This window comes from Rattus norvegicus, chromosome 7 (genome assembly GCF_036323735.1).
Source record: "Rattus norvegicus strain BN/NHsdMcwi chromosome 7, GRCr8, whole genome shotgun sequence".
Lineage (NCBI taxonomy): Eukaryota > Metazoa > Chordata > Mammalia > Rodentia > Muridae > Rattus > Rattus norvegicus.
The window spans coordinates 96,479,185-96,623,363 of record NC_086025.1 but is presented as its reverse complement, the minus strand read 5'-3'; the positions used below and the strand labels follow the sequence as shown (position 1 = coordinate 96,623,363).

The 144,179-nt window shown below is 38.5% G+C and overlaps 1 protein-coding gene across 15 annotated transcripts; it reads right to left on the bottom strand.

Moving 5' to 3' along the window:
* Positions 1 to 22,791: 22,791 nt before the first annotated feature.
* On the bottom strand, positions 22,792 to 113,650 carry Rgs22l (regulator of G-protein signalling 22 like). Of its 15 annotated transcripts, none has more exons than XR_005487216.2 (13): positions 113,531 to 113,650; positions 106,116 to 106,627; positions 105,261 to 105,428; positions 104,252 to 105,062; positions 102,655 to 102,784; positions 92,252 to 92,292; positions 89,090 to 90,628; positions 87,824 to 88,057; positions 86,907 to 87,085; positions 57,888 to 57,947; positions 57,440 to 57,477; positions 34,343 to 34,642; positions 22,792 to 32,582 (listed from the first exon to the last, which is right to left on the bottom strand). XR_005487216.2 is itself a non-coding variant. In XM_039080210.2 (8 exons), coding segments are annotated over exons 3-8 (882 nt in total). In that variant the 5' UTR covers positions 105,326 to 105,428; positions 106,116 to 106,627; positions 113,531 to 113,649; the 3' UTR covers positions 34,250 to 34,641. The 15 variants fall into 15 exon arrangements, 2 of the variants coding, with proteins under 2 accessions (XP_038936138.1, XP_063120509.1); XR_010053417.1 differs by having other exon boundaries at positions 104,904 to 105,062; XR_010053414.1 differs by lacking the exon at positions 102,655 to 102,784 and having other exon boundaries at positions 89,090 to 89,839; positions 90,400 to 90,628; positions 104,904 to 105,062.
* Between the last annotated feature and the right edge of the window lie 30,529 nt (positions 113,651 to 144,179).

Here is a 144,179-nt window from a genome sequence, read left to right as displayed (position 1 = left end):
TTTTTTTAATTTCCTCAGTTTCTGTTATGCCTTCCTTTTCATTCCTGATTTTGTTAATTTAAATAGGAAGGAAAAAAGGGGGTGGCAGTATCAGAAACTGGAGGGGATGGAAAAGAGGTGCAGAGGGTCAGGAAATTGGAGAAAAATATGTAGCGGGGAGATGAGGGCCTGGGGAAAGCCAGTGTAGGGTCCCAGACACCACGGAAATGTGAGGCTCCCAGGACCCAATGGGGTTGACTTTAGATTAAATATGCAGAGAAGGGGGAGATAGTACCTATAGAGACCACCTCCAGTAGATAGGCGTGGTCTCCATTTAAGGAATGGGGTCACCTACCTACCTTCAAGTTTTGAACCCAGAAATGTTCCTGTCTAAAGGAAGAACAGGAGAAAAAATGAAACAGAGTCTAAAGGAAGGGTCATCCAGGGCCTTGCCTTACCTGAGGATCCATCATGGCTGCAGACACCAAACTTGACACTATTTCCATGGTCAAGAGATGCTTGCTGACAGTTACCTCAGATGTAGGTTCCATCAGAGGTCCAGCCAGCAACTGACCAATGCAGATGTGGATGCTTGGAGCCTACCATCAGATAAAGCTCAGAGAACCAGGTTGGGGAGCTGGCAGAAGGATTGGAGATGTGGAGGGGGATTGCAACCCAATTGGAAGGTCAACATATGCTTCCTTGACCACCCAGTTCTCCCTGAGATTAAACTACCAACCCAAGAGTGTACCTGGAGGGATCCATGTTTCCAGATACACAAGTAACAGAGGATGGCCTTGTCTGACAGCAATGGGAGGGGAGGCCCTTGGTTCCAGGGAGGTTTGATGTTCCAGTGTAGGGGGATGCTGGAGTGGTGGGATGGGAGAAGATAGGTGGGTGGGTGAGCACCCTCATACAGGCAAAGAGGAGGGCATATGTAGAATAGGTTGGTGGAGGTGTAACCAGGAAATGGGATATTATTTGAGATGCAAATGAATGGAATGATTAATAAAAAAAAAAAACCTGGCAGGGTGGTGGATTTCCTAGGTTTCTATGTTGGAAGAAGTCTTCCTTTTCTTAATTTCAATTTAAAAGCAGGTAAATAAGAGAGAGGGGGAGGTAGGACAATAATGCAGAGTGCTCTCTGTTGGTGACAGACTAGAGACCAGGAACTCAGGAAGTAAACCTTTGGCTAAATTGAGAGAAGCCTCTATGGGTAACCCTTCTCACTCTTTTAGCTCTTGGCACCAGTTATCTCCAGAGATATGGGAACCAGACTTGAAAGTTGTTGTTAGTATATGAAATTGGGGCTCATATTTTATTACATTGTTAGTTTCCAAGAAAAAACCTCTTGTTCAGAAACTAAAGAATAGTGCTTTAACCAATATGTGGCTTTAGGAGTATTTTGAAGGCGCTCTACCGTATTTGCTGGTTTATAAGTTTGTGTATGTATTTTCTTATTGCCACCTGCCTATTCGTCCCCTTCTGTGTTCTCTATTGCATAAATACATAAGACTTAGTTGCACCCAAGACAAATAATTGCTTTATTCCTTTATCCTTTATGGTGGGTAGAATTTAGGATCTTTTGTGCATGCAAAGCAAGCACTCAGCCACTGGACTACATGCCTATCCTTTCTCCACACACATACAAACCCACAAAATTGCATAGGTAGATTTCACATCCTTTTATAACTACCCTTGATAAGATAATTAACCAATTGACTATATCTCCCCCAAACATTTGGAATTTGAAACATGTCATACGGAGGATACCCGTAACAACCAAACAAAGGCATAATCCAATCAGTATGCATTCCATGAATAGCATGTCAACATAGAGAGTACAGAGCCCAGAGTATGGGGCTTAGAATCACCCTTGGCTCTGGGCCAACTCTCATCCCCATGCTGACTTAACAAAATAGGACCTAGGATAAAATACATGACTGGCCACAGGGATCTTTCACCTTCTTCACTTTTCTTGGAACCTGTCATTTTCCTCAGGCTGTACAAACAGAAAGAATCCTTTCCCTCCTGACTCAAATTGAGCAGAACGGCAGAGCAGATGGTGCTGGTCAGTTAAGTAACAGCAGAACACAGAGAACAACTTGTTTTCAAAAACAAATGGTTCTTCTTGGAAGGTGCAGTCTAATAGGGCTGACAGAAATCAAATTCAGAGAAATTATCTCTAAGCAACCAGCTAGCTAGCTATTTCCCCAAACTACCCTGCAAGGGACTCAGAGATCTTTTTCCTCCTCTTTAATCTGAGGATAGTATGCCTCACAGGCAGAAAATAATGAATAACTATGATTGATCCAAGATCATCAATGTTATTGTATGTCTCTGTATTCATATTTCCTATGTCTCAACTCACAGAATTTCCTCAGTCAAGCACAAAGACACCAGAGAATTTATATTCATTTTCTGTTGAAAAAAATGATAAAAGGTTTCTGGCCATTTTTGCTGAGGTCAAAAGTAATAACAACCATCTTCAAGCTCTCCCATTTATTGTTCATTTTTTCATATAAGTGTGCATGCATAGATCCTTCATGTTTATGTGCCACCTGGAGACCTTTTAGTGAACTAGTGCATCATATCCTTTGGTTACAAGGATACTGTAATTTAGCAGATGGAGACAGGCAAAGAGTCAGTAACAATAAATGCAGCAGCAGTGGGTAAGAACATAGGACCATTTAATGTAGCCTGTAAGTGGAAGAGGGCAAGAGCTATAGAATAGGTCCCTGGTTGAGAGAGATAGCTCAGGGGTAAATGCTCCGAAAGCCTGGGTTTAATCCACGGGGCTTTTCCAAAAGAGAGAACCAAATCTATCAATTTATCTTCTATTTCCACACATGTGCTGTGGCATATATTGCCACCCCATATACAATACATACCCACAATACATAAAAGTAATTTTTAAAAGCTTTGGTTATTGTAAATTCATTCCAAAGTCACAATTTGCTTGAGAGAAATATCAGGGAGACATTATTGTAGTAGAAAAGTCGGGGCTAGGAAAGGAGGAAAGAAAAGAAAGAAAAAACATCCCAGATCATGAAGGCAGTCATCTTTTTAGCATGTATTCCTAGGATGGTATGCCAGTACAGACATAATCCAGGAGCTAGGTGAATGATGACTGACTTGGGGTACCTGGGACAATACAGGGTACTGATACCCATTAGGGATCTGGTTACAGGGGTAGGCAGTAGAATCCTGAGAGTATAGCAGAATATGATCACCTTTAGTAGAAGAGTTTAAGTGATACATTAAAGGTAATGACAAAATGTGAAGGGTTTTCCCAAGTGTGATAGATTGACTGGTTTAGGAGTATCAACTGGCACCAGAGGCAACAGCTCTAGTTAGAACCCACTTGTCCTAGTCCAAGTGTTAAGTGGTTTAGATTTGGATTTAGGTAGTAAATAGATGGCAGGACTGATTGGATTTCAATGACATTTAGAAATGTCCTCCATGAGGAGATAAATAGCATGGACTTGCATCAATCAGGACTAGATTCATATTTGTGGGATGAAGTTATAGGTGATTCTTCCCTTTCTTCCCACAGTTTTATTGTAGACTACCTTAACTTACACTTTGGCTATTACCCCACCTTAGAGGCCTGGTAGCAAGAGACTATCTCTGTAGAGTACTATGTGGTATATGTGGAGGCAAGTGGTGTGTACTGGAGAGATTTTAATTCCTTGTAAAAGCATTAAGGTATGAATCCTTGTTGGTATATAAATATTCCAGTCATCGTTCAAACACAGGAAAGAAGGTATGTTCCGAAACCTAGACCTATGTTTAGGTATAACGCATTATGTATGTATGTATGTATGTATGTATGTATGTATGTATGTAAATGTAGGTGTATTTCAGAGCTAGGGAAGATTTTCAACATAGCTGTTCCTATCCAGTCATGTAAACAAAAATAACAATGAAAGTGATAACTTGGATTTCTATGTTCACTCAGGGTCAGTAAACAGGTTGTCACTGCTTCCCAATTGTTTAACTTCCAGATCATTATTGGTGCTCTGTTTAAATGTCATACTCTATTGTCTTCACGATGTACTAGATGCTGTGCGCATTTTAGTTTTTCTAGTTGCCTTACAGAGACAAATGTCTTGGGACATTTAAACGACTTGGCTAAACTGGCAATGAGAAATGAACACAGCCTTCATCCAAATCCATAGAACTCCAAGTCTCATGCCGTTTTTAATGCATTGGGCTACTGTTCATAGGCTTTTTAATCTGAGAAAGGCTTCTAAGGAATAATTGAGAATAGAGCTCATTCACGGATCAGGCTTCATTTGATGGCAAAGAGAAATGACAACCCTTCCTCTGAACATTCTACATACACAGCTTCACTTGTGGCCAGTGCACTGAGCATTTAAGGTAAATATAAAATACCAAAAATGTTTCACTAAGAAGTTCTTGGTCTATATAATCTTGAAATAATGAAGTAAGGCTGGAAACATATTTTCAATGACCCTTTCTTTTCATAAAAGTATATGAGCACATTGTAATTTATTGTAATCTCTTCATTTTCTACTCTTATCTTACAGAGCTGTTTTAGAAAAGTTATTTGTCCTTAATAGGAAAGATTGTTATAGCAGATCTCTCCTTTTTGGCCTACATGATACACACTACCATTTACCAATTTCAGAGTGACCTGGGTAATCCTTGAACATTTAAGCAGTGTTCTTTGGCAGTCTAACCCCTTGTGAGGCCCAGAGAGAAGGCAAGCCATTTGGCATGGCTAAATTCTGTGACGTGTTTGTGTTTTCTCTCAATGGTCATTATATTAGAAAAGAAAAGAGATACAGCCTATGATCAGCAGCTGTTCCTCCAAAGAAAACAATGTAGTGTATTCTTTTCTGTTTAGCATGCTGGAGTCCCAGGCTGTGTGAGCCTACGATGTGCACTTGGCATCCTATGGAAAGTAGTTAATCCTAGAAAACACATGCAAAATGCGGTCGTTTGTCCACATGAGCATTGTGTCCATCTGTTCTCCTGGCTCACTTATCCTTCCATTCATCCATTCATTCAAGTGCTTATAGATTTTGTTGTGATTATATTTATTATGAAAAATCATTCTGTCTTTTTTTAAGTCTATGCTTCTATGGCATTCATTATATTCTCTTTACTCACTAGTGTATAAATATTAACATTTTCTTTTCTTATGACTTCAGACAAAAAGGCTCTGCTATCATTGTCTGTGCTCATTATTTTTCTTTTGTTTAACAAATAGGTACCCATGATGACCAAAGTTCTACAAGACAGGCTGTAGAAAAATACAAGCTTTTATTCTTCATGGTCTAGCTGAAAGTCTGATGGGATTCATGTGCCCTCGAGATAAACTGCTGTCTTCATGTCCATTTCATTCTTGGACTTAATTATTCTTACACACAGATATGGGATTTAGCCAATATACTAGAAGTTACAGGACAAATCACAAATTCACAGGTCTGATTTGGTCTTAATGGTTTTGTCTTGCCTACAATTGTAGCCCTAAGTCTTGGACTGCAACTTTTGCTTTACATTCAGTTAATTAGATAAAATGTAATTATTAATAAATAGTGGAGAATAGCATCATTATCATAAACAATGAATGAAAAAAATAAAGCCACCAACTCTGTCAGGCTAGCATTTTTTATTTTTGTGTTTTTATCATTATTATTTATTTTGCACTCCAGATTTTATTCTCCTCCCAGTCCACCCGCCAACTCTTGCATATCACTGACCTCCTTCCCAACCCCTGTCTTCACAAGGATGTCCCCTCCCAGCCACCCCACCAGATCTCAGACTCCCTGGGGCATCCTGACTCTTGAGGGTTATGTGCATCTTCTCTGACTGAACTCAAACCTACAGTCCTCTGCTGTATATGTATTGGGGACCTCATATTAACTGGTATATGCTGCCTGGTTGGTGATTCAGTGTCTGAGAGATCTCGGGGGTCCAGGTTAATTGAGACTTCTGCTCCTCCTATAGGGTCACCCCCCCTTCTCAGCTTCTTCCACTTTTTCCTAATTCAACCACAGGGGTCAGCAGCTTCTGTTCATTGGTCGGGTGCAAATATCTGCATCTGACTCTTGCAGCTGCTTGTTCTATCTTTTGGAGGGCAGTCATGATAGGTTCCTTTTTGTGAGTGCTCCAAAGCCTTAGTAATAATGTCAGGCCTTGGGGGCTTCCACTTGACCTGGATTCCATTTGGGGCCTGTCGCTGGACCTCCTTTTCCTCAGGCACCTCTCCACTTCCACCCCTGCAGTTCTTTCAGACAGGAACAATTATGGGTCAGAGTTTTGACTGTGGGATGGCAACCCCATCACTCACTTGATGCCCTGTCTTTCTGCTGGAGGTAGGTCTACGAGTTCCCTCTCCACACTGTAGGGTATTTCATCTAGGGTCCCTCCCTTTGAGTCCCGAGACTCTCTCACATCCCAGGTCTCTAGTACATTCTTGATGGTCCTCCCAACCTCCTACTTCCCAAGGTTGCCTGTTTCCATTCTTTCTGCTGGCCCTCAGGACTGCAGTCCTTTTCCCCCACCCAATACCAGATCATGTTCTCCTCTTCCCCCACATCCGTCTTCTTTCCCTCCCAGGTTCCTCCCTCCCTCCCTCCTTGTGGTTTCTTTCTTCTCCCTCCCAAGTAGGACTGTGGTGTCCTCACTTGGGCCCTTTAGCTTGTTGACCTTTTTGAGTTCTGTGGATGATATCTTGGGTATTGTGTACCCCCCCCGTTTTTGACTAATATCCACTTATTAGTGAGTACATACCATGCATTTCTTTTGGGTATGAGTTACCTCACTCAGGATGATATTTTCTAGTTCTATTCATTTGCCTTCAAAACTCAGGATGTCCTCATTCTTAGCTGAGTAGTATTCCATTGTGTAAACGGACCATATTTTCTGAATCCATTTTTTCTTTCATGGGACATCTGGGTTGTTTCCAACTTCTGGTTACCACAAATAAGGCCACTGTGAATATAGGAGAACATGTGGCCCTGTGGTTTGGTGGGGGCATCTTTTGGGCATATTCCCAAGAGTGGTATTGCTGGGTCTTCAGGTAGATCTATGTTCAATGTTCTGAAAAACCTCCAAATTGATTTCCAGAGTGATTGTACCCGTTTGCAATTCCACCAGCAGTGGAGGAGTGTTCCTCTTTCTCCATACCCTTGCCAACATGTGTTGTTACCTGAGGTTTTGATCTTAGACATTCTGATTGGTGTAAGGTAGAATCTCAAGATCGTTTTGATTTGCATTTCTCTGACATTTTTAATCTTACCGATTCCCAGCTTGTGGCTTCTTTCAGCAATTTTGATTCCCCGAGAAATTTCTTTTGCCCATGAGTTGCAAGTAAAATGAAAATACCTCTCAGAAGCTTAACTCTTAAGCATATTATTAGATGTCTCTAATAGAAGTGTTCCAAGAAGAGAAAATGGAATATGGCCAGAATATGGGTAGAAAAGGTTTACTTAGATGGACGTAGAACAGATTCTTCCTAGCCACAGAAGCTCACTAACCTCAGCAAGCAGCGTGTAACTTATCAGAACGTAAAGTCCTGGATTTTGAGACAAATGCCATTTTCAATGTATCTGATGGGATATATGGAAGTCTGATTGTGAGATAAGGGGATGAAAGGATGAACAAGAAGACATAGGTACAGAAAAGCTGAGATTGGGTGGACTATGTTTATAGTACATACTAAACAGGCAACCAGAACTCTCAGAACTCTCAGAATTCACTGTGTATAGCACTGTGGGGAGGAGGAGCTGGTAGTATCAGTAGGAAGTCTCTGTATAGGAGCACTCTCTCTCAGGCTGCAAACATCAGGGAGGAGGAAGTTTTAGCTGGTGCTTTGGCACACAGAGCAGTGTAAAGAGTTGACAGTTCCCAAGCCTGGATTAAGAACAAATTTGCCAGTTCCCATGTGTCTAAGCCATTGGTTCCTTTAATAATATTCATTCATTCAGGGTTCTGTGAAGCTTCCACCACTCCCGGGGTCAAAGAAAGGACCAACTCTATACTATTTCTGCTACTAACTCTGCTATTAACAAATTGTCATAGTGACTAACTATTGTAAAGACTACTGTTAACTACTGTAAACTATTCTAAAAGGCTATAATTATTGTAAAGACAGTAACTTTTGTAAGGACTATAATTATTATAAAGACTTAACTCTTTTAAGGACTGTAACTATTGTAAAGGCTACTATTACCTACTGTAATGACCAGACAAAGATATATAAAGTAGAAATAACCTCAACTGAATTTTCCCAAGCACTTTTTATTTTCTGGTGTTATTCTACGGTTTTTTTTTAGTTGTGTTTCTTTAGTTGTTGCAGCAACATCACGAGATGAATGTTTGATTATCCCCATTGCACAGATGAAAAAACAGAGGTAGAAGGAGTTGAAGTGATCCACAGGGACTAGTTGGGTGTCTCATAGCAGAGTTTCCTGTGAACTCAACCACACTGGCTGTAGAAAATATAGCCTGGTTCCAAAATCTGTATTCTGAGTCATGCATATTTACACAAGTAAAGATACTTAGCAAGTGCTAGGCAGGTTATAGGTATTAGAATATGTTAAGTTCATTAAGTAGCTCTAGTTTAATAGTGATAATAGAATTTGTAAAGTTCATTAAATAGTTAATCCTTAGAGTTTTGCTAGCACAGCCTCTTTGTAGCCTTATCCTGATTCTTCTTCAAGCTAATGTGTCACTTTCCTAATTCTTCAGCTCTACTGTTCTTTTTGCCATCCGTGTGTCCAAAGTAAACCCAATGAACAGGAGCTTTCAGCTGACTCCATTACCCAAAGTTCTCCAGTTATACAAGGGACAAGGTCTAGTTGCAGTACTGTTACTATGTCATTTGACGATGCCACAGTTTGTCACTATTTTCTCACTATACATTCACATCACTCCTCTGTGGCCAGCTCTGCCTCCAGATATACTGAGATGCACATGGTCTCTCAGTCTTCATGATTGTACAGACACTTGCCTCTCATTCCAAAATTTCTTCTGTCTCAGCAGCCCATTTTGCACATGGGAAAGCATGCCTCTTTTTACCCATGTAGTATTTTGTGACAATTCCTAAATCAAAGAATATATTTAAAATCAAAATAAGACCCCATATCTCAACCCTATACTTCTCAAACTATACCCCCTCATTCATGTCACGTGTGTTCTGCTCTGTGCTCCTCATCTGAACACCTCTTCTTTTATGACATATGAATTTTGCAGATTAATCTCCCCAGGTATCAAATGAATTCTAGTAACATCTAGGCTCATATCCAGCATTCACAAGGAAAAATATTTTTTACCAGCAATGCTAATCATATTATTCCATCAACAAATGAATCTGGAGAGAAGAGATACACTAAATGTCAAAATCCAATCACAGTAAAATATGTAGCTTTTCTAGAGGCCAATAGGATGGGGATAGGTTAAAGTTATTTAAAAACATACCCCAGAAAAATATTAGTCATGCTGCTTACTGAAGGGGTACACTTGTATATCAATATGCTAGCGTACACACACAGAGGGACGTAGACACACACATGTGCACACACACACACACACACACACACAAACACACACACACACAGAGGGGGGGGTCCACAAATACACAAACACGTAGAGTAATTATTCTGAATCCCAATATCAGTCATGCTCAGTAAATGTCAATGAGTATGTGAATGTGGGTGTGCACGTACTTTGATTCATTTATATGTTCAGAGAGCAAGAAGAGAGGAATCCTTTTATTTTCTCTCAGACAGAAACTGCTTCATGAGTCAGCGTTTTATCCTTGACATTAAGTGTAGTCCTAGACCTTGTAATGAAATGTATTATTTACCCTCAAGCTGACATATTTAAAGCTTTTCTTTTTTCATTTTACTAATATAGTACATTATACATTCTGATTCTCTCCACGAGTTATTGGGACTTAAGGTTATGGCCAAGTAAGAAGGAAATAATTCAATGTTGAATTTGGAGGAAGTCTTTGTTCTGAAGATTGTTTTTATTCCATATGCATTCCACAACTGACACGCTTCTGTTTCAAAACTTCTTTCCTGATTGATAGATGCCTTTAACCTTACAGTATTTATATGATACAAGTGAAAAAGTAGGCAAGATCATTATAATAGTCTGTGTTTTAGCTGCTCTGAAATCACATAGACAACCAAATACTAAAGGTTAGCTAAGTGGGTTATGAGAAACTCATTGGAGAAAACGATACCTAAGTTGGTTCCTTTTATTTAACAGAGGCAGAAGCAGAAAGTACATCCTCTGTTCAAGGCTATGGAATGATAGATTCAAGAGACCTATCAAGAGTTCTGCGCTATTCAAACAATTCTTTGTAAACTAAACATTTACCTTCAAATCACAAGCTGTTTTCCTAAGGAAAGTGAAACTCACAAAAGCAATGATAGTCAAGGACAGGTGAATAACAAAGGGGATCTGGTAGTCTCCCACTCACAAGGGGAGCCTTTAAAGGTGAATGGAATTCCACAGTGTAGATTGGGAAGATGTTGAGCTAACTTTTCCTTCTAGTGTTTTATAGATATGTGGATATAAAGCTTTGACTGATTAAAAAGGAAAAACTTAGTGTGAAGATGGTGCTGGGTTATTCAGTGCTGACAATACTGAGGCATCACTAAGGTAAGGAGTGTTCACTGTTAAAGACAATGAGGCTCAGAAGGCAATGGATTAAGATATACATCACCAGAAGGACATTGAGGAAACAGAGCTGAGATAACAAATAACTGAAATATAAAGAAATGTGGAAATCTTAGAAGTTTTTAAGCATCATCTTAATTATCATCTAGGCATAGAGTCTGGACCATGACCCTTTGATTGTGTCATCTATCCCTTTGTATCCAAAAGTAGCATCATGCAAATACCCAGTAATTAGCATAATCATTCTATAAATCATATATATCCCAATCTAATTGTTAGTATTCTGTATATTTTTAAACCAGTCATAAAAATATGACTAGATCACCTAACCAGCAAATGAGCAAGGTAGCTGTTGCTAAGAAAATTATTTTCAAAAGACATCACAAAGTTGGTTCTTTAGAGACCTGTGACTTGAGGAAAGTAAATAAGATATCTCAATTTTTGAACCTGAGGAAAAACTAATCTAGTCCAGTCTACCTAAACTTTGGTGATGTGTCCCGCCACATCATACAGGATATAAATTCAGAAATGAAAAGAGAAGGGACTTACATTACCCAAGTAGATCTGGATATACATGGTATGTTTCAAGTTTTGATTGAGTTGTTTGGGAATGAGAAAGCCAGAACACAAAACCAAATTTTCCCAAGCTTGCTATCACACGGAATCCCAAGAGATTGTAGGTATATACATGTTTTTCTTTTTCTTTTTTTTACTGGATGTTTTTCATTTACATTTCAATGTTGTCCCCTTTCCCAGTTTCCCATTCATAAACCCCCATCCCATTCCCCCTCCCCATTCTTCTATGAGGGTGTTCCCCCACCCATCTACCTACCCCTTCCTGCCTCCCCGCCCTGATATTTTCTTACATTGGTGGGTCCAGCCTTGGCAGGACCAAGGGCTTCTCCTCCCATTGGTGCCCATCAAGGCCATCCTCTGTTATATATGCAGCTGGAGCCATGGGTCTGTCCATGTGTACTCTTTGGATGGTGGTTTAGTCCCTGGAAACTCGGGTTGGTTGTTATTGTAGTCCTTATGGTTTTGTAACCCCTTTAGCTCCTTCAATCCTTTCTCTAATTCCTCCAATTGGGACCCTGCTCTCAGTTCAATGGTTGGCTGTGAGCATTTGCCTCTGTATTTGACATGATCTGGTAGAGCCTCTCAGCAGACAGCTATATCAGGCTCCTGTCAGCATGTACTTCTTGGCATCAGCAATGTTGTCTGGGTTAGGTGACTGTATGTGTATGGGCTGGATCCCCAGGTGGGCCAGGCTCTGAATGGCCTTTCCCTCAGTCTCTGCTCCAAACTTTGTCTCTGTATAGAAGACGATCTTAAGTAAATGTAGCTCTTTCTGTTTGGCAAAAACAAAAAAAACAAAACAACAACAACAACAAAAAACCTAACCAACAAACCAAACAAACAAATAAACCACAATGTGTTCATTATAGCATAATCAATAAGATTTAATTGTAACAGAATTAATTAATTTATACCTAGATACTCCACACTTTGAAGCTTAGGGTTAAAAATACATTCCTAACAGTGCTTAATTGTCTTGTTTCTATTGTAGATTCTACTTACTTCACAGCTTATTTTATATTGTTTCCTATTAAAATTACTCCAACTTAAATTCCTTAACTAAAATTTAAACTCAATCCTGTCTTGATGCATTCTATGGCTTGCGATAGATCCCAATGGCTTTCAACTTAATATGTTTAATACTATCTAAACCTTGTAAATCCTGAATTGTTCACAGATTACATAATGAGCAGGTGCAGTCATTCATTCGACAAATATTTACTCTGTCTCTGTCATATTCCACATTAGCCTGTGTCTAGCTTGTTAGCAATTCTTGAAAAGTGAACTCTCATCAGGAAAGAATGAACATGAAGGGCTACAAAGATACATCCACTCCAAGACAGAAAACTAAAAACATTGCTACTATAGGGATATAGTTTTTCTTTTTACTCATCTCTGATAATTTCTAAAACAAACATTTATTTCATTTATACTGATAAAAATCTAGATTTATTCAAAATGTACTCTAGTTTTATTTTACATATAATAGCACTAACTTTATCAAATCAACATTCTCCTTCTTCTACTTCTCTCTGATATCTTTCCTCATGGCAAAAAAACCAAATACAAACAAAAACAAAGCAAAACAAAACAAAAAAAACCCCAGCTAAGAGTCATAATTTCATAATTTCAATATCTGATTCTCATTTATCTCTGAAAAGAGATAATTTCTTATTTTTGAAAAGAAAAAACAAATCCTCAATTTCAAGGAAAAATACTGCAGGTATATAAAGTATAAAGTGGAAAAATAGTTGACTTAATACTTCATGTCTTCACCATATTAATTTGAAGACAATGTCCTTGTTAGTAAATATGGAAACAATAGTACATTTATGATGACTTGTGTGTGTGTGTGTGTGTGTGTGTGTGTGTGTGTGTGTGTGTATGGCATTAACCTACAACTAAATGGACCTTTGAGCCTATGAAGTTATTGCTGCTTCCCTCTCTGATCTTCCAAGAAGTAGTGACTATTCTTAAGAAATGATTTAGCCAATAACTCGTAGCAATGAAATCTCATTTTGTTTGCTTTAAGTTTAATCCACCTTGATGAACTGAAGAGTTGATGATAACATAGCTCAGCTGCCCTAAGTTTTGGTCCACTGTTAAGACTTCCCAGAAAAGTCCCTTTCAGCATTACCTCTTATTGAGTAAGAGTTAGAAACTCAGTAAGAGTACCACATGAGATGGGTATGAAATAATGAGCTAGTATACTTCTTTAGAAAAATTTAAGTAGTGGTTGATTACAGATATAATCATCACAGTGTACTACAAACTTAAAGTAACATTCCTTGAGATGATCATCAGTTTTTTTAAAATGCGAGCTTGAACAAAGTAAGTCAAATATTCTGTTTGTTGCATACAGTGAAGTACCGAATGAATATTTAAAGCTTAGAGGCATTCTTAGACCTTTTAAAATTACTTTGCTACTTTAATTTGTGTGTGTGTGTGTGTGTGTGTGTGTGTGTGTGTGTGTTATTTACGTATATGTGAGTGAATGTTCATGATGGTCATAGTTGGTTCTTGCTTCTACCATTAGGAACCCATAGATCAACTCAGGCTTGTTAGCAAGCAGCTTCTTCCACTGAGCCATCTTTCTCTCCTAGAATATTAAAATATTGTCTGTTGCATGAATATGAAATGCTCCTCCAGAGGCTCATGTCTTTGATACATGTTGGTCCTGTTTCCAAATGTTATGGGACCTTTGCTGAGAGGAAGCTCAATGATGTGGATGAGTTGTACAGGATAAGCCTTGACATTTTTTATACCTTTGCCCTGTTTTCCTGTCTCCTTTTGGCTTCCTGGTTGCTGATGCAAACTGACCAGTTGCTTTCTGCTCCTGCCTCCTAACCTTTCCCATTGGGATGTACTTTCTCTCCTGTAACTGTTAGCCCAAAATCCTCTTCATCTTTAAGGTTGATTTTGGCCAGGCTTTTTGTCACAGCAAAAAGAAAAGTGGCTAATAATATAGTATTTTTATATTTGTGGGAGAGGTGTTGAAAAGATATATTTAAGAACAATAAGAAAAACAAATAAAAACAAACAAACAAACAAACAAATAACAAAACACAGGACAGTGGGTTGAGCCCTGACACAAGTTCAAACCTCTGTAATCCAATCTATATTTCACATTATATAGCAAAGATTTCTCTGGTATATGTAAGGAATCAAAACATCTCAAATGGTATTCTACTTATTGTATCTTATAGACTTTGGCATCGGCAGATCATCAAGCAATTAATACACTTATTTTGGGGCATTATCTCTTCACCAAATATGTAACATGCATTCATCAAATAGATATGGGGTTAACTGATAAGAGGGGAGTTCCCAGGATCTCTCCGTGTATGTGCTAGGTCATCTATTTGTTCTTGCAAGTTGCTGAATAAAAGGCTATTTTCAGCCATGAGAAACAAGGACACAAAATATCACTTTCTCCATTTGCAAGAGACTTTGTAAGTACTTTACAGGAAGTTAGTCATGGCACTTGAATGGTGTGCAAGAGTACCTTAAACAAAATACTTGCACTATGAAATTGTATGCTTCCTTCTTGAAATACTTTTAGATTCTGGAATCTTCCCAAACAGTTTGCTTACCTTTGGCTGAGTTTCCTGACTAGATGGAAGGGGATTTCCAATGATTTGCTACACAGGGCTTATCTTGAATTTTGTAACAAGCAGTACAGGGACTAGCCTACTGTCTGAGAGCGAGAAATGACTATGTACACTATGAATAATTGTTTATATGGATAAAGGGAAGGGTTGTTAACTTCCTTTTGGAAAACAAGTCTTTTGCTAATTTCTATGCTATTTGGCTTATAGCAGATGAATAGAGAAAAAACACACAAGATGTTATAATGTTTTTAATTCTGGCCATTTGATATAACACTACCTCTCCTGATGAGAATTCATTTCTCCATACTCTGTCCCAGGAAAGCATTTTACTCAAAGAGAAGCATTTTACTTGAGAAGAAGGTGTAGTATTTTGAAACAAGAAGATTACATCAATCCTGGACTCATTCAAATTGACCAATATGCTTTTGTTTTTCTGAACATGTGCTTATCCAGATTTCAAATGGAGGAACCATGATCCCATAAAAGAGAGGGATGTTATAAAGGTCAAGTAGGACGATATCTGTAAAAGGGGCCGCTGATCAACAACTGAGTCAGATAGCAACCTCTATTGTTATGGGGTTAGTTACTCTATTAACTAATTTTATCTGCTTCATAGTGGAATTTGTGAACTACATCTAAGACTTTGCAAAAGAAGATAAGTACCTTGAGGTTAGGACTTAGTCATCTAAACCTTCAAAAATCTAGTGAAGCTTGTGTAGATCTCTTACTTTCCTCCCAGAAACACATCCTGTTGAAGGCACTTCCCTCTTGACATCTCCTTAGTAAAGAACACTCAACACAACGAGGATGAATGCGCTTTAGAAAGGCTTCAGCTCATTCTGCACTAGGACTCAGAGATTTAATTTTAGCCACAGTGTTGATGGAAAAGATCACAGAGCTTGGGCCACTCGTCAGTGGAAATGAAATTGGAGAACGGCATGGAGCCAAAAATAAGGGCCTTCCTGTCTAGTGTTTGGGGACATGGACTTCAGCATTTCAAGTGGCCACCAGTCCCTCCCTCACTGCCAACTCTGCACAACTCTTGGCTCAAGCCTCACTAGGACACGAGGGTCTTGCTATAGGAAAGTAGAGTTCCCTTTTACTGACACCAAGCTCAGCAGAAAGGAATGCACCTCAAATAGCCCTGTTTGCTCAGTAACCACATTTGGACTTCATGGGCCTTAGAGCCCTGCTCTCTTTGTAATTGACACATATCAGTAGCCAGCTACTGATAGCAAAGACAGTGAGTTTGGTTTAGAGTAGGGATCCATGTAAAATGCAATTAGCTGACCCTGCCCAGGGTGTATTAGGAAGAAGAAATGGTTGTCTATGACAAAGGTTGTACATTCCTATGTTTTCTGTATGTGCTGTATACTTTAGTTCCTCAAACATTGTTGGAAATCTATTTATCATGAACACCAGAGATTATCATATGGGTCCTATTTGTGACAGTATACTTACTGCTAGTAAAATTGGTAGCTTCTTATAACTTATCATTTAAATTCTCACACTTGAAAGCCCCATAAGACTAATCCACTAACAAACTCCTGCCATTCTCCATTAGCAAGAATTTCCCAAATAACCTTATGATATTCATATACTTCAACTGCTTAGTTTAGAATCCATGGATTTAAAATACTGTCTGAACTTGCTTATTGTAATTATTTTACCATTAACCTCAGCAAATGATCTGACGATAGCCCATACACTGTCCCAGTGGGTATTCAATGGGACATGGCTGGTGACTGACTGAGAACCTAAGCTTTGCAGTACAGGGAGAAGGACACGTGTATTCTCATTGCACAGAGAGACTTACTTTAGTTTCTCTCCTTTCATGATATTAATGCTCCATCAGTGTTAGAATTTTACTCATGTTTTCTCCATACAGAGTATGCTGTAACTTACTGACGCTCCTTCTGCCATTAAAGGGATGATCATGTGATGGCCTAGCACTTTTGATGATGTCCTTTCTTCATTTCTTTACTGAACTTCAGCTCAGTTTCAGAATTTAGCCAACTTTCAACATAACCCACCTAAGAGTCCCCTGCACTAAAAAACAATTCTACTTATATCATCCTACACAGCCATGAACAAATCCCTAGTAGTATATTTCACATTATATTAGAATTCTTTCTTTTCATGTCTCTGTGGCTCATAAAAAATTCTTTGTTGAGAAGCATATTGCAATGGTTTTAGCCATTGTGTCATCCAACAAATATACCTTGAAGTCCTAATTTTTGTTACCTCTAAATATGACACTTATATGGAAATAGAATTTTTGCAGATATAAATTAAGATAATAGCATAATAGAGTAGGGTAGAGCCTTAGTTACAAGTAATTGATGTCTATATAAGAAGATAAGAGAGGATGGAATTGAGGAGACTGGAAGATAATGCATGACGAGAATTGTCAGTATGTACAAGAATCTCACAGATTCCTCCTTGACTGTTCAGAGGGCACCAATTTTTGGAGACATCTTGAATTCAGACTTCCACCCTCTAGAATTATAATAAAGTTCTATTGTTCACCTCTCTCTCTCTCTCTCTCTCTCTCTCTCTCTCTCTCTCTCTCTCTCTCTCTCTCTCCTCCCACCCCCCCTTGTGGCATTTTGTAAAGGAATCTTGGAAACAGAGCTTAGCTTACTTATTACCATGTGTACATGCCAAGTTAAGCATTGGCCTATAGCAAACTAGTGATCATTGCCACTTTTAGTATTCTGACAGCATCTATAGTGTTCCCCAGCTTTCCATACCCCCTATTCACTAGCCATCCAAATAATACTGAGCATCAGAGGCCCACATTTAGTGGCTTGCTGTTTATCTTTGGAAAACCCTTAGTCAAGTAAGTTCTTCCTCCTTCGGATTCCTGAAGCTCTTTGCTGTTGCTATTTGTAATCCTAGTAGTGTTTACCTTGACTCTAACAAAGGTCTCCAACCATCAGTTTTTGTGGACATTTATCTCAGTAATCTAGTATAAATTATGTAAGATGTATATAAAAATTAAAGGATATAAGAAGTCTTATCTGGTTTGTAGTATAATGGTAACTATATATGTATTGTCCGTGTTTTCAAATGATGACAGGATAATGAATCTTCAGGTTGATTATACAACTTGCTTAAGACACTGAGTCTAGGAAATGGCAGGGCAGGTTTTATCTGATTCTTAATTGTACTTCTGCTTCTATTGTTTAGGAAGGCTTCAGAGTGGTAACCAAGGTCCTCAACTGCTCTTGATGTTGCTGACAACAACAAGATGTTTGACCAGCAGTGAGCTGAGCACTCAGTTATGTGGGACATATGTGGACCCAGCTAAGCTAGAGACCTGGAAGCCAGTGACTGCAGCGAACACACACACACACACAAGCCTCTTATAATCTCCTGAGATCAGGTCTGGAGTATCCCAGCTTCCCATGGGATGCCTCCCTCTGATCTAATTGCCCAAAATAGCAAGTCAGCTTTCGTAAGTTCAGGTTAGGTTACATTAATTAGTAGCAGAAAAGAGCAATACTAGGAATGTTTCCAATATGCTGTCTTTGTAATGTTTCTTGGTTTTTTCTTCAGTATTCTCCTTTCCAACATTTCCCTGACAATGGTAGAAACTTTCTTTATAAGAGTCCAGAGTTCTTAGACTGTACGCAAAATGGACAAATGCTATGTCTGTCTAGTAAGACTGGGTGCCAGAGCATTCTGTAAATTTCAAAGTTTCTGCATTAAGAGCTATTGTCATTGCTTTAAAAGAATGGAAAGGGTATTTCCTGATGATTTTTTCATTCAGAAACTAGAGTTGATTCACTACCATAGTTCAATTTAATTATTTTAATCTGTTTTTATTTTGTTAGTGTGTTAGATGTTCCCCATTCCTGAGAGATGTATATGAATGCCTGAAATTATAAATATCATAACCTTTCACTATTTATAAAATTTCCTTTTCTGCATATATGCCTGCATACATAGTCATATAATAAAGTTTATTTATCAGAGAATCATGAGAAGATACCAACAAAAGAAACTGGTAATAAAACACAACAATTAAATAATAATATGTTGTAATAAAAGCTATGTGAATTTTGATTTCTCTCCCTAAAAATATCTTTTAGGAGAAGAATGAAATATTTGTGGGTGGGATGGAGCATGATGGCACATCGTTTCATCATATCACTCAAAATAGAATGCAATTATGTGGATTGTTTGCTTCTGAAATTTTCCATTTAATCTCTTTAGACCATAGGTGACCATGCATAGTTGTAGCTGTGGAAAGTAAAAGAGTGGGTAATGGAAAACTATGGTATTAGTTTTGTTAAAATAGTATCTGAGTCAGCTTGGCTGTTTTAATAAAGTACCCAGGGTTGGGTGGTTCAAACAACAGACACTCATTTCTCATAGTTCTGGAAGTTAGATAGCCACGACTGAGGTGTCAGCAGATTCAGCTCTTGGCAGTCCTTGTACATGACTGTATTACCACCGTTTCCTTACATTGGAGATCAGGGGGAGGAAAGAGAGGAAAATAAGAGGGGGTGTGGATAGATAATGACTGTTTCTTAATCTTTTTTATAATTACTGCACTCTCATTGTTGGCTAGCATGGTGGCTCATGTATATAATCCCAGTACTCAGAAGGTTCACACACACAAGCACATATTCACACACACAGGTATATATGTATGTTTATATATGTATGTATATACTTATATATAGATATCTATGTGTGTATGTATGTGTGTGAAATGTGTGTATGTGTGTGCATGTGTGTGATATGCAGTGCATGTGCATGTATGCTAGTCAGTGTGTGTCTGTGTGTGTATGTGATATGTGTGTATGTGTGTGAATGTGCCTGTGATATGTATGTATATATATTTGTAAGTTCATGTTCATGTATACATGTCTGTGTTTGTCTGTGTGTGTGTAATCTCAGTACTCAGAAGGCGCGCGTGCGCGCACACACACACACACACACACACACACACACACACACACGGAGCCCAGCCTCCATAGCTAGAACTTGCCTTAGAAGAAACAAATTCTATCAGAGGGCCCACATCCTATCATCATTTCATCTTCAAAAGTTTCCTCCAGAGGCCTTACATCCAAATGCTATAGCATCATTGTTAAGGTTCTCACACATGAATTTGTGGGGCACACAAATATGCTATCTGCTACAAAAAGTATATGATTTGAGGCAAGAATTTGTTCTCATATAACAAGATCATATCTACTCTGTAAATTACAGAGTAGAAAGTGCAGAATGGTTGATTTTAAAAACTCACATAGACATAAGATTGTTTATTTAATTTTTTAAAAGTTGAAATATATATTTTAAAGATCAGTGTGGTAAAAAAAAACTAGTTTTTATTCCAAGCATTGCACTCACCAAGCACATGACTCTCTAACCTCTTCAAAGGGGTTTATAAGGAACAGATCTTGGATAATCTCCACATCGGTACAAATGCTGAAACCAACAATCTTAGTGCTATCAATGACTTTATGCACAGACAAGAGGAATCTCTGTTATGATGCTAAAAGTATAAAATTCTGGGAGTAAAAGTCACAATGAGTGATCACAGAAAGAGATAACCATGAATACTGAACCTAAGACATGGAACTGACGTGAAATGGGATCTGCACAGTACTGAAGAATCTAACAGCTGTCAACCACAGAAGCAAAACAAATACATTTAGTGTAGAAGAAAAGATCACCAATACTGACTAGAACTAGTGTCACCACGAATACTTAAATTTGGCCTCATACCATACTAGTTACAAGTTTTAAGGTGAGAAAACAGTAATGAATGTGACATTGTGGCTCAAAACTTCCAAACTAATGGTTATGCCAGTGAAAGAAAGGCTGAGTAAATGATCAAGATAAAAGGTTACAATGAAGACAAGACAGGACTTGGGACAACATTTGATACTGGATGGGATCCTTTTGGCATAAAGACTTGCCTCAGGACAACTCATTAACATCTGGATCAAGTTTCCCTTTTTAAAAAAAGATTTATGCTTATGAGTGCACTGTAGCTGTCCTCATTCACACCAGAAGAGGGCATCAGATCCCATTACAGATGGTTCTTAGCCACCATGTGGTTGCTGGGAATTGAACTCAGGACCTCTGGAAGAGCAGTCAGGGCTCTTAACCTCTGAGCCATCTCACCAGCCCTGGAGAGATGTTTCTGAGTAGATAAAAGTATAATCATTCTTGTAAGTAATATGCCTTTAAATTATTTAAATACACTAGAGACAGAAAAAATTAAAAGAACTTGAAAGCTAGAAATTGAATAAAAATTTTGCAATGAAAAATTGAGGTTTCAGTTAGTACTCATCTTTTTAAAGGATAACAGCATTGTTATATATTAGAATTATGGAAACTATTTCAATTTTTGTTATACTGGTGCTCCTGTTTGGGAAAGAAAAAAAAAAAGAAATTCAAACATCAAAATGACCTGTTTCTTTGATCTTCTTAATCTGGTGTTATTTGCAGGAAGCTGAAAAGTGAATGGACTTTTATTTAGTCATGTATGTGGTACATTAAATTATAGGCATTATGTAGCGGACACATGAAAGCATTCCCGTGGTATCTTTTATGCCTTTTTGATACTAAGAACAAGAGAATTGTTATTTATGTGGAAGAACGGATATATTTTTCCAGGAGTTAATGCAATTTGAAGTCTGTGTGTTTTAAGTGTTTCTAGGGGCTGATTAAAGCCTTCACTTGGATTGGAAAGATACTGTTCCTGGTTAGCTGTCTCACGGATGTCTTTTGATTGCTTGCATTTAAGTGGAAGTGAGAGTCATGGCTGGATTACACAGAGACAGGTGGCACCGAGAGGGGGACTGGGCAAAATTAGTGCACAGTGCCTCAGTGTTCTGAGTTTGGGGATTATTTTCAGAGTCATTCCATACTACATGTTCATATGCTTTAGTCTAAACAATTAAATACATCTCTAATGTGTCTGTTTTATATATCACTTTTTCTTAATTACCTAGCAGAGAGACTGCTACATAAGAAAAAAATAATTGATGAGATCAGGCACATTCAGAGTGGTATTTCCATAGATGGGTTAGAAAGATTGTAAGGACCGTAGGTGGCAGGTGACTACAAGAAAACAATATGTTATCCAAACACAACAGGGATTTTTGCACATATGAACTCAGAAAGATTGCGAGAGCACACATATGACATACTCAAGTTCAAACCGGACAAATTCCAAGCATGGAGAAAGGACAGGTAGACACAGAACCTGCCCTTAAGCAAGAAGCTCTTTACAATTGGCTTCCTACTGGGAAAGTGAAAATTAGTATTCTTCAATGGAGGGTCACTAAAATACACTTTAGCACAAGTCCTATGGCCAAGACTAGTTGGTCAATGCAAAAATGACTCCATATTGAATTTTATGTGTGTATGTGTGCATGCTTTTTGTTTAGCTTTTGTTTTAGTATTTTTGTCTTATTGATTTTAATTTGTTGTGTTTCAGTTTATTTTGATTTTTCTGTTTTTGTTGTTCTCCTTGCTTTTACTTTTCTTGAGAAATGATATGAAGTTAGGTGGATAGGGGAGTGGGAAAGATCTAGGAAGAAGTTGGTGGAGAAAAAGGAATACAGGATAAATATATGTTATATGAAGAAATTATATAAACATTAAAAGGAGTTGATTAGAAGCTGGAAAAGTGAATAAAAATAATCCAAAGCTAATAACTCTCTCTTCTTATCATCTATTAGGAAATTTCCTTACAGTCTCAAATTCTACACTATAACTCATAGACAAAATCTTGCTTGCCATTTAGTTTTATAAAGTTTTCTTTGAATGCAGCTATGATCCCTTGTATATAACGGCTTTTATTTCATAGCTTGAATACTTGTAACATACACTTCACTACCTAGCAAGTCTATGTGTTTAGTAAGTGGCTGTTTTCTAAAATGTTTGTTGACTCTTATTCTGGAATATGATCAAGAGTTTAGAATTGAGAGAGAGAGAGAGAGAGAGAGAGAGAGAGAGAGAGAGAGAGAGAGAGAGAGAGACAGAGAGAGACAGAGAGAGACAGAGAGAGACAGAGACAGAGACACAGAGAGACAGAGACACAGAGACAGAGAGACAGAGACAAAGACAGACAGACACCTTCCAGAGATTTACTTCCAGGATATGACTGAAAATGATTCCATCTTCTTAGAATTCTATGAAGGCAGTTCTGTCTTAGGAAAACAATTGCTTTCTAGGTACTTTAAGAGAAACAGTTTGTCACAGGGAACTGCTGACAAAGGTGTTAGAGGGAATGGAAGGACAAATGTGTAGATGGTTACAGGTCAGTAAGTTCAGGAAGCTGATATGCTGCAGAAGAGAAAATCAGTCCTGTTTCCCAAAGCAAATACTCGTTGTCTCCCTTTTTTAGATGCTACAGGAACCTGGCTCCCTGACGATGAGTGGACATTCACCTGGACGTACCTTCAATAGATGGGGATGTGTTTTATTCCAGTTCTCATCAGCCATTCCTCATATCATGGGTAATTTGGGGCCTGCTGGGGACAGGGTTTTGACTCTAGGAAAACAGATATGTAGAATTTGGTGAACCTGGGTGGGAAAAGAAACTGTTAACTGTAATAATTATGTTACTATCTTTCAACTATTATTGTTATATTTAACTTATTTGATATTTTGCCTATTTGATTATTTGCTTTTTAGATAGAATCTTTTTGTGCGATAACCCATGGTTGCCTTGAACTTGCAATTTTAATTGCATTTTATCCTTTAAGAGATAAGATTGTAGATCCCCAACTGGCTAACTAACCTGATTTTTAAAACATAGACTTTTTAAAAGATGCGGTGATGAGGAGTGATGCCTTAAAATAGAGACAATGAGAAAAAGAAAGTATATGTAGAACCAAAAATGATGTGAAAAAGTACAAGAAATTAAGAAAAAATGTGGCTCTCTGCCTGAAAATGTATGGTGGACAGGGAGGCTCACTATCTCAAATGCTAGAGATACAATATTGGAACAGGAGAAATCCTTACACGTTATGGAAACAGTGACTGTGTAAACAATAATAATCCTCCTTAAGGAATTCCATCAAGCCAGGTGATGTTGGTGCACGCCTTTAATCCCAGCACTGGAAGGCAGAAGCAGGTGGATCTCTTGAGTTCTAGACTAGCCTGGTCTATAGAGTGAGTTTCAGGATAGCCTGGGCTGCATAGAGAAACCTTGTCTCAAACAAACAAAATAAATCAGTTTCTGAAGATGGAAATGGTTTTTTGCTTCTACACAAATGAATCAGAATGTTTTCTAGTAAAATGAGTGTAGAGGATCAGAATCCAGTCTTTTGTAGAATGTAAATTAGATCAGCAAGGTCTGGACTCAGTAAAACAAAATGAAAGACGACTAAGCAAATCAAATCCTGTCTTGGAGATAGGCAGCACTTCCCTGGATATAGGCATGAATTGAATTCTGTTTGTATATTAGCTGCTGAGAGCTTTTTGAATCAAGGAAGATTCACTTTTACAGATCATCATTGACACTAGCGTGTACACTATCAACATAATAATGCCTAAAGCTGACATTCATAAAAACTTCCTCTCCATAGAAAGGCCATAGACATTGGGTGGATTACACTGTTGAAATCCAACAGGTAAAAATCTACAAGGTAGGCCTTATCAGTATTCCCATTTTAAAATTAAAAAAAAAATCAAACAAAACAAACAAAATGGAGACTTGCAAGATTTATTCAAGTTAGTAATGTCGTAAAAGGTTTGTCAAACTCTGGAGTTAGAAATCTAAACCAACATTCAACTCTTTTGGTAGTGTACCAAATGAAAGCTTTCGTTATGACACTTTCATAAATTTAGCTAACCTATTGACCATCGATGCATTGTTGTTGTTGTTGAATTTTCTTTAAGACAAGCCATACTCATCAGTCAGCATAGTGTCTTCTAGGTCCAGGGCTAGCCTGTGCTCTAATTCACTATCTGCCTAGACTGAGAAATTCACAAATTTGGTCCAGGAGAGTTCATCTGTGAGGTATTAGGACTGAGTTTTATGTCAGCCAATCAGTGGAAGACAGACTGACATTCTCAGGAGGCCATAGAACAAAGAACTTCAAGGGGCTCCATTTAGTAGTTACTCTCTGACCCTTGGGAAGTTATTTCCTGGGTAGTTGAAATTTATCTTCCTGTGTTTTGCAGCCATTGGCCATGATAAGTCGTTCTCAATAGATTTCTGTGCAATCATTATCCCTAAATCTTAGTTCACTTTGAAGTTCCTATTGATGGAAGAAGGGTCTTTTTATCCTTTCTATGCTAATGATGTTGGATTAATGTTTCAATTGTTCAAAGAACTTTCACCCGAATTCCTTTATTTGAATCTTGAAGCAACAGTTTTAGAGGCCAGGGGTCTGACCACTATTGTCACAATACCTGGGTCCACAATGGCTAGTAAGAGGAAACGCAGCTAGTGGGGCCAGGGGTAAGGTTATCATTCATTCCAGGATTATCTGACCTTCCAAAGCGATTATGTCAAGGCTCTCTGATTCTTACTTCTTTTCCCTTAGTATCTGCTTGAATATGCCATGAACCTGGTGATAGTTATCAGTGTTAAAGAGGGTGAGCCTCCTCTCAGACACATAACACTTGCTGTATGTGAACATGACCAGGTCAGGCTGATAGAGCCAGGTCATAATTTCTCAAGAAAAAAGCAGAGTCATGGGAAAAAAAGGTCACGAACATCATCAAATACGGAGTTTGACATTTACCAAGGACAATTGTTTCATCATAAAAGTCTCAGGGTTTTTGGAGCCTTTCAATTAAGCCTATACAAGTAATTCTGCCTCTTCACTAAGGGTGGTGTGTGGAGGCAAGAATAACAAAGTGTGTATGTGTGTGAGGATGGGGGGCAGGGGGTGGAGGTGGCAGATGAGAAGGGGAAGACCAAAGGACACATTCTTGTGGTTTCAGGAGTAAATTGAGCTCCTAATTCTTTGTGAGCAGTAGAAGGATTAAGAGTTCAAAGGGGCAGGTCACACAGGGGCAGGGGGCCAGGCTAGGTCTTGCAAGGATGTGACCCAGGAAATTCTGGCAGGCTGGGCCCCCATACCTTCCCAGCAGGCCTCCAATTAGGATTTAATGGTCAAATGTGGAATGCATTAGGACATCTCAGCAGAAAGTCAATGTTCAAAGGAGCCGGATCTTTTTGGCTAAGTAGAAAAACATTCCTCCATGGTCAGTTTCCTCCTGAACCTTCTAATTCTGGGACCTCACTGGCAGTGGTGGCTTTCAAAGCATCACATGTCAGTGGCCTCTGTGTACATTCACTATTCTCCTTGAACAAAGAAGAATAGACTCACTGACTTGCTTCAGTATTTGAAGTAATGTAAAGAATGGGAAAGATCTTTGACACAGAGTTTTGTGGATTGTGTGAATATGCATGATGCTAGGGGAACAGAGATAAAAAACCCAAATATACTAACATATATGGATATAATAAAAAATGCTTCAAAATATATGCATACTTCTACATGTGTTCCTGCCGATTTTACTTATTTTTTCTCTTAAATTTTGTCTGTATATTCAGCCTTGTCACACAGAGATTTTTGAAGCAACTTTCGAAGACAAGACAGTATTCTGTGTGTATATATATATATATATATATATATATATATATATCATGTTGTATTTATGTATGTGTGTACAGATATTCAAAAGAAAGATTTATGGAATATATACATGTGAACATGCAAATGTGATATGGTGTAAACTTTGTATCTCTCTGAATGTAACTTAATATATGAATTTTGGAAGACATGTTCGAACCTATGGAATAATTCTGGAAGTAGGAATAAAAGAAGGCAATATAGTTCATACTATATAAAAATCAACAAATGTCTCTTGGTGATACATTTTGCATTGTGTTGAACCTGAATACTGAGTATCATGTAGGAATGCATGTTATATCTATTTAAAGTACATGTGTAGATTGATGTGGAACTGTAAAAGGACATTTGTGAATAAATATTAAGTAGTGTGCGACTAATCAGTGAATCTAAATAAATTTGGATATGTATATGAATGATTCTGGCTAATGGTCATGTGAATATATGAGTATCTATGGCTCAGGCAGGTCCTGAAAACTGGTGAGATTGTGGAGAATGGGAATAGTTTGGGGAGTATGACGCTGTGTGGATTTGTGAAGTGGGTTAGGGAATGTTCTCACATTGGTACTCATGGCTTTCCTATCATAACAAGGATTAAGACTATAAGATGCATCTTAAAAAAGATTTAGTCCCAATTTTGTTGTGTCCCAGCATCTGTTTTAAATTTCAAAGAGCTATGTAAGAAAATACATTCCATTTCCTCCTAAACTTGCTAGTCTACACACACACACACACACACACACACACACACAAACAAACACCAACCATACACACATCCATGCATGTTGACTTGCTATTTGGTATCAGAACATGACCAAATGACTTAATTTTAACATTTGGGTACTATTATATTATTGCTGAATTTAGGCTGACTAGTTCATCCTGCTTTGCCTGGGACATTCCCCAATCCTATCCAGACCTAGTCAGTGTGACCTCTCCCCTGTCCACCAGGATCATTGATTCACTGTAGAATAGGAAACCCAGTCTACAATATACTCAGGAGAGTGGCACAGAGCCACCATTTCTATGGTTTATAATTATTTATTTTATTTGGGTTTGCTTGATTGTATATGTGAATCACATATGTTCTAGGGTCTGCAGGTACCACCCAAGGGCATTAGGTCCTGTGGAACTCAAGTTCCTGAAAGTTATGAGCCCCAAGATGGATGCTGAAAACTGAATCCAGGTCCCCTGTAAGGGGAGAAAGTAATCGTAACCACTGGGCCATTTCCCTATCCTCTCTGTTTTGTTTTGTTCAGGGAGATGAAATGTGCTGAATCTTTTCAGAAAAATGATTGTTCATGTGTAAGTCTACTTGTCCTTTAGAACAACACAGAGTACAAGGGGCCTTCTGCTGGAATCTCTTTGGTATTTCACTGATCCTTGACAGATGTGGGGCCGTGTAAAACCAAACTTCTGTCACTTATGCTTAACATTTACAGAGTGAATATAATTATTTTACACACTCAATAAGAAGGAACAAAAGTGAAGTATGTACTTTATTATTTCACATGAAAGATACATTCAATAAATGCATGTACACCATTACTATACACACACACACACACACACACACACACACACACACACACATAATCAGACTACAGAAAAGACATATGCTATAGTATGTTTTTAAAGAATTACACAAATTGTGATTCCTGCTCTACAAAATATTCATTGTACTGAGAAAGATATTAGGGCAATGATATTAGTAACTGGTATTTTCTAACAGAGAGTAGTAATTGTATTTTAGAACAACTTTCTTTCTTTTCTTCTATTGGATATTTTCTTTATTTACACTTCAAACGTTGTTTCCTGGTTTCCCCTCCATAAACCCTCTATCCCTTTCCTCTCTCCCCTGCTTCTATGAGAGTACTCCCCCATCCACCCACCCACTTCCTCTTGACCCCTGGCCCTGGCATTCTCCTACACTGGGTTATGGAGCCTTCCCAGGACCAAGGGGCCTCTCCTCCCATTGATGCCAGACAAGGCTGTCCTCTGCTACATATGTAGCTGGAACCATGGGTTACTCCGTGTGTACCCTTTGGTTGGTGGTTTAGTCCCTGGGAGCTCTGGGGAGGGGGGGGTCTGGTTGATTGATATTGTTGTCAGAACAACTTTTAAAATCAAGTCCTTGTCATCATCCCTCAGCTGTTCTTTGAGTAATAAATACGAGCCTGGCAGTAGGCTAGAAGCCAGAGAACACTTCACGGAGTGAATCAATCCTTCCATGGAAAGATTGCCTCAAAAAACTGAGAAAGGACACATGACAACAGATTGTACAAGAACCCAACTCTGAGTGTCATATCCACAGGAGAAGGCAGAAGAGAAAATCTGAAAGAGGAGCAATTCAGAGTCAGTATAGCAAGAAAAATATCTGGTTTACCATGTAAGAACCAAGGCTTACTGTTAATATGGAGCTAAATTATTTACAACTAGTGCCTTGCTATGAAGAGAGAGAGTTTAAATCCTCATATCAAGGTGGTCTTCATGACATTTTTAACATAAGCTGATGGAGACTGTAAGGAGGAAAAAAAAGCAGAATACAGCAACATCTTAGGAATTGTAAAAGGCTTCTCAGAGTTGAGCAATTAACCACTTGAATTCGCCTCAAAAGAAGATTCACTAGGCAAAAAAATCATGATTTTCTGGCTGGCACTTCCCATGTGGCTGTAGAGAGATACAGTAGCGCTCTGGAGAATGGGAATAATGAGAATAAGCACTAGAAGGGAGGGATATTGGAGAGAAGGGTAGAGACGCTTAATGGCCAGAATCTGATCTTCACAGTGTCCTAAACCCCCATTAATACTCAAGGCTCAGAGGATAGGACCTAGTTTCTCCATCATCAGAAAACAATGGCCTGGGTGTCCCTGTTCAGTAAATGCAAGGATAATACAGGGAACGGGAGAAATAGGGACATAAAATTATTCTGCTAAGGAATTTGTGCTTGATCCTATAGATAATGAGAAATTAGCAGTGCTTTCAGAAGATAAATGGTGACTTCCAAATTTGTATTTTAGAACTGTCACTCTGAATTTGGCAGGGTAGAGATGGGTTTGCAGAGATCGCGGAAGGGTGAAAATGCTAGAAAGATGGATGAGTAAGTGATCACTGTCATCCTAATGGTATATATGTTGGAGGACTGAAGGAAGTTTCCCTTAAGTCTCATGGGGGAAAGCTGCTCACCACCCTTCTATAGATATGAATCTTGATAGCTATTCAACCCTGTATCCTTATTCATGTGTAAGAATCAACCTCAATCCCTTCAGGCTAAGAAAATAATTGGTGAGAGGAAAAATAACTATTAGGCTTTTGAATACATTTGATATTCTCAATGTTCATGATAGTGGAAAAGTTGTGTATGGGCATACAGCATAAAAAATAGATGATGGATGGATGGATGGATAGATAGATAGATAGATAGATAGATAGATAGATAGATAGATAGATAGATAGATACATAGATACATAGATACATAGATACATAGATAGATATATAGGTAGATACATTGATAGATACATAGAGATGACTGAATTTTGTTCACAGACATTTAACATGAAAGCAGCTTGATTTTTACTAAGTCCTTTATCCTACCCCTCTGTATCAATGACATTAAATTGGAGATAGAACAGCAATATCATATCAGAGTTTGCTCAAGAAATTATATATGAGAATCTCTTTTAAGTCCTTGAACAATAGTGCAAACATCAGGTATTGATTTTGCAGATGTAGTAGGCAGAGATTGACATTAACTATTTAAAAGATAAGGCACCTGTCCGAAGTTTTGGATCACTTGCTAGACAGACATGGGTTGTCTTCTAACCTGTATCCTCCTTGCTTTCCATAGCAGTTTCATTTCTAAAGGAAGGTCTTCCTGGTGAGGTGCATTAAAAATAATTCATCCAGGAGACTACCCAGCTGATTGTTCCATGTCAGTACTGACACAAGGTTGTTTTTCCTAGAAGGAATACATTCTGGAGGGAGTTTGTGATTGCCCTGATGATTACAGCTTGTAAGCTTAACTATAAAAAACACCCAGAACAAAACCTCTCTATTTACTGCTCTTCCCATGTGTGTGACCCTGTGTCCTCCAGCACATGCTTTATTTCAATTAACTTTTCACAGTCCCCTTGTTCCCATTTTTCTTTCACTATCCAAGCACTGATCTTTTCTCATCTCAGTAGTTCATGAAGCACTCAAGACCCCATTAAAGTCAATAGACATATGTCCTTGATTAACAAGAAAGATGAATGGCAGTAAGGGTTGTAGACAATTTAGATCCATGAAACACCTTAAACTGTACTGAAAATAGAAAGGCTTTGTCCAGAGTCTGGGGCTCCAGCTTCATGGTGAACAGATGGCTCAGAGTCAGCTGACACAGCCAACTTCCTGTCCTACAGAGAGACAGAAATTGAGACCCTCAGTGTTGCAGAAGTGCAGAACTTTGGTGAAAACCCTTGAAGATCATCATGGCGTGTAATCTAATTGTCAACTTGACCAGATTGAGAGAGATGTAATACACTCCTCTGCATGTGTCTTTGTGGACTTTTTTCAGAGAGTATCAATATATAGAATGGCAAATAATGGGGAAATACCCAATCTAACTGCTAGCTGGGCTCCCCCGATATGTCAGGGGGCTGCTATGGAGTAAAAGGGAGAATGGAACAAGAGTTTTATTTCAGTGCCTCCTGAACTTCACTATGCCTTGCCTGGTATGAAGGACTGAATCCCATAAAACCTTGAGCTTAAATAAATCCTTCTTCCATTGAGTCATTCTGTCAGGAGTTTCATGATGAAAGAACCTGGCATACTGAATGCAAGTGCCCATGAAGTGACTATCTTCTACTGATAGTTTTGAAAAACATCTTGCTTCATTTCAATACTTTGCTAAAGGATTAGCCTATAGTAATTACGTCCTGCTCTCCATACTCTGAGGGTGGAGCAATAGTTGAATCCATTCTTTTTTTCTCTTAAGTCACTTATACATTCATTGTTTAGTTAACACTTACATGTTACAGGCAAAATAGAATAAAACAAAGACAGATCACAACAAATCCACATCCAAAACAACACGCAAATGTGACCCCTCATACTTTCTTACATACCAAAAAAAGCCTCTTGTAAGAAGTAACCTTTGCATTATGATATGGAGAATGAGTGAGAACTCAAATCATCTAGAGACTGGAAATTTGTACCCGTGTCCCAGTCAGGGAGAAACAGGTTGACACAGGCTCTGGAGTCAGTAGGAAATAAGAGGAGGTTGGTGAGCCTGTGAGTTAGAGGATAAGAAGAAAAGAATGAGCTGAACCAGGAAAAAGCCCTTGTGTTTGGGTCAGTGTGAAGCTATTCAACAGAGCTTCCAGGGACTAAGCCACTACCCAAAGACTATACATGGACTGACTCTGGACTCTGACCTCATAGGTAGCAATGAATATCCTAGTAAGAGCACCAGTGGAAGGGGAAGCCCTGGGTCCTGCTAAGACTGAACCCCCAGTGAACTAGACTGGTGGGGGGAGGGCGGCAATGGGGGGAGGGTTGGGAGGGGAACACCCATAAGGAAGGGGAGGGGGGAGGGGGATGTTTGCCCAGAAACCGGGAAAGGGAATAACACTCAAAATGTATATAAGAAATACTCAAGTTAATAAAAAAATAAAAAATAAAAAAAAATTAAAAAAAAAGAAATGGAGAATTTGTGTTGGTTTGCATTACAAAGAATTGGTCAAGAAGACCACTAAGAATGGAAGCAGAGAGACTAATGAGTATTTCCGTTATAGATAAATCCAGAAAGGACTCCAGCCTGAATTGGGATAGAAAATATGAATACAGATGAAATGATAAATCTAGTATAAACAGGAGGCACAACAATAAAAGTGAGCATTGATTCTTGGGTAAAGCACCAAGGTGGCTAACTGGGATCCTGACACATGAGGAAATTAAACTCAAGCAACAATGATACTTATGATGAGAGAACATATTTACCATGGTATATAGTGCATAAGAAGGCATCTCTTTCTGATAGCAACACGTTTTTCAAGTTCTAACTCAGAACTCCCAATTTGCAACAAGTTTTCTTTTAACATTGAACTTCATTTGCTCTGGCTTCTGTGACACATATGGTTGCTACTGCGATAGAAAGAATTCAATAATTAGTACCTTTCTCTATAACTCAAATCAACAGACAGAAGGTAAAGGAGAAAGCCAGACAGAAATAAAGTTGAAGTATCACTTTTGTTGTTGATAGAACTGATATAAAAATGTGGGGATGCTGCTTGCGATCAAGTGAGCATTCATACTCTGAACTTGAAAATTGGACTTCTATTCATACTTCTGTTACGTGCAGAGACAGTGGTGGCTAAGAACCATAGAATCGGGGTGCAGCATAAAACACACAGGCTCTTCCTGATCACGATATCTTCCAATGGGAAAAGGACTCCTGGGATGATCTGCACATGCCCAGTTCTTTTTTCCAGGCTTAGCAGTCTGGTACAATAAACTATAGGGGCCAGGAATAAGATGACAACGGTCCTCTACAAATTGAAGAAACTAAAAGAAGTATTGCTCCCCAAAGGACTCAAATACACATTTTAAGAACACATTTGAAGTAGTTCTGTCTTCAGTCTTATATTAGTCATGTCTGTACACATTGAGATACAACACAGAACATGAGCCATGAGAAACAGAGGCCATTCATTGTACAGGGTCCACAGTTTCATACAACTGATAGGCAGCCTTCTGAGGCAGATTGTATTAGGGTTTGGAGTTAGGCTCAAGGGTTTAAATCTCATCATTGCTATTGATTTCATTTGTGGTGTTGGTTGATTTAATCTCTTTATCCTCCTGTTTCTCACCCGTGGAACATGAAGATCTATTTTCTAAGTGACTCTAGACATCAAGACACTATCTCTGTAAAAAGCCTATGCTGTAGTCTGTGCTAGTTAAATGCCATTCCCCATTGTTCTTTGTAAGGCATTTCAATAAACACTTCTTAGATTGCAGGACTCATCTGCTTTTAAATGCTGGAGACCTGTAAGTTTACCTCTGCAGAAATTAATTGCCTCTCAGAAATTCTTAGTTCTGAGTTATCAGTTTAAAGGGAAAGAACGGGTGGCTAGAGAGATGGGTCAGCAGTTGAGCATGACTGCTCTCACACTTAAATAGGTGACCTGGTTCCTTGTACCTACATGGGTGGCTTCCAACCACTTATAACTCCAGTTTCAGTAAATTCCATGTCCTTTCTGCTTTCCGTGAACACCAGGCATGCATGTGGTACACAAAATATATGTAAGCAAAAATACCCATGCTCACAGAATAGATAACCAAATCTAAATAAATGAATGGGTAAAATACTCAGTGCAATGCCTGGTACATCAACAGAAGGGAAAGTAAGTTCTTAGTGGCAATAAGTCTTAGGTGCTTAACTTTACTTTTTGCCCTTTGTTCTAGTGATGGTTTAAGGTACCTATGGGAAAATTGTCTCCCTAGAACACCTTGATAATTGCTGTTCTTATGTTTTGGCTATGTTTGGAAATGAGAGGAATTTGACCAATAATGTATAGAGTACAAGTCTCTAATCTGATCTGTTTTATAATGACCTAGTAGGAAAACTATCTGGTTAATGGCTACCACCATCTCCTGGAGATAGAGATCAAATGTTGCTAAACTATAAACAAATCCATCCAACAACCATAACAATATCCATCTTTAAAATGTTCAGTCACCATCCCCTCAAGAAATTTAAGTCAGAATGTTTTCCCTCTTTGAGTGAGAGGGCAGAAATTTGGGCTGCTGTCTTTTCAGTGAAAATGAGGGTTGCACATTTTATTTCACAAATACAGATGAAACATGATGACATTCCTATCCCATCACATGGTACAAAATGTCACCTCAATAACTGAAGCAGTTGAAACACCAATGTATACTTTCTCATTTTGTCATGGAGGATGGAGGGATCCCGTAACAGTCAAGTGCCATTCTTTGAAGATAAAGTATCTGACAGGCAAGAGGAATTCTCATGAGAATTTAGGCTGATGTGGCTTCCCCAAATGCCTTCTAGCAAAGAATGACCACACATTCCACAGAAGCAGCTCTTGGAGAGATGAAAGCGATTTTTGCTAAGAGGAGCTGATGCTGATTTTGAATCCCACGAAGCATATTTAGATCATTTCTGGATGTGAAAAGTCAGCCTGGGAGATAGAGATAAATGATCTGAAACATATATATGATTTAAGGCAGGATAGATTTTAGTCTGAATCAGAATTCTTCACAAGATATTGGTTATATAGCAATACCACTGAATATATTTACCTGATAGCAATATTGATTATATACAGCCAAATCTCTAATCATAAATTAACCCATAAAGGGAAAATGTTTTTGTAGTTTGTTGTAGATTTATTTGGTAACTACATGGACTGAAGTTCCTGAGGCTTCTGTAGTCTCAGTCTTAGGGAACATGTGTTTCCCTGATGAAGAGTTAATGTCTTCGCTTACAGAGAGCTGCCATAATTCCTAGTCGAGTTTTTGACACACATGTTTCCCTTTCTACCATGCTCAAATTATATTACCTTTCAAAAGTGTGAGACCTTAGATTCAAAATAATAATATCTCATGATTACATATGGTAACCAACTACACGTTCCAGGATTGTTTGAGTTCAGTATTGGTTTATTACTTACACTGTTAGCCAGTCAACTGTAGTTATTCAGGCTGATTATGCATCCTACATACCTAAAACCTATCCTAAGGACATATCCTTAGAAGAGATTCATGGTCCTTTCTTATGTTTTCTACACTGACAGATACCATAATATACACCTGTGTATAATACTAAATCCTATTATAAACATAATTTTCTTTCTTTTCTGTTTCACTGAACTGTCAGTCAGTATCCGTATCAGAGTTTTTAGTTGCAGGTACAAAGGAACTGAACCTAGCAGGTCGTTTACAAACTTCCTCTGGTGTTTGGGTCCTCAGAAGTTGGCAGTGGTGATATGGGTAACCTGTGAGGCAAATGGGTGCTCTTATTTGGAGTGTTTGACAACTTCTGTGTTATTGATGCCTTCTTGTTGCCCAATTTAAACTTGCCATGCCTGGACAATTGGACCTTGCTCTCTCACCCTCTTCCTCCTCCTCCCCCTCCTCCTCATCCTCCTTATCCTCTTCCTCCTCTTCCTCCTCTTCTCCCTCTTCCCCCTCCTCCTCTTTCTCATCCTCCTCCTCCTCTTCCTCTTCCTCCTCCTCTCACTCCCCCTCCCCTTTTTCTTCTTTTGTATTTAACAACTGGCTCTTGCAAATCAATATTAATTCTCCCTTGGTTTCGCTCTGAAAATGTCTTTCTTTAGAAGTCTGAGATGATTGTTCTCAAAAGTATCCAGAGTAAGAAAGGAAGCTTTTTCTCTAACCTGTAGAATCTTCCTGTGAATAAATGGAGCCTGTCCAGAAACTCAATACCTTTACCATTAAATAAGGACCTGCTTTCCATCAGACACTGAGAAAGACCCTTAGTCAATATAGGAATTAATTACAAAGAGCTGCCCCTCAAGTTCCTTACATTCTTGGAGGAAAGATAGCCAGGTTTAACATCACTACCACAGCATAACATGAACACGGTTATGTTTTTCACACATAAGAACATCTGTTCCATTGTTTTCTGTTTACATCCTTTCTCTCAATGACACCAAATTCCTAGACTTTTCAGATACTACTCAATCTCTGTCTCTCTGTCTGTCTTCGTCTTTATCTGTCTGTCTCTGTGTCTCCCTTACCCATACTCACACTTGAATGCTCCAAACTTTCTAGACTGTATTTGTTGAGCAGGATGGAGGCTATCTAGCATTTGCACTCCTACATTACATTCCCTAGTCCAAGCTTTTAGATTGTGGGATTCTTCTGCATGACCTCTCTGGTCTGTATGGTCTAACTTCTCAGAAGAATAACCTCGTAGCCCCTACTATCAGCAAGTTCCTATGGCATTGACCATCTCATTCTTGGATAAATTATACTCTCTACTAGTCCTCTAGTAAAGGACTCTTAGAGCACGATGTAGTCAATATCCATGTAGTATCCCATGTCGTTCTTTAAGCACCACTGCCCCATTTATTCAGTACATGCAATCATGAGTCCTATCATATATTAGAAATCATAGAAGACTCATGGGATGCAAGGATGAAGGTGATTGTGTCTGATCCCCAAGAAAGACAGGCAACTGGTTAGAAAAGGGATGGGTATACTGATATTAGAACACAGAAATGGAATCTTACTAGGGCATTTGTATTCTCAGAATTTGGCATGATATCTAGCCTAGAGTAATCAAACATTATTAACTATAATAAATAGCTACAAAAAGCAGAAATATGTTCTGCCTTGGCAAACAAGGGAGACGTAAAAGCATAAACAATACATAAATTTAGTCCAACCTAAATGAAAAAAAAAGTGCACCTTTTTTGGAGAGAAATTGGTGCTTAATTTATAAGATCTACTCTGGGCTGGAGATTTTAAATTATATTTTTAGATTCCCATCTTCCTTATTTGGATAGAATTTCCCTACATCTTAGAGGAAGTTTAATAAGAATTTTCATCTTTTCTTTGGAAAGAAAACAAATGTAAGCACAGAAAAGAAATCTCACCGATCTGTGCTAATTTTGGAAAGGTTTCTGAAATTTGGATAAAAATACATGCCAATTTTGTGGGATTATTCTAGTTTATAATGGATATTTTTCCTGGTAGATGCATTGATATCTTCACTCTTCCCTATCAGAAATGGTACATTTGGGGTATTAATTTCTTGGATGAAGTATTAATTAATTGAGCATTCAGAAAGATTGAGTATGCACAGTAAAACATAGAATACACTCTGATGTATAGTCTGAGTATTTGAAAATGAGAAATGATATGAAGACTCAGCAATGAAGAACCAGATATGTTAATAAGGGAGACCCCCTCCATGAACATCATGTGACTACTGAAGCCATGCTCTAGACTAGTTTCCAGTGGAAAATATCCACAAGGGCACAGTGAAAACCGGCAAAAACAGACTTGTGACAGTAAGTTTACCATTTCATTCTTCCAAAAGTGAAGAGAGAGAGGAAATCAGAGGCGGAGAGGATGAAGGAAGTTGGCAGAGAGGAGGAAAGAGAAGAAGAGAGATATTTAAAGGCAGTAATGGCTATATTAAAATAACTGTTCTTCCATTTAATTTCTGAAGGAACCACCTTTAGCTATTTGTTATTTAGCCCTTTTGAGTATGAAATTCCCCATCCCTTGCCTGTAAATTGTGATTTTAAGACAGGAGTAACCACTTGGTGTTATTTTAAGGAAAAGGTGTAGTTGATATATTTATACCTAGTAGTTCTTAAGCAAGATGATTTAGGATCCTTTGGAATGTTTGTAAATATGTAGACACTTTTCTATTGTTGAGCTAAACAAGAATGATGCTGGCATTTAGTTTTAAATGGGGGCTTTATTAAATAGTCTCCTATATACAAGGTTCTACTGCATACATGGCAGTCTCATTACTACAAATATCAGTAGTGGTGAGACTGATATACTTGTGTGTGTGTTTGTGCATTTATTATAAGTGTCTTCATTTTATATTACCATTGTGATGAATATACAATATTTTAGTAATAAAGAACATATCACTTAATAGTTTCTGAGAGAGGAGCTCTCCTTGTGTTTCTGAGAATTAAATTAAGTGTTCTTACTACCTCCCATCCTGAGTAGCTGCAACTATAGGAATAAGCCTCTAAAGTCAGAATAAGACTTTAGCATTGTTATTTTAAACTTTAGCTATAGTTGATAACATTATAGAAGCTTCTTAAAGTCAGGGATTAAATCTCAGCTATGTAGGGTAAGTCCTAACATTTAACAGTGGGTTAATAGAATAGGACTTGCTGAATTAAAGTGAATACACAGAACACTGTTAGGAAAAGGCTAACAGTTAGGAAATGGCTATCTAGGGTTTCTTAGTGCTCTAACAAAATGCATAGATTAATGTATAATTGGTACATTACATAGCTGTGAGCTATGTTACAAATATCCAATTTTAAAACATTTCATCTGCTAAATGTTCTGTAGTATGTTCTCACTTATGGCCATACTCATGCACCAAACTATCCTACATGTAACTTTTAAATATTTTAAAATGGTAAACCATTTGAGTATATTTAATATCTCAAGTATATTTAACATCTTGTTTCCTTTATATGTATATCATTCAGTCCTTTATGTTTTGTAGCGGTTATGAATGTCTCTGGCTTAAAAATGAAATTTCTTTGTTCAGTTACCTTTCCTAATTCATCCAAAACAAAGACTCTATTCTAGGTCTGGCAAGACCTTTAGAAACAATATTAACTTCTACAACATAGGAGAGACTGGGCAATGCTTCTGAAATTCCATGTTTGTATGAAGTTATGACCTGTGTTATATAATAACCAAAAATGTTACATGAAGTGCAATATACAAATCAAGATCCAGTTATTGTGAGGGAATTTCTTATTCTTTCTACTTTCAAAACAATAGCTTTGTAATGTGTTCTAGTTTCACTGGGAATCATACTGTCTTTTAACCACCTCTTAAGCAAGCATGAACACAGATGTGAACTGACTTATGGAGAGGTGTCCCAATGTCAAAAGCAAGAGCATTTACTCTCAGTCACAAAATAATAAATCTAGATTTTGTCTGTGTTTTCAATATCTCTCATATTTTTATATTTATGACTACCATCAAGGGCAGAAATGCTGTCAAAGCCACACTTCTCCAGTTTTAAAATATGAAAATCACTTAGATGCCCTAGTCATGTTGATGTTGAGTTGAAGGTCTTCTTGCAGACTTATGAAAATGCTCAGATTTCTTTGCATCCCTAAGCTGCAGATGCTTATGTTCTCCTCGTGCAGTTAAGTGTGCTTTGCATGAGGCTAAAATGCTCAGGTGATCTCAGAGAATCCCCTTTAACCTGATTCTATAGGGTCGATAAGACAGACCCTTCATGGTTTCATCATTGGATAATCAATCAAATGAAGAGCAAATGATGGCTTCAGGCTTGTCAGCAGCATATTGATTTGTCCATTGAGCTCTGTTCAAACTCAATGACGGTGGTAAAAGCTATCACCGCACTGAGAAATGACCAGCAGAGGACATGTATAGGCACTGTACTGTTCTTTTTCTCAAGTATTGTGCTTATTTTGTAAATCAATGTTCAGGTTGTTAATGAACGAATCTATACATTCTATCATGTAATGGTAAGCAATTGGGGAAAGCCTCCTTTTGGCCACTCATTTGTGTGAGGCAAGCATGTCTCTTCATCTCTTGTAAGATCTGTAAAACAGATTTCACATTGAGTCTCAACAAGGAAAGACTAAAATGGACACTAAAATATCTAATGAAAACATAGTTAATCACTGGAGAATTAGGGGTCTGCTGATTTTGATATGAGTCACAACTCTGTATTGCTTCTATGGGAGAAATTGGGCAATGAACTCAACTTTCTTATATCTTAGCTTTTTAATTTATATAATTTTGTGAAAATAATAACTTCTTACTGGGCTTTTGAATGTTAGGACATCAATGGGAGAAGAGGCCCTTGATCCTGGGAAGGCTCGATGGCCCAGTGTAGGGGAATGCCAGGATGGGGAAGCAGAAGCGAGTGGGTGTTGGGGAGCACCCTTATAGATGCAGGGGTGGGGAGGATGGGATAGGAGGTCTGTGGAGGAAAACTGGGAAAGGGGATAGCATTTGAAATGTAAATAAATAAAATATCCAATAAAAAAAATATATATATGGTTCATTTCATAGTATCATCCCTTAAAAGTACTCAGGCAAAATAAACTTTTTTTCTGGCTCTTAAAATTCTTAATATGATCTATTTCTTATTTGTGTTTTGTAGAGTTTTATTTTCTATTTTATTTCGCAGATACCGCACAGACATTGATTGATGCTACCACTACTTGTTATCTACTGAAATTCAGTGTTTGAAATTCTACCCATTATAAAAGTCCCCAACATTATCTGTGCAGATAAGCAAATTCTAAGTGTGTTCTATGGATAAATGTGACTGCGTGAATATGTGCTATGGAAGACGGGCTGTGTATAACTTCCAGGACAACACACACACACACACACACACACACACACACACACACACACACGATAACGAAGTACTTTTCTGCATCACTTTTTCTTCTTGACTGCACTGTTAAGGACAAACACTTTAAACTTTAAGGTGGGAAGATAAAGTCAAAAAAGGCAAGGCAAGAGACACCAGATTCGGCACTGAAGCTCCCGGAAGGGGCGGCACAGGTCTTCCTGGTTGCTGCCGCTGCAGAGAGCCCCTGGGCAGCACCCCACGAGCGAACCTGAGCCTCGGGACCACAGGTAAGACCAAATTTTCTGCTGCAAGAAAGCTGCCTGGTGAACTCAAGACACAGGCCCACAGGAACAGCTGAAGACCTGTAGAGAGGAAAAACTACACGCCGGAAAGCAGAACACACTGTCCCCATAACTGACTGAAAGAGAGGAAAACAGGTCTACAGCACTCCTGACACACAGGCTTATAGGTCAGTCTAGCCACTGTCAGAAATAGCAGAACAAAGTAACACTAGAGATAATCTGATGGCGAGAGGAAAGCGCAGGAACCCAAGCAACAGAAACCAAGACTGCATGCCAACATTGGAGCCCAATTCTCCCGCCAAAACAAACATGGAATATCCAAACACACCAGAAAAGCAAGATCTAGTTTCAAAATCATATTTGATCATGATGCTGGAGGACTTCAAGAAAGACATGAACACACTTAGGGAAACACAGGAAATCATTAATAAACAAGTAGAGGCCTACAGAGAGGAATGGCAAAAATCCCTGAAAGAATTCCAGGAAAACACAATCAAACAGATGAAGGAATTAAAAATGGAAATAGAAGCAATCAAGAAAGAACACATGGAAACAACCCTGGATATAGAAAACCAAAAGAAGAGACAAGGAGCTGTAGATACAAGCTTCACCAACAGAATACAAGAGATGGAAGAGAGAATCTCAGGAGCAGAAGATTCCATAGAAATCATTGACTCAACTGTCAAAGATAATGTAAAGCGGAAAAAGCTACTGGCCCAAAACATACAGGAAATCCAGGACTCAATGAGAAGATCAAACCTAAGGATAATAGGTATAGAAGAGAGTGAAGACTCCCAGCTCAAAGGACCAGTAAATATCTTCAACAAAATCATAGAAGAAAACTTCCCTAACCTAAAAAAAGAGATACCCATAGGCATACAAGAAGCCTACAGAACTCCAAATAGATTGGACCAGAAAAGAAACACCTCCCGTCACATAATTGTCAAAACACCAAACGCACAAAATAAAGAAAGAATATTAAAAGCAGTAAGGGAAAAAGGTCAAGTAACATATAAAGGGAGACCTATCAGAATCACACCAGACTTCTCGCCAGAAACTATGAAGGCCAGAAGATCCTGGACTGATGTCATACAGACCCTAAGAGAACACAAATGCCAGCCCAGGTTACTGTATCCAGCAAAACTCTCAATTAACATTGATGGAGAAACCAAGATATTCCATGACAAAACCAAATTTACACAATATCTTTCTACAAATCCAGCACTACAAAGGATAATAAATGGTAAAGCCCAACATAAGGAGGCAAGCTATACCCTAGAAGAAGCAAGAAACTAATCGTCTTGGCAACAAAACAAAGAGAATGAAAGCACACAAACATAACCTCACATCCAAATATGAATATAAAGGGAAACAATAATCACTATTCCTTAATATCTCTCAATATCAATGGCCTCAACTCCCCAATAAAAAGACATAGATTAACAAACTGGATACGCAACGAGGACCCTGCATTCTGCTGCCTACAGGAAACACACCTCAGAGACAAAGACAGACACTACCTCAGAGTGAAAGGCTGGAAAACAACTTTCCAAGCAAATGGTCAGAAGAAGCAAGCTGGAGTAGCCATTCTAATATCAAATAAAATCAATTTCCAACTAAAAGTCATCAAAAAAGATAAGGAAGGACACTTCATATTCATCAAAGGAAAAATCCACCAAGATGAACCCTCAATCCTAAATATCTATGCCCCAAATACAAGGGCACCTACATACGTAAAAGAAACCTTACTAAAGCTCAAAACACACATTGCACCTCACACAATAATAGTGGGAGATTTCAACACCCCACTCTCATCAATGGACAGATCATGGAAACAGAAATTAAACAGTGAGGTCGACAGACTAAGAGAAGTCATGAGCCAAATGGACTTAACCGATATTTATAGAACATTCTATCCTAAAGCAAAAGGATATACCTTCTTCTCAGCTCCTCATGGTACTTTCTCCAAAATTGACCATATAATTGGTCAAAAAACGGGCCTCAACAGGTACAGAAAGATAGAAATAATCCCATGCGTGCTATCGGACCACCACGGCCTAAAACTGGTCTTCAATAACAATAAGGGAAGAATGCCCACATATACGTGGAAATTGAACAATGCTCTACTCAATGATAACCTGGTCAAGGAAGAAATAAAGAAAGAAATTAAAAACTTTTTAGAATTTAATGAAAATGAAGATACAACATACTCAAACTTATGGGACACAATGAAAGCTGTGCTAAGAGGAAAACTCATAGCGCTGAGTGCCTGCAGAAAGAAACAGGAAAGAGCATATGTCAGCAGCTTTACAGCACACCTAAAAGCTCTAGAACAAAAAGAAGCAAATACACCCAGGAGGAGTAGAAGGCAGGAAATAATCAAACTCAGAGCTGAAATCAACCAAGTAGAAACAAAAAGGACCATAGAAAGAATCAACAGGACCAAAAGTTGGTTCTTTGAGAAAATCAACAAGATAGATAAACCCTTAGCCAGACTAACGAGAGGACACAGAGAGTGCGTCCAAATTAACAAAATCAGAAATGAAAAGGGAGACATAACTACAGATTCAGAGGAAATTCAAAAAATCATCAGATCTTACTATAAAAACCTATATTCAACAAAATTTGAAAATCTTCAGGAAATGGACAATTTCCTAGACAGATACCAGGTATCAAAGTTAAATCAGGAACAGATAAACCAGTTAAACAACCCCATAACTCCTAAGGAAATAGAAGCAGTCATTAAAGGTCTCCCAACCAAAAAGAGCCCAGGTCCAGATGGGTTTAGTGCAGAATTCTATCAAACCTTCATAGAAGACCTCATACCAATTTTATCCAAACTATTCCACAAAATTGAAACAGATGGAGCCCTACCGAATTCCTTCTACGAATCTACAATTACTCTTATACCTAAACCACACAAAGACACAACAAAGAAAGAGAACTTCAGACCAATTTCCCTTATGAATATCGACGCAAAAATACTCAATAAAATTCTGGCAAACCGAATTCAAGAGCACATCAAAACAATCATCCACCATGATCAAGTAGGCTTCATCCCAGGCATGCAGGGATGGTTTAATATACGGAAAACCATCAACGTGATCCATTATATAAACAAACTGAAAGAACAGAACCACATGATCATTTCATTAGATGCTGAGAAAGCATTTGACAAAATTCAACACCCCTTCATGATAAAAGTCCTGGAAAGAATAGGAATTCAAGGCCCATACCTAAACATAGTAAAAGCCATATACAGCAAACCAGTTGCTAACATTAAACTAAATGGAGAGAAACTTGAAGCAATCCCACTAAAATCAGGGACTAGACAAGGCTGCCCACTCTCTCCCTACTTATTCAATATAGTTCTTGAAGTTCTAGCCAGAGCAATCAGACAACAAAAGGAGTTCAAAGGGATACAGATCGGAAAAGAAGAGGTCAAAATATCACTATTTGCAGATGACATGATAGTATATTTAAGTGATCCCAAAAGTTCCACCAGAGAACTACTAAAGCTGATAAACAACTTCAGCAAAGTGGCTGGGTATAAAATTAACTCAAATAAATCAGTTGCCTTCCTCTATACAAAAGAGAAACAAGCCGAGAAAGAAATTAGGGAAACGACACCCTTCATAATAGACCCAAATAATATAAAGTACCTCGGTGTGACTTTAACCAAGCAAGTAAAAGATCTGTACAATAAGAACTTCAAGACACTGAAGAAAGAAATTGAAGAAGACCTCAGAAGATGGAAAGATCTCCCATGCTCATGGATTGGCAGGATTAATATAGTAAAAATGGCCATTTTACCAAAAGCAATCTACAGATTCAATGCAATCCCCATCAAAATACCAATCCAATTCTTCAAAGAGTTAGACAGAACAATTTGCAAATTCATCTGGAATAACAAAAAACCCAGGATAGCTAAAGCTATCCTCAACAATAAAAGGACTTCAGGGGGAATCACTATCCCTGAACTCAAGCAGTATTACAGAGCAATAGTGATAAAAACTGCATGGTATTGGTACAGAGACAGACAGATAGACCAATGGAATAGAATTGAAGACCCAGAAATGAACCCACACACCTATGGTCACTTGATGTTTGACAAAGGAGCCAAAACCATCCAATGGAAAAAAGATAGCATTTTCAGCAAATGGTGCTGGTTCAACTGGAGGGCAACATGTAGAAGAATGCAGATCGATCCATGCTTATCACCCTGTACAAAGCTTAAGTCGAAGTGGATCAAGGACCTCCACATCAAACCAGACACACTCAAACTAATAGAAGAAAAACTAGGGAAGCATCTGGAACACATGGGCACTGGAAAAAATTTCCTGAACAAAACACCAATGGCTTATGCTCTAAGATCAAGAATTGACAAATGGGATCTCATAAAACTGCAAAGCTTCTGTAAGGCAAAGGACACTGTGGTTAGGACAAAACGGCAACCAACAGATTGGGAAAAGATCTTTACCAACCCTACAACAGATAGAGGCCTTATATCCAAAATATACAAAGAACTCAAGAAGTTAGACCGCAGGGAAACAAATAACCCTATTAAAAAATGGGGTTCAGAGCTAAACAAAGAATTCACAGCTGAGGAATGCCGAATGGCTGAGAAACACCTAAAGAAATGTTCAACATCTTTAGTCATAAGGGAAATGCAAATCAAAACAACCCTGAGATTTCACCTCACACCAGTGAGAATGGCTAAGATCAAAAACTCAGGTGACAGCAGATGCTGGCGAGGTTGTGGAGAAAGAGGAACACTCCTCCATTGTTGGTGGGATTGCAGACTGGTAAAACCATTCTGGAAATCAGTCTGGAGGTTCCTCAGAAAATTGGACATTGAACTGCCTGAGGATCCAGCTATACCTCTCTTGGGCATATACCCAAAAGATGCCTCAACATATAAAAGAGACACGTGCTCCACTATGTTCATCGCAGCCTTATTTATAATAGCCAGAAAATGGAAAGAACCCAGATGTCCTTCAACAGAGGAATGGATACAGAAAATGTGGTACATCTACACAATGGAATACTACTCAGCTATCAAAAACAACGAGTTTATGAAATTCGTAGGCAAATGGTTGGAACTGGAAAATATCATCCTGAGTGAACTAACCCAATCACAGAAAGACATACATGGTATGCACTCATTGATAAGTGGCTATTAGCCCAAATGCTTGAATTACCCTAGATCCCTAGAACAAAGGAAACTCAAGACGGATGATCAAAATGTGAATGCTTCACTCCTTCTTTAAATGAGGAAAAAGAATACCCTTGGCAGGGAAGGGAGAGGCAAAGATTAAAACAGAGACTGAAGGAACACCCATTCAGAGCCTGTCCCACATTTGGCCCATACATATACAGCCACCCAATTGGACTAGATGGATGAAGCAAAGAAGTGCAGACCGACAGGAGCCGGATGTAGATCGCTCCTGAGAGACACAGCCAGAATACAGCAAATACAGAGGCGAATGCCAGCAGCAAACCACTGAACTGAGAATAGGTCCCCTATTGAAGGAATCAGAGAAAGAACTGGAAGAGCTTGAAGGGGCTCGAGACCCCAAAAGTACAACAATGCCAAGCAACCAGAGCTTCCAGGGACTAAGCCACTACCTAAAGACTATACATGGACTGACCCTGGACTCTGACCCCATAGGTAGCAATGAATATCCTAGTAAGAGCACCAGTGGAAGGGGAAGCCCTGGGTCCTGCTAAGACTGAACCCCCAGTGAACTAGTCTATGGGGGGAGGGCGGCAATGGTGGGAGGGTTGGGAGGGGAACACCCATAAGGAAGGGGAGGGGGGAGGGGGATGTTTGCCCGGAAACCGGGAAAGGGAATAACACTCGAAATGTATATAAGAAATACTCAAGTTAATAAAAAAAAAAAAAAAAAAAAAAAAAAGAGACACCAGATTCAAAGACTCTTCTAATTCTATTTCAGGACCAGGTAATTCAGCATTTCAGTCAAGAGTCTATAAAAAGGAGTATGGCATTCATATTCGTCCATATTTTAGCAGTAAAGAATACCACTAAAAGCATACTGAAGGGAAGTTATGGACCTGGATTCTGCACTGATTCTTCTTTAACAAATGATGTGGCTTTGAGAATCCATGCCCTAAGCTTTGCCTTATCTATATGGTGTATTCAACCCCAACACTTACGTGTCATAAAATTTTGCCCATAACGTAACAAATACAGTCTTCTCTATTTGAAAACTTCTTGAAAAGTTAAACCTGGAATATTCATAATGTGTTTTTGTAACTAGTTTCACCGACAGGACCTAATGACTCAGATATCTTATCAAAGAGAACTACCAAATGGATAGCAAAAGGCTACTGATATGTCAGTTGCCAGGACATCCTCCTAGGCTTGACAGGGTGTATTTATGCATTTGTGTCTAGTCTCTGCACCTGCCTCCAGCCCAACCTCTTCCCTATTCAAGGAGGCACAAGCCTGCTATTTATCAATCTTTGTGTGCCACTGAGAATGTGCTTGCTGCTGCAGTCTATTGCAACAGGCGGTTGGTTGGCAAGACCAATGGACACCTGTTAAGGCTGAGTCATTCCTATTCACAGGATGTGCCTTGCAGCCTGCATGTAGAGTGTTAAGTTAAGGATAAGAGGCTTGACTCACCCAATATGGTGCAGCTGATGCTCTCATTCATTGGCAGCTCTTAGGGGAAACCAGAGAGGCATAGTCTAATTTCACTTGCTCCTCATCTTCTTTTTTGCCAGATGGATGATTGCAGTGGTATGCTCACGCACATTTGTTCAGGCCCATGGACCTTACAAGGAATTATGTTGGGCTCAAAGGAAATCAGCCTTTTCATGGAAATTAAAATGAGTGATGGTAGCCTTCATAGGACACCTCATCCAATCTTTGATGCTTTCTTTTTATGTTCCCAGCTTTGTTAACACAGAAATGTAGGTCAAAATTCAGGCCATTGTAGATTAAAACGTGGTTCCATGAGTAAAGAACAAATAACCACCATCACTACCACCAATAACAAAGAAACCCTTTTGATCTCAGCTGACACTCCATAATAACTAATCTGTATCTATTGCATTTTTACAGGAACCAAGTGGTTATCAATATTCTTATTTCTTGGTCAATCTAAATAACTAATACTTAGTTGACTCAGCACAACTGCAAGGTAGAGGTGATTGTTGATTTGAAACGTAATTAGAAGGGGAGACAATGGGTTTTAAAAATCAGTTCCTTACTGGCTTAGAAACATATTCAAAGATACAAACACACACACACACACACACACACACACACACACACACACACACCATATATATATGGTGTGTGTCAATATATGATATGTTAGATTAGTCAAAGTGACTGCCCCGGACACCTTTCAAACAATAAGGCAGATGACTGCACTCACTGAAGTAGTATTTTATGACAAGAGTTATGACCCAGTGGATAGCAGAACAAGAAAAAATTATGTATATACATAATGGATTATGTATCTGTGTCAACACCGAAGAATCTCACAAATAAGTATTGAAATATTAGCTGTGAATGATAATTTGTCCAATATATTATATATGCAAATATTAAAAGCCAATATTACAATTATGTAGAAAATTTTACATGTGCTCTTTAGAAAAATGAAGCCAAGCAAGCATAACAATGAAAAACCACAGAACTATCCTGTATTTTATGACTAATGTCCACTTACATGTAAGTACATACCATGCATGTCCTTTGGTCTGAGTTACTACACTCAGGATGATATTTATGTGGATCCCACAACAACTAGAATGGGAGATGTCCCTGAATCTGTGCCTACCTATAAATCCTGCTCCCCTAACTGCTCTGCCTCATCTGGCCTCAGGGCAAGAAGGTGTACCTCATCCTGCAGTGATTTGATATGCCAGGGTTGGTTGGTAACTAGGAGGGGCCTCCCCCTTTACAGACAGACAGACAGACACCACACACACATACACACACACACAAATACACACACAACACACACACATACACACACACTCTCACACACACAAACACACACAACACACACACACACACACACACACACACACACACACACACACACACACACACCATCCATGGAGTCTTTTTTGTCTTTGATCAAATAATCCTTAGCAAGGCCCATGCCCTATAGTGTTGTTGTTATAACCAGTGATACTCAAACAGAGAAAACTGATTTTCTTTCTTTCTCAGCAGATACAATTACAAATTGATTTTTGGTTAGATGTGGGATTCTATATTCACATCCCCTTTTCAGTGCTGGGATTTTATTTGGTTTGTTCTTATTGCATGTCTTGTACATGATGTTAGATAAACTCAACCTCTGAGTTCATATGTATGTCAGTCCTGTTGTGTCTAAAACATAGTTTCCTTGGAGTCATCCATTTTATCTGGTTCTTACAATCTTTCCCCTTTCTCTTCTGTATAGATTCCTGAGCCTTGATATGAGGGTTTTGATAAAGACTTCTCATTTACAGCTAAGTGCTCTGAAGATTTTCACTGTCTGCACATTGTCCAGTTGTAGATCTGTTTATTAATTACCATATACTACAAGAAAAACTTTCTCTCATAAGAGCTGAGTGATGTTCTGATCTATGTGTATAGCAATATGTCATAAGGAGTCATTTCATTTCTATGTTCCTATAGCAGAATAATGATAATAGGTTTTCTTCTAGGCCTATGAACTATCTAGTCTCAGGTTTTGGCTATCTTATCATTTGTGGGCTCTATGTCATGAGTTTGACCTTAATCCAATTTTAAAAAATGGTTTGTTGCTCTCATAACATCTGTGCCACTATTGCATCACTATACTTTGTAGGCAGGTCACTGTTACAGGTTGAAGAGTTTTGTGCTCATAAATAATGACTACTTTTCTCCTAATAGCACTCAAAGTGCCTTCCAGTACTACAAATGCTAGCCCACAGGGGTGACATTTTTTAGCTGGCTACCAGCTTGATTTGTTTATATGTAATGTCATGAGTAAGTTGTGTCTTTGCAGTAGGACCTTATCTCAGGTTATATAGGGTAACCATGTGTTACTATGTAGAGTGGCTATGCGCTATTCTTAAAAAAATAGTCTCTGATGTTTGGAGGGGACCCATTTTGTCACTGTCTCAGTGAGATCTAACCCATTGTTGACACAGAAAATTTCACTTGGTGTCATAAGTTGCCTAGTTACTGGTCCATTGTCTGTGTCATTTTAAGGTAATTCTATTTAAATGCATTTATACATATAATGTAGGAAGCTGTAGTGAGCTTCTAGAGTAATGGGTTTCCCTGGGTCTTTTCAAAAGGGCTTCAGTGCTAGTCATCAAGTCCTTGAATCTTTTAAAATTATTTTTAAGGTAGCATGCAATGTGATAGATTTCATCACAACATTTTCATATCCACTTTCATGATATATGTCATTACACGTCACTATAATCAAGCTCTGAATCTTTACTGACCTTTTTCTCTACTTTCAAGGAAGTGATATTTCACAACATACCATTGAAAAAATGGAGAATATTTTCCTGGCTCTGCTCTATTCCCACATATCTGCAACTTTTTCCGTTTTTATTTTACTTATAAAATAAACACAGAAAATATATTATGTGTAAAGCTTCCAGTACATTGATTTCAATTAAAAGTAATTTACAACTCCTTATTTTATTCAAAGTCTAATGAGCAAGTAAGAAGAGGAAAGAGGAAGCGAGGAAGAGGGGAGGACAGAGGGAGACAAAGACAAGAGACAGCAAGTCAGAAAGACAGAAAGACAGAGAAAGAATGAGGAATGGAGAAGAGGAAGAATGTGAGAGAACTAAGCAGTAAAAGAAAAGAAATTTTAATGAAGGCAAATTAGTGGGATATAAAAATCACAAGGTTAGGAATTTATATGAGCTCATCAATTCAGAAAAGAATCAACTAATGTTAATTTTGAATAAAGTAAGTCAGGGTTCTGTGGTGACTGAAAACTCCAGATGAGCTGGGGCTCAAGGGTATGGCTAAGTATGGTCCACACCAACAGAAGGAGTTAGTATAAATTCCAAATGAGAAGGTGACTCATTTGACTCCTGAAGCAGGTTGGGGAATTCATATGCTATTTCCTTTTTCCAAGGGAAGATGGTGTCTCTTGTCACTTATCCCAGAGAGTTGATATGTGCCCCATGGTGTGTTCTGGAGAAGGAAACCAATTTGCCCACAAGGAGGTTCCTTTTAGTGTAATCCACTAACTGAGAAGTCAATTGGCATTCTTCATCAGAATAGCCTGGCTTCATCTCCTTCCCAGGAACAACTACAAGATCTAATATGGAAGCCAGAAAGTTCTGCTATGAGTTAGGCTGGCTTGTGGCCCTGTTTTCTTGTCGTTGGGCTTTGCTTTGGTAACTTGGCATTGCTTGTTCATTCAGATATGACACTTTCTCTTAATTTCTAAGCATCTTCTCTCTACTGAGACTTTCATGAAGTCTCAAAGCAAGTCAAAGGCTGTAGCTTCTTTGTAGTTTCTGTGTTACTTTCTGATACAATTCTAATCATATTATGTGTTTTAGACTAAGATGGCCATTGCACTTCACTTACTTTAGACATGATGTTTCCCATAACCCATCATCAGTATTTTCTTATTTATACTCATTCTAGAAGGCGTGCTTGGATTTTTAAGGTTCATCTTCAGGTCATTTTCAGATTTTACTGTTATCATACAAGCCCAATACCTGATCTCAGGTCCGAACATGACTTGGGTGAGTTCATGGTTGTATCTGGTTATTATTTAATTTAGCAACCATTTAATGAGCATCTAATACGTGTCAGCAAAATGCTTAGTATATAAAATTGTAATTATTTACTGTCTTTACTTAGCAATAAGAACCTTTGATTCTTGAGAGAAAAGAATTAAATGATATTATAAAGTTATGTTTGGTTGGGTTTCCTAGAAACAGAGTCAGAGATAGGAAAAGATGAACATATGATTAATTTAATGTGTATTTGCATGAGAAGCAGGAGAGGGAATGAGAGAACCATGTAAGAGGGAAAAAATTGCTGTACAAGACTATAGATCTAGATGAATTTCTATGTCAGCCCAGTTCTCTATAGGTAAGAAGGTGACTGGGAACATTATAAGAGGCTAGGCAATCCATACTTATTGAGATGGGGTAGGACAGGGTGTGTTACAACCACAAGCTTCTAGAGATAGCGCCATTATGCTAGAGGCATCCTCTGGACAATATTTTAAGTGGAAGTTCTCAGTTAAAATGCTCACAGCACAGGGGAATGGGCATGGCCATATATCAAAAAAGAGGGATCCCAGGAGATCTGGTTAGGGTGTAATCATCCTTTGTGATTATTACAGGAAAGAGATAAGAAGCCAGCAGGTGAGTATGTAAATGGAGCTCTTCGAAGTAAGAGTAGTGGCTCACACCAGTGGAAGGGGAAGCCCTGGGTCCTGCTAAGACTGAACCCCCAGTGAACTAGACTGTGGGGGGGAGGGCGGCAATGGGGGGAGGGTTGGGAGGGGAACACCCATAAGGAAGGGGAGGGGGGAGGGGGATGTTTGCCCGGAAACCAGGAAAGGGAATAACACTCGAAATGTATATAAGAAATACTCAAGTTAATAAAAAAAAACTTGTAAATATGACTCACAACTCCAAAATTTATGATTAGTTTGACTTAACACACACACACACACACACACACACACACACACACACACTGAAATGACAAGAAACGTTAATATACGTGGGCACTGGTCACTCTATTTGGATCTGTCCCCCTCGCAGCGTAACACAGAACCTCTGTATTCAGTCAAAGAAGCATACACTTGTGTTTCCTCAAAAGCTTGTTGTTTGGTTGTACATTAATAGGGGACATTCGGTTATATAGTATCTGAGTAACCCACTCCTCTCTCACTATCCTGGCTCCAGAAAGCTGGCTTGTGACAAATCACATATGACATAAATAATATCTACACGGCCACCCAGAGCTGGCCCTTATCCATTAGAAAGGAATTGTGGATGACCCTGTTCATTGTATCCCTCTCTTTCTTTTCAACAAATAGCAACTGGGAGACATTGCTTGTCCTTTGTTTTACTTATTTGCTCGTTTGTAGTAAGACTAGGGTCTCCCTGTATAGCCAAGATTATCCTGGAACTATGAAGACAAAACTAGCCTTGAACTTTGATCCTTCTGTTTCTTAACTCACTGATCACTGGGGTTAACACCATGGACAGAATTATTTTTAATAATTATTATTTCACCAAACAATGACTTTTCTATTCTATTAATGTTATGGTTTTATAGCATATAATATTTTGCTAATTACTTTAAGACTCCAGAAAGTCAGGCTGGAGAGATGGCTCAGTGGTTAAAAGCACTGACTGCTCTTCCAGAGGTCCTGAGTTCAAATCCCAGCAATCACATGGTGGCTCACAACCATCTGTAATGAGATCTGATGTCCTCTTCTGATGTGTCTGAAGACAGCTACAGTGTACTTATATATAATGAATAAATAAATCTTTTTAAAAAAAAGACTACAGAACGTCAATATCAAATTTATGGTTCACAAATAAATCTAATATGATTTCATATTAATTTTTGTGTCAATCTCATCACAAACAAAAATATTTACAGGTGGCACTACCTTTTTCCAATTTCTACTTAGTGTATTCTATCTCTTTGTATCATGTAGTTTAAATGTTGCCAGAAAATAATAAACAGTTATTATACAAAAAAAAAAAGAGTAGTGGCTCACAAGGCTGTATGCTAACCCACAGTGAAGAGGCACTGCTTACAGGATGATGTCAACAAATATAGCTCAGGAGGATAGGCTGGAGGAAGCAAAGCAAAAATCACATTCCAAATATCCTTGACAGGAAAGATTTGTCCAAGACCACCATCCAAAATAAACTCCCTTGTTTCACAGTCCTACCTGACAGGAAGGTAGTTGGTGGTTTCTATTGGGAAAAATTAAGAACTTGACTTCTGAGTGTCATTAGGGGATAGCATGACTAACCAGGGTTTGATGTGGTGAATTGAGGATGAAGTTCCCTCTTCCCAGGCAGTCATCCAAACACTCTGTTCTTGTTAATAATCCTCTAGCAGGGCCAAAGAAGCGCACACTACAAATGTGCAGATTGATATCAGCATGTGCTGGGAACAGCTCCAAACCGAGCTTTCAGCAGTTTGTAAGGATATATATGAGGCACAAAGCAAAGGATATAGATTGGGCTGACCCTGGAAAAGGGAGGAAACATACTGTTCTTCAAGGGTGTTACCATTTGATTCTGTTTAGGGGACCCTTAAGGCCAACAGGAAGACTCAGAGAATGGTATGATTCAAAATGCAGAAATCAGACAGCATCTTGCAAAAACCTCAGCTATTCGATGGATAAAAGTTATGACACTTTAAAAAATGAGAGCATGAGGGAGAAGAGATTAACTTCAATCTTCAATGCTTCCAGCTGGGAAAAAGGCATTGATTCATCCCTTAGATTGCTAATAGCAGGTGCCTTCTGTGCTGTATGCCAACACAAGAAGTTGTCAAGGTCTTTAATCCTCTCCCATCTGTTCTGTAACAGAGAATAGGGGGTTGTGAATTCTTCCAGAACCTCAATATCCTTTAAATTTTGGTACATGGAACTCTGACTGCAACTGTCGCTTACTTGGTCACCTCTCAAAGACAATGAGACTTCACTAGTATGCAGGTTTCCACTCAGGTAACACAGGGGTGTAATGAAACTCCATTTCTCCTTTTTGTTCTGCTGACATGGTGATTTCATGGGGACTCAGAGCAGAAATAATTCTGCAGTACTAGCCTACTCATGTATTTTTGGGAAGAGAAGGTGCCAGAAGTTAGAACGGAATGAAAAAAGTTTAATACACCCACCTAAACATATTTGCTAAATGTATAGCCTTTCTCAGGCCTGGCAGTCATGAATCTGAGAGTCTCAATCTGTTTTGGAAGGTTTGGGAAGAAGCTCGTAGCTTAAAAATCTATATGATTAAAATGTACTCTGGCAGCAGATACTCCCCATAACTAATAAGGATCACCGTCTTCTTGCTAAGAAAGGCTGACAAAAGTGATTAGAAGAGTGTCAAGAGCAGATGCACATGGAGCTGAGGTGCCTCCCTGCCTGTGATTTGGCTGTAGAGATAAACTGATAACGGGTCAGGAGGCATCTTGCTCGTCTTCCCTCGGTATCAGTTTCTTGTAGAATAACACTGGCATTTCCAGCCGCAGAATGTTCCTATAAATATACTATCAGTAAATTCTGTAAGTGCTGTATGGATGCTAGGTTCTTTTAAATTGCTAGCCCCACACCCATAAAATATAAGACTTATGAACCAACACACACACACACACACACACACACACACACACACACACACACACACACCTACACACCTACCTCACACCTCACACAACAGTGTTTGCTACACTGGAAAGTTCCTGAGCACTGACTGTCTGGCATGGAATTCCAGATGTATCTTAGGAAAACAAGGAAGAAATGTATGAGATACATGCAGCTCACATGAGATAAATCATTGTTTTAGTCTCCTGAGATCAACATAAAACTCATATCATAATTGAATGACATAAAATAAAAAATGTTTACTCAGTGCTCAGGAGGATAGAAGTCTGAAATCAAGAAACTGTCAGAGTCAAGTGGTCTCTGAGGGTTCTAGAAGATTCTTTTCTTAATGTCCCTGGGAGAGGCCAGTTGCAGGTAATCCTTGCTTTGCAGAGTCATACCTCCAATCCTTGTATTCATTGTTGTCAAATGCTCCTGTCTCTGTGAGTCTCCGTTACTTTTTCTCATTGTATAAGTACTCTGGTTATTACACTACGGCCCATCTTCAATGTGTATGCCACCACTTTAACTTGATTAAACCTCCAATGACAGTTTCTAACTAAGGGTATACTCTCAGGTATTGGGTATAGGATTTGAATGGGTTTGTATGGTGAGTAGATAATTCAACCCACAGTGTCCTGAGAACAGAATTCAGAGGATGGAGTCACAAGATATCTTAGAGGAGAAGAATCTTATCAGGAAGACAGAACTGTGGACCAATCAGCACAGAACAATGCCGTAACAGAGCTATTGTCAAGAAACAAGTACCAGGCAAGAGGCTGGTAGTATTACTTTAATGTTCTGTTGAGATAATAATAAAATCACATCATTTTCCCCTTCCCTTCCCTCCCTCCAAGTCCTTCTTTTCTTTCAAATTTATAGCCTCTCTATATTCCTAAATGCATAAATGTAACCATCTTAATAATATGTGTCATGCTACCTGTATGTTGTATATATGTTGTATACACCTGTACACTTGTATGTGTAATGTTATTTCTGAGCCGCCATTTGGTATTGAATGATCACTTAGCCTGTGTTTCCCTAGGGAAAAGTACTCTTCCCACTGTCAGCATTCCTGAGTTCCCTTAGTTCTTTACCTAGGTTTTGCTTTGGCTTGTCTATTGGAATCATCATGTTTGGCAGTTATTTTGATAAAACTTTATGGGTGTATGTTCTGACATTATCTGGCAGCATGATGATGATGAAAAACACATCCCTGAACTAGAAACACCTTGTATAGTATTGGAAACTATGTTCTATAGAGGTATCAATATATTAAGTAGCCTTAATGTGAAATGTCACATATCGTATATCCAGTATTAGTTCTCTCTAGTCGTGTCTTATTTGTCTGTACTATCTTTTCTATTTACCGTTCAAAGCCTTGTTGTAGTTTCTGGTAGGAACTACATTAATTAGCAGTATTTACTCAGACACTATTGAAGAATAGGTAAATATATGCCTTTATGGATGGAAGAATCAACTGAGAGAGGGATTTGTTGAAAGAGGCCCATGAATAGTAATATTGCTGGTGTGAACCCTGGGCCACACTGGCACCAAGGTCTCTGTTCTTTGGATAGCACCGTTTGCCTTTTAGAACTTCCTTAATATTTTATACTTGACTATTTCAGCGTTTGTTGTCTGTTTCCCATTCCCTTCTCTTTTTGTTTAAAGGTCAGATTGCACTCAGACGTTCTCCTCTTGCCTTCCTGAGACCATGAGGCGAGGTCGTTCATCAGGCATGGCATTTGACAGAGCAGGGGCTTGATCTGGCTCCACTCCCTCAAATGACATGCTCACTTTCTCCCACAGATGTTAGGCACAGCCTAGAGGACACGGTGACATTTGGCATCTGCAAAAGGCCATTGTAATTCCTCAGTCACAAACGCTGCCATTCATCCTGTAATATCCATTTAAAATAGTGCCATATCATGACCTCTGTTCAGGGAGATAAACAGTATTTAGGAGGGTAGGTTTGGCCTCAGGCTTTCCTTACTGAGTGCTGAAATAAAATGGAATTTAAGTTTCATTAGACTTGCAGAGTGTTAAGGAAACTTAATGTATCTGATTTTATCCTTTTAAAATATTGCTTAAAGTAGCATTGCCCTTTATCACTGCGCACAAGCACCGTGCGCACACACACACACACACACACACACACACACACACACACACACACACAGAGAGAGAGAGAGAGAGAGAGAGAGAGAGAGAGAGAGAGAATGAACAATGTTTAAGTCTTCTTCAAAGACTTACCTGTATGTGTAACTGCACATGAAACATTGACTCAGCTCCTTGGAAGAAAAGGAAAATCTTCTATTTAATCAGAGTAGCTCCCACAAGAAGATAAAATTAACATCTTGCGTATTGGTGGGCAATTATTAGCAGAGATAAAATAGATTATTTATTATAAATACTTGCATTTATGTCCTGTTTGACCAAGTACTGTGATCTTAATTGTGCCTTCTTTTCAGGCATTAGCAGTCATGTGGACTGTAAATGAGAAAAGCTGATACTGAGCTATTCTTACTGATGATTTATAATGTTGTCATCTCTTACTTGTTACTAAGCATGGATAGAAAAATTATTCCAGAAGTTTGGACTGATTAATAACTATAGTGAACAGTAGTAACCTGGTTTTATAGTAGATGATCGAATAAATAAACCATAATTTTTAGAAAAATCCTTATGACATCACCCTTACCTTCCTGAAACGTACTGGAATTTGCCATCTCTTGTAGCTCCATTCATGTGGTGATGCCTTCTGAGAGAAAAAACAGATGCCACCAAGGGAATTTGATTGTCAACAAAGCAAGGTTGAGACCACATCTTTCATTGCCACAAGAACATGTGTGTTGTGACATTATGTTAATACAATTTAAATATACAACCCCAACATTTGTTCAGGTGTGAGGTAGGAAATCATCACTTGAGTTTTAGCCAACTGACAAAAAGGCAAATTCCTAGGAAGAAAAAATATTTCAAATACAAGTGATGGATGTCAGTCCCTTTAACACCAAATGAGAGTGGGACAGAAATTCTTGTAATAATCAATGACAGATCACACAGAAGCTGGAGTTCAGACTTCATCCAGGGAGCTGCAAAGTCACCCAATAATCTTGAGAATGAAAATGACATGCTCAGTTCTGTTTCTTAAAAGTGTCATTCTAACAACACTGGAGGGGATATGGGAGGGGACACTGGAGATGGGATTGCAGATCAACAGAAAACAAAAATCCAAATGAGGTCTCAAATATATCAAAGAATTGAAATGAGCATGGTTTTTACACTGCTCAAAGGAGGGAGTTGGTAATTGAAAAAAAAAACCAAAAAATATAAATCAGAGCCTTAGGGTGATTTAAGGCATGTAACAGGGCAATAGAGTGGACATTTAGCCTTTTATACAAAGGTATAGAATTTGGACTAGGAAGGTATTTCTCTCTGGTAACTGAGTCCAATCCCAAGAACCTACATCAATGAGCAAGGCATAGTGGCTCGTGGCTATAATCCTGGTTCCAGGCAGATACAAACAAGGTGGATCCCTGAGACTTGTTAACCAGCAAGCCTGTCCTATTGACTTCATGCCAGTGAGAGACCTTGTCTCAAACATACAAAAGTAACAGGTAGACTCTCCAACAACACAGTTGGTTGTCATCTGGTTCCTCGCTCTTACAGTCACCTGTACCTAAACATAGCGCGTTCACGCACACACGCGCACACACACACAATGTTAAATGAAAAAAAGAGCATATTTATATGAGTTGAATCAGAAAAGGGGTCTGTCATGTGTGTCATGGATTTCTGGGAGTAGATGTCTGAGCTACAATGGATTGAAGGCAAAAATATGTAGCTGTCAAAAGAATTCTGATAGCCATGCTTTAGATAAAGATAAGACTCAAGACTGCTAGAAACTAGGAAAATCTAAATCAGGAGCAAACATGTCTAGAAAAATCACATATAATAACACAATATGGTAGGTACAAGTTGTAAAAGAGATTACTTAAAGAAGTGGTTGGCAGTTGTAAATGCTGAAGAGACAACAAATAAGATATGGAAAGAAGTAATATGCTTCTTTTTTGGTGTTCTCAATCTTAGTTCAGGGCAATTCCGTTTACAGGAGCTCATGAACTAATGCCATCTTCAAGTTCTCTATTCCTATCATATTCTTGATGTAATCAATTAAAACCTCTTGTTTCTCCTATCTGCAATTGAAACCCAGAACTCACCTATCTTTTACCAGCTTTCACAACACGATCGCATTCACACTCCACCATGTCTCCTGGACCACTGTGATCACCTAGTTGGCTTGCAGCACCCATTCTGACTCTGCTGTAATCTGCACGTGTATTGGACAGTCATAGCAATCCATGAAAAGGTGATGTTTAGCATATTACACTAAGAGCCTTGTAGCACTCTTAGAATCAATTTTATATTCTTCCTGCAAATGTTGGCTTTGTAAACTGCTCAAGCCCTAGTGATTCTCCAAGCTCCTTTCCTACTATTCTGGTCCTTGATTTCTCTACTCCATCCACCTATCCTTAATCACCCTATTCATCAGCCTGCACCGAGCCTTGAGCTTACATTTCTTTATGCACTGTTCTTCTTATTTTCATTCTCATAATGTCCTTGCTCATTTCCCAAATCATTATGGAGATCTTACCTCTGAAGAGAAGAATCTACTCCAAATCAACTTTCTATGTCCAAATTTTGTTTTGTTGTCCTTTATTATATTAAATTTATGTATATGACAATACACAAACTTTCATACTACCAGTTCATCCATTATTTAGATCATAAATGCTCACTCTTTTATTCACTGCCTGAGAGGCATTGCTTTCCAGCAATGATTATCTCCAAACCCTCAGATTTAGAAATCCATCCGCATTCAGCTCTTGGTTGTTATCTTTGTTTTCAGCCAAGCCTTCCTGTGTCAGTGATAAATGGGTTCCTACCATCCCCGATGGGAAATAATAAATTTTGACCTATTTATTTAATTGTCATGAAGTCTCATGTTTGACTTTCACTCTATAGACTTGGGACCTTGCCTAATCCTAGGATGATCTTGGTGACCAGAAAGTTGGAATGACCTGGTAGGATGGGATGGATAGTGTTTCCATTCTGAGAGATAGGATTGGTTAATCTCGAGATACAAGAAGTAAGAGTGGGCTATGTTTTCCCCAAAAGAAAATTTAGGTGAAGCTTCCAAAAGGAAGCTGACTTCCCAAAAGATCTCTGACTTCAATAATCTATAGGAGGATATCATTCAACAAAAAAAATGAGTTCAAAACTATAAACACAGTGTTTGACATGTGGTTCTGAAAGGGTAACAGGCTCTACAACTTTATAGAATATTGGTACATGCAAATCTGTGAAGAGGGAAAGAAGCAAACAAAACACTCAGAAATCTTTGGTGGAAGACAGAGTGGAAGGGACCTACAATACACAGTAAGCACACAGAGGACCATGGGAGCAGAGCACTTGGTCTGATACAAGGAGAAGAAAATGTATCACTGTGATAGTCCTCACTTTCAGTTGAATACACTCTCTGCTCAGTTCTAGAGTTTACAAATCAATTTTTATCCAGGAAAAAAGAAATGCAGAGTTGCTTCTTAAGCCTTTCTGTTCTTTACCATTGTCTGTGGCTTGCTCTGAAGAGACTTGTGGAAAAAAACAGCTGCATGTTCCCAGTACAGCTAATCCCCTTGGGAAAAAAAGTTACATAACATAAATGTGTTCATCTTTACCCACTCCTCCCACATAATTTAAAACAACCCCTAGGAAGCCAAGTCTGGGTAGGTGTACATATTAACAACTAGGTCTTTTGCTATTTATTCTGCATCTCAACATGAAGGACGAGGATATCTAACCGGGGATGTCCTGGGAATTGGGACTTGAAGGTGCTTCCAGTGGTACAAATATACTCAGTTATCAGGGTCAGAGCAGTTCTGTTCTGGTCAGTTCATAAAGTGTAGTCTCAGTGAGCTTATACAACAGTCAAGGAGCATCATCCCATAGACATTAGCAGACCCAATAGAGAGATGAGAGATCAAGGAAAGGAACATGCAAGGACCAAGCAGAAGGCATGGCTGGTGGACTTTAGCCTCTTGTGATGACATCCTGGGAAAAGCATACTTTGTATATACAATGCTTTATGGAGCTCTCTGGGTTAATGAGCTATAATAGCATCATCTTACAGAGCATGAGAGCATGTGCAGTTGCAGTGTTTTATGGAGCTCATTGTGGGTAACGAACTTAATAACATGGTCTTATTGAACATCTAGGCTCCTGGATGACCCAAGTCAACTTCACAGGTATCCAAAGAAAAAGTTGAGTGGTCATCACAGTGAGCCTATATATGAAATATCTGACATTTGGTAGGCACCGTGTTTGTACTTTCTACTTTTTTTTCTTTTTTCTTTTTTTCGGAGCTGGAGACCGAACCCAGGGCCTTGTGCTTGCTAGGCAAGCGCTCTACCACTGAGCTAAATCCCCAACCCAGTTACTTTCTATTAAACATTTCTAAAATTCAAAGAAAGCTTTCCTGTAAGTACATTATCACAACAGAATCATATAATATAAAAATTAAAAATAAAGTCTCTAAAGTAAAGGAGAGTTGTAGTTTGTAGAAACAGCATTCAAACATGCCTCTGTCTAACCTTGAATTTCATCCTTACATGAATATAAGTTTTTTAATATTTTAACATTTATAAGGTTGATATTTATAGTTAGTGAATACGTGCTAAGCACAACCTGTGTGCTTTGGGAGAACTGGTACTGTCTCTGAATTCATTCACTAATAGTACTTGTTTGAATACAAATCATTCTGATTTCAATGATTAAAGATCAAATGCTCTGCATATGCTAACTCAAGGGTGATGCTGAGATCCACAGGGCTCTTTAGGACCTTTGAATTGAAATAGCTCACTCCTCCATGATCAGCACGGCCTGTCAAGCAGGACTGCTGAATTTACAGGAAGTATTTATATAGGAAGGCCTCCTTCCCGGAGGACAATTTTGCACTACTCTGATCATTTTTAAGTAGTCCACTCTGAACTGGACCAGCAGGTCCCTAACGCACTATAGCTGCACACGAAAGGCTCTGAAAACTACAAACACAGTAAGTGCAGCTATGGGGTGGATATGTTGCACATCCCAAGGGCTGGCTTCCTTTCTGCTGTCCTGATTGTTGGCTCTTCTGTGGTGACAAGAGAACTAACTGCCTCAGCATTTAGCTTGGTAAGTGCACATTAGTGTCCCACATTCCCTGGCTGAGGAATGAGCAGCGTTGTCAGTCTGGTACTTCATGTTCATCCAGCACAAGCCCACAGGGAATTCTACACAAAGCTCCCTGGATGCCCAGGATGTGAGAGGCTGATACATGAAACCCCAGAAGAAAAAAATAAAAAACGTGACATGGTTTGAAGTACAGAATCATGGCCAATACATTTACAGTGACCTCTCTCATTGGTTTGAGATAAAAATGGCATCCCACTTGAGAAACTCTGGTGCTGCTCTGGTAAGGGCATAAGTCCAGACATCCCACAAGTCTGTGGAAGAAAAACTAGATTTTCAATTCCTTGAGGCTTGGGTTTAAATTCCCATTTCAAAAGAATACAAGATGAAAGGACTCCACTAGCTAATTTTAGAATAGGCTATTTCATCTTCTTGATTGACTCAAACTGGAAAGAGAAGCACAGATGAGAGAGAGAGAGAGAGAGAGAGAGAGAGAGAGAGAGAGAGAGAAGTAAGCAGCTAGATCCATGATACTAGCTCATTCTATATTCAGATTCTTCCATTTTTTAATATAAAATAATGATGGCTACTCTGGTGTCATTTTCTTAAGTCATATAATAGCAGTGATTGTCCCCGATATCCCAGGCAATTAGTCAATTGACACAACAAAGGTATAAAAAGAGCCCTCAATGCCTCTAAAATTAGAAGATGAAATTAGAGAACATACAGCGAAACGCAGGCTCAGAATTTCTCTAGCTCCCATCCTAGGGAGCAGAGGTCAGTGAAGGTTATTGAGTGTGTACAAGGCCAGATTATTACTCACTGACAGAAACAGAACTACTATTTTGATGATCTGAGCTGTGATTCATTATTTTTGTTTGTGATTTGGCCAAATAGCCTCAACAATTACTTGTTTGGTGTCTTTAACATTATTTCAATGATATATTTTGTGAAGTTGTGGAGGGCTTAAAACAAAATCTTAACTCAGAAACATGTTGCAGAAGGAAGTGGTATTTACTACCAGCCAGAATGGACAGAGGGTGATAATACTGTCTCTGTATTTGGGAAGCCTCGCTTTGGCATCCCCAGTCTCTGGAGATATGAGAGGAAAAGCCCTCAGACAATTGGTGCCTGGAACAAGGCAGAAGCAGCTGGCTCTCTAGCAGTTGAGTCTGTGGTATTGGGGATAAAAAGAAGCAAAGTCCAACACAAACCTCCCTGTCTTTACAACTTTGGATTACAAACCTTCTTTATCTGTCTGGGGCCTGTAGAGGTGACCAAGGAAAAGATATTGCCAGTGCATTAGAGGATACCAGAGCTGAGAAGAATCCACGTTTCCCTTCCCACATGAGACAGGTATCAGATCATCAAGTTCTCAGACCATACAAAAACAAAACAAAAACAAACAAAATGGAGAAAGAATGGCAACCAAGCTCCACGCTTCTGAATGTGCACATTTGGACTAATTCTGTACCTTCTGCATTTTATTCCATCTAAGTATAGCTCTCCTACTCGGCTTCTCCCACTGAAAACTGTCCAGCTGGGTCGTACACTCAGTTTCTCTTACTGCCTACTAGTCATCTACTATTTGCCTGGAGTCTTCATCATCTAACTCCCCACCACTCCACTGAAGCTGATAATTGATCAATGCTTGTTTGCTTCAAAAAGTCTCTTGGGTCCTGCATAGGTTCAATGTTCTTCTTGGGCTCCCATAGCAGCCCTGTGAAAGTCTGTGGAGTATGTGGGACAATGCCTTGCTCAGACCTGTCTGAGTTATCATCTTGTCATCACACTATTGTCAAAGAATGCTATACGCTTGAGTCAGCAGTTTCCTGACCTTAGCTTGGTTCTCGGCACAGGATAGAACCCATGTTAAGTGTTCAATGGACGAAAAACAGTACTTGTGTATTTATGGAACAATTACTATCATGATTGTCACTGTTTAAGGACATTTAAGTTTTCATCATTAATATCTTCTAAAGCTTTAAAAGAAAGCACTTATTATCTCTATATAATATGTAGATAATTGAAGTTAAAAATATTTAAAACATTATTCAAAACTGTATGATTATCTATTAGTGGATATGGAATAGACTGTTCCAAACGCAAAGCCCTAATGTATTTTGTTTATGTTCCTCTATTACTTCTCTCAGATATGGAACCAGAAGTACAGTGCCTTAAAAGACTGCCCCTTTCACCAGTGTACTAAGTTGGTGTGATTGATGTCTCAGCTGGGGTGTATGCCTCTTAGGCATCCCCTGATGCCAGATCCGTGCCTGCTGTCTCAGCTCCATGTGCCTACTTCAGGGACCCACTCTTCCCTTCCAGTTCTGTTGATTTCCATGGAGAACACAGTGTTACTAAAGCAAGCCTCATTGCAGCCTGTGCCCAGGACTTCTGGCAGCTAATAACACATACTGTTGTGTTTGTGAGAGTTGTCCCCCAAGAATGACCTCCTTGTCTCTTATGGTATCAGAGGAGTTCAAATAAGGTAATAGGGTGTTATTAAAGAGGGAGAAAATCATAGTAAGTCCTCTAAATAGTGCCTACATTTCCTCAAAGAATTTTGAAAACCCTTTCCCATTCCCTCATACCCTATCTCTCTCTTTCCCAACTCACAGTTTAGTATTACATCAGGAATGGATAGTGAAAATAAGATGTTTAAAACTGTTTCTTTAATTTTTGGAGATTATAATTATAATATAATGACTTCATTCCCCCTTTTCCTTTCCTCCCTCCAACCTTTTCCATATACTTCCTTCTTGCTATCTTTCAAATTCATGGCCTTTTTTTCATTAATTTTTTGTTACACACATTTATGAATGGAAGCTATTTCATCTGTATAATGTTACTCCTATGAACATGTTTCCAGACACTAGCACTGAAGAAAGTTAAAGCTGTTAGCCTTGGAGGAAAAGAAAAACTTGCCAGAAAAATTCAGACTAATGTCATTAAGCTAGTTCTATGGGAGTGTCAATTTCTATATTCACTATCTTGCTCAAACAGTATTCTGCCCATTTTTCTTGTTAAGTCCACTTTAGATGGATGAACTAATTCTCTCCGAGTGCTATAGCCTAGTATCAACCAGTTACTGGATGCCACTAAAACTGTATATATTCTAGAGCTCTTTCATTCAGCACATCTGTATGAGAACCAACTTCCTACTAAGAACATTAATCAAATAGAATGCTGCCCTTAAAATCATAATTAGAAAAATTTTCAAGGCTAAATTCATACCTCAACCATGGATTCTTCTTTCAATATTTACATTACTCCCTTCAATTATATGCCAACTGTGTGGTAGACAGGTGGGCCAACTTGAATTGAGACTCCAGAGTGTCACGTGTTTACCTATAATGTTATTTCTCAGTGTTAAAAGGATTAGTTTTTTTTAAAACTTTTCACCGGGGTAAAAACTATTATCAACTATTTATACCTCAGTATTAAATAAGACATTCAATTAGGTATGAATGCAAGTATGAAGAACTCATTTTAAGAGTAAGTACAGAAAATGTTTTGGGAATGACTCCTGGTCATAGAGTATAGAGTTCAGAAGGAAGTTACCTTCGCATGTCTGTAATGTCAGAGACAAGGTCAGGCTTTGGGAATGATAGTGGGATGCAGAAACTAAGGAAAGGCAATGAACAGATGTTTGGATTGTATCCAAACATCAAGATACTGACGTATTGAGCCCTCAAACCAATTGTTTGAAGTCTGCTATGAACAAAAGAATCAATAGGCTTAATAGTGAGACAATTCTTTTGAGATATAGAACTACATGGACTATGTGGACTACATGAACTGCATGAACTACATTAACACAGCATAGTGAGTAAGTATCCTCTGGTGTCAGGTCTGCTCTAGACAGGGAGGCTGCCTTTGGGCTGGTGAGTTTCCCAGTGACTGAAATGTTCAGGCAGAAATTGGTTGACCATTGACTAAGATGTTATGAGTGTCAGCATTAGCTACTATTTCAGACTAAATAACAAAAGAAACAAGAGCTAAAGTCGGACAGTGCCTAATCTAGAGTTGAAACTGTTTTGACAAGGAAGCATAATATCAAGTTGATCGATCTTAACATGAAAATATGCAATGTTACTAAACATGCAAAGATGTCCAAAGTTAAGTAGTCCAGGCCAGTGAGTAACAGACTCAAGACATTTCCTTCTTTCCTGTGGTTTTATACTTTATTATTTAAGTCTTATTGTCCATGATAATGAAATATGTTCATGATAATGAAAAAAAGAACTCATTAATGAAGATTATTTAAAATCCAAATATTTCGCATTTCTTTAGAGCTAAGCTTGTGCCAATTTTTAAGGCATTTTTTTCATATTAATGTATTTAATCATTGTTCCAGGATATCTGGGTGACTGAGGTCACACCTATGTTTCAGTAAACAATGGAAACCAGGTTTGAATATGTTGAAAGAAAGGAGCTAAAAGCAAACCTTTCTTTTGCTATAGTGTAACTCTTTCTATACACCCATTAAAAAACAAGTCTGCTTGTGTTTCTTTGAATGAAAGCATCATGTGAACATCTTTTTTTCTAAATGGTCAAGGGAAAGCATTATGAATGAGGGTTAGGTCACCAACAAACAGGTTCTAGCACTGAGTCCACATGACCACGTGATAATGCCTTTCAGCATCACTCTGTGCTGCTTACCAAAGAAAACTAATAGCCAATACTTTATAAACTTTTGAATTGGAAAAGCAAACCTTCTACTGGTACCCTTAGCAACCATCTTTCCATGCCTTTGGCTTCTTCATGAGGCTTCCCTAAGTCAGTTTTAATGTTCCACCTACCCTGAAATTTGAGCTCTGAAATGTGCTTGTCAGTCACCTTGAAATAGAAGACGGAGTGAAATACGGAGTACCAGATCTTCTCCTATGATGGCTTTCCATGAATTTTCTAGATCCAGTTAAGATCTTCCGAGGTAAATACTTAGCGGAGCTTAACTAGGCATGAGTTCAGGCTTGTGTTGGAATTCAGGGCACCGTTCCTGCCACTGCTGAGCAAGGGACAGATTCCCCGGATGGAAAGTCATGCTCTGGAAATAGGTTAGAGCTGTTTAACAGGTCATTTGCTGCTCATATCAGGTCACAAGTATAACGTTCGCAGTTCCAGATTAATGTCACCTATATCAGTTCACTGACCTGAGGAAGATCCTTTTTTTTTTCCGGCTTGGCTCATCTGGCTTCCTCTGCATTGCACATCCACAGCAATGCAAGATAGAGCTGTTGCCAGAGGCAGAGGTGCTGTTCAGGCTATTCTTGCAGGACTTATAGGTCAAAGGCCAAAGGAGGAGACTGGGATGGTTCAGTCTAAAGTATCTGCTGTTGTCCTAGAACAAACTCTTACCATGAGGAGGCAGCATAACACAGACAGAAGTGCAGATTGGGTTGAGCTTGATTCTAGACCCACACCCCCAAACATCTAAGCCTTAATCATGCTACCTGAACTCTCTGAACTTTTATGATTGCCATGACAATTAAATAAGGTCAGATCTTTTAAACTCTTGGCAGAGTAGGTGATTTATGTTTATTATCACTCCACTGATGCCCTTGCTTTTAATATTTTTACTATTTTAAGTGAGTAAGCTTGGAGTTTCTTATCACTTAAATTCAACTTTCAAAAGACCCAAGATATTCCTAAGGCAAACTTGAGCCCCATGTATGTAATATAGAGTTAACATATCAAAATTACTGGAGTCATTAGAAATGATGGTCTGAATTAGGACAACTTTCCAATAAGCTGCCATATCTTTGAATATTCATTCATATTGTAAAACATTAACAATTTATTATCTCTATCCTCAAATGGCCCAGGGGTGGGGCACACACCCAGGAAACACTATCTCAAAACCAACCCCAATCTATGTCCTCTGTATTTCTTGGCTAACACCGTCATTCATACTGAGATAATAAAATCGGAACAAGCAAAGTTTTTGGGTAGCACAGCACTTGCTTTAATACTAGCTGACAGTCTCATTCTACCTGTACTAGCCTAGGGAACTCACAGACTCACAGTTCCTGGATACAGGTACTGTTATCCTCTCCATCATATACTTAAAGAGATGGAGGCTAGCAGAATGTGAAGGGACTTTCCAAGGACAGAAAGCTTCTGTCAGCCATAATCAGCTGTGGACTCATGCAGGGATGCTATAAATGGATTTCTTTCCTTGTGTTATTGCTTTCTGAATAGAGGAGAGAAGTGGCCTCCAAGAACTGTCTGTGTATCACTCTTCTTTATTCACTTTTCTTTAACCAAGTTAGTCATTTGTTCTTTCCTGGAATATTCGGGGCTTACTCCAAATACAGATACTGAATTCACTGAGTTCACTAATCATAATGTATTCAGGTATCCCTTAGAGTAGAGAGTGAGTACTGAGAGACTAAGATTTGTCAAGACATCCAAACTTTTAAACTATAAACAAGCCAAAACACAATTCTAGACATACTAATGGACTGTTAAAATGTCCGTTTTTTAAGTTGGAATAGAATTCCAGTCCTCAACCCTCCATCAACCCTCCTCCATTATCACAATGAAAGATTTTAAAATTGGCCATCTGGGTTGTTGGGGCTACCCTTGAGTCTAGGTTTTCCCATTGTGATTTAATTGTCTTCTGGTGTTCTGGTGTGATTGTTACAAGTACCCTCTTCACTCTCCAAAATGCTTCAGTTTAGATAGTAAACTCTTGTATAGTCCTGCTCTTACAATGGGGATTTCTGTAACTGGTTAATGGTATACAAAGCTGAGAATCACAGAGTTTTAATGGTTTCCCCAAAGTAGCCATAGTAAACAAAATAGAAACCAGTACTTTTCAAAAAGTCAGATATTACCTAAAGTAATAATAAAATCTCCCCAGCTCTGACATATTTTCACAAACAATATCAATTATCCTTAATTACCCTGACAGTCACTATTACTACCATGGAATCAATAACAAGTTTGTCTTCTCTGTCTCTCTGTCTCTCTGTCTGTCTCTCTGTCTCTCTGTCTCTCTGTCTGTCTGTCTGTCTCTCTGTCTCTCTCTGTCTCTCTCTCTGTCTCTCTCTCTGTCTCTCTCTCTCTGTCTCTCTCTCTCTCTCTCTCTCTCTCTCTCTCTCTCTCTCTCTCCTTCATGGTTTTTGACACAGAGCTAATTACTCATACCACTATGTATCAATTCAAGAAATAAAATATAGGTGGAAAAAATAGGATAACATCCTACCTAATGGGATGGATGTATTTTCCTAAAGTGGATAAAGATGATCCTAATGGTATTCATTTCAATAATTTAAAATATTCTTTTGGTAGTTAAATTTTTATAGAAGACACATTTGTTTAATACTAATCATAACACTTGGATTTGTACCACATAATACAGTTCATAATGAAAATACCTAAGACACGGAGGTATTAAATGGCAATGTATAGTTGTAAGTTGGTGTAGTTCATATGAGGGTAGATGGCAAGGCTTGATTATAGACCACAAAAATATGTGTGTAAACTCTTTACATGACAAAATAAATGAAGTTTCTGTTTCCAAGGACCTGGGCCCTCCTCCTTCTGTTCCAGCACCCATAACCACCTAAAACTCCGGTCACAGGGAATCTGATGCCTTCTTCTGGTCTTCACTGGCACCAAGCACATACGTGTTCACACACATATATGCAGGCATACACATAAAACAAAGAAACCTGTCTTCCAAGTGCAAATAAATTTCCATGGAAGCTGCCCTGATATGAATAAATCCTAAAATTATATGTTAAGAATTAATTGTTAACATGCTGTTGTTGCAATGTTTGTAGGTAGAACCCTGAGAGCTGTCATTTAAGGACACAGTGTTAGCTTTCTCTAGAATACTCAACAACATGGCTGCAGCCATGAAGGGAGAGCAGTCCTCAGTAGACAAGGGACCTCTCTATTGATTGATGATGCTTTAATCTGATGTTTATGCAAAGATATGACTGGATTCTTTTCTCAGCCAGTGACCTTGGTAAAGATCCCTTCTATATGATGAATCCCTGCCATCATGGGTTCTAAGATCTCAATTTGGCTCTTGACAGCTTACTTGCATATCTCAGTATGGGTCTCTCAGTTCATCCTCTGTGGAATTTGTTGAACTTGAAGCTTGATAGTGAACTTATTTTTTTTTTTCTTATCAAATTTTGGGTGTGTTCAAGTATAATTTTGTCAAACATCTTCTATGCTTCTTTTCTCTTATTTTTCTTAGTCTTCTGTAGTGTACGTGACTCTGCTTGATGGCGGATACTCACCATTCTCTATCCTTTTTGCCCTTATTAAGACTTTAATATCTCTAGAGACAAAATAGTGTTTTCAGATGAGTCGGGTTTTCCTCTTACCAGTGCTTTCTGGTTGCTGAGATGTTTCAATTTGCTTTCATTGTTGGAAACTTCTCTTTGTGCTAAAGACCTTGAAGAATAAACTCCAGGTGTTCCCAGTGTTTTCCTGAGTTTCTGCTTACTCCTATGCAGGGATGGTGAGTTTCCATTTCTCCCTTACGTTCAGTTGGTTCTTAATTTTCTCCTTTTTAATATTCACCTCTTAGATGCATAGAAATGTGAGTGAGATAATAAGACATGAGTCCTTCAAATTTTCTGGAAATTCCTTCAGCTAGAGAAAGGACTAGCAAGAAGGAGGTAAGGGATGAAAGCACGGCCACTGTCTCAGTCTATATTTTCATGATCAGGAGGGGCAGCTGTTGATCAAAGCACGGATACTAACTACTTGAAGGATGAGTTTCCTTTGGTCAGACTTTCTTCTGCAAGCTGTATTCATGCTGCTCTAAGAATAGGTGCACATCTGCCTACTATGAAGCAGTCCTGAAGGGTAGGTAATTAAATGCTACTGCTCCAGTAACTGAAATCAACCTCTGTTTAATAAAAAAAAGCCTCCTGCTTTCCCTTAAAAGCTCCAGTAGTTACAAAGTTCCAGTTCAAGCATTGCCTAGGTTGGAGGCAGATCTCTACTGCTTCCTACATTGCCCCTCAATTACACATTCACCAGTTGACTCTCCCAATGATAGATACATAGTATGTTACTTTTGCTATGAGCAAATTCCTGATGAGAAGCAACTAAGGAAGAGATGACTTATCATGGATCACTGTTCGAAGGTACAAGGAAGTCTTGGTACTCAGAGTGACAATAGATAACATAAAAATGCTTACTCCAATGTTCACAGACCAGAAAGCAGAGAGATGGACAAGGAGACATGGAACTTGGTGGTAAAGCTCAAGGGTTTCTCAATCAGCAGCCTAATTTTTCTAATTAGACTCCACTTTCAATATTTCTAGAAACTTCCAATGCAGTACAGTCAACTGAATACCAAGTACTCAATTGTATGAAACCAGGAAGGAAATTTTATGTTCAGCCTGGAGGTTTCTAATTCTCTGTCAACACAAATAAGATATAGAGAATGTGGTGGCCTTAATATGAGTGGCACCCCCATAGGCTCATATTTTTGGATGTTTGGTTATTATGGAGCGGTACTACTGAACAGAGATCAGGAGGTAGAGACTCGCTGGAGTATGTGTGGCCTTGTTGCAGGAAGTGTGCTGATGAGAATGGGCTTTGAGGTTCAGAAATTAAAGCCAGGTCCAGTGTCTCTCACTTCCTGCTGCCTGATAATCCAGTTGTAGAGATCTCAGCAACATTTCTAGCAACATGCTCTCCTGCATGCTGACAAGCTTCCTACCATGATGGTAACAAACTAGATCTCTGAACCTGTAAGCAAACTTCAATTAAATACTTCTCTTAGTAAGAGCTGTGATGGTTATGCTATCTGTTCACAGTAATAAAACCCCTAACTAAGACAGTGACTAAGTAACTGTAAGTTGATTGCTTAAGAAGCTGTGCATATAAATCAAAACAACCCTGAGATTTCACCTCACACCAGTGAGAATGGCTAAGATCAAAAACTCAGGGGACTGCAAATGCTGGCAAGGATGTGGAGAAAGAGGAACACTCCTTCATTGTTGGTGGGATTGAAGACTGGTACAACCATTCTGAAAATCAGTCTGGAGGTTCCTCAGAAAATTGGACATTGAACTGCCTGAGGATCCAGCTATACCTCTCTTGGGCATATACCCATAAGATGCCCCAACATATAAAAAAGACACGTGCTCCACTATGTTCATAGAAGCCTTATTTATAATAGCCAGAAGCTGGAAAGAACCCAGATGCCCTTCAAAAGAGGAATAGATACAGAAAATATGGTACATCTACACAATGGAATATTACTCAGCTTTCAAAAACAATGCCTTTATGAAATTCATAGGCAAATGGTTGGAACTGGAAAATATCATCCTGAGTGAGGTAACCCAATCACAGAAAAACACACATGGTATGCACTCATTGATAAGTGGCTATTAGCCCAAATGCTTGAATTACCCTAGATGCCTAGAACACATGAAACTCAAGACGGATGATCAAAATGTGAATGCTTCACTCCTTCTTTAAAAGGGGAACAAGAATACCCTTGGCAGGGAATAGAGAGGCAAAGTTTAGAACAGAGGCAGAAGGAACACCCATTCAGAGCCTGCCCCACATGTGGCCCATACATATACAGCCACCCAATTAGACAAGATGGATGAAGCAAAGAAGTGCAGGCAGACAGGAGCCGGATGTAGATCTCTCCTGAGAGACACAGCCAGAATACAGCAAATACAGAGGCGAATGCCAGCAGCAAACCACTGAACTGAGAACAGGACCCCAGTTGAAGGAATCAGAGAAAGAACTGGAAGAGCTTGAAGGGGCTCGAGACCCCATATGAACAACAATGCCAAGCAACCAGAGCTTCCAGGAACTAAGCCACTACCTAAAGACTATACATGGACTGATCCTGGACTCTGACCTCATAGGTAGCATTGAATATCCTAGTAAGATCACCAGTGGAAGGGGAAGCCCTGGGTCCTGCTAAGACTGAACCCCTAGTGAACGTGATTGTTGGGAGGAGGGGCGGCAATGGGGGGAGGATGGGGAGGGGAACACCCATAAAGAAGGGGAGGGGTAGGGATAGGGGATGTTTGCCCAGAAACCGGGAAAGGGAATAACACTCGAAATGTAAATAAGATATACTCAAGTTAATAAAAAAAAAAGAAAGAAAGAAAAAAAAGCTGTGCATATATCTTTAGGATGGATATATATATATATATGTATATATATATATATCCATCCAAAATTATAAGCCTATGGGGGCACTCATATTAAGACCATCACATTCTCTGTACTTTATTTGTGTTGACAGAGAATTGGAAACCTCCAGATTGAACTTAAAATTTCCTCCCTGGTTTCATACAATTGAGCACTTGGTATCCAGTTGACTGTGCTGCATTGGAAGGTTCCAGAAATATTGAAAGTAGGGTCTAACTAGAGAAATTAGGCTGCTGATTGAGAAGGCTTGGAGCTTTACCACTAATTTCCATGTCTTTTTGTCCATCTCTCTGCTTTCTGGTCTATGGACATTGGAGTAAGCCTTCTTATGCTATCTACTGTCACTCTGAGTACCATACTATCTATCTATCTATCTATCTATCTATCTATCTATCTATCTATCTATCTATCTGTCTGTCTGTCTGTCTGTCTGTCTGTCTGTCTGTCTGTCTATCTATCTATCTATCTATCTATCTGGAGTGATTGTTACTAGAATGATAAATTAATAATTATAAGTTAGTAGTCTCTTTACGTGAACAGTTTTCTATATGTGGTCTTAGCTGTCTATTTCTTTTCTCTTGTCATTTCTAAGCACACTTTCATAAACTGAGAGAAGATACTAGCAAAATAAAACTAAATCTAATATTCTATAACTAAGCATGGGGATGAGAAAAATCTAGTGAAACTCAGGATGGAATAGCTAAATCTATGGAAACTAAAGAAAAACACCCTTTGATTCAATGTAAGCTTTAGTCCACCAAATGAAACAAACAAAAGAGCAACATAAGTTTGTTGGGCCATACATAAGGTGACAAGCCACAGTACACAGAGTGGAAAGCTTCAATAGAAAATCTTTCTTTTCTTTCTCTCTTTTTTTTTCTTCCCCTTTTTTCTTTCTTTTTTAAGACCCATGCAGGAACCTAACCTGTGGCTGTTTGGTCTGCTGCTATCTTTTGCAATGCAAAGTACTGACCTGGTTGCCTCAGGGACAAGAGAATCCTGTCCATTTAATGATCCTGTGTTACCTTGCCCCTTAATTTAAAACTGTTAGTTGAATAAAGATGCTGACAGCCTGTAGGTGGGCAAAAGAGAAGCAGGTAGGACTTCAGGTTCCTGGGCTTAGGGTTGGAGGAAGACCACAAGCAGAAGAGGGAGAAGGTGGGGAGAGGAGAAGAGGCCATGGGGTAGGTGAGTCATGAAAAGATGGCGATGAGGGCTGGCCATTTGGAGTCAGTAGCTGCCCACATGGGACGTGAGAAGCTTTAACCTGTAGCTCTTGGCAGGGAAATAGACACCATAGCTTCGAGGTAGATATCTCGGTAGCTTTAGTGCTTTAAAGGGTCACTATAGAGATAGAAGTTTTCCGATTATTATCTAGGACCCGAATGGTCAAAGGTGGGTTTGAAACCCCAATAGAAATTAATTTTTACAACAACACTAACACTTATCACCAATAAGTTTATAAGTCAAGACATACAAAAATAAAAAGAAGTGAGGATTTGAAGGGACTGTGTAAACTTTAAAGGTAATATTATAATTGGAAGTAGTAAGAGAAACACAAGACAAAATACCAGATTAAGGAAAATCCAACATCAATGACAATACCGTAACCCACCATTATATTTTGAAACATAAACACTCCAAATGAAGCACCCAAAACATGGGAGAATATTGACATGTCCAGGAATCATGCTAAAAAGGTAAATGATTTTTAATTAAAAATTTTTAAGTTAAAATTGAATAAATCATAAAATCTCAGCAGCCATATAATATAGTGTGAGTAAATGCACAAACTATAATTTTAAGTAAGATTCTAAAATATTTAAAGATTTAGCACCAAGTTTTGTTTTAATTTGTTTTTTTATAGTCTTAGTCCTATCCTGTGTCTGTCTCCTAGGAAAGCAGTAGTGAGTTACACTTCTTATCTCCCAGTGATAACCTTTAAAACACATCATTTCTCTCCAGACTACTACAAATCTGAACCAAGCCTAATAAAACCTTCTAAATATATAGGTTTTTAATACTTGATAAAATGATGCTAAAATTTAAACTGACTAAAGCTATCTAAAGTAACCTAAAACAATAACAAAGAGAGATGGCTTACTTCTTCCAGAAACCAAGATAAATACGAAGACCATGGTAATAAAAGTAGTGCTTTATTGGTCTAACACTAGGCAAATTGTCTAATGGAAAATAATAAGTAGCTCTGAGACAGACTCATTAACACAAGAGAGCTAAATACATGAATACATTGGTGCAGCCGATTAAAGGAAAGGGGGCAGTTTGCGTAGTAGACGGAATGAGCTACAGTTGTTCGTGTTGGCATGGAGAATGAATCTAATGCTCTACCTTACACCACACAGAAAATGAGGATCATAGAATGGTTACAGACAGATGTGTGAAAAAATGAAAGTATTAATTTCCTCTGGGTGTGCGTCTCTATTTAAAATAGAGGGGGATTTGCTATCTAGAGCATAAATCAATCCCTTGGCAATCAAAAAGAATCTCCTTTCTCCTCCGAACCCTCCAAAATTACTCAGCCCCCCCAATAAATAAATAAATAAATAAATAAATAAATAAATATAATACCAGAGGGTTAGTCTTAGAAAATCAAAGTAAAAAAATATTGAGAGTAACAAAACCAGTTCACAAAAGCTGTTCAAATTAAGACATGAGGTGATAGGAAGGCAGGTATCATGCGACTGCTTAGGAAACCTCATTCTATCAGGGTGAGGTACGGAGCTTTCTTCAGTAAAGTTCTCCATTATAAAATAATTATTTTAAACACATCCCTCTTTCTTTTATCTTTATAAACTACATTATAAAAATACTTACAGGAAGATAAAAGCATCATACACTAGAATTTGCCAGATTGAAAGTCTGTACAACTTAATAAACATCTACACAGCTAGAACAGGCACTTGAAGGAGAAGCTGTGAAGTTTCACATTAAATTTTACACTCTCAGGGCTGAATATCATTTATGCACCTATCTATCACCCAAGACCGAACAAAAAGTGCATAACAGAATTAAGGACAGGAAAACACCTTGCTATCCTCTCTAAAGCTCGTGCATATTACCTGCTTGCAGTCCTTTCTCCCTTTATAGTGGCCTTTCATACTACTGTCTTTCCTGCCTGCTACACTGTATCCACATGCACTTTTGTTTACACCCATGCATTATTGGCTGAGTTTCACATATGAGACAGAACATCCATTTCTAAATAAATTCCCCCTAAAAAATTTTAATTCTCAATAGACTGGTCTGGATATAACTATTGGAGTGGATCATAGATGATTTTTTTAAAAGATTATATATTGTATTTTGCCCAAGAATGAGTTAAGATTTGATGAGCTCTCCAGTGTATTAAATTCTAAGATCTGTAGCTATCAAAGGTTTCAAATGGGACAATGAAAATAATTTGATAGTTGAAGTCATTCCTTTAACATATTTAATTAGCAATCATTTAATCATTATTGCTTCACTAGAAAATATTGGGATCCATATCTTAAAAATTGGTGTAAATATTGTTTTTTTGTAGTAAAGAAGACAGAAATAGTACCTGCTTCCTAGAAGTTAATAATCTAAAATAAGACATTTAAGGCTTGGGCATATAATCATTGTATGATCCCTGGGAAGCACTTTGAATTTGACATGTCCAAAACTGTAGCATCTTATTTGTGTAATAGCAATGGCAGTCTCTACATCACATGGATATGAGGATTAAACCATGTTATGTTATACTGATGACCACACAGTAAATTTTGTCAGCAGATCAGGTACCCATGCCTGGAATCTTTCATGGGCTGGGGATAAAGAGAGCTTTAATAGATATGGAAGGTGCGTCTGTTCATTTTGTGGAGTTCACACGAAGGACTGCTTTATTGTTATCACAGATTCTTCTTACTATGCAGTGTGCAGTCTATCAAACTGTTCACAGATGCTCTCAACTGCTATAGTTTATTCAGGCCAAGAAACACCAAGTACCAAGCAATACATTCTTCTCTAATATGAACCCAATAGGAAGACACTGGCAGCTGAAGCTGAAGGACAGCAGCCGGGCAGTAGCAAGGACACATAACTTCCTATAAGAAGTCAAGCCCAGTGAAGACAGTGTGGTTAGGAAGTATCAACTGTGTGGAGTCTGGAGATTATCCTGGGTGAGTTCTCAGAGCTGCACAACAGGTGCAACACCAATGTCCTGCACAAGGGCAGCCCCAGGGAAAATGGCAGAGATACAAGCAGACGTTCATAGAAATGGAGAGAGGAAGAGATACAGCTCTGTTTAGTATTCAGGTTGAAAAGCAATAAAGAAACAGACTTGTAGCTGGATGGGAATTGGCCTGGAGACATTGTTAAAAAATGTATCCCAGGTAACTACAATATGTATCCACTCATACCACACTTTTTGCAAGCATCCCCTGTTGATGGATATTTGTTTCATTTATAGGTTTTGATACTCTGAACAATGTTATAATCGAAGAAAAACTGAATAAAAATCCTGGTTTTTCCACCCCTCAGTCGCTCTAGCACTCAAAGCATGCATATGTATGAAGAAGTCTTTTGTTGTATCTCTAGGCTAAATTTACAGGAATGGTGTTTCTGAATTGGATAAGTAGTTAGGTATCTGATATTTAATAGATATTCCTTTACATGTCTATATTTATTGATATTCCATATTATTTTTAAGTGCCACATTTGACCAACAATAATTCACTGCCAAATGAAACTCAGGTATGGACTGTAACGTTGATACAGTTGATCGCAGTCAATGAAAGTGAAAGCAGGACCAATAATATTCCCTGGTTTATGACCCCTGAGTGAGAAGATGCTACCACAACTGGAAGGGGTAAACCAATATTCAAACACAGATGTGATTTTAGATTTATTTTTAATCACTCTTTTCTCTCATGTTTTTGGACTCTGTATTGGTTCACAAACATTTCTCAGCTCTTCTGCATAGAAGAATGAAGGAGCACATTTAGACCAAGCTGGAAGTTGTCCCCTTCCACCAAGAGAACTAGCTGTGACCTTGCAGTCTGTCCTTCTTTGCTGGACCTTTTGTCCTTTAGCACACTTGACACACTTCCAGAGAACCTCATTATAGGCCGCACATCCCTCCAGTCAAATGAACATACTGGCAGGTGTTTAGAAACACAGTTACACAGGAAGATCCCAACTCTGATGGATCTTGAACATTGGTCTTAGGTAGCAGCCAAGACAGGTAAAACCTCAAATCTTAGAGACTGAACAGAGGCATCCCAGACATCTTGTACAAAAAGCAACCCGTGGCCTTCGTTCAAGATCTGTCAAAACATAATGGTATGAAGGTGAAGCTTCCTTTTACTTCCTAGCCCTTGAATGATGGTGCTGTTCTCAGGTATTCAAGATAACTAGTTAATCACTGGACAACCCTATAGTTACAAATTCCTGATGAAAACACAAAAGAGTAAGTCACAGGAAGCCCACATTGCTTGCCAGCTTCTGAAAGCTTTGAAAGAGGTTACACCTTTTTTCTGAAATAAAATTATTAGCTAATATTGTTAATGTGTATACACAATGAGAGGGAGAATCAGTGTTCTGATTCACTATTCCTCTGTGTAGATGTTCATGCCCTTTATGTTATAAAATACCACTATCCATGATCACTTTAATGAAGATAATGAATAGCTATGAATATTAAATATTGGGTGAGTTGCCAAGTAATTTAGGTATTCATGTTTTCTGCAAACAATCGTAACTTTATGTACTTCTTTGCAATGAGAGTTTTTTTTAATCATTATTTTCCTTAAGAAGATGAGAGAACTATTTTTTAAATGTTTGAGCAACTTTGACAACAGGCAAAGTTTATATTTGTCTCTCAACTGAAAGGTTCTTGAGTTAGTGCTAACATATGGATGTTAATAACTAAATACATTTTGTGAAAGGAAGAGGGAAGAGACTAGTTAAATAAGCTCAGCTCAGGGGAAAAAAAAGCTCAGCTATGGACAACTCTGAGTCCCATATAAAGTGGAGGGACCTCCTGCTCCTGGTGACTCATTGGGCTTTGTCTGTAGTGACTACAGTGGAACCATAGCAGAGGCATTCAGAATGAGAGGGTGAAATCATGACCTCTGTCACTGCACCCAGAATTAGTGACTTCGCAAAGAAGGAGAAAAGTCTGTAAAAGCACCATTTGTGTGCCTCAACTCAAATCCTTGGAGATAGGCCAAGCTAATGAAAGTGGATAAGGGGATCGCAACCTTTCCATAACATATGTAACAATCCCTGTGAGAGCCTAGAGTTCTAGAGATGAATATTGTGTCATTGGAAATGCTGTGGCCTCATGATATTCTGTGAAATCAATGCAAATGGACACTCTGATGTACATAATATATATGTGCATGTATGCATATACATACATACATACATATAAATGGGTAATTCTTCCTTTTGTACAGAGACTTTTTAATTTTCTCTCATTTTTCTTTTAAAAATTCTTTGATTGACAACTTCATTCATAAATATAATGTATTTTGATCAAAATCTATCTGCTACTTTCTCCCCTCCAACTCTTCCCACACCCTCCTACTACATTTCCATGTCAAGTTCTTGCACTCTTTTTAAAACCCTATGAGTCCTCTTAGTGCTGCCAGTAAGTGTCTGGGTGCAGAGACATCTACAGAAACATGGGCAGCCTATCAGGTGCCACATCCGAAGAAAGCTATAATTTTTTTCTATATATATTCTGAACCTTTTGCACCATGCAGAGACATGGCCTGTCATAAGTCTAGTCAATGTTTAAAGGCCTTCTGTAAGCATGTCCTTCAGGAGCACTCCTGGTCATATACTTGGACCTACCTTTTTTAATATGCTTTCTATATTCCATACCTTTCTCTCCCTTTCTGAATCAGCTAAGGGCCTGGAATCCTAGTCAACTAAGGACAGTCTGTTTGCTCTGGTGTCTTCTGTAGCTATTCAAACTTGCCACATCTGCTTGTGTTGCTTCTTCTGTTTCTCACTGCAGAAGCATCAGAAGAGCCTTTGTCCACAGTTCTGCATCTTCATCTACCTTCCTATATGAGACCTCTTGTGGTACAATGGGCCATCTCCACATGATTTGTATTAGACATTCTTTTCAATTCAATCATATCCTTTGTTGATGTCATCATAGCTTAATAACAAAACCCTCTATTAAAAATATCTTGGGTCTTCTCAAATTTGGATGCGGAGACTGGCATCATTTAAAAAACTGAAAATTCTAAGAAATGTGAGGTTGTCATCAAAGGCCAGGGAGAGTATTACTTCTTGTGTTTGAGTGAAGATCATTTAAGAGACCACACATCAGTAGTTACTCCTACAATAGCAAGGAAAGCTACCTTGGACCTCAAAAGATAGTACTGCTGGTAAGAACACATACAGTTCTTATAGAGGACCTTAACTGATTCTTAAGAACCACATTAGGTGACACACAACTGTAACTCCAGCTGCAAGGACATTTGGCCATGTTCTGGATTCTAAGGACAATAAATCTCACATATACAGACCTCCCATATACGTAATTTAAAATGAAATAAAAGGCTTAAAAATTATCAAAAATAAAAAGCCATCCTGGTCTGACTCCTCTTGATGGGAAGACCTTGTAAATTCAAGGAGCTTGGCTCTGTGTAGTAATTGTGACCACTGTGATGATTTAAGATTGCTAGGCTATAGCAAGTGCCTTAACATTCTGTGTTCCTTTCCTGCAAGAACTAACTGGCTAAGCTTTCTGGTGAGCGAACAGAAATATTGTAAGGCTTTTAGGTAATTATGCCTCTTCTATTAAAGATAATGCTTGGCCAATTTGGGAAATGGCTTAACAAGCCATAAATCGCTAAGTACTATAGCAAAGTTTAAAGAAACACCAGTACTTAGGTACAAATTAAAAGGCTTCTTGACTACATGCAATTATTGTCCATGACTGCTTCATCTAGCTTGGAATAGTCCCAAGAGTCAATGAAAACCAGCCTTAACAACTTTCATTGGAATTTGAGACACCAGGATTTTGCCTTCTTAGGAGATGAGGGTCTCAGAAAACATTAATTCTCAGGTATGGTCGTTAATCTCCATCTGGTCATAGATGTGACCCAAGGTACAGACTTCCTCACTGTGTGATACTGGCGAACATGCTTAGTTTTTCTTATTCTCAAAATCCTATCTACAATGGGAGTAAAAATAGGATGTACTTCAAATCATTGTAAAATTTAAATGAAACATTTACCATATTGTCTGGCTTGTCCACTGACCTCCTAATTGGTAGCTCTCAGTAGATATGGCAGAGAACTTTCTAGGTACTCTAAAGAAATAATGCATAGATACAGCAAGTGTTTCCTTAATTACCACTGTTAAACTCATCTCATTCAGTATGTTATTCTTAGTAGGAAAAACCTTATAGTAATCCTATTCCCTAATGATGGGAGGTTTGACTCAGCAAAAGGATGTACCAAATGACCTCATGCATATTCAACAGGGCAATTCAAGGCTTTGTTGCATATGTGTAAAATGGCGTTTAAATCTTTCTGAAGAACAAATACATTTATCCACTGACTTCCTTCTTTCTTAATGCTTTACATTTCTATCTTTAATATAATTTCACTTATCTTGGTTATTAATGCCAACGTTACTGAGGTCATTGGAAGCCAGTTTACTAAATACCAGTGACTCACCTTCCACATTTGGAACACTACAGAGCACTTAAATCATACAAGTTTCAAGCAGATATGCACTATAGTTTCCTTGCATCATTCTCCAAAGCCTTCAAAAGTTTCTATTGGTGTCATTCAAGATGGCTTAGTCATGTTCTTCTGAACATTATGGATATATCCCCAAGTGACAAAGGACAGAGGATTAGTCTTCAATGGCTGGGAGAGGTTTTGTGGATCTCATAGTGGTTAAGAACTATTAACAAGAAAATAGAACACAAGAGTTCTTGGCAGAAACATATTATAAAATCAAGAGTCTTTTGTTATAGGCCAAATATGACTATTATTCACAGTTCTTATGTGGTGTGATCTCCTTTGCATCTTCACAATGGAAGGCTTTCTGCATTGAAAAAAATCACTCCATCTAAAGGTGCCCTATATCCGTGATTATATGCTACATAACCTGGCAAATGTTCCTCAAAAGAAAAGTACAAATGGCCAGTGAAATTTTTAATAGCAGGAGGCATTGTCACCAACTCGTGAGCCAGCTTTTCCTCAGAGGTAAGACAGGGACCCACCATCACTTGAATTATGCCAGTAATGTCCATCAATTCCATAATATCTCATCCATTCAACCAGCACCATTAATCCTCTGAGGATCTTAATAATGCTCGGAGCATGTCCACACTCATCCATCTGGCTCATGTTTGTGTCACCAGGCCCATCTCACATCACTTCTCTACCGTATAAACCCGACTACAGGCATTTACATTGTTGATGCTTCAGTTTTCAAGGTGATAAGCATTTGGAAGTCGGGAATGACATATCATAATTGGCAGATTTATTGATGCTCCCATTTTAATGCTTCAGGCTGGTGAGCTAAAGGGATTCACCGAGCTTCTGGATGAGACTAGCCACTGTCATTTTCTTTGTTTCTGTGTGTGTTCTTTATGGGGTCACTCACTCACTCACTCACCACAAGAATATGATAAAATCATAAGCCTTAGCAGCCTGTTTGCAATAAACATTTATTTTACTGCTGTGTTTGTAAGATCCAGAAGGCTGAAAAATGTCCAAGTTCCACCAGGACTTCCTGTTAGTTAACTTCTGGTTGCCTAGTATCTCTTTTGTTTTTGTCTAGGTTTAAGTATGAGTTTTGGGTTGACAGGCTGTCAACTGACCCAGTATAAACTTTACCAGTATATGTAAGGAAAGTTGGTCTGCCACACATAGAACATTTATCATTCTGTAGGGCAACCCAGATATGTCGTTGTAGCAATAGCAGAGACACAAGAGCAACCACAAACAACTGCACAAAATAGGTATCAGATCTTCTAATATCACATGGTCAAGAAAAGTCCTGTAGATACCTGAGAAACATCACTAAAAGGCACTATTAAGCTATCTGGCCAAGATGAAAAGAGGCAAAGGTAAGGAGTAGGTTCCTAGGAGGTATCCAAGAATGCTTCCTTTATCTTCCACTTGGTTTCTTGGAAGGACTCTACTTTCTACCTCCATGAAATTGGATAGGTTGTACTTTCTTCTACCCTACAGTCTTTCATCAATAATTGTGACAGTTGATAAAAGGTCCAAGGACTACACAAATAAAACAGTCTCTGACTTTAGCAGGAATATAGATTACCAGGCAGCACATATGGCTGACTCGAGCCATATAGTAGAGACAAACAACAGTATAATGCTCGGTGCAGTGTTAAGGGGGAGTAGAGTTGGTGCTAAGACACATCCTATTGTGGATCGAGAGAGAAGTAGCCCCATAGCCTCGTGTATTTAAACACTTTGTTTCTTATCAGTGACTATTTTGTGGTTTTATGGAATGTTTAGGAGGTTCGACCTTGCTGGACAGAGTAAATCACTGGGGGGGGGGGGTAAGCTTTGAGGATTGATGGACTTAGCCTACTTCCTGCTTCTCATATTTCCTATGTGCAGATGAAAATGTGAGTAGCCTCCTCTCTGATCCTGCCATCACACTATGGCATTCCAGACATTTTTAGCCATTGTGGACTTTTTAATACCCTTGGAATCATAAGCCAAAATAAACTCTTCCTTTTATAAATTGGTTTTTGTCTCAGTGTTTCTCACTGCAACAGAATATTAATGTATCTAACTTGGTTGTAGTCCCAACTGATTCCACTGTCATTACCACTGAGATGACATTGTATACCCTATTGTATAATCTAATCATTACTGGCCCAAGACCCTGGCAACTTGACTCTCATTAGCCAAACAAAGATACAGCTTCTTCCAAATTTTACCACAGGAATACTTGTGAAGAGCAGGAAGGGAGATGCTCTTGAGGATAACTCTTATTCTAGAATGTGTAATAGTAGCCATATCGTGCCTACAATGATTTGAGTTTATCTCCATTACACAATTCATAAAGGATGTGAATGATGACACAAAACGTAATGGCACCCATATAAGTATTCACTGGATCCCTTCTCTGAAAATATATCTTAAAATTAGCCCATCACTTTTCTCTTAATATTACGTTAATGAAAATTTAAAGTGGAAAAAGAAAAAAATATGTAGTGACCTAGAGAGCAAGAGAAAGTGTCAATATGTATTCGATGGACTCAAAAGTACCTCTGACAAGCACAAAGAAAGCATGTGTTCTAGAAGTCAGATTGTCAGAGAAGGGCAAAGTAGGGACAAGAACGGCAGTATGCAGCTACCCATTTTGACTCCCACTTACAAAAAAGAAAAAAGAAAAAATGAAAGAAAATGAAAAAAAGATCCTGAAACTGCTCAAGGTAGAGAGTACTCGATAGAAATGGTTCATGCATGTTCTTAAAAATGTAATTGTGGACATTTAGTTTTACAAAAGTATAGGAAGGTAGAACATGGAGATGACAAAACTAAGAAACTAGTTTGAAAACCTGTAGGACCTCCAGTACAAGGTTTTTTTTGCCAGGACTGTGCAACTGTTTCTTTCATGTGCTTGGGTGTGAGCTCACATGTACACAGTGGCACAGGCATGCGCGTGCGCACACACACACACACACACACACACACACACACACACACACACAGTAGGTTTACCAGATACCCCTTCATAATGCAGGCACATTCAAAGCCTGGTACATTTTCCTCTACAATCTCTGCAAAGAGTATGGAGCTAAATGAACTTTTGAAGGAACAAGATTACAGCTACACCAGATCTCCTCAATGCATAACATCTTTCCATGAAGGAAACACAGCCTTGAGAACTGCGTGGTTCTGCATCTGCACACTGGGTCAGACGTAGGTCATAGGCTGACCTCCTATTCCAGCAATTTCTGCTCTTGGTTATAGGGACAATGTTTCCGGCCTGCTGAAGCCTTTGTTAACATTAGAGAAGGACGTGCTAATAAAGTTGTCAACAAGATTCTTCCATGGACAATAAATTGTGTCACTATCTCTTTAGTTTTATTTTTGGTTTTGTATTTCAGTGACTTCTGAGATGCCTGAAATAATTTATGATCTAGAACCCTCTCTTGCTTCAGCAACTGAAAAATCCCCCATTCTTTCTGCCTTTCTCTCTCTCTGTCTCTCTCTCTGTCTCTCTCTGTCTCTCTCTGTCTCTGTCTCTCTGTCTCTGTCTCTCTCTCTCTCTCTGTGTGTGTGTGGGTTTGTGTTTCTCTGTGTGTTTTTTATTTCTTTTCTTTTTGTTTATGAGACTGTGTTTCACTATGTAGCTCTGGCTGGCCTGGAACTATGTAGACTGGGCTAGCTGTGAACTCACAGATCTACCTGCTTCTGCCTCCCTAGGGCTGACATTAAGCGAGTTTGTAGTCATATCCACAAGAAAGGGTGTGCTGAATCTATTCTCTCCTCCTTGTTTGTCTCCTTTACCTTAGACCAACATACAAGTAGCTGTATTTTAAGGAAACTGGTCGAAACATTTTTGCAACAAGAAAAATTAAAAATGAGCCAATCAACTAGATTGGCAACTAGAGAATTCAACTTATGTAGTTTTAGAAGATCACAGAAAGTTTATGATCAATTTAATGTGATTGGGGAAAATGTATACTGGTTAGGCACTGAATAAAGCTATTGTGGTTTTGGTTTTCTTGACCCATACTGTGTACATTAAGGGTGATCATTCCATGGGTCATACAGAGACAGACAAGTCAGTACTATGGCTTGACTTGTATACTTCTTACTTCCTGAAATGCAGAGGAGCAAATTTTAGGAAATTTGTGGAAAATGTTCTTTCATCCAAGAGGACTCACACCTCATTCTTGTGTCCCCTGGGTCTTTCCCATCCTGAGGTCAAGTCTCTTTGTAACAGTGCTTTGGATCCTGGGAAATGAGCCAGGGATTCTAACAAAGAACTTGGTTTCGATCAGATCTCATTTTTATCAGAGGAACCCAACACCATTTGCTTCTTCCCAGATTTTCCCAGAATTATGAATTTTGTTATTCCCCATAGATGGTATCTTGAGACACAGCTTTTATTAAGGTAGTGCAGGGTAAGATTGGAGGCCTTGAAATCTTGGACAGTGGAACCCATGTTGTATAATAGTTACATCATTTACTCAATTATGTCAGGACATCTGCTGACTTACTTAACTTGTCTTCGTCTCACACTTATGTTCATAAAGTCTTTCATTAGAGAACTGTTGCAAAATTAAAAGGCTTAAATCATGTATGCTATTTATGAAAGTACTTACTACACACTGGTGTCTCCTTGCTGATACCCAAACTTTCTTATGTTTCCCAGGCTTGTGCTCCAGCACCTCAGGGTATTTTTAGTAGAATCTTCCTGTTTCTCAAGATCATGAGTAGCAAAGAGTCTTAAGGATTCTCTTTCTATGTGATGATCACAGGTGGTAAATCTCTGTAGATGGGGCTGGAAAGAAGAACATACCACAGAAAGGTTGTGGAGCATTCAACTGAACTATGATATACCAGTGATAGCCATGGAAAGTAAGAAAGGTATTTAAAAACACTGTACTTTTATTCCTAACTTGTTGGGGCTTTGTAGTATTTAAATGAGTTCTTATAATCATTTAATCATTTTCTAACACAATAGTTTAGTGTTTTGTGGCTCACAATGTTCCCCACACATACCTTTTTCTGATTATAAGAAACTTTGATTTCCACTGTTTTCTTCTCAGGCCATTCTTGGTATTAGTGGAGGTCCCTCCACATGTTGGATAGATAGGATCTTAAAGTCAGAGCTTTTCTTAAGGCAGTGTAGTGTAGGAGTTGAGACCCTGGATTCTATAACAAATGGGCCCAAACTTCACACGGCTTATGTCCCTTCCTAGATTATGACATGAATTCTGGTGAGTTAATTTAATCAGTATTAATTACATGAGCAATGTTTACCACTGTAGTGACCTTGGAACCTGGGAGAATGGGACTGTTAAACAAGGTAGACCAAAGTCTCATGCAACAGCCAACTTCATTCAAAGCGTCAAATACTTTACACTCTGAGGGTTAAAAGGAGTCAGATGAGGAAAGTGTACAATCAAAGGGCAAACTTCATATGGGCAAAAACATGTTTTTCCAGAGGCCTATAAACAAATAGTAATAGACAGTTGTAATGAATAATCTGAGGCAAACTCACTTCTATCTGCTGTACCTTAGAGGGCCATGAAAGCATAATCCAAGAACAATTCCATGTTTTGGAAGTAACAGGTGGCAAGACTTTTGTCTTGGTTTCTTGGAGTTTTCTCACAAGCACTCGGAATTGTCCTACCACAACGCCATTGTTGGACCATGTTCCGACAGAGCAGCTCAAGTTCTCATCAGCATATAGTCTCAGTTTCACGGGTACAGATGCATTATCTTCCAGCAGGATTTTTCCCCCAATAGTCTTCATGTTATTGATCATATTGAATATGTAATTTTGTTTTGAGTCATGTCAAAAACATAATTAAACACAAGTCACCAAAGCTAAGCATACTTTATTTTGGACATTTCTGTCATAATTTGATTACTGCCCCCACCTCCAAGAAAGGCAAAAATAATAACAGGAATGAATGCCAAATTAGGAAGAAATATATGAGTCTTACATTTTTACATTTGTTAGTAATTTGCAATAACTTTGATTATGTATTTGTACATGCTAGAGGTGAAATGCAGTCTTTCACCAACCTTGTTACCCATAGGAAAACCACTTTGCTAGGTATGTCCCTCAGTTATTGCTTTGAAACATAGGAGGACTAGAAAGGACAATGCATTAGTTACTTTTCCTGCGACAATAATGAAATACCTAATGAGAAGCAACTTAAGGCAAGAGGAAATTGGCTCACAGTTTCAGGATACAGTCTAGGATAATTAGGAAGCCATGGTGGAATAGTGGCCTGAGGCTGAGGTGGCAGGAGGGTGGGGCTTTTTGTATACCTCTCCTTAGACCCGAAAGCAGTGCTAGGGTAAGGTTCAGAATCAGGCTATAAATCTCAGAACTGGCTCCCTAATCCTCCCCAGGGACTCACTGACCCAATTAAGCTCCACCTTCCAGATCATCTTCAACTGCCTGAAACAGCATCACCAACTGGCAAGCCTGGGCTAAGAGAATAATATGGTGTTTACTGGTCCCTGGTACTATGTACTTCAGACATGTCCTCTCATGTCTGAAGAACCCTTGAAGATAAAAAGTTGGGATTAACATTCAGTCTCACCTTTAACCCAAAACCCAAGCTTTCTTGCTACTCATATGGCAAGTTTGTAAGCATTAATCAGTGTGCCTTGAAACAGAGTTCTAGATTTGACCAAGTCTTTTTTAACAGAACAGGAAATTGAGAAATGAACAGAATGCCAAGTATCCATAACAGAGAAAATCAGTTTCAAATGGGTCCCACGCCACTCCCCTCTCCCCCTACCACCACTGCCAAAGAGCACTTACATGGACCTACTTGCAAGAGTTCATTTTAGTGGTATGGAGCCCCAGGTTCCATCCATCCGCAACACATGAGTGGGTTGCTGAAGACCCAATATCCAGTTCCTTTGTGTATTACAGCGCAACTCCAGAACTAGGTAAGGACACTTTTCTGTGCAGGGTGCTGACAGAAGTGTCCTGCCTCTGGATCTACAATTTTGCTTTATTCAGTGTGGGTTATTTTGGTGGAAAAGATCCAGCATATTGGCAAGCTGTGTGAAAAGAGACCCAGGCTTGTACTAGAAGTGAGAACATCTGTGTGTACATAACATTCACTTTCTGAAGAAATTCTAGGAGTAATGTAGTAACCCTAAGAGTTTCTTGAGGCACCGAAGACACTTAAGAGGTGAGAGAGGTCATGGCTTCCTTCCAGCCTGCGACACTTCATATGTGTTACTTAGAAGACTTGAAAATGGAAACATAAATTGCCTTTATTTCTTTGATCACCATAGGTGGAGCCTTCTTGAAAGAGGTCTTTTTTTGCATAGGAGTTTGTACATCTATGCAGAACCACAAACCCCTTGCAGAGGGAAAAGCAAGCATGGGGGTCTCTGCTTAGACTTGATAGTCTTCTATATCAGTTTCTCTAGGATAAGTTCCTCTTAAACAGTATCCATTGTGGCAAGCAGATTGGAAGAATGCCCCAACAAAGGATGTGCAAAATCCTAGCTGAGTCTTGAAGTTCTGGTTATCTCACAGCCCCATCAGCAATTTCTCCTACAGGGAGAAATAAGTCACTTAATACTGAGATCTCTCAGGACACTAGATGCTTGATTTTAATCCCGCAAGCCTTTGAGAAAATAGACTTTAAGACTTTTAAGCTAGCATAAAAAAAGTTTCCCAGAGCTCGCTCTACAAGTTGAAAGGGAAGCGAGGCATGTTTGCAAAGCATTCTGACACAGTCTGATATTCTTCCTGTGAAGTCTCATGGACTTGAGTCCCTCAGAGCACACACTCCATCGTCCTCTTTATGAACTCATTTAATAAACATGTTTTGAGTGCCTGTTACGTGGTACATATGGTGCTGGGTGCTGAACTACAGAGTGTGCAAGGCAGGCCAACTTCCCTCTGAGTCTACATGATACTAGGGGGAGGGATAGCATGAACAAAGAATTGGGGAGAGTGATGAGTTTGTACAGTATTTAAATCTCCTAAATACCACAGAAAGGGCACAAAGTCGTTTTTAGGAGATGGGTAGAGTGACTCTCTGAAGCCTGGAGAATGAGTGTAAATGAACAAGGTCAAGATGGACAGTCTGAGGGAAAGGAGGCACTCACAGGCAGAGGGGAAAGCACAAGAGTCCTGAGGCAAAAGGCCAGTGCTCGTCGTAGACCTGGAAGAAGTTGAATTTGTTTGGTGTGTCTTCTGGCTGCTTCAAACCACATCTGTTGGCACATGCCATTCAAATTCTTCTCATGAACAAAAGTAAGATAAGGACTCAAGTCAGAGTCCGTTTCTTGGGTGAGACTGTGCCGTTGCTGGGAATGATCTCCATGGGAACAGCATCTACAAACATGGAGAGAAGGGACCTCTGCCTCAGTCTCCCAACCTCACTATCATTTGTCATCATATTGCAGCCACATTGACGCCCATCCTCATACTAATGCCCTTGAAATCACTCTTTAATATAATGTGAGCTAGAGATTCCAAGTTGTAAATTATGTTATGCTCTAAAAAAGCCTGTGTCTATGAAACTTTCTCTGTAGCCCCATAAGATTCTGCTCTACTGTGGAGGAGTCCCCAACCTATCACTCCTAGGTTCCACTGAAATCCCTCAGATTTCACATACAACTCTATTCAAAAAAGAAGTCAGGAGGGAAATGTATTGAGCATCTAGTTTGTGGTAGCCGCATCTTCCTCATGTTAGTCGGCAGATAATTGCAACTGCATTTGCAGATAAGGAAACCAAGGGTCTCAAAACTGCATTGTGTGCTTTAAGCCACACAGAGCAGGAGCAGCAATCCGTATCTGAGAAGGAGTTTTGCTGAAAACTCCATGTTTGACTTTAGTATAAAGAACATTGTCCTGTGTGTGAGTTGCCTCACCTCCCACTTGGATGTAAGAGATTCATTACCTTTCCCCTGAGGATTTGCCCTCAGCTGAGTTTCCAACAAGTGAGAAACCCAAGCTTGTAAAGTTGCTAGGCAGTGAGTTAAGAAATGGCCCAAATAAGTTTCCTTCAAGGTCTCTAAAGAAGAGAGATGTATCTGGTAACTTCCTATTCAGAAATCCATGTTTTTGAGGCAGTAAGATACCTCACTTTCTAGAATATGGTTCATCATAGGATACATTCTTTTATTGTTTGTTTTGAAGAAGAAAAACAATTGAAATCAAAGGACCAAACTATAGCAGGAGATTTATTTCTCCTGTCTTTATAAACTGTTGTATGAAATAGAATAGTGGATCTCAGGCTTGGGTAAATCGACCTTCAATTCTATTTTTGTTATTTTGTTTTCTGTTTGTAGTGCAGTACCCATATGACAAGCTAGGTAAGAACTACCCAGACCCTGATTCTTTTTTTGTTTTTATTTTTTTTAGACCAGGGTCTTATGTGTCCCAGGTCGACCTTGAGCTGACTGTGAGACCAAAGATGGCTTCCAACTTAAAATCCTCTTAACTCCACACCTGGACTGCAAAGATTAAAGGATATGACATTACCACATCCAGCCCATATCTTCTCCTTCTCCCTATTGAGTCACCTGGATATGTTACTGATCCCTTACAGGCTTGTTCGCTTATTGATAAAATATCAAAATGAAGCAACATAAGTTTTAAGGCAATTGGCACACAGCAAGATTAACAGGCATTCAGCAAATAATAGCCTTGTGTTTCATTCCTGTCAAACTCATTATGCAATTTAAGAGACTGTCCTAGCCTTTGTTATTCCTGACCTTATTTCCTCCATTACATTATCTAGCACTTTTTTGAGTTTATTATCATAGTCCCTATAGTAATCCTTTGACATGGGCACCTTTGCATTAGTAAGGTTTTATGCAGGAAGAAATTAAGGATTGAAGATAACCTGATTTTAAGTGAATCACGCAGTCTCGACTCTGTTTACTCAGATATAGGAGGGATGAGTTCTCTGTTGCAACTATGCAAAGAGAAAGCAGGCTAACAGTTACGTACCTGTAACACTAAGCATTCAATAACTTCATGCATCATTTTCCCTACAAAGAAATGTAAGGAACGTTATAGGTACTTAAGAAGAGAAACTAAGGCAATAACCAAGTTAATACGAGAAAATTATTTAACCTTGACCTTTCAGACAACAAGGTTTCAGCAAATGTTAACTCTATTATCAGCTGACCATATTCACTCAGATGGGAAGTAGGGAACTAGACTTTGAAGGAGTCCTGTGTGTGGGAGGGAGGCGATCTAGGAAACTAATAATTAAACTCCTTATTATGTGCTAAGCACCGGGCTAAAGTTCTTGTGGGCTTGCTTATATCACTCTCATCCCAAGCCCAGGAAAAGAAACACAGCTAGCAACAGGGAGTTTGCACGTTCAGATCCCCACCCTCTGAAGTTGTAATCCTTGGAGGGAAGAAAGAACAGGTTTTCTAATTAACTTTCTGTAATAAAGATGAACAAGGGGAGCTAATGAATTGGTGCTCCACCTGCCTTCTTGTTGAAGCTTCTAACAGCTACCAGATTGCCTCTAGAAGCTGCAGCCTTCTCCCTGCTGCTGGCAGCCCCAACAGAAAATCAGTAGCTCCAGTTACACCCTGGACAAACTTCCTGCCCTCTTCAAGGAGCCCTCTTTCACCTTAAACTTCATTTAGGGACTGGAAACTGAGATGGAAAGGCTTACTCAGAGTTGAAGGTGTTTTTGTCACAGGGAGTCTATGGGGCTAGCATTTCCTTGTTTTTGACAGAGAGCCTAATTAGCCTTTAACTCTTTAACCGCAACACCATCTTAAAACACAGAGAAATTACCCACCAGCTCTTAGAGCCACATGGAAGGAATTAATGCCCTCCTCCACTAACCCTCTTTTAAGACACCACAGTAAATATGCATTGTATTTAACAATCCTTTTACCCTGAAGCTAAGCATGGGTTTTAGTGAAAAAATAAATATTCTTTAATGTGTTTCAGGATGCTACTGGGGAGTTGCAAGGAAAATGTCTTGGATTCCTGGCCCCAGCAGAATGCACCGCCTAATGGCAGGGTCAGAAAGAAGTGAATAAGGCTCCCAGGTCAATGTGTTTTCTCAGATTTTTCATTCAATGCTATTTAATTGATACTCAAGTTTTGGTGGGAAAACTTGTGTGCAGACCTTGTTGTTTCCAGCCACCATGCTAGCTGTGGACAGAATTTGTATGGTGTTCTCAAGGCACAGGAGTGACACTGATGAGGTCACTGGTTGAATCACTTGCCTACTACACACTTGATTATTGTAACATAGCACATGCTTTTGGTTCATGACATATTTGGTCATGCATGTACTACATTCATGTACATTTATCATATAGTTTATTCATATATAAATGTAGAACTCTATAGGAATATAGGCAATGTAAACTTCTTCATGAATATATGCATGTTACAAATATAACATTCAGAAGTATAAAAAACTATAAAATAAACACATGAGTGTATGCATATACATAAATGTATATGAGTGAACCTTTGTATGAAGATTATATTTATTTCCATTGATAAATTATTGGCTTATTTATAAGCTCCCGAAAAGCACTGTTTTCTTGATCACTTAAGGTAGACTTGAAGATAAATCATCTAAGTCTAAGCGGTTGTCAAATGTGACTCTCATAGGCCTTGATTTCTGAAGAGGGTTTGCAGTGAGACATATATCCAGATATACACAAGTCCAATTAGAGGCCACACTGTGTTACTCATTGGCTTCATGACTTTTAGCAAGGGATCTGTGTAATGGGGTTGCTAACAGTAATTACTAGGGATGACAGAGTCATATTTGTTTATTTGTTTGTTTGCTATGAGATGGAATCTCTACATAGAGCTCTGGCTATCCTGGAAGTCCATGTATATCATCCTAGCCTGAACTCACAGAGATCTATCTGCCTCTGTCTCCCAAGAGCTGGGATTAAAGACATCACTATGACACCTGTCTAGGCTGTCAGAAGTCTTAAGTTTGTGAATGTACTCAAAGCATTTTACACAGAACTAAGGATACAGTGAAAGAAAACCATGCTAAGCAAGGTATCACTATTTCCATCTATATATAACTATAGTTAAACATCAGGATCTTCTGAAGCTTATTTTAGAAAAGGTATTTACTATTTTTAAAGGGCGCAGTAAGTTTATTCATGATGTTTTATAGGCACCATACATATGTAAATACAGTCAAATATGGAAACAAATCTGACTGTAACAAAGATACAGAGAGACTGCAAGGTCCTATGGTTTACAAGGAAAGAAAAGTCTCAGGAAAGATTTGAGAGAATCATTTCATGAGAAATTCAGCAGAATTGTTTTAGAGGTTATTAAATAAAAGAAGATTCAATTAATTTTATGTGTTGCCCTTTGGTGGTTTAACTTCATTGACAATGAGACTGGATTTGAAGTCACCCATAAGATACATCTATCCTTAATGTAAGTACTATCTAATGGGCAGGGAGTCTAGAATGACTACAAAGGGAATAGTAACCCTGCCGAGGCCCAGCATTCACCTTTCTTTTCTCAGCTGCAGACACAACAGGACTAGCTGTCTATGCTTTTGCACTGTAGAGTCCTTCTTCCTGCTGGGCATTCTTAACTAGAATAGATTTTTTTCTTTAAACTGAGTCAAATAAACTTTCCTCCTTAAGATACTTTTCAGCAGGCAATGAGAAAACTAATATTTGCTCTATTTCTCTTTCCAAGTAACATATTGAACATACATACACATATACATACATACATACATACATATATACATACATACATACACATACATACTTGAAAGCAATGCACACATAGGCATGTAGCTATTTAGTGACTATTTTACATATACATACAGACATATATGCTCACACAGTTTCCTAGGTGCACAATCATAAAAACTACAATAACAATTTAATGTTCACTTCTACAATACATTCTGCAGTTTGAAGATTGTCAAGGATGACCTTGGTAGTCAATCTCACTAGAAGAGTCAGTGTGCCATGAGTTCCTTTTAACCCAGCCACTGAGCTTTTAGACATTAAATTGCACCTAGAACTAGTTCCATTAACACAATCACCTGATCAAATAGATAATAGCCATTAACCATTTCTTTTTTTTTATCTTTATTAACTTGAGTATTTCTTATTTACATTTCAATTGTTTTTCCCCTTCCTGGTTTCCGGGCCAACATCCCCCAACCCCTCCCCCTCCCCTTCTCTATGGGTGTTCGCCTCCCCATCCTCCCCCCATTACCGCCCTCCCCGCAACAATCATGTTCACTGGGGGTTCAGTCTTGGCAGGATCAAGGGCTCCCCCTTCCACTGGTGCTCTTACTAGGCTATTCATTGCTAAGTATGCAGTTGGAATCCAGGGTCAGTCCAGTATTTCTTTAGACAGGTTCACACCCATAAAAGTTATGCAAACTGCTTTCTAATTCAAAACCAATTCACAGGCTTTCTAGAACACACCCTGTAGTCTTATGTTCCTTAAGCTAAGGTACACAAGAAATTGTCTTTGGCAGTCTCAATTGTAAAAGGACTTTACCTGACATGTAAAATAAATGAAACAGAAAAGAAAAAAAAAAAAAACCCTAGAGCATAGCACCCACACTAAATATGGTTTTGTAAAACATTTAAATATACATTTGTTCCTATATCCAGAATATCAACCAAAAATAGATTTTGTACTGTAGCTCTTAGTCAGGACATTTGAAAACTGCTACCCCGTATTCTGCAGCCAGAATCAGTCTAAACTTAGTCCCAAGAGTTTTGCTGGATGCCTTCTGCCTGAATAAATTGCTTCCTGATGCATTCCCTTTTAGCAATGAACATTCCTATCTCCGAACCCTAATCAAATTGCACTCAAAGGGTGTTTGTGAGTACATGGATTCCTCCCCTCTTTAGCTTTTGTATCTGTCTCTCTATGCCTATTGGGCACCAAGGAAGAAATGAGTACCCAAAGGGCCTGTATGGATTTGAGCATCATGGAAGGAGAAATTGCTTTATTTGAGATGGTTTCTCTTATTTTTTTTACATCTACCAGATTTTTCTGTTACAGTTTAGTCTAAGATCTAAGATGTTTTTTGGAAAGGAGAAGTTAAAAAACACAATAACTGCAAAAAGTCAGGAGAAAAGATGAGAAATGGGAGACTTGACATGGTGGAAATATGTAAGTATATTGAGGTCTCACTGTATTCTGTTAAGCTATATGCATAGTCTCTAAAAGTTATTAGTTTAAATAAAATCTCTGTGAAAAGAAACTTAGTAGTTTATTAAGTGTGTTTTGGATAAAGAATATATGAATTTAATTTGTTCACATGGTTACGGTCCCACAGAATGTTTAAAAACTAATAGCTCATAGCTGTTGTTTGGTCTGTAGAAAAGATGCCTGAGGTATTAGCCAGAGAAAAGAAGACCAGAGAAAAAAATGAGAGCTGTCCACTGCCTCTTCCAGACTGAGCCAGGACATCATGGCTGTCCTGTTTATGATGATCATGTTATTTATGAGGTCCACATGCTCTTCATTTTCACATGCTTGATTAGAAGGAATCCGTTTAACCATGCTTCAATGTATGGACACACACACACACACACACACACACACACACACACACACACATGCGGGCACACACACGAATGTGCAGTACCCACTGGAAACAGCGACTCTTAAAAGAAAAATCAGTGCATGAAGTTCAGAGAGGGATATGGTATGTGTGTTGTACCCAGAAGGACTTGGAGGGAGAGAGTAGAGGGTAGATATAGTAGAAGCACATCATATTGATGTAAGAAGTTCTTGAGTTTATTTATCATTTAAAAATGATATTAGAAGTTAAGAGAATCCAATTGAACAGAACTCTAGATGACAACACTACATAGTTAAGTCTTTGTGTTCAAGTCTTAGATTCTTCATATCTTGGGCTATGCATGGGCTGAGTCTACACAACCCTGTAGTGTAGCACTTGCCTTACATGCACAAGACCCTGAGTGTAATTCCCCAGTACTGTAAAATGATAACCAAAATGAAAAATCTAATTTAATAATGATAAGTTCTTAATCTGTTAGCTTTGCTTATATGAGAAACAGACTGATCTAAATAAAAGATGTGATCTCCCTCTCAGGTCCTGTTGCAACTATTCCCTGCTTTAAGGGTGGGCCCTTTCCTTCTCTCTTTTTTGAATATATTCATCACAGTTCAGGTCCTATTACAAGATCTTAATAACTGGCAACAGAGAGAGCACAAGATAACTAACTAACCGTGAGCAGTCTACCCAGAACTCTGGATGTTAAACATGGAAGGAATGTGTTTAAAGAGTTGAAAAGGCTTCCATAAGCTGGGAGAAATCTTTTATTGAGAGTAAAGAAAAAGAGACCTCAATTTGACAGCTACAAAGTTTTCAGTTCTTCCAGGAATGAGGTTGGAAGGAGAACCTGAGGTCCACGTGGTTAGATGCCACCTTCTCTCTGCCTTCTCAGACACTGTGGAGAAACCCAGTTATGTTACCTAGGTTTTCTTATGAGTCTAATGAGATTCTGAATAGGTATTGTTTTGACTTGCTAAGATAGGGGCAAAAGACAGCTGATAGCCCTACCTCACAGGTATAGACGTCGTCTTCTGGGCACTAGATTCCAGTGGGTTCATTGTTTAAGGAAAATGTGTTATTACTGAGCAATGAATAAAATATTAAATTATAGCAAAGTTTGCTAACTCAATGTGCTTCTAGTTTTTAAAGGTGACACCTTAAAATGTGTGAATTAATTAGCAGAGGCCAAACCCTGGACCACATCTGTACCCTTAATCACTCTCCATTCTATCAGGATACCTGGATGTTGTCTCTAAAGATCCAGAAGTTATTCTCATGTGAGACCTGTGTATAATAATCTCTTAACTCACCTATCACGTCTACAACAATAATCTTTTATAGAATTTAAATCTTTATAAAGTGGTAATCATTATGTTACCTGCTCACAGACCTCAAAGACGACATTTTAGCTCTCTCATTAAGAGACTGGATGTCACTGAACTGAGAATAGGTCCCCCGTTGAAGGAATCAGAGAAAGGATTGAAAGAGCTTGAAGGGGCTCAAGACCCCATATGTACAACAATGTCAAGCAACCAGAGCTTCCAGGGACTAAGCCACCACCCGAAGACTATACATGGACTGACCCTGGACTCTGACCTCATAGGTAGCAATGAATATCCTAGTAAGATTATCAGTGGAAGGGGAAGCCCTTGATCCTGCCAAGGTTGGACGCCCCATGCAGGGGAATGTCTGGGGGGGGGCAGTAAGGGGAGTGGGGGTAACACCCTTTGGGGGAGGGGAGGGGACTTATGGACAGGAAAGTGGGAAAGGGAATGACATTTGAAATGTAAATATATAATTATATCCAATTTTTAAAAAGACTGAAAAAAAAGATTCTTAGCTCTATAGTACAGATGGTGCTCACCCCATATCAGCTGTTAAAATACTTTGGATAAAAGTGTTATCATTAATATTCAAGAAATAATATATCTTTCTACATTTGCCTTAGTAAACTATACATTGTATAATTGGTTTCTTAAAACAGTTTATTCCTATTGTTGTTGAAAATATAAGAACCAAGATGGAAAGGCTGTGTTTGAAGAAGGTTAGGAAGGGATTTTTTTTAATAATCTATAAATTATGTTTTGGGGTTAGAATATAATTATATCATTTCCTCAATCTTTTTCTTTCCTCAAACTCTCCCATGTATCACTTCTCTTTCAAATTCATAACCTCTTTAAAAATTAATTGTTGTTATAGAAACCCACATTCACAAATACACACATACAAAACAAAAACCAATGTTACTTGTATGTATGCTTTTGGCCACTTGGTATTGGATAAGCAACAGGTATTCTGCTCTGCTTTTAAGATCTGAGCTATCTCTCCCACCACACAAATAATTGCTGGCATCATAACTTCTTTAAAGTTGAATTGGCAGTCTGGAAAAAAGCATTCATAAAGTTTCCCCTTTGCTGTCTCCTCATCCTGGCTTCAACAATTAGAGAAGTTCTATCAGGTCCTGAGACCTTTGTGTGAGACAATCTACCTGCCCAAAGTTATTTCTCCTCACCACCCACACAGTGCCTCATCAGGTAAAGAACCTGGAAGCACATCCAGAAACCAGATTCAGTTTCTGAATCAGTAGAAAGACCAGCCTTCTTACTTCAAAATACTACATGGAACTTTGGCTTCAAGAGCAAACTCCCTAAAGTGATCTCTAAGCACTGGCAGCTGCCATTGTTAGTAAGATTATTCTTTCTTAGGAAAAGGCAACGATCTCATACTCCAGAGAGCACGTTAGGAATCAACCAATGCACGGAGACCGTTCATTCAGTATTTTGTATCTTTGAAGGAGAAGGAAAAATCAGTGTTCTATTGTGACTTTTAATTTTTTTCATTATTTTAAAGACATTATATAGTTTAAGCATGATATAAATTTATTCTTAAGCCTTCCTTGTCTATGACTATTATTTTATTTAAGTTTTAACCTTTTTCAAGAGGTATGCGAATTAACGTTAAAAATGTCTGCAGTGGAACTAGACATTATATACATTATATACACATTATATACACATTATATACACATTATATACACATTATATACACATTATATATACATCATATATACATTATGTATACATTATATATATATTTATATACACATTATAGGGCCCTTCAATCACTGCCCTAGAGATCCTAAGCATGGAGATCTTACCCAGGGAGGCCAGCCAAGACTATATACATAGCAATATCCTGTTTCAAAAATCATTACTAGGTTAAAATTAAAACAATCTTTAAAACATGAAAATTAATACATAGATTTAAAAATATTGAACTAAAACAAGAGAAAGAGGAAACATAGAAATAATAAAATAATCTTAGGGATTAAAGTTTATACATGGTGACTTGAAGCAATTTACACCAATACATATCTGAGTCCGGCAATGAAAATCGGGGAAAACAGAATCAGTGTGAAGAATAAGTGTGCAGATTATAGTCTTATTAGATATGCCCAGCTCCATTGCCACCGAGTTCTAGTCTGTTCTAGCTGTGGAAAACTTGTCTTCCACAAGTCCCACTGGAAATCCCTTTATATCCACAGCAATGATGAACTGAAGACCCTTTGCCTAGTCTCTTATAACTAAGAACAGTTAGGATACAAAAGGCACATTTCTGTTTAATTGGTATAACTGCTAGACTTTCTGTTGCTGTGACAAACATAAGAACAACTTAAGGGCTTAAGTGGGTTCATTCTGTCAGTCTGTCCTTAGGTCTGCTAATCCTGGTCTCAGGGTTAAGCAGAACACTGTGGTGGTGGGAGTTTGTGGCAGTGGCTTCTCAGATCATGGCAGGCAAGAAAGAGAGAGGGAGAGATGGAGCGAGGGAGAGACAAATTCTTTAAAGGCAGGTCATCAGTGGGCTACTTCCTTCTTTCTTTCTTCACTTTGTAATTTTCCCATTATCTTCCAGCAATGCTGGCGATTACTACATGAGTGCACAATTCATTCATTCCAAAAGCAGAACTCTGATGAGCCAATCAGTGCCTGCCAGCTCACAACCAATTCCCCAATAAACTGACACCTTATATTCAAACCATCAGAGGGAATTTACTGAACATGCCTAGTCTTTTAAAAGCCTGTTTGCAGTAGGAGAAACAGTATGCAACCTCTCAATCTGAATTACAAAAAAAAAAAAAGCAATTGAAGAAAATAGACACTTCCTTACTATTAACTCACACATGATAAAAATAGTTCTGAACTTCCTTTCTGTGGTTCAAGACTATCACACAAATAAATGATTTCTACTGACCTCATGCTTTCTCAACTTAATTATGGGAATGGGAAGACAATGATCAAATTTGGAAACCATCATTTTGCAGGATATAAAATATAATAGTCTGAAAAGGATGGGAATAGGATAGTCCACAAAATCTTCTCCAAAGGAAAAATAAACCAAACATCCTATGATGAGTTTAAATAATGATAGTATACAGAGGTTAAAATAATAATAGTAATAGTAATAACAATAATCTGGCACAGACCAAGAAGCCAAAGACATGTATTTTGAGGGTGAAAACAAATGAGATGTTTTTGCAGTTTGTAGTTACATACCCTGGTCAGAGAAAAATGACATAATATGCCCCATTAACTTGCCTATCTCACTGTTTCTAATCAGATTTATCAGCGAATTGTTAGATTATTTTCCCTCATAAACTGAGAATTGTTCAACATGTCAGCCCCTGGAAATGTGAAAGCTTTTAGTGTCCATAAGAATTGTATGCAGGGGGTTGGGGATTTAGCTCAGCGGTAGAGCGCTTGCCTAGGGAGCGCAAGGCCCTGGGTTCAGTCCCCAGCTCCGAAAAAAAAAAAAAAAGCAAGCAAAAAAAAATTGTATGCAATTCTCATCTTTACACATCATGAGTGTGTCACCTTGGGCTATTCATTTCATATCTGAAATTGACAGCAGTAGCTACCTCAAATGCACTATATGCTAAATAACAGAAGGAACCTGTGACTCAGGCTAAGGACAGTCTGAGCACAGGCTCTCTTCTTCTCAGGCAGGTATCACTGTTATATATAGCAAATGTGGGATCCATTTAAGAGCTTTGTTTTCAGATGCCTCTTAACGTCTCTTATAAGAAGCTAATAAAAGATGTGATGTTGGGAAGAGCTGGATCTTGGAAAACCATGCCCTTGGTTCTGGAAGCCCCTTAAGTCTGGAAGCATAGTCTGCATTAATACCTCCAACAGTTTCCTGAGTGAGAAATATGTCGTAGAGACTTCTTGACCCATGCAATATCATTTTCAATGGAACAAAGATGTTTGTGTGCTCTGTACTATTTCAGCATTTGATGCTGGGAGCAAAGTTTAAAAGTTCTGCATTTACATGAATACCTTAACCTCATTTAGCAGTGTCTCCTTTGAAAAGGTGAACTTGATATGCTCTTAAATTGCATGCCGTTGGGTGCAGTTAAGATGCTGACCCCGCATGGAACATATTTAAAATCTCCCTGGAGTAGAAAAGAGGAGATAGGGGTTCTTATTCTTCCCCTTCTGATTCTTTCTTTTTCTTCTTCACAGATCAAAATGTTTGCTGACAGAAAACACCTCAAATGAATCCTTGCTAAAAATGCAAGTTATTTTTTAAGAGAAATTAACAAAATTTTCTAAGACTCAAAGCAAAGCTTATTAGAAATCAGAGATTACTATAGTAACATCTTTTACTGAAAGCAATGAAATCAGTCCATTTGTCACAGGCAGACCTGTCTTACTCTGATGAAATCTGTACATTATGAGTATACCAGAAGACAGCAAGGTGATGGATATGAAGAACTAAAAAGCCACTACTTGGACTATTTATTTTTTTAAGAATGCTAATTATGTACCTGTGCTGAGCAAATGACCCTCAAAGATTAATCAGAAATGACTCAGAGGTGTTTACAGACTCAGGAGGTGATGCGCTTAGTTCAGCAGAAAATCAGAGTAAGTTGCTTTTGTGGGATTTTCATGCTATTCCTACAAACAATGAAAATACCATATTTACCAAATAGGCAGCAACAAGAGGCCAAATAATCTATCAAGATAGTGGAGAGTAGTATACAAAGTAAAAACACGACCATTTTGGACTCTGTACAATATAGAAATCATAATGATTCATTAATGATATTAAAATTACTTATTTTTCCTTACTTTTTATTGAGATAGGATCATACTAGCTTGCCTCAAAATCACTGTTTTGACCAGGTTGGCTTCAATCTAACAGAGATCCACCTGCTTCTACTTCCCCAGTATTAAGATTAAAGTGTGCCACCACTTCCAACAACTTTCTGTATCAAATTGATACAGAGATGAAAATCACTGACTGTCATGCAGAGGCAGTTTAAGCTTTTTAATTAGCATTATCTTTCAGGTGATGATATTGGAAGTGGACTTCCTTTTGCAAAAAGGTAGTGAACTTAGCACTTCAGGCAGTTGATAATTTTATAGGAATACACAGAACTGTTATTATATATGACTCTTTATATTTTGGGTTTGCCTATAGTTCTGCCATATCTGCAAAAAAATGTCACTGGGGAATTTATGATGACAAGTTTTATAAATGGTCTCTTTATATTTCCTTTCTCAAATATAGCTGGAGATAATTCAGGAGGAATTATAGGGTACAGATAAAACAGCAATCAGAAACTGTGAACGAACCACTCTATCTCTCCGTTTTCCATGTTAAAAATGGGTTTGATTCTGTACACTTGACTTTGAACATGAATTTTGTTTAGTACCCACTTATCCAAATGCAGGTTAATATTCTAAAGTAGCTGGGATACTGACACCAGCAATGTAGGTACTCGGTAAGAGACTGTCATCAGTGACAACATTCTGTCCCACTGACTAGAAGTAGAAGAGCTGTACACACTGGTCACCGAGATTCTAGGGTTGACACAATAAGTTAGATGTTTGCTTGGTTCAGTGTGAAGCGGTTTCCCAGCAGCACCTCTGGCTCCTTGCAGATTAGATAGTAAGGAAAGAATTGGGAAGACTACAGTTATATGGGCATGTTTTTAATTATATTTTTACTAAAAATTGTAAACTTGGTTTTTTTCATAATACTTTAAAGATATGACTAGATTTTTATATATTACTTAATCTACACGGTGAAATATAATCTTCACCAAAATTCTGTTAAGAAGAGAAAGGAAGGAAAGAAAGAAGGAGGGAGGGAGGGAAGGAGGGAAGGGGGGATGGATAGGTGGGTGGAAAGAAAAAAGAACAGAGGAAAATAGCGATAGAGGGAAGAAAAAAGTGAAGAAGGGAGGCAAGAAGGAATAAAGGAAGATAGGGATGGAGGAAGGGAGAATGGAAAGAGGGGAGGAAGGGAAGAAGAAAGAAAGAAGACGAACCCAGTGTAATGGACAAGGAAAGCCAGTATTTCAGAAAGACAAAAAATAGAGATCACCTGGCTGTATTATTGTACAGAGAGAAACAGACCTGGTGCAGCACAGGAATTGTAATAGCTCCTATGGCCACACACAGCCAGTGTGACCCGCAAGATGTTCAAGATGACACTGTAGGAAAGCTTCACAGAGGATAACCTACATGTGTCTTCACTCCTGAATTGCAAAATAGAGACGTTGGCGAAGTGATTTTAATTCGTAAGGAGATAAATGATACAAGTGAGAGTTTATCATTTGAACAGTTTCCCTTTTCTTTGGGGCAGGAACCAGTTTGAATGTCTTGTTTGCACCCAGAGTAGAGGCTGAGCCCTGTATTTGGAAACCCTTTTCTCTTTACCTTGTAACTCCATTATATTCAAACCTTCTCACTGGCAACTCAAAATTTCTTTTTCTGAGTGCTCCTAAGTCTCTCACACTCTGCACATTATCCAGGTGCAGATCTCGTCATTGCTTAACCACTGTCCCACCCTCAACCAAGAAGTGATTTGCGATTGATATCTTCTGGTAAAGGGAAAATCAGTTTCCCTCAATAAGGTCAATAGGTATATCAACCACCCTCTCATGTGGTCCCAATGGAACAGTAGTTGTTCATAAATGCAAAATGGATTCACACACATACACACACACATTACTTTTATGGTATGTCTTTTTTGTAGTTTTTGTCTAGTTTTCTACTTTTGTTTTACCTTGATGTAATTTTCAGGTTTATTTCCTTTCTTTCTTTGTCTTCCTTCTTTCTTTCTTCCTTCCTTCCTTTCTTCCTTTCTTTCTTTCTTTCTTTCTTTCTTTCTTTTTCCTTTCTTCCTTTCTTTGAGGCAGGGCATAGGTATGGAGGAAAAGAGAATCTGGAAGAAGTTAATGGTGGAAAAAGAATATGGCCAAAATATGTTACAGGAAAAATTTAAATTAAAAAATTAAATAACCTTTTCTTATCCCCTAGCAGTTCGAGTGTCACTCCTAAACAATAATCCATTCTTACTGCCCCAGTTCTCTAGAACACCCTGAGTTCTTTACCACCACGGAAACATAGTATTTCATCTTACCTTATATGTATATGAATTTTGTGGCTGGGATGCCAAGACTTAACCCCCTTTTCCTTAAGTAACATAACAGTCAACCCTCATTTCTTCTGAAAAGTCCCCCTTGGTTCCCATGGAGACCATCCTCCTGCCTTTGGAATCTCTGTAGAGCGTTGCCTGGCTGCTGTGCTCCTCCACAAATGAACAAAATGAATGGTGAAAAAGATTAATGGTGAGAAAGCAAAAACTTGGCAATATGTAATTGTGATAAAACAATTTAATAGAACTTTTGATAAGACTGTCAGTATTTCCGTCCCAAGCTTTTGTTTTATATATTTCTTATTGGGAAAGTAAAGGAGGCAAAATGGAAAACAAACTTTGAATAGAATTGACCAGTCAGGGATGAGGGAGACTGGAACACTCTGACCCAGCAATGGAGCATGGAGCATTTCCTATTCAGATTGACAGAAGCCCATCAGAGTTGAGATAGGGGTAGGAAGGGCATGGGGTTCAGTCATAGCAGATCTATGAGTGTCTTGTAGCGGACCATATTCCCTCTGCACAACCTTGGTTCACTCTCCTGCTAAATGAGAGGAACGATAATAATAAAATCAATAATGGCCTTCTGAAATAATGTCTATGGGGAATCCAGTTTTTTCTGCTATGAATTATCATGTTCTTTTCACATTTACTACAAATATACATTTTAATTAGTTGTTTTCTGTTTCAAAACCATTAAGGCTGGGTACTTTATAAAGAAAAGTGTAAATCTGTTAAGGGCAATTACTCTGTTATAACATAGTAATGAATTAAAATGATTAAAGGCCTTCTGTAGAAGAGGCCAAGCATGTAGACCCGTCTCTGTTGATGACAACTTACCGGATGAATCCGTTACTTCTGAGGTGGTATCTCCCTTTTATTAGGTCAGACCTCTTAATGGTTCTTCCACCTTTCATCCTTAGACTGAGACCCACACTTCCGGTAGATGAATCTTTTGCAAGGATTTATGTTACTGAGTAATAGTGGTTCTCAACCTGTGGGTTGTAGCTCCTTGGTGGGGCATCCCATATCTGATATCCTACATATCAGAGATTTATATTATGATTCATAACAGTGGCAAATTTACAGTTATGAAGTAGCAATTATGGTTAGGGGTCAGCCCAACAATGAAAATTGTATTAAATGTGTCCAGCATTGGAAGCTTGAGAAACACTGCTGAGTATAAACTTCATTGTTCCATCTTGACTACCAGTGTTCATGTTCTTCTCCAAACACATTTTATATACATTCCTCATCGATGTGCCCAACATCTGAACTCATTTCGACTTCACTCAAATGCCTAAATCCAAAGTCTCATCTGAGGCTCAAGGCAAACTCTTTCAGTTGTGACCCTGTAAAATTAAAAACAAGTTATGTGCTTCAAATATACAAGGGTACAACAGACACAGGGTAATTCTTTTTCCAAAAGACAATGCTCAAAACAAAAAAGGGTTTGTGGCTCCCAATAAGTATGAAAGAAACCAGTGCAGACATCGAATTCTAACAGTCCAAATATAACATACTGTACACAGTTAAGTGCTTCCAAAACATTACTCATTACAGGTTGTATGACTACTCTCTGGGGTTGAGCGGTAGAACCTGTGAGTCTCCCAGACTGGAAATGAAAGTGTGGCAGTGGTTCTTACTTTGGGCTGTCAAGAATAGTAGTGCTCCTCCATTGGCTGCACAGGTATTCCAGTAAAGAACCTTCACAGTATCTCTTCATGGATCTCTGAGAGTTCCTTTGAAAACTCAGTGGAAGTGACTACTGACCCCATAATTTCTATATTCAATAAGCCTGGAGAATTAGCACAAACTACAATGTGAATGTTTCAAGCTTGGTGGTTAAATCTTGTTACTCGAGACATTTGGGGACAAGGATGTATAACAAGTCAAAATGTTACATTTGATCTGTTTTATAATCCATGCCAGCACCTTTACTTGGTCATTTTGGAGCCCAGACCAAATCCCAAGACAATACTGGGAAGTAAGTAAACTTGTGATGACAGTATTAGGTTTATTTTCTAAAACTACTTTTTTTTCCCTAGAAGGTGTTCAGGGTTGTGCTAAGAGAATTGATCTCAGAAATTTATGAGATGCCCTCAAGGCCTTTTCCCTGTTTTGGAAAATTGATACCTAGCTTCCTTTTATCTCTGATAATCATATTAACAAATGGTTATTTGCCTATATCAATATATTGTTTGCTAAAGCACACTTTTCTCTGGGCTATGAATTTTCAACTTATTCTGGTTGGTTTCTTTCTACTTTTAAGCCACGTTGCAAGCTGCCAAGAGCACTCACGTAGCTCCTTCTATATTTTGTTTAGAAATTTCATTTATCAGTTAATCACTCGTCATTTCCAAGTGTGGCACTCCATAAAGCCATAGAGCATGGGCAGAGTTCAGAGCAGTTGTTTGCTACTTCATAATAAGAATGACCCTTTCTCCAATTTCCATTAGGACAGTCTTCATTTCTCTCTGAGATCTCATCCTCTTGGAGAATATCTAGATCTTTCCTTATGCCCTTTATTCTGAGCCCTCACCAGAATCTCCCGGAATGCTTCCTCATGGGACCAACTATTTGCAGCTTGTTGTTCAAACCCTGCTTATCCAGTTCCAAACCCTTTACTGTATCGTTAAATATTTTTATCCCAACAACCACACACTGTAGTAATGGTTCCAGATATGAGTCAATTATCTGCTGCTATAACAAACTATACCTGAAGTTCAATACTTTATCTGAACAAAATGATTTTATTTGATTTAGGGTTTCAGAGGTAAAGTTTAAGATAACCAATCTATCCTAGTTGTCTGGGCCTTGGTGAGGGGCACCTTGATTTTTTTACAACATAATGAAGACTCTGAAAGGGACATGAGTATGTGCAGAAAGGGCCATATGTAGTAGTGGAGATTTTATCCCAACCGGCAATAATGAGAAGTCACTATTGAGACTAACAGGCATCCCTTAAGAAGTGAACTAATCACTACCTGGAGTCCTTATTGATTATAATTTCCAATTTTACTACACGAATCTCTGGAAAATATTCAGGCCAGATCTAAATCATGGCAATAAATGTAAAGTGGATCTTCAAAATTACCCAAACTACTAACACTAATGTGTACATTAATTTCAAAACTGGAATTGACTGTGGAGCAAGAGGTGTTATTAACAGAAGTTTATAATGGATCGTGAGAAAATTTCTTGGCTGTGTATTTACACCTTAAAATATGCTCATGTTGCTTACTTCAGTGCAGTAGAAATCAGGGGTTAGTGTAGGAAATTACGAGTTATTGCTCTCAGGACTTGTATTTATTGGTTGTCTCCCATCAACCTTCACTCAGATGCCAAGCTTTTGCATTCAGAGGGATGTTGTATTATGAATGAGTATAGTGACAACCTCTTGTTTAAACTGGCAGCCTGCTTCATCGCAGACTAAAGTGAAATGATGAGAGCACCCAAAGGCGGGGGGCAAATCTTGCCATTTGATGTGTTCTGGTACAGTGACTTTTAACGAGTCCAAATGTCACACCTGGTTCAGTAACTTTGCTTGGTCCCCATAATCCATGAATCATGCCATCACTGAATTACTTTTAGGGGAAATAACTTGGGAAAGAGCATATGTTTTGAAAGTTGTTAAAAAGGAAACTGTTCACATAAATATGTACAGGAGAGGATGAACATATGGAAATTTTCATGGTGTGTTTCCCTCTAGAGTAAATGAAAAGGAATGTAAAACCACAGAGAATCTTTTCCCGGGGTTTCAGAGAGTGATAGCAGAAGTCTTTAAAAGACACGTAATGCAGTCATGTTTGGAAATGGCTGATTCATAAAAAACGGTGTAGCATGCGGCTTTCTTTTTGAAGCACTCAGGAAATTTCAGCTTTCTTTTATAAGAATATGAATAAGACTTTAGCCACCTGGGAAGTGAGGCAATGCTATTTTGCTAGCAATTTCTCATTTGATGTCTGATGAAAATTGCACATTGTTCTTCTATGCCTCCCCATGTATGGACATCCAGCTTGCCCTTCTCTTTAGGCAGTGGATTTCCTCTCCCTAAAGATTTCTCAGCTGTCCTCTACTTCATTTGACTTCACTGTTCCATAAAGCTAAGGTAATTCATTTTTGTATTATACAGTTTTCCATTTGTTTCAAACATATCCTGTGTGAAGCTGGGGTCATATCCTTCCAGACTACGAAGTCCCAAAAGGCAAACATGAGCAAACATTCTTAGTGTCCAGCTCACTTTTGACCACACTGGAGAGGCTTTAAAATACTGGAAATAATCCACTTAACAGTTGATCTCACTTAAATATATCTCCTTCAGCCAAGGGCAAACACTTTACATGCAAAATAAAATGAATCGTCACTTGTTAAGCCTTTGGGTTCAATCAGACTTAATGCTTTAAAAACAATTTATGTTATGTATTCTCAGTAGCATGAGCAATGTATCCTCATTTGATGTCTAAGCAATTGAGGTTCAAGTACAGTGAGGTTGTTTACTTAAGAATAAATTGCTAGGCTGGAGAGATGGCTCAGCGGTTAAGAGCACTTACTGCCCTTCCAGAGGTCCTGAGTCCAATTCCCAGCAACCACATGACTGCTCACAACCGTCTGTAATGGGATCTGATGCCCTCTTCTGGTGTGTCTGAAGTACACCAGTGTACTCATATAAATAAAATATCTAAGCCTATTTTTAAAAAAAATAGTTTTCTTTTGTAAAAAAAAAGAATGAAATGAATATATTACTATTAAATACATTTGCCTTGTGTAGAAATGCATAAATGCATGCACACATACAAAGACACATATATGGAAACAAATATATATTACATATATACAATAAATATATAAACAAATATTTTATATAATACACACATATATATATATATATATATATATAAAACAAAGTCAACTACTTCAGTGTTTTCTTTGCTTTTCTGACTTTTTTGTAGATAGAGAAGGAAGAATTCTGTTTATTTCCTGGCGACTGGACAGGACTCTTTTTTTTCTCTCTCAAAGACTCTCCATGAAGTACCGATTATACCAGGTAGAAAGAATGACATAGCTAGAGGTTACATTTACATGATGGGCTTGATTCTATCTTCTGGCTATCAGGTGAGAAAAATTTATTAAGATACTTTATCAGGGGGTTGGGGATTTAACTCAGTGGTAGAGCGCTTGCCTAGCAATCGCAAGGCCCTGGGTTCGGTCCCCAGCTCTGAAGAAAAAAAAAAGAAAGAAAAGAAAAGGAAAAAAAGATACTTTATCAATGGCAGCTTAAGCATTGGTTCAAAGACAAGTTTCTGGAGATGTATATATGATGTCTTCATTTTTCTTGACTCAGTTTATTGTCTTCCCTGACCTTTGTTTTACTATCTCAATCAAAGGGTGACTAGTCAATCTATTCTCAGCTTCTCTTATGGGGCATTACAGACATGGTCAAAGACACTTTGGAGAATAGCAGGTTGTCACATACAAAAGGATTGGTACTCAGAGATCTTATAGAGGAGAAGCATCTCAGTAACACAAAAGTTTAGACTTGATTTACGGGCCTGTTAGTGCATAGAGAGCACAGTGGGGACCAGAGAGCCATCTGATGGCTTGAGTGGAAGGCAAAGCTTGCGCTAGATCAAAGGCAGTGAGGAGAACTTTGAGAGCTAAGAATAGGTTTAAAAAGTGCTGACAGACACACAGAGAATATATAGGTGAGGAGATAGCATGGAGGCTCTTTTCCATAAATCTTAAATAGTCAGAGATGCCTAGAAGATAGATTTTGGTAGGTTGTCAAAGCATATTTCAATTTGGTAAATGAAAGATAGATCATGCTAAAAAGGTTCGGATTCTTTCTGTGGCTACCAATGAATCTTCTCTTTTGTTTCTCCCTTTGGTGGAAATTTACTACAGTGAGAACAACACTTTGTAATCCTTCCCCATCACCAGAAAAATGTATGCAGATTGCGTTAGGTATATTGGTTATGTTACTCTTTGCTGCAACAAAACATCTGACAAGAGGCAGGTGAAGGGAGAAAGGATTTTTGTGGGTTCATGGTTTAAGGGGCACAGTCCATTGTGGTGGGGATGGCAAGATGGAAACATGAGATGGCAGAAGTATAATTTGGTTGGTCATGGTATACCTTAGAAAGCAAGGACAGGTCCTGTCTCATTCTTATTTTCCTCGCTACCTTTTCAGTCTGAAATTCTACATCCTTGGGTGGGACCACCGATATTTACGATGAGTCTTCTATCAGTTAATCTAGTTTGAAACACCCTTACAAATGAGCTCAAAGAATGACTAACTTATGGCCTATTCCTTCCTTAATCCAATAAAACTGATACCCACTACCTAATAGAAATGGATGTATGAGATCCACCAATGTCATTTCTTTAGCTTCAAAATTAACTATTCAATATTCAATCAGACCTGCCTGGCTTGAGTTTTGAGCACACTGGAAAAGGTATTGCTATGAGCAGAGATTTGCAGTTGGCCTGCGCAGGGTCATGGGCTATTATCTACATGTTGGTATGTTTGGGGCTCAGAAAGCAGTACCCCAAAGTGTGGCACTTTGGTTTGCTGAGGATATCAAATTGGAGGATGTTGGGTGGAGGCTCAGACCCTCCCTCTCCTGTCTCTCTTGCTTCTCCTCCTCTCCTAAAGTGAATTAGAAAAGCTAAGATTCCTCTTCTCTAAAGTGGGCCATAAAATCTAGAATATCACCTTCATCTTCTCTTGATGTTTTTTGTAGGAGCTTGCTGTCAAGAAAGACCCCCAGGGATCTTATGCAACAATAGGTTATAAGACCTTCACCTACCTGGCTTTGCAGTTTACCTGGATAAAGGGATGCAATGAATAGCAAAAGGAATCTGAACAGCTTTGTCTCTCACCTCCACCAGTCTGTTACTTTCAGTCAGAACCTTTAGTCCAGTTACTCTTCTGCACAGCTGTCTATTCTTCATCAAATTTAAGCATAATAACACACATTTCCCCCTGGTTTATTTGTGATTCATTTCTGGAGGCTTCTGTGTCCCATAACATTTTGATTAAATACATTAGCTATGCTTTTCTCTGACTTGCCTGGTTTGTGTTACAGAAGTGTCAGCCATGGCAATTATAGTGGGCAAGGAATGGTAGTGGCCCTCTCGCCCTTGCATAAGCAGTGGGTCCTGCTGATGTGCCAGGGAGCAGCTTCAGCACAGAGAGGGGTTCTGAAAGAAGGGGTGTCTGGGAGCAACAAAAAGAATGACTTGAAGTCAAGTCATGGATCTCAGTTGACAACCTATGTTCTGCTTGATACAGTTTTTCCAGTCAGTTTCTCTCTATGTTCTGCTTTCTGTCTGGAGATTTCTCTGTCTATATTCTGCTTGCTTGCTATTCTAAGAGATCTCTCTGTACATGTCCTGCTTGTGTGTGTGTGTGTGTGTGTGTGTGTGTGTGTGTGTGTGTGTGTGTCTGTCTGTCTGTCTGTCTGTCTATGTTCTCCAAGCAGTTCTCTCTTTTTATCCTAAAAAATTCTCTGGATAGCTCAACTCCTGGAGAACACAAGTCTAGTCTTATTTTACATATCAATCCAGTCATTTATTCCAATTCTTAAGAGACAGCAAGCATACATTTTTTTTTGTCTTGACATTGCAAAAGAATTTAGAGATCTGTCTGCCTTTCTTAAACACAAATGATAAACTAGTTGGGTGGGCAGAATTACCATTTTTACCACACCTGGGCCTAACCTTTCTCTGTTAGTCTATGGATCCCTCCCAGAAGGCAGACAAACTCTAGTCTGAGTTGGATCCTACCCATTGCCTGTTCATGTGTAACCTGTACGAAGAATGGTCTTTTTAATTTCAAGTAATTGGGGAAAGAAGAATGATGTTCAACACCATGTAAGAGTGATGTGGAACTCACCTTTCAGTGTTCACAGATTGAGTATCATTGGAGCACAGCCGCACTCATTCGTGCAGATTGCAGAGTTCACATACTCTGCTTGCAGATTGCATGTCTGTGCCTTAACAGCTTCAGCAGCAGAACTACAGAGGTAACCGATGCCCTAAGGCCTGAACCCTTGAAAGTACATACTGTCTGCTTCTTGACAGAAATACACTAGCCTCTTTCATACTTAGTGTTGAGGCTCAAAACAAAAACAAAAAAACAAACAACAACAACAACAACAAAAAGATGGCACTTTCTAGACCTCACACTGAGCACCTGGGAGTAGCAAACATAGCAAACATCTCCGAGTTCCTTGTTTCCATTAAGTCTGTACCTGTCAGACAGGAACATGATTCTCTCCATCCTCTGACTCACGGTAGATTCAAAATAGACTCAACTCCCATCACAGAGGAAGAAACTGAAAATAGAACACAACAATTGAAAATAGAACACCTCTAGTTCTCAGGCACTTTGTCACAGGCCTACATTTCAAGCTGCTCATTTCTCCTAACAAATTAATTCTAATCACTGTAAAGTGCCTGCTTACTATCCCCAGGTTCTCTCTCCACCTTTACACGGTTTATTTAAGCCTTAACCATCTGCCTATTGTTGAATTTCTACTGTTACAAGGCTCCCATGAATATGTACTAGTTAACTAAAGCATATATTTTTTCTCCTATTAAGCCGTCTCTTGTCCTTGTAGTTCAGTAGATTCAGTTATTATAGCTCCAGAGGGAGGATCTGAACTCATCTGCATCTTCCTTACCCATTCCCTACTTTGCAATGGCTGAAAGTGTTTATGCTGCCCCTGTGTTAGTCACAGAAACCTGTTGTTTCATCTATAATGCCCCACCCATGACTGCTCATGCGTACAAGGCTGTGGCTCCACCTCTTAGTATTAATGTTGTGGAGTAGCAACTTTAAGAGACAGGGCCTCAGTAAAGAAGAGTCACTTGTAGGTTGGAGCTTTTGAGACCCTATCTATTCTCCCCAGGTCATCTTCCTCACTCCTTTTTTCTTGGCCATTGTAAGATGTGCAGCTTTCTTCTACAATGTACTACTGCCATAATTGAATACTTCAGTAAAAATACAAAAGTTATTGTGCCAAGCAAATATGGACAGAAAGCATTAAGCAAAATAAGTCCTTTAAGTTGATTCACTTGGGAATGTTGTCATAGTGACAGATAATTAACTATCCTATTTTCTCCAGTCTCTGCTATCATTCCATGTACCACGTTTAATTTTTCACAACTCTGAAAAACCTTACTCTTTCATTTGTTTCGACTGGACTATTTAAATGTAGTGGATCCATATAAAGGTGAACTGGGTAAGCACATAACTTATGGGATTCTCCGCAGTTATAAAAGACATGTTAGTCATTTAGTCCAGTAGGTTTGTGCGGGTCACTGATACAAAGTGAAAGGTGACCAAGTCCCAAGGGCCTCAGTTGCTTCATGACTTTACAACAGACGGCTTTCTGTAAGATAATTCAGATTATTGTTCTTGATTTACTCATAAGATGCAGCCAAGGAGCAGAAAAGTACAAAACTTCCCTGTGGGGGTTGGAGATAGGGCTCTGGCAAAAACTCAAGGATCCAGGTTTGATTTCCAAATAGCCCTTTTTTTATCCTGTTACAAGGGATGCAATGCCCTCTTCTTGCCTCTGTAGAAACTGCACACACATGGTATACAAACAAAGATTCAGACAAAATGCCTACATACATAAAATTTTAAAAAATAATAAAATCCCTTATAAAAAGTCTTTATTATGATTAAAACATTAGTAGTGGTTACACAGACCCAGAAATTCTGAAGGAGGAGGCTGTATGCTCTTCCAGTTTCTATGCATGCCACTTCTCATCTGGTACATAAGCTTTGAAATCAAACATTTTACTTCTATGGGCATGGCTTTTGAAAAGTTACTAAATTGTTATTAATTATTTGACCATCTATTAAATTATGTCAGTACGGACATGTATCTTTTTAAGGCATTGGTGTGTTCTGAGGAATGTATTCTTAGGTGATTTCATTACTGTGAGAAAATTATTGGAAAGAGAATTATGACATCACTAGGCAATATAGTCTTCATTATTGACTCAAATACCTTATATAGTTTATGACTATACCTGATTTATACCATCCTTATATATAGTAAAATAGTCCAACTTATAAAAGCAAACTATGATGGCAATCATATGGAAACAGCACCCTTGCTCAATGTTGACCCTGATCTTATAGGTTTAGGATGATGGTGATGTTTTTGAGAAAGGATGAAGGGCCAATATGGAATCATGCCTATAAGGTTCCCAGTTTTCATGTACCCTTAAAGTTGTCACCTACACAACTTGCTCTGCCCATTCATAAAATCAACTCTGACAATATATAAACGTGTACAATGTGTTCGTATGTCACGCCCCTCCTGGAAGAGATCCTTCAGCTCAATTCTGTGGTCTGCTGTGCTCCTAAATACAACAACTTTCTTTTGTGGGTTTGGATTTATGTACACATTGTAGCCTCAGGCATGCAGGCATGTATTTTTAGATCAGCCTCTGAAAATGGAGCATCTACACTTTTAAAAATAAACTTGTATAGATCAAAAGCTGGAATCAATGAGCGATGAATAAAATATTTCTAATTCTGCCTTGCGTCCTTCGCTGCTAGCAATCAAATCTTGCCCCCTCCATCCCTTTTAGCTGATTCTTTCATTTCCCACCCCAGAACCATGTAGCGCAGATCTCAGTAACTGGCAAATGCGGAATTTTCTGTTAAGTATACCTTTCAGATTTCTTTGGAGTCCTGGCTCCAGACAATTACTCTTAAAATGTTTAGAATATGCCTGTCTATTTCCAAGGGCTCCTTGGGAAATCAGTGAAATGAGGATTCTCACAAAAGATCCTCTTCAAGCTAGGAGCTCTCCAATAATTATGGACTATACCCAGTGCACTTAATAAACTCCTTTGCATGAACTCCTATGACAGCAAGCAAGGCATGCTTTACTCTCCCATTTCTCCAAGTATGTTTTAACAATAAGGAGGGATATTTACAAGGCTTCTTAGCGTTGCTGTGGTGACTCAGTATTGATCCCTGCTCACAGAGATATGGGCAGATCTTCCTCGGGACTAGAGAACATAATTGGATGACAGTTCTCTGGGTAGAAGAGGAGAATGTGCTTCTAACATCAACACTATTCATTTCTGACCTGGCGGAGACCCACATTAAACTGTAGAGACTGATCAACCTGAAAACTCCTGACTACACACAACACTGAAACACAGAATAGAAATGCAGGGAAATGATCTCAGTTTCCCAGAATGGAGATGAGAGAAGGGTTCAGAAAATTAAGAGATGGGAAACAAATGTCAGTCACCTGCTAAAGCCCAAAGGCACATTCACAAGAAAAGCTTTCTATTGTCTATGTAGCAAGATCAGAAGGGGGCAAGTCCCACTTCTATTAGAGAACAAGGATTCATTCTCTTAGCTCTTAAGAAAGGGTTGAAGATAGATAAGAAAAGAAACACATATCCCTATGCACGAATTAATGGCAGTAGGTGACACAGACCTGCTACCATTAGGTTTAAACTCAGACAAGAGCAAACTTCCTTGGGGGTTCAGTTTGTGCTTACAGAAGGACAGAAGCCCCAAGACTTAACTGAATGTGCTTTCTGATGGTAGGGGCTTCTAAAAGGCTTTAGGATACCTGCCTCTGTTATTCCAGCCCACCTTCAGAACGAGAAGGGAAAAAAAAATCAAGTGAACAGATTGAGAAGAATTCCAGGATGGAGATTTGGCAAGTAATTCTTTTTGATATTGTCTTATCAACAGCAATTATGAACTGTTCATCCTAGGCACTGTTCTCTGGGGCACTGAGGTAGGAGCTCCAGGTGTTCCCTGCTGCTCTGTGGGGACTCTGCCTGCACAAGTCATCTAACTCAGCTTCTAGGCCTCAGTTTCTGTTACCTTCTCAGTGGGAAGAATGACACCATCTGGGGAACTTTAACATAAGCATTAAACACTCCACTAGTACTCAGCATGTTATATAAGCCCTTAAAAAACAGTTCTCATTCTTTTTTCTGTGGTTAGCTAGTGACTCCCATATAGACAACCCTTTGTGTTAAACGCAGTTCACAAAAGGTTTACGCATTACTGGAGAGAGTTAAGTCCTTGCAGACTTGGGGGTTGTTTTAAATTCACCAAAAAAAAAATGTTATTTCAACGTGTCCTTTAAATTGTGTTTGAATAGCATCCTTGGTTGTTTCCTTGAGGAGAGGAAGTTGGAGTAGGCTCACAGCACATGCATATTTAATCTACAGTTTCCACATATGTGTTTTTCTCAGCAAGCAGCACATATGGAAGAACTCACTATGGAAAGCAGCAGTGATGTCATCTCCTTGGCAATAGCAGGATATGAACTCAGACTCCCACAGTGCTGAGAAGCATCGCAGCCGCTAGTGTGTTCTGGGGAAGGGAGAGTATTTTGGATGTTTCTGGAGCAGTAGGCTTTGATTTTCTTCTGAGAAATCACTGGGAGGCTATAATCTGATTTCCACAAAGAGAAAGGGATGTGTGGGGCCAGGAATAGTTTATTCTTAGGGATTCCTAAGGAACTTCTTGAAAGTGGTTCTCATATTTCACAACAGAAAAGCAAGGAACAGAGCAAATGTGTTCCATTCCCTTTTATGTGGAGGAAACTGGTGCCTTCATGCTCTCAAGAGCCCTGTCCCAGGCAGTCTGCTAAGACATGCTATTCAGCTCGCATTCTTCTGAGCATCACTGAGCAGATTAGCTCGGAGGGAGGTTTTGTTTCTGTGGTGATTTAAGTCATTTTAAACAAGGATTTCAAGATGGAATCGATGAACGAAAGCCAAGTATCCAGGCAGGCTTCATTCTTGAGGAAAGCCTGTTTGTTTGTTTTCCTTCTCTTAGAATAATTCATGAAAAAAAGTAAGTTTATTCATGAGACAGAATTGAGATGGTGTAAACTCTATTCTTCCTAGCTAGGTACAATGCCCTTCATTAGAACTGATCTCTCTGCAGAGAGAACCATCTGATACCTTGGAATTCAGGATTCAGGCTATTAAGAACTAATCCCCATAAGCTTTAGGAATTGCCATCCTACGCTACACTGAGAGTGTTGTCTAGTGTTGCTGAGGGGTCCATTGTAGGTCTCAGCACTGAGTTCTTAAGGGAAATTTGGCTTAGCAGTGTATTTACAAGCAGTCATGTGCTTTCAAACCACCAGCCTGTAGCCAAAGGCTTGCATTATCCTTTCTCTCAGAGCCAGCAACTCCTAAGTTAAGAAAATGAATTTCAGCATATTGCAAATTTGCACACATTTAACCTGGGTGTTTTATTTGAGGCCAAAGGGTCAGAAAAGACACCTTACAAGATACAAATATGGTGTGGATTCTTCTACCAAATCCATAGTATTCAAAAGGGATAGTTTTAAACTTGGACATATTCTTCTTGATGCCCCAGAGCAACTTTTAACACCTATGACGTAAGAGTCAGGTTTTAGGACAAATCTGAGTGGGCCATGGTCTGGGATCATGGACTCAGGTTTTCTCAAACACTGTGTTCCCAGTTTTATGACATTTCTATAGTTATAGAGCAGAAAACACACACACACACACACACACACACACACACACAAATCAAGACATGTTTAAAATACATTTGGAGGAAAATCAGGCAGGCTAGTTAAAGCAGAGCAGGCAAATTTCCTTACATGCTATCTGACAACATTCTTATGGGGTCGGTACAGGCTGGTGTGCTCCTAGGATATTGCAGAAGATTTTATATGATAGCAAGAATGTTAGGTTAGTGACTGGAGGAGATGTCTTTGAGCTTAAAAGAGCTTGCAGCTCTTTCACTGGCCCCAGTCCGGTTTCCAGGACTTATGTCAGCTGATAGTAACTCCCTATCTAGGAGATCAGAGGTCCTCTTTATCCCCTACAGACACTGCACTTAGGCACATAAAACCCCATGTATATACGTAGTTAAAATAAAAATCTAAAACCAAAAGAATACTAAATTCGACTCTAACATGGGCAAGCTACATTAAACTGAATGAAGGGGGCTTACTATAGATAAAGGTAATTTAGGTTCAAAACAGGAATATTCTAGTTGCCCAGAATCATGGGAATTCTAATCAGTTGGTCATCCTTGTGGAATCTTTAACAGAGGTGAGGTTTCGATCTCCCTTCTTTTTGTTTATCTGTTGTTTGTTTGTGAGACGGCTTTAGATATATAGAATGGTTGCATCCTATGTCAGTGTCTTATGTCCCATTGTTGGTTGACCAAAACTGAGATATATTAGCAGCTCACCAGCCTCTACACAAACAGAATTTTGTATCTTTACACTAGGGTGAAGGTTTGGTTGTTCTCCATGTGGATGTATCATAGTTTGTTACAGAGGAAGAGAATAAGAATCAGATTCTTTTTCAGCCCCTTTTGCTTTTTAGCTTACATGCCATGGACAAAAGTAAGTCCCAGGTTTATTCCTGGCTTCCTGGGAAGAGTTAGAGACATGAATCTCTTAAGAATGGGTGTGGAGATGCAGTAAGTAGATCAGATAATACGCAATTAAGCACACCAGCAAAAGATAGCTATAAACTCACAGAAGCTGAGTAGTGTGGTTAGAAAGGAATCCAGAATGTTCCAAATTAAAAAGTGAAGAGATGTGAGGAAACAGTAATGAATATGAAAACACAGATGATGAATTAGTTACCTGAGCAGTCACAACTCATGCCTGTGTGTTCAGGAGACTGACGACAACATTTCAGTTCAATATTACAGATACTATAAACAAAACGAGTTTTAGAAATGCTGGGTTTTAGATTTGTAAACAAACAAAAAAAATCTTAGTGCCATGAGTTCAGCAACATGATTTAAATACTTATATTTCAATAACCTAGAAAGCCAAGAAAGACTAAATAAATTTCTGGACACGTAAAATCTACCAAATTGAATTTAAAGAAAATAAACAGTCTGCACAAATCTATAATAATCAATTAAGTTGAAGAAGTAATAGTTTCCCCACAAAAATATTAATGAATAGACAGATGCGTTGTTGATTTGTTCTGGAGCTTTTAAAAAGAAGAATGACGGTACTTCTTAAATTGCTGCATGAAACCTATGGGAAGAGACACCACGAAGCTGATTATGCGAGGCCATTATTACAAAGATAAAGTGACGAGACACTCAGAAACAAAAGTAGAAAGAGGAAGGCCAGTTTCCATGATGAAACTAAATGCAAAAATTTCAACTAAACGATGCATTAAAAATATATGCACCATTAATCCTGCCAATCCATAAGCATGGGAGATCTTTCCATCTTCTGAGATTTTTGATTTCTTTCTTCAGAGACTTGAAGCTTTCGTCAGACAGGTCCATCTTCACCGGCTTGGTTAGAGTCACTCCAAGGTATTTTATATTATCTGTGACAATTGTGAAGGATGTCCTTTCCCTAATTTATTTCTCAGCCTGTTTATCTTTTGAGTAGAGGAAGTCTATTGATTTATTTGAGTTAATTTTTATATCCATCTTGCCAAAAGCCATCTACAGAGTTAATGTAATTCCAATCAAAATTCCAACTCAATTCTTCATAGAGTTAGAAAGAGCAATTTGCAATTCATTTGGAATAACAAAAATCTCAGGATAGCAAAAATTATTTTCAATAATAAAAGAACTTCTGGGGGAAACACCATCCCTAAGCTTAAGCTATTACACTTTTGAACTATTACAGAGGAGTAGTGATAAAAAAAAAACTGCATGGAATTGGTACAGAGACAGGCAGATAGATCGATGGAATAGAATTGAAGACACAGAAATGAATGCACACACCTATAGTCACTTGATCTTTGATAAGGAGCTAAAACCTTCCACTGGTAAAAAAAACACAGCATTTTCAATAAATGGTGCTGGTTCAACTGGCAGTCAGGATGTAAAAGAATGCAAATAGGTCAATTCAGTCTAGTCCTTACAAAATATAAAATAAGATAGAGGGGAAAACAGTAGGACAATAAGAAAAGAAGAAACAAGATCACTTCTATTTTTAGATGATGTGACCATACAGTTTTATTTTTTTTCTTGTTATCATTTTCTTTCTTTTTTTATTGGATATTTTTCATTTATATTTCACATGTTATTCCCTTTCCCTGTTTCTTGTCCATAAGTCTCCTATCCCCTCCCCCTATGAGGGTGTTCCCCTACCCATCTACCTCCCCCTTTCCCGCCCCCCCCACCTCCAAACATTCCCTTACACTGGGGATCTAACCTTGGCAGGACCAAGGGCTTATGCTCTTATGGCAAGGGCCATCCTCTGCTACATATGCATATGCAGCTGGAGCCATGGGTCAATCCAAGTAGACCATACAGTTTTAAAACATGACAAAATGCTCTTAGCTTGCAGAAACAGAGACATAAATACAAAATCAGTGGATTCTTGACAAGGCTACAAATAAAATCAATGTGGGGAAATATTCTCCATAGACTACTCTCAAAGGTCCAGAATTACATTTCCGGAATTTGAAAATGTGAAAGAGAATTTAACCTTCATTGTGACATGAATTGCGGACCCTAAATGGTATGTTTACCCAGAACCTCCAATTGTGATCTTGGGAAAAATTCTTAGCATTTATAGTTAAATTTAAGGAATGAATATGAGATCATCTCTGATGACATTTTTATAAGGGAAATCAAAGGGAGAAGACAGGGATATGGGCATGTAAAGATGCAGTGAGGAACTAACGTTATGGAAAGGGCCAGAAATTTTGCAATACTTGAACCACTAAGAAGTGGAAAAGTCATGAATGGAATACATCTAAGAGCTCCTGACTGTACCTTGCTTGGGATTTAACCTCAAAGATGGCGAGGAAATACTATTCTGATTGAGCCACTCACTTTTTAATGATAAATTACAATGATGCCAATACTGTAATATACCTCTGTCTCCTCCCACACATGTAGCAGTTACCTTGAGGTAGGCTGTAGTTATAAATATGAAACTGCAAATTTTCTAAAATATAACATAAAAACAGAATTATCTTCATGGTATCACTGGTAGCTGTTTGTAGTACTCATATGTAAAATTCTCAAAAATAAATTAAAAATATACATTACTAGAAAATACATTAAATTATTATTAAAAAATATAGGAAAAAGGAAATGATGTAATTATTTGATTATAATGTCAAATAATAAAGGAGTTTGTGTTAAAAAACACAGTCTATATCCATTGTAAATTTTCTAAAACTGATGACTTAGATTTTATAAAATGTTTATTAAAATTTTAAAATTAATAAGATTAATAGAAAATATAGTTTAATATGATTTAACAAAATAGACAAAGATTTAAGAAAATTTAAACATGGAATAAGTGAACATATTGTATATTTCCAACTCACAATGAAAAATTATACATTACCACTACTGAAGGAAGAAATGGGGACATAGTAATGAAATACAACTATAAATGGACTTAGTTAATAAACTTTCTTTAACATAGTTGTAGTAAATGCCATGGTGACTTTGTTGTTGAGTTGTTTTGTTAAAGAAACCACAGATGAAGGTCTTGTGTCATTTCCAAGTCAATAAACCATTCACTGATGAGAGAAGCTTAGGATTCACTCAGTATAGATTCTTGTTTCAGTCTCTCTGTCTTTGTATTTACTCCTTCTGTGTGGTGTGATAATCACTCACGAAAACCTATAGTTTAAAATAACCTAGTTTACTAGGTTGTGGTTCCGAAGCTCACTAGAGAGTACTGCATCTTACTGGGCTAATGTCAACAGTGCTACCTGTCTCTGTGTTGCCTTGTATATTTACCTGGGACCTTCTTTTCTACCTCTGTCTTTGTCAAACAAACTTTTGGTTTTATGGGCATATCTGTAAGATCTAGGTAATCTTTGTCTTTTAACATCAGGTGATTAACAATCTCAATTCTATCTATATTTGAACTCCCTTTGCCTTGTAGTCTAGAATAATATCAAGTTCTAAATACTAGAAGAGGGGCATCTTTAGAGGAAGGCATTTTTATGGGTACCACACAACTCCAAGTAATATTAGGTAGAGAACAACACTCTGAAATTAAAAAGACACTAGGTTTCAATCTGATTTCAAGGACTGATATTTTAGTGGCAAGAGCCCTGTTTTGTATGACTCCGTTTCCTACCAGCTTACAGGTTCCGTGCTGCACACTTCATAGGACAATTCCTAATTCTGACTAAATCAAGCACTGTTAGGAAATCCAATCAGGCTTGAGTCCATAAGGGTTGAGAATAGTTTGAAGACTACAACTTTTTAATATTTTCTGATGTCCTCCATTTTTCTTCTTTGAATAATACCTAAGAAGATCTGGTGTTTATAGCATTCTTCAAAACCTACATCTCATTTCCTGGAAGGCCAAGAGAGCTCAGTGTTGAAAATAAAAATGTCAGAAGATTTAGCAAGTGGCTGTCACCCTGATAGAAGAAGCTATATTCCTGTGTAAGTAGCAGCCATCCTGGGTTGTCCCATCTGGCCATAAAAGTAGGAACAGTTGTGGATCAAATGACACCTGTCTGCCAGGTATTTTACATGATGAATCTCTATGTAGCACCACTGTTGCTTAGAATCAATAAAAGTAGACTCCAAAGAGTCTAAATAACTTGTTGAAGGACACTGAGTTTATATGTGACGGGAGTTTAAATCACAATGTCTTGTTTTGAGGAGACTTTTTCCCCCAGCTCTTCTGAGCCTCCCTCACACACATATTACACTGCTCAGTTAACTGTCTTGACCTAAAATGAGAACTGCTAGAACTCTGAGCCACATCTGTGCACTGTCTACTGCATACAACCTTGTTGCTGGCTATGTAATCAGGGTTCAGCAATATGTGCTGGCTTTATGAAAATGTGACTTAGCTAGGATACTGGGATGGGCAATGAATGGCTTAGGTAGGACACTGGGAGGAGAATCTAAAGGGTTCACTAGGCTACTAGGTTGTGCATATAAATGGCTTAGCTAGGACACTGGGATGGGAATCTAAATGCACAGAAGACAGAACAACCCATCATCCAAGAGGAACATTAGCTTTAGAACAGGTAGAAAATGTACCAGGGAGCTTCTTTTCTTTAGGGCTTGGGCTTGAGACCTATTAATCATTCCTAACCATGTCACTTAGAGTACCCACTCATCATTGGTGGTCAGAGATTTGTCCATTAAGATGCTTGGGAAAGCCTTCTGCTGAAGGCTATAATTCATCTCTTCCTTCCCAATTCCATGTAAATCTCAATACCAGAGATATGCTATGATACCTAAAAGCAAGTTAACAGAACATATTTTGAGGACTTGACAACCACTGTGTTTACCTGACCCTCATGTGTTGGAATATTAAAGTCCCGACCAACAATCAATCCACATAATTCTATATTTATCTAAACTTTAGAGATTAATTTTAATAAAATTTCCATTTGAGAATAAATTTTTAATACTACTGATCTATATTTAGTCATTTAAAGCCAATCATTATTAAGAAAATACCTTAAATTATATTCAAAGGAGCATCAAAATAAGCAATCCATCAATTTAGATGGATCTAAAAATATGTTTGATGTTATTATGTCCTGTAATATTTAAGAAATTTATCAAAATATATATTTAGTTACTATTCAAAACATTTTTCTGTCCTTGTCCAGAATGATTGAAATTATTATGATAGTATTAAATGTCACCAAGGATATAGGATAACTGGAAGAATTAGTACTGGCAGTATTTCCCGAATCTAGACATACACACACAATATAACACAATAATTCAATTCCTTGGTAGTAGTATGTATATGTGCTTATAATCTCCTTTGGAAGATTATCTATCTATCATCTATCTGTCTGTCTATCTGTCTATTTATCATCTATCTATTATCTATCTATCTATTCGTCATTATTTCTACTAATGTAAATATTTATGCCAAAAGAATTAACTAGTACAATACTAAAATAAAAGCCTGTAACCTTTTCTTTGGAGATGCAATGAAATATATATGCAACTGAAAACTATACAGGAATAAAGAACTGGCTACTATAACACCCAACAGCATAGTTGAGTACAATAGTTAGAATACTATGTTGTAAAATCTTGATAAACATTGGAGAAGAAAAATTAAATTAACCTCTGGTGATTTGAACCAATAATGATTAAGAATGTATCCCCTGGTGAAAGCTACAAAGAGAACCATTGGGGCCCTATTTTCTTTATCTACTCTAATAAAATTTACTGATTGCATATTTTGGTATAAAAATTAAATTACAATAAACAGATAAATGGGAAGATCATGTATTTTAAGCATATAAAAGTTTGTATCTGTCCATATTGGCCTTAAACTTCTTGTGTGTATTCTGACAACTGAATCCAGGGTCTTGCATATGCTAGGCAAGCATTCTACCAGTGAGGTATTCCAACCCCATACTGATATTTTAATGAATGAGAACATGCAATTTTCTATATTATTTTTATTAATACTACAGAAGGTCTTGTTTCTCCTATTTCTTTGCAACAACATAGATCTAGTTAGCACCTTTTTAAAAAGTATATATGGTTTATTGTGTGGATGCATGTACATGTACATATGTATGAATGATCACCTGCTTATCTATATGTCTATGTGGGTATCCATGCATGGAAGCATAAGAGAACATTGGTTCCTTTTAAGTTAGAGTTGTAGGTATCCTTGAGGTAACCAACTTATTCTGGCTTGGGCTTAGTTAATTAGTGCTAGGAATCAAATATGGTCCTCATAATTGCACAGCAAATGCTCCTAACCACTCAGCCATCTCTTCAGCCCTCGGTGCCTTTTATATGTTCTGTTTCCCCCCTATTTCTTTACTGTAGCATACAGTTATCTGTACAAGTACAACCATGAGGAAACTACAAGAAATGTATTCCAAATGTTCTCCTCTTCTCCCTGCTAGAACCCCTCTGAAAGCCCATACAACATAATAAGGACAGAGCACATTCATGTCTTAAAGAATATCTATTCCCAGGACACCTGAACTTCCTTAAGGTGCTTATTATGTTGGTCTGTTCAGGTTGTCATTACAGAATATGAACCAGGTGGATTTAGGAACAGACATTCACTTTCTCAGTGTTCTGGTCTTAGATCATGATATTTGAATCTTGTGACTATTCTTCTGCTGGTTGGCAGAAGATAGTCTTCTGGGCCTCATGCTATCTTCCTCCAGAGCACTTCAGATTGAAGAATTCCTGTCGTGTTCCTCTTTCTATAATGATACCAGCCTTGTTACACCCATATCCATAATACAACATCATTTGATCTTATTACCTACATATAGGCCTTTTTTATAAATGTAGTTATTGAGGGTAAATGTGCCAACACATGAAATTGAGTGTCAGTCACAATTCTGTCCTGATAATTGACATGGGCTAAACCTCTTTATAAATGTCACCTTGATTTCTGGATTCATTTACTTCATCATTCTTGGTCATAGTCATGTAGTGATAATAACCCCATCATTGCTGCTCTCGATATTCTAGTCTTTTATTTCCTCTCCACTAGATTTTTCTCCTCAATTATCCTTTTTTGAATCACTAGTAAAACAATCCTTGGAAGGAATCCAAATTATATAGCACCTTATAGAGGGTACCATCCCTAGCAATCTGTTATTTACATTCCAGTGATTCCCCCTTTTTTCTATTATATTGTATATATGTTGTGAAATAAACAACCCTCACATACTTCAAAATTACTCACTAAGCATAGAAGAAAATGATGAGAAAAATCAGGCCAGAATAAGATGACTTAAAAATGCAATGAACACACCAGGTCCTTAGTAAAAATGGCAACAATCGTTAACTAAGAAATAACAGTGCATGGTTAATTTTATCCCATTTTGTAGCTTTAAATATAAGACATTGGCCTTGTCCTTAGATACATAGGGCTTTGTAGGTCATTTGCTTCTAACAGTGAAAAGAGTAACCAAAATGAAAAGTTTGATGCAAATGTAGTTTTCTGCATTTGCCCTATGTTTCTATTTAGAGTCAACTGTCCATGTGGGTCTATTTGTGTACTCATGCCCTTCCCTGTTAGGTTAACACACTGGAAAACCTGCAGTTCAGGGAGGAATTAAAATAGCCACTGCTTGCACTACAAAATGGTTCTCATATAGATTTTCAGTTGTTAACTTAGATCCTTCCCTTTAATTGAAAGATAGGTTGTTCTCAATGGCTACAAGATATCTACGTACTAAAAACTCGGCCCTAATCACCATGACTTTTAGAGTTTATTGCCATTAACCTCCCATTCACCAATGGTTTGTCATCTGATGCTTGCAAGAGGAATGTATATTAACAACAAAACAGAGTGCAGCAAAGCTCTGGGCCTTGCTGTTGGGATGCTCCTTGCCATTTTTCTCCGTAGACTAAATCACCAAAATTATATAACAGGCTCTGATGAGTTCATCTAGCAAGATGGCTCAGTCAGTAAAGGTAAAACCATCAAACCTGATGACCTAACTTTCGTCTCTGGGATTCCCATGGTAGAAGGGGAGAGCCAACTCAAGATCTCCTCTGTCTTCTACTTGTATGCTGCAGCAAGCCTGCCCACATATGAAAACTCAATAAGTAATGTTAAATTATGCACAATATAGAGTCATACTTGAGAACCACTCTGTGCAAATATATCTATATATTTATATCAGGCCTTCCTTTATGTCTATTCCAGGATAAAACAATAGAGATACAGCTTACAATCTTCAAGTATCATAACTGTGAGGTGGGAGGCAGGACAGAGCCACACCCATGTTAGAAATTAAGATAGAAGTTCCAATTCATCTAATAAAATGTTTAATATTCTAGTGAAGTTCTTACAGGAGAGAGAGTCCAGATGATAGTATATGTAAAGTGGAACAGAGAAGCTATCATGGTGGGGCTTATAGAGTTAACTGTGCAGAAGAAAGGGAACTTTGTCACAAATGGAAAGCTGAATAAAGTAGCAGTTCATTCTTTCTTCACCTTTACCACTGCTGGTACCTGTGGCACAGTGTAGGCTAAGGTGTGCTACAAAGAGATCACACTATACCACACACTCAATCTAGTGCAAGAAGTTTATTGGGGTGGAAAGTGAAGTAGGGATGTAAGGGGAAAATGCAGAGACAGAGATGGACAGAGACAGACTGACAGCAAGGCTTGGAGACAGAGAAAATGAACAACACACACACACACACACACACACACACCAGAGGGGGGTGTCTGGGGTGCCAGAGACCTTTTAAAGGATTGGCAACTAGTAATGGCATAACTCTTAGTCTCTGAGTACCTCAAGGCAGGCTGGGAAAGTATGCCTGATTTATAAGAATCACCATAGTTACACGTCATTTGTAAATGCCCTTATTCTTGCCTCCAGCGTAATCTATGTGAGACCCAGTCCAGCAATGTCCATCCAACTATATTATCTCTAGCATTCACTTCGTTACTAAATGTAAACATTGGTGAGTGGAACATTGGGTAGAGTTGCAACCAAGTGAAAGCTGATGTTTGGCATTTGCACCCCTCTGTCCTGAATACATCACACAGTATCCTGCTCTCAGGTTCCCTCTGTGCTCATCCATCACCAGAATCAGTCTGGTCCTCTTAGTACCAGTGTTATTGTAACTTAATCTCTGTGGGCACCGCCAGATATCCCTTTTGAGTTACCCAGGGGACATCTTCTTTGAAACTTTTGGGATCTGACTTCTTCTGGACTCCTGGAAACCTTTCCTTTCAACTTTCCAGCAGCTCCGATAAAATAAGAAAATCAGCAATGCACCCATTCATTCCAAAAGAGAGGGTTTTTAAAAATTATTATTTCCCTGATAGATATGTGCTTTTCTTCTCTCTTTTTCCATGGCTGGTGTTTCTACAATTCAAGAAGATGCCTACACAAAGGCATTATCTTAAGGCTGACATGCCTTGGATGAGTTAGAATGTTTTCTTAGTTCTTTTCCTACACAAATTCGCAGGGTTGGATAAGAGACCTGCAAAGAATAGACTGCAGGTGTTGATCCATCATTGAATCCTGGCCTCATATAAACTATACATGACTTATTAACTAAGATAAAGTTTTCTGACCTATTATGTATTCACCATTTGTTCTGTAAAATGAACATAGAACAGTTGAAGCACTCATGTGGCCAAAGGACAGGATCTCTCAGAGCAAAAGTTTGAAGTGTTTGCCATTAAAGAATCAGAGGTTTCCAGTTTTATGGTGTGAGTCTTGGCTCTGCCAATCACCTGTTGAATGGCTTTGAACAGACTACATAGCATCCTGGAGAGAAATGTAAATGACCAGTGGTATTATATCCAGAGCAGGCTAGAGGTAGTCATTAAATGGTAGTCATAAATAGTTTGTTTTCCTTATCTTCTTAATATTCTTCTGCTTATTAGTTCTTCCCCTTCTTCTTGCTTTCATTATTACTATTTTTTATTTTGTTTTCTAGTACTACAATCACTGTACTGTATTAGTTGTGTCACAGAACGTGCTCAGGGCTTGTGATCCCAGCTCCAACTCTAACAGTTTCTTGCCTCCTTGGTTTGCTGAACTAAGAGTCAGAAATTATGTATTCCTAGGCTATGTCAAATCACTTTCCCATCTTGCATGTGGCAGAAATGTTTTGCTACACTGAGACAAATAGCTCATTTTCTCATTTATTAATTAACTCTTGAATGCAACCAGCCCAAGTCTCATTTCTGTGCCTCTAAATTCCCATTCAATGAATAGAGCATCCATTTAGTCATGATTACTGTGAAAGACTTGCTGTCTGCTTTGGTAATTTAGTGTGAGATCTTGCCTATAAGTCACATCCTATTCAAACAAACCATGTCAGCCATCGGTTTATCTGGCTACTCTTTTCATTGGTACTGTTCGAGGCCAAAACAAATGACTTCCTGAAATTAATCTTATGAGCTCCTGAAATAATCCTTGCTTGCAAGTTTATTGCAATACTATACCTAGGATTGAGGGTAGCTAAGGCAACCCAAATTGTCCATGATTGTAAGCTGTATCTCCTAGTAGGTCTATTGTCATCTTCTGCCAGCTGCCATCTTGCAGGGAAAAGAATGAGTACCTGGGATACACTAAGTCTCAATTTGAGTCCCATCCATAGTACTGTGGTTTATCCATTCTCCTGCACTTAAGTCAGGGCTGGCAACAGTTTATTCATCATCTTTTATGATTTGCCATGCTTCCTATGAACTACCAAATAGGTCATTTGCCACATGGCATTCGCTTAGTACATCGCAGCTATTGTTCTTATGGTCAGCAAAATAAGTTGTTTTCAATTATGTTATAAATAGGAGTATTTATTTATATTCCAGCCAGATTCAGAGGGTTCTGGAACCAAACTGTACAATGTGGGATGTCACTCTTCGCCAGACTCTGGGCCGAAGACTTCTTTAGTTTCTTTGGTTCTGGATGCATTGGTTCTCCCTTCTTATTCGAAGGAGATCACATGGCTAGCAAAGGCATGCACTGTTCTGAAGAGACATCTACCCATGTAGAGGCACATTTTATGTTCTTCCAGTGGTTTCTTCTCATTTCTCATACACTAATGTCAGAGTGGAAAGAGACGTGTTCTCTCCCCATGTAATCTACATGTCTAATATGTTTGTAATACAAACACTAATACATCAAAAGCCACATTTTATCTTAAAACAGTCTGTAGGAAAATGTTCAAATGTGCACTCTATATGTAATTCACACACATAAAAATATCTCCACACATATTTAGCCTGAGAAACTAGTTTATGTGATTAAGGAGGCTGAGAGTATAATGACCTGATTTCTATAAGCTACAGACCCATGCAAGCCAATGGTGTAATTTAGCCTGAGTGTGAAGGGCTTTGAACTGTCAGGAACCAGTGGCGTGAAATCTAAGCCATGAGGACATGAGGTTAAATGATGAGATTTTTGCAGCTCTGTGGTTCTGTTCATAAACTAAGAGACAGGATCATGCTCAACACATAAAAGAACACAGACACATCCAGAAATAGCTCTCTGTGGCCTAGTCAAGGTGATACCGATAGTTATCTTGCTCTTTAAGAACTTAATATACAATAACAGCAGGGTAAATCCATGCTTAAATATTAATTGAAAGTCTACTTGGTAGGCCCTTCTCCCTGTGTCTTCCCCTCTACTCTTTAGTTTTTGTTGAAGAACCTCTAAAGATCTATCTACCCTTTCTTTTTTTATCTGTCCTCTTGGCTTTTTGAGGTCCCTATGAAACTAGAAAACACATTTATAAAGATTTGACATCTACTTTTCAGCCACAGCAGTAATAGGAAGATGATAGAGGGACGTTCATCATTTCAAAAATGTCACAATGAAGCACAGTGCATTGTGCAATGGTTATGACTCTTAAGGCCTGCTGCCTTGGGATGTTGACCTGTGCAAATGTGCTACTCTACCAAGCACAAGAGAAAGTCTCTCTATATGAAATGAAATACTTCTTAGCCTGGATTGAGGCAACTAAAATGTGTCTCTCAGAGATCCAGACATGTTTTCTTGAAGGGGTAGCACCTCACTCCTAGAGGGAAGGTGTTGCTGACTCCAGTACATTTGGAAGGTTTCAAGAATGAATTACGCAGTTTCAGTAGCTGCAAGCCAAAAAAAGAAAAGGATGGACTTCAAAAGGGGACCATAGTTCAAGTCATTATCCCACCTCACTAACCACAGAAGACCCTGTAGCTCACATGCAAATCAATGTCCACAGGTCTGTTGAGCAAGACAGAATGTGCACTCTGTTACACACACACACACACACACACACACACACACACACGTGAAATTCGTCATTTCACAATCTGGACCCTGACTCATTCAGAATCTGGGCTGTGTTCATTTTTAATTCAATGTTTTTGAATGCTAAAGGTGATGTAGAAGACTTCTTCTTATCAGTTAGTAATGACAAATTATAGTTTTAACCAGAGACAAACTGCAGGCTCTACAAATACTGAGCTTCAGCTCTCTCCAGTGTGCCAGTGTTATGTTAAGAATCTTGTAAAGTAAGCTTTATTAAGGATGCACATTAAAATCTCTTTTATCCCTTATTTGTGAGCTTTATACATGCATACATATACACATACATGCATATGTATAATACACTTATAATACATACAGAATGTGTGTTGATTACATTCACTCCTCACATATTTCTTTCATCATTTTCCTCCCAACTTTGTGTGCTTCTTTTTAATCCCATCAAGTCCAGCTAATGCTGCTGTGTGTGCATGGCTGTATGGCCATATACTTGAGCATTAGCTGGCTATCAGGGGCTGACTCCCTGAAGAAAACTTACTTTTATTCCACAGAGCCACCAACTCTCAGTAGTTTCTCAACAATGAGTGAGGTTCTCTGGGCCCCACTCCATGGATGTTGGAATTCTGGCCTAGGTATTAAGATATTTGCTGAAAAATGTCTGTGTGATATGGAGAGAAATTATGACTTGTCCTCTTGCCAAACTCAAAGACAGCTCTATATCCTATGGACTTGGCGTAGTGTTTAGCTAACAGCAAGCTTCCAATACATGATTGCTGCCTCATGTAAGCCTTGGCATTATCAACAAAGGTCTGAAAGAGAGATTTCTTATTCTTTGTGATGTGTATTTTTATCAATACCAAGCAGGAGGTCAACTGTACATACATGTCTAGTTTTTGTTTCCAGCTCTGATATAGCCATAAGCCCTTATTTGGTATTAACTTTATATAACAAGTGATAATTCTGAAACAGAGAATGGCATTAGGATGATTTTCATTATTTTAATGAGAAAAAATAATCCGAGAAAACCTTTGGTCAAGTCTTCAAGATCCAATCGCATTAAGTTTCTTGAAACTTAACACCCAGGAGCAATAAATAAGTGAAGGAAATAACATGAAAAAACAAATAAACACAAATTACTGGCTGAAATGTTCTAGAGTCTGAGATAATTCATCAAGTTTCACTCACTGTGAGATAAGACTTGCCCACAGTTATTGAATAAATATGGTAGCACACTGGGTTTCACATCAGTTCGCTGAGTTGGCACAAATGGCCTTAAAATGAAAACGAGATCAGAAGTGACAGAACAGCAATCCAAGTAAAGTTGAGTGGGTTGATCTGCGCTGTCAGCAAGCCTTCTTTAAGAAAAGATATGGAGTCTTTCCTTAGTCCCAAACACCACGAGTTTTATCCTTCACCTTTCCTCTGGATGCCAAATAGAATTAAGTGGAGAAAGTGAACCAGCTGACTAAGAGGGTCATATTGGAAGATATTAGGTCAGTCAGTTCTTTACACCTTCCATGAATTATTTATACTGTTTAATACCCATTCTAAAGGCGAAAAATACAACAACATGGGTGTGTGTGTGTGTGTGTGTGTGTGTGTGTGTGTGTGTGTACGCGCCCATGCATGCATGTGGCACATTTGCTTTTATTAGAATGGTCCTAATAAGTTAATTTTCAAAAAGGAAAAGAAAAGCAGTCATTTCTGAGTCTTTTAAAATAGCTCTTTAAAGAGCAGACTCTTTGTAGGATGATTAAATGAGCAGGAACACATTCATTGTCTGGGAAGCATAACCAGAACCATCTCTGAACTGGTACTGTAGTCACTATCATTTAACATGCAACTTGTGGCCCGTCTCTAACCCACCCAAATGCCTTAAGAATCTTGTATAAGTTGTGTGAAGAAGCCTCCATTTCTGTGTTAGTAACACGGGATAAACACTAAGCCCTTTGCAGCAACTGCGAGTTTGACAGAAATGTGCTTAACACGTGCTAGCCTCTTATGATTTGCTCACTGTGACTTGCTCGTTAGGCATCCATGTCTAAACAGAGTGAGGCATCCCTCCACATCACCCACTCGGGGAAATGAATGGGGCCCTCTGTCCTAAGCCCGTGGGGATTTACTGGGAATGACACAAGTCAATCCTGTCAACCGAGTCCTAGTTCCTATGCCACTCTCGTCTTTGTTCCCTAGCAGCTTATGGCTCACAGGAGCCTCCATTTTCTTCATCCTCAACATTTTCCACGGTGCTTAGAACTTCTTTTGTCTTTTGAAGAGTCAAAGCAACCTGTGTTTGTGTTCTAAGATACTTGGTGAAGAGATAAAGAGTCATATTATCTGACCTCCATTTCTCCTGGAATGGGACCTTCCTCCCCCAGAGACTTCTCCACTCCCAGATCTATGTGCCTTGACTTGACTATGTAATAGTTTCAGCAACAGCTGACATTTGTATTGATTTATTTGTCTATGGAAAGGGAAGCCTGTTAAGCTTCCAAATATAGGAGAAAAATTTGCATTTCAGTGTTCCTAGTGTGCAATATTGGGGCTGCCATCAAGATGAGGTACAAAATAAATGCTGACTGGATTTTTTAAAGAAACCTTTGTTAATGTTTCTCATGCAAAAAACTAGCATCCTAAAGGCAAAAATCATAGAATTAATCTTGCTTTGCAATATACAGCTTTCTAAATAGTTTGTGATTGAGTTTATTATCTGTCTAACTATTTACAGTGATTTTTCTCATTTTCCATGGTATAAGCCAAACAAACTGGTTTCTAGAGAAGGCACAGTTTCCTGTTGATTAAAATGAAAATATTTATTTGCATATTAACTCTTTCTACTAAACATTCCCTCTATCCAAACTTTCCTAATACTTTGCCTGGAATCAGACAAGGTGCCAGGGAAATAGTATCTCTGAGATTCAGCCCTTCTCCACCAGTCTGCAGTAGATGGGAAACGTGTTAGGAATAATATTCCCCCAATACAGCTGTAATATAAAAATCAAACTGAGACAAGTATTGTAAAGAAAAATACAAGGTTCTGAAAGGAAATCCTGTTCTTTCAATGTAGGCCAGGAAGGCTTCTCTGGAGGCATAACAGGTAAGAGGAGTACTAAATAATGAGAGAGATCCAGGAAGATGAATGGAGCAGTAGGCAGTGGGCAGCAAGGAAAGATGAAGGCATGTTATTACTTTGCAGCAGGAAGCAGATCAAGGTGGCTTTCCAAACATTACCTCTACTGAAATGCAAACCCAAAGGAAACAAACCCAGCTCATTTCTTTCAGAACTGGCTTCCTGATTTCTATTAGTTCCCCTGCCTGCTTTTCATTAGATGAGCTACCTATATTCCATTGGATATAATCGGATTTATTTGGAGCCGTGGGCATTGATAAAAAAATCTGCATTTCGTATAGTCTGATCAAACAGGGAAAAGTGCCTTTATGTACTAAGCAGGGGGGAAAAAGAAAAGAATTTCTACAGAGAAATTGTTATAATACAATCAAGCAATCTGGTTTGCTGACTTCTGCTTGGTTAATCTGGGAAGCTGTTTCTATGTATATGTTGGTCTGTATGCAGAAAAAGCAACCAGGGAGCTGGCAGCAAGCTAAGGTCAGAGGTTGTTGTTTCAAGAGGCAAGCAAATGGGAAGAGCATTGCTTCTCAGTTACATCTGAACTCCAGCTTCGGTTTCAACACAATCCAGGAAGTAAGTTCTCTCAAATCCCCCGTTTCCTTAGAGAAGATAGGATTAGATGACATGTCTTCTCTGGGACCCTTCTGAATCTATGTCCGGAGGGATCATACTCCACCACTGGCAGGAAATAGGAGATTCTTCAAGTGAGAGTTAATTCAATCATTTCAGGTGCTTGAGACAAACTGCAGCCTCTGGAGCAAATACAGCCAATTAGATTTCCTTGGGGGCTGAATTTATGTTCACTGCATCCCGGATCCTTGGCTGGATATCACACCATAAAGAGACAAGGTGCTAAGGCATTGATAGGCTGTTGTTATTCAAATCATTGTAAAAGACTTAAGAGTAGCTAATTAATAGGACTCCTGTTGGGTGATATAGACTCTTCTTTGACTGTGGACATTTGTTTTGTTTAATTGAATGCTGGTTGACATTCGTTTTGTGGTAGCAAGATAATATTGTTGGGCTGATCTGAGACTTGAGGTCTCAGTGCATGCAATGTTATGAGTCACATAACTACTGCCTAATCCCTTCTCATACTCAGCCTGTTTTACAAAGGCTATTAAAAATCATAAGTATTTTTGTTAGTTTATCTCATATATGAATGGCCTGATAGCATTTTGTCATATGTACATTGTGCATGTACAGTTTGAGTATCGGTGCCACATCACCAATTAACATCCTTAACCTATGTCATACATGCAAAATGACCTCTGATATTCAGCCCCCTGGGGCTGTAAATTTCCCTCAGTTAGTCTAAGTCAGTTTCTGCTGGCTGCCATCCAAAGACCTTAGTCTTCTTGTTCTACTGTATCGATTCCGTCTAACTGGCCCCAGTTTGACATCTCACTTCCTTGTCCAGCAATTCACTAGAACAGCTGTTGTATCTTAGTCCAGAACTGCACTGAGCCAGTGGCTGACCAGGGTGGTCTGTCTCTTAGTCAGTATAAAACTAATGAAAAAATGGCTCTCTGGTCCTCCAAATAGCCTGATGCTTGAAGATCTCTTTTATGGTTCATAAAGAAAAGAAGGACTACAAGGAGAAAAGTTCACAATAGAAAAATCTGTGCCACCCAATTCTACAGGCGCCTTTGAAGATATAGTAACAGGGCAAACCCAGGAGTTTCAAGTCAAAAGGAAGCCATTTCATCAGTATCCGACATTCCTTATGGGAGAGAGTAAATGGGTTTCTCTTCAACTGTTCCTTACTCCTTTTCTATTCACTTTGGCCTCTTCTCTATTACTCTGCCTTTGAGTTTTTAAGTCTTCTCTTTCTATACTATGACTTGTGTTCTAATGTAGATGTTCTTTTTCCTTCATTTTTTTGAAAGCAGTGCCTTCCGTTTTCTTTAGCAGCATTCTTGCTGTTCTAGTCCAGTGTTATTTCTCCTTCTCACTGCAAACACACTTTGTATTGCTTAGGGGATCGCCCTCATGTCAGAGTATCACTAAGAGACATTCATTCAAATTCCCCCGACTTTGTCTGGAGGAGGAGTGGGTTGAACCTATGTTAGGCCACTGTTTGTGTTTATGTGAGACTGGTACAAACCCAGAGATCTCACTGTAGAATCATGTCACTTATGCTATTGTAAAGAGAAACCCATTGGATCCTTCTGACTAAATATCTAGACCCATATTTGGAAACCTGATTCTTCTCCTTTTCTTTTATTTCAGCAAGTCATTCCAAGTTGTCAAAAGACCTATTTTTGAAGCTGTCAACAAAAAAAGAAAAAAAGAAAAAAAGAAAAAATCCTGAACCTACTTGTCTTAGTTAGGGTTTTACTGCTGTGAACAGACACCATGATCAAGGCAACTCTTATAAGTCCACCACTTAATTGGGGTTGGCTTACAGGTTCATAGGTTCAGTCCATTATCATCATGGTGGGAACATGGCAGCATCCAGGCAGGCATGGTGCAGGAGGAGCTGAGAGTTCTACGTCTTCATTTGAAAGCTGCTAGCAGACTGGCTTCCAGGCAGCTAGGACAAGGGTCTTAAAGCCCGTGCCCACAGTGCCCACAGTGCCCACAGTGACACATATACTCCAACAAGGTCACATCTACTCTAAGGGCACACCCACTCCAACATGGCCCCACCTCCTAATAGTGCCACTCTCTAGGCCAGGCATATACAAGCCATCAAATTATTCACTCTTTCCTTTTTCTTTAGAAATATCTCCTCCATCCCAATTAAAGCTTTCCAAATCCAGGGCAAAACAGAAAATACAAAGATGCTACGTGCATAACATACGAATGAATATACATATGGACAAGGTTAGTGTGAGATCCTACAGCAGGACATGTGAGGTTCTTCTCATGAGCTCTATTTGGTAGAATAATGGAGAACACAGTGAGACCACTGTTCACTTCTCTTCTCAGAGATCAGGCACCATTGTGAGATTTTCTTGGTTCAGAGTCTGAAAGTCTCTGATTTCTCTTTTGTCCAGATTTACTCTTTTACAAGGTGAGGTGAAAAGTTCCTTGAGTTGCCTTCCGAAGGGGTTATTTACCACATCCACATTTTCTAGTGAAGGTTTATCCTGTAGAGCCTGTTTTGCTAGTTTCCCCTTTTGCTTCCCCCACTCTCTCTCTTCCTCCCTCCCTCTCTCTCTCTCTCTCTCTCTCTCTCTCTCTCTCTCTCTCTCTCTCTCTCTCTCACACACACACACACACACACACATTATCTCTCCTCTAGCCTTTTATTTCTTCTAATAAAAAACCCTGCAGATGCTCACTGAATTTGAACCCCTGACAAGCATTCATTTAACCTCCATATTTCCCTCTGGAGAGGAGCTTAGATTGTATTTAACTATAGTGCCTTTCTGCCAATCTGGATGTTGCAGTGTAGGGTAACATGGGTTTGGGTTACACTCGTTTTTAATTTCACTGAGCTGCTGTAAGGATATGTATTTAAGAAGGAAAGTCTTAATGGCTTGCTAACCTAAGGAATGGGCTGATTTGGAAGAGTTTTCTCTATAAGCTTGAGTACTCTTTTCATCTCTGTTGTTTTCTTTTACTTAATTTAAGGGAAATGACGTTTTCTGGTGCAGAGGAACAAAACAGTACCTTTTTGTTGGTGACAAGCATATAAAGAACTTCCATTAGCTTTCTGCACATAAGCAGTAATACAGCTGAGCGGCAAACCCCATTGCCTCAAATGGTCTCAGAAAAATCAAATGATAGATATATAGTGGTAATGGTATTTATCTGGAAGAACAGTTAATAGCTCTGGGCTTAGGACACAAGTTCAAACAAATCTGCTTAGAAAAGAATTGGAGTTTTAAATATTCCCTCTAACATTCGGGTGCTGAAACCCATTGCAACAGTCATTTGTCTGCTTACTAGTTAGAGCATTTGTTGAAGTATAATTGCAGGGGGAGAAATGCTTGCAATGTACATGGCCCATTGCAACAGCTGGTATTGGATGCTTTTTCTGTCTAAGGGACAAATCATGGTGGATGTGTGTGTGTGTGTGTGTGTGTGTGTGTGTGTGTGCGTTTTCATTTTGTTTTTCTCTAGGAGATGCTTACAATGTGATGGTCTATGACCCCTAATAGATATCATACATCTTTCCTGAGGAACCTACAAAAGAAATCAATGGTTTGTTTTATATCCATTGTCTCCCCAAATTCCCTCATCCATATCCCTTGTCTGGGTTGGGTACCTTAAGCACAGCCATACTTCATAACAAAATGCTGGTTCATAATGTAGGCTTGGGTTAGACATTTGAGTAGGGTCTTATTTATTTATGGAATTATTTGTAGTCCCAGTAGCCAGAGAGAGAGAGAGAGAGAGAGAGAGAGAGAGAGAGAGAGAGAGAGAGAATGAATTCAGCAGGCCTGATAAAGTATGCCCTCACAAGGAGTGTTTCTCTATGAAGGTATTCAAGGTTCATGCACACAAATGAAATCTTAGGATCAGCAACAATACTGACATTAATAATTAATAAACTCTAATGACCCAGGAGTGGAAAAGGATGTTTATCTTTCTTTCTCCCAAGGAAAACATGCAGAAGAAATGTCTTCCAGACCTTGAAGATGGATGCAACAAAGGAGATGAAGGATTATCACTAATGAGCTGAATGAACCTGAAGAAATGACCAAAGGCTCGGTGTTCTTGACTCTATTTTGTTACCTACAAAGTGATAGAGATACTTCACAGGGTTTTCATGACAGAGGAAAATTGTGTGATGGATTTGAAAACATCATGTTTCAAACAAATTTTTCATCCAATAAATGTCAGTTTCAATTGATTTGTGCCAGCAAGATCAAATGCCTAGCTATTGTTGTTCAGGAGGTAGGTAAATACAGTCAGTTTCCATTCCCACCTCCTGGTTCAGCCCATGTTACTCAATGTTGCAGGCTAGAATCTATTTTTTTTCAGGTCAGATTCTGGATCAAGTTCAACTCCAATGATCCAGTATACGTGTGGAGGTGTACTCTCGTACTTGGGGGCGGAATTGAAAGGCAAAGCTACAGAAGACAGTGCATTCATGCAGAATGCAGCAGTCTAATCTGTCTTATTGTCAAGGAGGACAGTGGGGGAATCAGAGTCCACTCTGCAGTTTGGTAGGATCCAGGAGTAGGCAGTGTCCATGTGGAGCTTCTGGCATTGAGAGTAGCTAATGAATATTTTGTTTTCACAGGAAGCATGGTGGTTAGTCCTGAGCTAAAGTGCAGGCTCCCATGGTGTTTGTTTCCTTATTTTAGAACAATTCCTGCCTTAGAAATGGGAGGGTTTCTTTCCAAATAAGTCTCTTGCTCAGGTCTTTCAGCAAGGTTTTAATGCAACTATTTCTTTGATTTGTATCTTTTTCTTCTTAAAGTCTTTGTGATGGTGTTTTCTGCTTTTTACCCCTAACTCTTAAAAGGCAAGGAAGTTGCAGCCTATGACTACACAATTTTAAGGTGAACCAATTGCTCACAGTTTTTAAAATGATATGTAAAAATGGGGCAGAGCTTATTAAAGCTTTTGCATATTTCTTATATCAACATGAAGATAACATTTTTGAAGTGAAGTTATAATTTTGAAAACTTGCAATTACATTGCTCAACAGACAAATTCTATTTTACCAAATTGAATTTACAAAGTGTGTTATACAGTGATTATTTAATTTTCAAAAACAATTTGAAATAAATCAAATATAATTTTGAACAAAACAAATGGATGATTTTTATATTTATCTTAGAATAAAGAATTATTAAAGCTGTCATATAAAATATGAGGGTGATAATGAATATGATAGATATAGAAAAATATATTGTTCTATAATGAATAAAGAATACCAGAAGGTAGAAATTATAAAAAGTTTGACCTTGGATAAACACAAGAAAGAATTTTTTAACATATAACAGTGAAAAGGTAACCGTCAAATAAGGTAAAGATTGCAACGATTTAAATAAGAAACAAGCAAATATTTTACAGGCATAAATTACAAGGGATTTTTAAGTAAAGAGTTGAGTTAGGCAAACCTTGTGATCTTGACTAATCTAATATCCTTTGATCCTCCTATCATTTATTCTACAACTTCAATTCTTCATCACTTAAAAGAGATGTGTAAGAGCAATTTAAGCTCAATTTTGAAGAAGCAAAGCCAATTGTGATGGAGGAGACAGAGACTAGTTCATTAATGGTTATATAATCACCACTCACTGTTTTATACTTTCCTTTTAAGTATATGTATGTATGGTATGTTATAAATACTTATATCTCTAAATGTGAAAATATAGTATGGGCCACTCATTCAATCTTTCCAATTACTTTGCTCTGTATTGTTTGATTCAAACGTCAGATCTATGTTGTCTAGAAGATATAACAAATGTATGCATGTGCTTATATTTGCTGAAGTAAAGAAACAATGAATTAAATGAGTCAGATTAGGAATGTATTCCATTCGTTGTATACCAGAAAGTCTATCGAAGATGACTTGGAAATGACCTCTATTTCCACCATTTAGTTCTCCTCAATCCTTTTAAAATGTTTTTAAAGGCTTGTGACTTGAATAAGTCGTTTTTGTGTCAGAAGCAAAATAGGAACACAGCCATGTATTTTGATTCTAGGTTGAAAAAATTTGGTTTCTCAGTTTTTTTATATCTGGATACATATGTGTGCCATGCATCCATGTGTGCATGTGTGCGCACATCTATGTGTATGTGTCTGTGTGTGTGTGTGTGTTTGCATGCATGCATGTGTACTTGAACTCATGCTTATGCAGATGCACACACATGTATGTGAAGGTTCAAAGTTGACACTGGGTGTCTTTCTCAATTATTTTCTATCTTATGGACTGAAATAGGGTCTCTGCTTGATTTCTAGTGTTTGTCTATTCTGCAAGTCTGGGAATTTCTCATTCCTGCCTTCCATGCAGAGATTGCAGGCTGACCTCAGGTCCACCCAGTGTTTACATGAGCTCTAGCTATGCAAACCAAAGTCTTCACAATTATAGAGCATGAACTTTACCTATTGAGCCAGTTCCCACCTCCAAACATTTCCCAAATTTTCTCTTTGTTACTCAGTAGAATGTAGATTCAATGATATTTTAGCAGTTGGCTTCATATCAGAATGAAATATTTAAAATGTCATTTTCAGTCTGGGCTTGGTGAAATGTACCTGCAATTCTAGTATTTAGAACGCTGTAACAGGAAGATCATGAATTCCAAGCTGGCTTGAATGATATATAGCAAGAGCTTGTCTCAAAAATTTTTTTCAATTAAATAAACATTCTTTGACTTGCAAATTGACCTTCCAAGTAGCTTTTATTCTGTGTCTTTCATGTTCATGGTGAATGCCAGGCAGAAGGCATTTGACTCTGGGATTTGACTAGCATGGTTTATTTTCTTCCTAATTCACTGTAGGAATCAATGAGATTATGCATTAAGTAAATAATTGTAATTAGCTACTCAGCCAGAAGTTGCTCTTCACATCATGGCATAGACTTCCACGTCAGTGATGGGAGTCTGAATTCCAAATTTGACATAACTTAATCAGCATATAGGGGAAGCTTCTGGGCTTCTATTTCTTTACTGAGATGAGTTCTATAAAACCAGTATCACAAAACAGTTGCAAAAGTTATTAAGCTGTGAAGGCATTTGTCAACAGGGGTTAATTTGGTAGCCATTGGATGTATGCAAATCATAGGAATACAGCACAGTGGGAGAAAGGGAAAGATATTCCTGAGAAGTACTTTTGCTAGAATATTGGGAGAACGTTGAATCTGGATGTTCTTCCTTTTGGAAATGGAAAGCCTAGATTCATTCTTCTTAATTCATGTTGTTTGCACCTGTGTAGACTTACCAACTTTACCTATAAGTTGATTCTTGTCTAGAGCATCAGTAATTGATACCTGGTATGTAATAAGAGCCACACTGTTAGTAAATGGATAAGAATCCAGAATTGACTTGGCAGCTTTGTGTCCTTTACCTGAGATACCACCACAACTAATAAATTGTAGCCAAAGCTATGATTATGAAGTCCATGTTTGATGCCACACTGATTCTCATGGAACTCAAACCACTGCCACCTATCTGCATATGTTAATATAAGAGACCTCTAAAAGCAATACCAACCTATTAATAAGTCAACTTTGATCCGCACTCTGAATATTGTAACCTGAAGGATTGTTGAAGTTTCTAGTACAAGAATCATACTAATTTTTCTAGCTTATTCTTCACTATTTCAGTGATCTTGAGGTCGTTACCATATGTGACCAACACTTTATAGATTGAAAATAAAATAAAATCACTCCCAAGCCACCAATATAATAATATACACAAGTGGAAAGCAGGAAGACGTTTTAAAAGTCCTGTCATTGTGCAAAGGACAGTTATTTTATCCAAATGTGTGTGCTTCTCTATCTAGCACAATTAACAGATTATGGAGAGAATGAATGGTAAGGACAGGCTCACTTTGTGGTGGCATAAATCATGTTTAGAACTGTCTTAGTGTTCTGAGAGTCTCTGGGAAACTCCAGACCATTGCCTCCCTTTAATTGTACTTCATCATATTTGCTTAGAATTTGTCTATTAATGGTGTCTCTTGATCAGCTTAACTGCCTCCTCTGTAATTAAGCAGTCAAGGAAAACATTTGGATAACACTATGCTAATGATAGTTTTAAAAACTAGGATGATTTTTAAAGGAAAATTTAATCTTTATTAAGTTTGGCCTCAAATTGCTTTGGTCATAATGGCCATGCCTTCAAACTTAGCATTTCTGGAGCTCACTTTGCAGTTATGGAGTGTTAACATTTGTTCAGAGCAAGATGAATCCTGATCTCTAGTTTTGATTCATAACTTTGGCCTGTCATTGAGGAGGTTAACAAAATAAGAGGGTTAAATGGTTATATGTCTTTCCTAAACTTGTGTCTAGTCCATTCTTAACTGTATCTTATGTTTTCAATTCAAAATATAGTTAGAAGGTCTGCTCTTTCTATGAGACGTATTCTATTCAATATAGCTTTGTTGTTCTGCAACCCCCAAATGTTACTGGCTTATAAGGGTAAGTGTGACTTGCAT

What these genes read in the sequence shown, in the direction of transcription:
- Rgs22l (XM_039080210.2), bottom strand. Translation starts at nt 105,325, where the DNA reads ATGTTACTTAAGGAAAAGGGGGTTAAGTCTTGGCATCCCAGCCACAAA. An exon ending in AACCTGAAAATTACATCAAG is followed by an intron (nt 90,629 to 104,903) that starts GTAAAACAAAAG and finishes CCATGTTTGTAG; the next exon opens with ATGCTGTTCCCATGGAGATC. An exon ending in CTAAGGTACAGCAGATAGAA is followed by an intron (nt 87,086 to 87,808) that starts GTGAGTTTGCCT and finishes TCTTCTTTCCAG; the next exon opens with CCCCATCTACAGAGATTTAC.